This window comes from Macaca mulatta, chromosome 17, assembly GCF_049350105.2.
Source record: "Macaca mulatta isolate MMU2019108-1 chromosome 17, T2T-MMU8v2.0, whole genome shotgun sequence".
Classification (NCBI taxonomy): Eukaryota; Metazoa; Chordata; class Mammalia; order Primates; family Cercopithecidae; genus Macaca; species Macaca mulatta.
The window spans coordinates 74147382-74291560 of NC_133422.1; the positions used below are offsets into that span (position 1 = coordinate 74147382).

At 35.9% G+C, this 144179-nt stretch overlaps 1 protein-coding gene and 1 long non-coding RNA gene across 34 annotated transcripts; one reads left to right on the forward strand and one right to left on the reverse strand.

Moving 5' to 3' along the window:
- Positions 1-3624: 3624 nt before the first annotated feature.
- On the reverse strand, positions 3625-95969 carry RBM26 (RNA binding motif protein 26). Of its 33 annotated transcripts, none has more exons than XM_077973821.1 (22): positions 95418-95969; positions 67272-67390; positions 65844-65980; positions 61458-61546; positions 60563-60780; positions 58345-58605; positions 56277-56516; positions 55714-55854; positions 55245-55385; positions 49269-49380; positions 47981-48140; positions 44948-45112; positions 44150-44272; positions 42874-42945; positions 34380-34505; positions 33958-34032; positions 32376-32543; positions 30732-30836; positions 26707-26907; positions 23969-24055; positions 11448-11561; positions 3625-4053 (listed from the first exon to the last, which is right to left on the reverse strand). In XM_077973821.1, exons 1-22 carry the CDS (start codon positions 95486-95488, stop codon positions 4030-4032), a joined length of 2949 nt encoding a protein of 982 aa, XP_077829947.1. In that variant the 5' UTR covers positions 95489-95969; the 3' UTR covers positions 3625-4029. The 33 variants fall into 33 exon arrangements, with proteins under 33 accessions (XP_077829947.1, XP_077829945.1, XP_077829942.1 ...); XM_077973819.1 differs by having other exon boundaries at positions 44150-44281; XM_077973816.1 differs by having other exon boundaries at positions 55245-55400.
- LOC106994313 (uncharacterized) lies at positions 95610-112411 on the forward strand. Its single transcript, XR_003724359.2, has 4 exons — positions 95610-96511; positions 107703-107784; positions 110931-110983; positions 111365-112411. It is a non-coding gene; the product is annotated as an uncharacterized LOC106994313 (long non-coding RNA).
- Positions 112412-144179: the final 31768 nt, after the last annotated feature.

Genomic DNA, 144179 nt, shown 5'->3' on the forward strand with positions numbered 1-144179 from the left:
ATTCATTGTGCAGAAATACTTTTCAGATAAGTGAAGGCTGACAACATGCTTAATCTGCAACTACTCCACGGGGGCTGGCCATACATGTTTGTGTGTATATACACAAACATGTAACTTTTAAAAATAATTGTACCATTATTAACCAAAGTCCTGTACTTCACTACATCTCTTTTAACTAGACTTTTATCAAATTTGTGATCTGTAGATGAGAATGTATTTTCTTGCAGCAGCAGTGTCACGTTACCATGTCACAGATGACAGAAAATACATACGTGATGAAAATTGAAATAATTCATCATTCAATAAACTATATAATATGAAATGAACATGCTGAATGATGGAAAAGCAGGCCAAATCAGATCGGGGGAAAAATGGTCCAGATGAACTGTGGAAATTACAGAAGTTCTGAAAACTTTCAACAGCTTTGCAAATTGACATTATAAGCACTTTGTGTCTAATTGCACTTCAGGAACTATGGTATTCCTTCTTTAACATCAGAATAGTATTTTTACACTTATCACTTACAATAAGAATTTTTTGGCTGCCAAGCGGAATAAGAAAAACTTCCAAGCAGTAAAGGAGTCAGGAACTGGGGGAAGGGTCATGAGGATTTGTGTATGTGTGAAAGGAGGAGACATTAAGCCAGTGACATATTGGTGCCAAAATTGACTTAATACAACTTAAAATGGAGGGTAAAGAGGGGAAGAGGAAATGTGAAGTCATTTCTTTGTATAAACATTCTCAGAATTCTCAATAATGTAATGCCTAATGAATGCAATTTTTTTCCAGTATAAATTAATATAACTGATGCAAGATGTAGGACAATTTTAAAACATTAACTGTTTTTAGTAAGACTTTTATTTTAAAAATTTTCAAAATATAAAAATAATAAATATGGATTTAACAAAACATAATTCAACTATAAATAATAAAAATGTTGACAACCCCACATAAACATTTAATACTATAAACATTCTAAGCATACAAGAGTAGTTTTCTAGTTCAAGTTTTATCTTTTTTCAGTTCAAGTTGTATTATCACTTTAAAAAAATAAACAAAAAAGCTGCTACAGCTTAACCAATTGCTTTCGCTCCACTCAAAGAGCAGGGAAATTTTTTCCCCATGCCAACACACATTCATGAAATGGGATACTTATGGGCACAGGTATTTAAAACTGGAACAATCCAGTCTCCAAACAAGAAGACTCCTTTGGTGTTTTTCAATTCAACAGTCCACAGAAATTGAGTTAAAATAAACCACTTATTAGAAGAAATCTTGTGCCAGACAATATGTTCTGAAGTAGCATCACACCCAAAACAGGTTTAACCTTCTGAGAATGAAAAGCAGGCATCCATGAATGCTTTGATGATACTTAAAACATTCTATCATGTGAACATTCATTAAGGTGCTGGAAGGAAATCTTGGGGACAAAACAAAAAAATCGACACATCAATGCAAAAACCTACAATGCAATAATACATCTCTTTACAACTCACCAAATGTTCTATGAATATTTAAGAATCACTATGCCTCCTCTTGAGTGATGGATATGGGAATTTAAAGCAAAGCAGGATTATGTATTTTAGTATTAGAAAAGTTTTTCATTTGAAATAAGGGAAAAACAGCCATGCTGAATGAGTTTTTGGATTCTAGCCAAATTAACTGCCTTCCTCTTAACAAAACAATTTTCTTTTTGGGAAGCTGGGCACAAGTAAATATAAGGTCATTCTGCATCATATTCTTAAATTACAAAGTGTTTCTAATGGGCTGAGCTCTTTATCCACACATCAGAGACCACTTTTATAATTATGCTGCTGCTACATTATCAAAAATCACAAGCAATCAGATTAAAACCTAGCAGAGTCTGAACAATGGGTTCAAAAATGATATTGAAAGGTTTTATAGCACCAATGACTTTTTCCTAAGACACTTGAGGGGCCTGTATCATTTTAAAGTATGATTTATCTTGTAAACAAGACCAAAAATATTCAGTTGATCTGTATTTTGAGCATAAATATTTATAAACTCTATTTTTAAAAAAACAAATATAGCATGACTAGAGCAGCTTAATAGTGTAAAATCTAAGTATATTGAAAAATATAAAGATATATAAAAGGCTTTCATTATGCAATCATGCAGAGGAAACTGCTTCATTCAATTACACAAAAGTGATTCTGTACAGTTATCTACAATAGCTCCATGAGAATCCTACTTAGGAAAATAAAATAATGAAAACCTTATCTTTAATTAATCAACATATGGGGATTTAAAATATGTAACTGACTAGATCTCACAGCAATTTTCAAAAAGCGCAGTGATCTTCGTGAGAGTTAAGTCATCTTGACTTCTGATTCTCAACGGTATCTTCAATTTTGTTTTGCTTTGTTTTTAATTTTAAAAGCAAAAATGAAAAACCAAACCCAACCAAACAAAACCACCAGGATGACAAAGCTACAGGTAGTGGCATGTGGTCCATATCCATTAAGCAATCAACACTGTTAACACCAAGTATAGTGTCTTCAGACAATAGTCTTTACCCTAGCAGTAAGCCACTGTAGTAGGGCAGAAAATTCTTTGTTCAAAATTAAAAATACTCAACTATTTTGGGAAAATATTAATGAACACCCTGTGGCTAGTTTGCAAATGTGAACCAAAAGTCTTAACAATTTAAAAAAAAAAAAAAGTGCCTTGTAAGCTACCAGGTCCTTAAAATATTAGAAGACTTTCTAAATGATGTATTTTCTTTAACCAAGCCTAGAATTAACCATGCTGTGTCCAACCAATGTGGATCAAAACAGATAATTTACATTATGACTGATGTGTTTATTACATTCTTTTTATTTTTCATGACAAATGCAATGCATACTCAAGGGGAAAAAAAATTTGCAGAATATTCAGCTTTGCACCAAAAAAAAAAAAAAAAGAAAAGGTGATAAAGATAAAGGTAGTATGACTGGATAAAAATAAAAATGAGGGTGAATAAAAATCAGTGTAAATTGCACTTTTCTAATATAGCTACTACCAAGTATAGCTTCCAACTTTTTAAATGCCTCCTGAGAATCTATGAAGGAATACTCAGAAACTAAGTGAAAACATTTCTTATGGTGCCCATTATAGAAAGGATATTGTGGGTACATATTTAGGATGAGATTTAATCATATTCTTTATAAGTAATTCCAAGCCATATTAAGCCATACTGCTTATAAATAATTTGGACATACACTTCTTAAAATGGGTAAAAACTAGTCTTTACCAATTTTAGGCACACGACACTATTTCCTCTTGCTTTAAAGGTCGTCTTTGATGTCTTGATTGAAAAGTCCAAAAAATGTGAAAAAATTATGTTAAGACATACAATAAGTTTTAAAAGACTTATAATCTACAGATTATCATTTGTCACTTGGAAGAAAATTATTTTCTTTGTTGGCTTTGAAGAGTTAAGAATTTTTAAAAAAATATTTGGGTAAATGACCTTGGCAACATCATCAGAAAGTATAGTCAGAAGAAATGCACAAGCTATTACAGTACATAAAAAAGTACTTTATCATCTATTCAAAATTATTTTAAGTGGCTATCCTACTCCCAGAAATACATCTTAAGATCCCCCCAAAATTAAAACCAAACTCATGTTTAACTTTTTAATTCATTTTCATTTTAAATTGTTCATGCTAATGAACACAGTAGTATATGGCTTTACAGATTTCCTAGACACAATCCTCAATTTGGCTCAGACTGAATATACGTCATCCAAGAGAACTTTTTCATTCCTTCTTAAGGTGTTTAAAAAATAAATGGCTATAAAGTACGGGGAGAAAACATTTAAGAATAAGGTCAGAGCACACATTCAGATACACTTTGAACTCAGATGTACTCTTAGAGAACTGTAGAGATAAAATGCTAATTATAGTACATGTAAACATCTGTTCAAATTGATAAAGAGTGAACATAAAATAATAGGATGATATTATTGTAACAGTCGTCTCCAGACAGGAACTGGTCTTGCTCTTGCAGTCACAAAGCTAAGGGAATTCAGGCAATGATGATCTCTCTCTGCTGGAAAAAGAGAAGACTATTAAAAAAAACTTTGAAAATAGCAAATAAATCTAAAACTTGAATCACATCATAAATTGACCTCCAACTTTTCTAAACATTAAAAAAATCTATTTGAGAAAGAAATCAAAATCAAAGTTGCAGGAAAATTACACAAAGCTTTGGGCTAAAATGATTTTAACAAAACCTCTCTGCATCATGCTTCCTTCAAACATTAGGCTGCAAAAGATCACAGCATACAACATATCTATGGTCTAAAATTTTCATTAGAAAAACTAGTAACTGACATGGAAAATTTTCACAGAGATGTGGGTAGGCAAAGAAATTTTAAGAAATCATGAACAAATTCCAAGACTTTGTAAATAAAAATGAAAACAGAAACAATTTTCTTAAGGTTTCTCAAAGATGTCAAAGTAATTGCAAGATACATCTAATTTCCTTAAACTCCATATGATAATCACTTCATTTGTTAATCACATTATATGACGTAAAAGTATACTAAGCACAAAGGCCCACAGTAAAAATAAAAGGAATACATGGAAATCAGACAGTGCCTGGTATATAAGGAGAGGCTTACTTTGGATAATGGGAAAATGAGTAGATGGATGAAATAAACAGTGAGGGAGGAATTTAGGAAGTAGCAAGTATAAAAAGTAGATACAAAAAAAAGTAGAATTTTAAAATGCTTTTAATTACATTAAGTAACAAGCACATAATATGGATAAACGGCAAGAAAGTTAGGTGTTTTTCTACTACGCAAGTTTGATGTTTTTCATTAGCAATTATTGGGAATGGCAGTCATGTTTACCAGTTTCTTTCCTAGGATTTTTAGGTAGCAATTTTGGAAGATTATCTGTTGTCATCTGATAGGTATATAATGATCAGAAAGGAAAAATTTAAAAACTGCTCTTCTCTAAAGTCCTGTATACATACCTTTGAGCAACTAGGCAGTTCAAGAAGTTAACAGGAACAAGGTAGTTCCTGAAATCTGGGAAAAGGAAATTTTCTTCTTGTCTTACAAATATTGTACACTAGTAATTTAATTATGCATTAAATTTTCATTTGTAATTTATAGTATTTTATAAGAACTAGAAAAGCCCCGAGAGAAAGACCAAAAAGTTAACTAAGCCAGAATTTCACGCAGGAAATTTTTGTTTTAAAAGGCTAATACAGACTTTTGTAAGTGGGGCGGGGTGTGTGTGTCTGTGTGTGTGTGTGTTGGGTGGAGCTTACAAAATTTATATAAATTCTAGAAGAACTAAAACTAGTTTTCTATCATTAGTCTACATTGTAAGGGGGAAAAGAGAAAAAACATTGATAAAGTTTGCTTCATACTCTAAAATAGCCAGTGATATTTCAACATACCAAATAAGCAACTGTTGCTTCCTTTTTGAACCCTTATAGGCAACGGTTAGTGTTCCAAGTAAGAGTGGATAGAGTCCCCCAAAATCAGTTCTAGTAAGAAGACATTTCTTTCCATTAAACTTAGCCACACTTTCTACAGGAAATCAGCTAAAACAGTGAAGTCCTGTCTTTAAACTATTAGTTGTCATACTTAATCAAATCACAATAAAACAAAAGCTATGGAATATTCTCCCATTCCTGCAACATGTTTTCATCGAATGCTTGGGTATCAGTTAAATATAAATTTTAATTTGATATGTTACAATTATCCAGTAACATTTAAAACAACAATGCTTAAGTAGAGACACAAAATATTGCGTGAAATATGTAAAACGACAACTCAACCATCCCTTGAAATAATCCTAATCAATCTTTTAACCAGTAATACACAATGTTCCTCAATTTTTTCCTGTAGGAAGAGGCGACCTACATTGCTGTCCTCAATCCTTTTCCAACTCCCAACTCAGCCTGCAGCCCAGGTCTGTACTAAAGCAAAATAATCCGTTAGGAGAGCTGCAGAATTAAAAATGTGTTTCTAGTTTTAGGTAGCATATATATATATATATATATATTTTTTTTTTTTTTTTTTTTTTTTAAAGAATAAACTGAGATGGAAAGGAGAATTTAAATCCATACTGGTGAGAGAACTGACTGTATCTGCATTACTAGCAAGTACTTCTACTTTAAAACTCTGAATTTAGACAGAAAATGAAAAGTTACAATTGGGAAAAGGAAGTGCTAGTGAATACAGAAGTTCATCTCTATTTTATAGGCTGAAAGTGATTTGTGCTGGCAAATGCAAGCATGTAGGAACACTATACACAAAATTGTACCAAGAGGCATCATATAAATTATCATAACCAAATCCAAGTTGTTTCCAATGATAAAATGATAGAAAACAACAACGACAACAGGGAGAAATGGCTTATATTAAATTGTTTTGTATCAAACACTAATATAGTACCAGGGAAACTACAGATGTAAAAGGGACCTTAGAGATCATCTAGTCCAACTCTTTTTACTTTACAGACAAGGAAACCACCCTGGATAAGGCAAGAGACTTGCCTAAGGCCACAGAGTTAAGTTGCAGAACTGGGACCAAAAGCTAAATCTCTTATAAACCTTGTCTAGTATTCTAAACTAGGTCACCTTTGGATATAAAAATTAGTGGGATGGACTAGACTGGTGACTCTTAGCATTTCTAATCATACACACTGACAGAAATGAAAAGTGTATTTTACCTCTGAAACAGACTACAACATTTATTACCCCAAAATATTAATGCCTTACTAAATGTTCTGGAAACTCCACTAAGTCTACATATGTGTATACCTCCATCAGTACTTGTTACCCCACCAGTGACAAACTTGAACTGTATCAACTGCTTAGCAAAATGCTCCCAGTGACTCAGGATATCTTCAAGAGATTTTTGGAAAATTGATAAGAATTAACAAGGGAGGTATCTGTCACTCTATGATTGGATATTTAAATATGCATTCATTCATTCATTAATTCATCCAACAAACATTTGAGTGCCCACTATAAGCCTGGCTTTGTGATAAGCACTAGAGATAAAATGATGAATAAGACATGGTCCACCTTCCTAGAGGAGCTTGTAATCTAGTGGGGAAGACAGACATAAACCAGATAAATTATATTACAATGTAAGTACTGTAACAGAGATATGAACAAAGTGCTGTATTAAAAGGGAGGGTATAAGTATGAACTGGCGAATGACCAAGTAGAATGTCTACTACTTTTGTGCGTACCTTTGAGGCAAGAACTACCATATTTACTATAAACACAATCTCATGTTCCACTCCATCAATAATTAGGAAAGCAGCAACAACACAGAGTTTAAAAAAAAAAAAAAAAAAAAAAAGTTGGCACTGAAATCAGAATACTTGAATTCAAATCTATTTTCATCCACTAGCTATGACTGGGCAAATCATTCCATCTCTATTAGCCTAAGTTTCCTTATCTATAAAATGGAAATTAACAATTCCTTCCTAAGTTTTAAATAAGAACATATGAAAGTACATGTAGAGTACTAGTATTTATAAACAAGTAAAATATTCAGTAGCAACTTAATACTAAGTAATATTTATAATTAAAATCATATTAATACTATGATAATATAACTGTAAACCTAATTAATGTTCGTAAGATTTAATCTCCATTCTTTGGGACCACACTGAAACATATTTGTCTTCTGATTCATTAAAAGCAACATGGCTTAAAATATTTTAAGTTCTAGGTTACTTGGAAATTTTAGGCTAGGAAAACAGATTAGCTATTCATGGACTGAAATAAACAGAATATGTATTTTCAGTTACATTATAAGGGAATTTTTAAATTTTTGAAATATCAGGCTAAAACATACTAATCAAATTATAAAGCCAAAAATCAGCATGGAGATTTAACTGGCCTTTGAAAGATTTACTTTCTTTATAATACCTGTTTGGTGTAAAGAGAAGAAACGTGAGCCTCTGCCAATTTGGCACCTTTCACGACTACTAAAAAGAAAAGAAAACAAACTTACCTAATGAATCAGAATAGCACATAGTCAACATACAAGAGACTACATAAAAATAGATCTTTGATTTAAATATATAAGTAAAAATAGTGACTTTTTCAGCAAAGTCACTATTTTGACAACTGAAATCTGATTTTGAAATTTTAAATATAAACGTATACACGAATTGCAAGGCAAAGCATTTCTATGAAATAGTGTTACCATCAAGAAAATACACACAACTTCAACCCCAATTAGTGGGGTATGGGGAAGAAGAAAAAGAACAGCATCCTTAAGTTACTCCACTGGCAGAAGACTATGGTGGTGGTGGAACAACAGCTTTTGATTGTGAGGACCCCAATATGGAAGAAAGTAATTTTTTAAATGTGATTTTTTTAATATTATCACTATCATCTTAAGAGAGGCAGAAACACTTGCAATCGAAATGAATTTTAAAATATAAATATGTAATCTCCCACCCCCATTCTACAAAGAATGCATTCATTTCCTGGAAACTGCTGTATCAACTTGCAATGATGATGTTCACTTGCAAAAGAAATCCACTTAAAAAAATCACAGTATTGTTGCAAACGTCAAAGATTTTTATACAAGTATAGGAAGTACACACTTAAAATATCAGACTGGAACACTTACCAAACAGTGTTTTCCTAAAGTAGTATCTATAGTACATTTCTTTATTCATTTATCTTCAAATGGTCAAGTTTTCTTTCATACATCCAAAATGTAATGTGATGTTTTCTTATTCACCAAATGTTAGCTCTACTTGTAGTCTGGTTCCAAACTAATCAGCCTGCTTTTAAATTTTAAGACATTTGTTGAAAATTTATAGGATCAAACCAAACTCAAGTGGTATAATTTTTAAACATTGGATTGTACATTATTGTAAGGGTACCAGTAACCATTATTATTAAGAATAAATTAGTGATTATAGCTCCTTTTGTGATAATTGGGGGGAAGGGTAGATCACCATCTGGAATGGTCTATTTTAAGTTTTTTCTTTTGTTTTTTCTTTTCTTTTCTTTTCTTTTTTTAAATCAAGGAACATTGTCTTGGCTTTTTTTTTTTTTTTTTTTTTTTTTTGTCATTGCTTTTTTCTTTTCTTTTCTCTTTTTTTTTTTTTTAAGAGACCATTCCACTTTATTATAACATCCGGATGCATAAGGACTCATGTAAAGCAGTCATACACCATTATCATTAAAACCCATATGGTAAAATACATACACAGTCCAACAAAAGGCTAATACATAGTAAAGCCTAAGCATACTACTATGTAATATTATAATACATAACTTGGAGACTTTAGTTAGAGTACTATGTTATCTATTCAGTTTTGAAAACATTCATTAAGATTTTAAATGCAAATTCATTCCTTATTTGGAATAAAACAAAATCCTCTAAGTTATAACAAGTATTGGTCATAAGTTTTCAGACCTATTCATTAAATTACAAAGAACCCAAAGAATTCTGTAATGTCCAGTAGAAGTATGTAATAAAAACATTGCATATGTTTCTAGTGTGATGTCTTTAGCAATTGTTTACTGAAATAAAATGCAAACATCAATCTTTCAAAATACAAGATCAGAAGGTAGTTTTCTTCTTTTTTGTCTATTTGTGAAATCCATCTTCATCACATTTTACCAAAAATTGTTTTTACAAATATGTAAAAGTACATTAGATAATACTAATGAAACACAGGTAGAGTTCTAGCATATGTAGATCAATGATCAGTCAAATCATCTTCTCCAAGAACGAGATTCATTGTCCTCTTCTTCTTCATCATCATCTTGAAGTAATGAGTCATCCACCAAAGACTCTTCCTGAAACTTTAGGTTAAAATGTATTTAGGAATTTACCCAAAAAAAAAAGAAAAGAAAAAAAAGGTGACACTTTTAAATACTGATCTCTCTCAACAGAGTTGAATACAAAAGGCATTTTTATAGCTAGAACATTCACAAAACAAGGAAAAGCGACATTTAACCACTCGATGGTTTCTCTATATGATCTATTCTATTGCTTGCATGAAACACACTAAACAAATTATCAAATTAAGCCTTTGTACATGCCATTTTTTCCTGCCTCTCTTTAGCAAATTACGCCATCTTCTGTAACTTTAAAATATTGGTCAAACTTTTTTAAAAAAGAAAACAGTAAGTTTTCTCTAATTTACCCTCCTAACCTTGAATACTAAAATCAACCAATGACTTGTATAAAATTCTACCAGGATTTATATTTATATTTATTTTCTGCTGTATGCAACAAACATTTTCTAATATTGCATTCCTTTCTTTTCCCCATTCCCTTCATAAACACTTCTCAGACTGCTATTTCAAACTTTTCAAAATACCTAATACCAGGAGCTCTCCTGCTTTTCTCCCCATTCAATTCAAACTCATGGAAGGACAAAGGTATAATCTAAAATATAAAATGACAAATCATGTATATGAGTTTCAAAATATACATTTTTATTCTTGCATTTGACTATGGATATGTATAACAGCCTTGAAATGCTCTTCAAACAAAATGAAGTGCCACTATGAAGGTAAAACATGGAATCATTTAGTTTCCCCACCTTACCTTTATTTCTTAAGTTAAACTTTCTCCTAAAGTTTATTTGGTGATTAAATAAGAGTTGTTTACTTTTAAGTTTTTGCTTTCAAAGGGTTCTACCACTTCACTGGCCCGTACCTCTTAGCCATCAGACTAATTGTTGTTACTCAAAGAAAAATGCACACTTCCATTTTTCCTGATGCTTATCCCTCCATCTAAAATACCTCTCAATTATATTCCCAGCTCCAGTTCTAGATTATGAAAGCTATTTTATTGCTCAGGGCCCAGTTCCACTGTCAATACCTCCTTTAAAATTTTCCGGGATGGAAACAATCACTCCTTCCTCTGAGTTTCCAGAGCATGTTGTTCAAATCTTTATTCAGCGTTATCAGTCTGACTTTTATTGTAACTAGTTTCTTATGTGTCTGCCACCACCCCCCTTTTCAGATTATAAGCTCCTTGATGATAGATAGGGACCGTGTCTTATTCATTTTTGTGCCTATGACAGTTATCTACCATATAACAGGCATTCATTCTAATGACTAAAATGATATATGAATTAAAATAAAGGAAAGTTGAAATGTTAATAAAGCAACTGAGAATAGATTACCCTAAAACTTATTACAAGATTTCCTGTGGATAAAAAGCTAATGAATAATTATTGTCTCTAAGGGTAAATAAAAATGGAGTATATATATGATTTTCATATATTCTTTTTGAATTAGCAATCCACAGTTCTTCTCATTATCCAGAAAATTTAAAGTTGTTTGCATTTATCTGATATCCCCTGCCTGGACTATGGGTCAGGAATAAAAGTTTTATGTTAAAATCACAGCCACAAAAATCACATTTTATATAAAAGCTATGAACGATTAAGGGTAAAAATAAGTGGAAAAAAAAAATAACATACTTCTTCTTCATCAGGCTCAACTTCTTCTGTTTCAACAGCTGAAATATTAGTTACTGGTTTATTCCATGCCAGTTTTAGATCTTGCCCTTTGAAACGAGCTCCATGAACTGCAGCCTAAAACGATTAAAAATATTGGAATATAAGACATTAAAAATTTCTGAAGAAAAAAATAAATTTCATAATGCCTAACATTAAAATTAAAATAGTTAAAGACAACTGAAGATGGCTATCTACCTGTTTGCTTTTTATTTACTATTCAATTTACTATTACAATTTACACTTTACTTTTTATGGTTATTTACTCCAACAATCAGACTAGTAATTGCAAATCCCTTTAAAAAGAAAATAACGATAATTCCTCATAATAAAATAGAGCTATTTCACTACTGGCCAATATTTGACTAAAACAAATATGTCTACATGTTTATAACACAATGACGATTGCTATTTAAGATGACAATCCCAAGGTACTTCAAGATCCTAGTTTTAGTGTCTGAATCAATGTCTAAATTAGGATCAATATGCTAAATATATATTATTTCATTTTAATTACTGTTCATTTACAAATGGTATATAGTAATTATTAATCTTTAATAAATAATATTTTGCATGTATACATTATTTTCAAATTATATCAAATGACCAACTACCATGAAATGTTTATTGTAAAACTAATATGAAATGTAAGTGTCTCCATGAAAGGAAAAAAAAACCCTCTGAACTTTTCCATTGAAAAAGTTTTTCCTACTAAGCTTTCATAACTGAATATAAAACATGAACTTACAAAACAGTCATGTCTAAGTACTTGCTATACCAAGTGGCTGGTTTGGAAACTGCATTCAAATTAGAGTAATATGAACTAAGGTAAATCCACTGTTAGCAACATACTGCAAATAACTTATACTCACATGAGATTTATAATACAATCTCAAAGTACAGCATAATGTGAAATGTAGAAGTAATGACATATTCAATGATATTTGACATAAGTTGTGTGGTATTAAAATCCCCAGGTATAAATTTTAAATCTACACATATAGATTTATGATAAATTTAAAAGATTTCATGCCTATTAAAACGCTGCTCAGGAGTATTTTTGTCACAATGTCATACAATTAGAATTTTTTTAAAAAGTACTTACATATATTTCAATTCCAGGATAAGTTGCAATTTTTTGAAGCTATCACTATTACATAAAAATGTTTCATATTACTATAAGGAATTCCAACTGTTTAATGCAAAATACCTACTCATAAAACTCATCCTTACATTCAGCTAAAAAAATTCACCTAAAAAGCAAAGAGTTACTGACATTTAAAAAAATAAGTTATTGACAAAAATTTCCGATGATCTAACTTTACACATCTCTATATTCAGCACAAAGCTCCTCAAATCTATAAGATGAGCCTAAAACTTTCTAAAGTTTCAACTTTAATTAAAAGAGGATTTTCAAAGTTTTTATTAACATTGCTCCATTACAAACTTGAGAATCAGGCTGTGTAAATTTTTGAAAGAGTAACTGAGTTTTTGCTTTCTGAAGATGTAAATTTACTCAGGAAAACTAAGAACTTCTGATGTTATAAGAAACATACTCCATAATTATACTTTCATTTTGATAAAACTATGTTTTTATATTAGAAAAGTTCAAGAAACCAGTATTTCAGGTAAGTACAACATAAAATTTTTAAAGTTTAAACAATTCCTTCTGCAAACCACCCATTTTATTTTTTACAAAGATTCAAAATTTCAGGCCACATAATGTAAAAAAGCACAGTTCATGATTATCCCTAGCCCTAAAAGATAATCACTATTCTGTGAGGAATTCGGAGTCAAATCCTACATATATTTTTCTATACACATACTATAAACTTCTGTATACAAATATGTATGATATGTATATGGGAACATACTAGTTTATAACTTCATGGTTAAATTATTAACTCAATTCTTTTTATAAATATCTCTCAATGTCCATAACAATAAATCTGTCACTTTTCTTGAATGGCCATATATAGTATATATTTAGCATAACTAAAGCAATTTCTACAGATATGAACAATCTTGTGTATTTGTGCATCTTGTGTGACTTTCTATTAGAAGCTAAATGTTTCTTGACTTTTTTCACAATCTGTGCTGCTTGCATTTTTCTAATTGAATGAAATTTGGTGATATTTTGGGCAAAATATTTTCCCCAATTGGACTTTGATTTTATGATGCACTTTTTATTGGACAGAAAGGCGTTATTGTTGTTCGTTTTTGTCATAAACAAGTTTAAAATTTTTCAGGTACTGAAATTTACCAATGTTTTCCTTTATGAATATCGTGCCATACCCTAAAAAGCCCTCTCAATATTATTTTCAAAAAAAAATCCCTAGGTTTTCACTATTTTTTAAAAAAGAATTTTGTAGCATGTATTAAATGTTTTATGTATTAAAAAAAGAAAAAAAAATTCATCCAATTTATATGTATTTGGATATTTAAAAAAGACATAATGCTGTCTTTTTTCCAAACAGCTAGTCAACTGTCCCAACATCATTTACTGAATAACTTGTTTTATTCCTTGACTTCAAACATCTCCTTTGTGATCCATTAAAATCCTCATAAAGTCAGGCACCGCAGAACAATGTTTTGGTCAACAATGACTATATACCACAGTGGTCCCCTAAGATTTTAATAAACCTGAAAAATTCCTATTGCTTAGTGACCTTGTAACTAACGTAATACCTTGTTCACACGGTGATACTGGTGTAAACAAACTGATTGTGCTGCCAGTCCAGTCATATAAAAGTATGGCACGCACAATTATGTACAGCATAATACTTGAATATGGATGGCAAATGACTGTTACTGGTTTATGTATTTACTATACTCTTTATCATTATTTTACAGTGTACTCATTTTTTTTTTTAAATTAATTATAAAACAGTCTCAGGCGGGTTCCTCAGGAGGTATTTCAGAAGAAGGAATTGTTATCGTAGGCCATTGCCTATGATACACACATTGCCTATGACAACTGTGTGTGTGTTACTGTCCCTCAAAACTTTCCAGTGGAACAAGACGTAAAGGTAGAAAACAGTGATACTGATGATTCTGACCCTGTTTAGGCACAGGCTAATGTACGTGCTTGTGTCTTAGTTTTTAATTAAAAACTTTAAAAAGTAAAACATTTAAAAAAAGTTAAAAATAGACAAAAGCTTATTGAATAAGAATATAAAGAAAGAAAATATTTTTGTACAGCCGTGCAGCGTGTCTGTGTTTTATGCTAAGTAGTGTTACAAGAGTCAAAAAGTCTAAAAATCGTAAAGTTTAAAAGTAAAGGTTATAGCAAACTAAGGTTAATTTATTATTAAAGAAAGATAAAATGTTTCTATAAACTTAGTATAGCCTAACTGTGCAGTGTTTATAAGGTCTAAAGTACAAGTTTATAAAATAGGATAGTAATGTCCTAGGCCTTTACATTCACTCACTAGCTCACCCACAGCAATTTCTAGTCCTGCAAACGCCATTCATGGTAAGTACCCCATACAGGTATACTATGTTTTATCTTTTATACGCTATTTTTACTGTATCTTTTCTATGTTTAGATATGTTTACCTACACAAATACTTACCATTGTGTTACAACTGCCTCAGTATTCAGTATAGTTAACACAATGCCACAGTTTCGTAGCCTAAGACCAACAGGCTATACCATATAGTGTAGGTGTGTAGTAGGTTATATCATTTTAGATTGTGCAAATACACTCTGTGATGTGTGCACAATGAAATTGTCTAACAACACATTTTTCAGGTCATATCCCTCTTAAGTGGCACATGACTGTATAAACTTAGGTCTATTTCTGAACTGTATTGTATTGTATTAATCTGCTTTGTACTGCTTTTTAACAGTACAAACAGGACAGGCGCGGTGGCTCAAGCCTGTAATCCCACCACTTTGGGAGGCCAGACAGGCGGATCACGAGGTCAGGAGATCGAGACCATCCTGGCTAAGACGGTGAAACCCCGTCTCTACTAAAAATTACAAAAAAAAACTAGCTGGGCATGGTGGCAAGTGCCTGTAGTCCCAGCTACTCCGGAGGCTGAGGCAGGAGAATGGCCTAAACCCGGGAGGCGGAGCTTGCAGTGAGCTGAGATCCGGCCACTGCACTCCAGCCTGGGCGACAGAGCAAGACTCCGTCTCAAAAATAAATAAATAAATAAAACAGTACAAATAATATAAATAATTTTCTAAAGTATGCTATGGCAGTGCTTCAAGAGTTACGCATGTACTTTAAAATTTCATTAAAATATATTTTAAAAAGTCAACTGTATAGCCATTTATAAAATGTTAAGGAACACCATGTTTAAACGTGCTCTACAGGATGCCTACTTGAGCAAGGAGGTAGTGGTCAAAAAAGGTGAAAGTGGAGCTACAGGTACAAATCCACAAAATATGAAAGGGGGGAAATAGTATCGGATGAAGATAAAATTTGCCTCCCAATGCAAATGTAGCTGATAATCTAGATTAAAAAGATAACTTTTGAAAAAACTACCAAAGTACTAAACTAAAGTCAGAAGAGATAAACCTAAACCAATCATTTCTACAGAACAGCCTGTAAAGACACGTTTAACCATTAGATGCTGATAGTTTCACAAATGAATTCTATTAAAATTTTAAAAAATGTATTTCCAATGCAACTTATCTCAGAAAGCAAAGAAAAATGGAAACTTTCCAATGACAACTAACAGAGATACCTGACAAAAATATCCTTCCCAAAATTTACAAACCAATCTTACTTTTGAAAATAATTTTAAAAAGTAAAAAGAAAAAAAGAAAAAGAAGAGTTTAGTGATTTTTAAAAATACAATACTATGGGATTTAAAGTAGGAGAGAATGATTAGAAGCAGTACAATGAAATAAGGCGAAAAAAAATTCATTGTTATATAAACATCAAAAGGCATTATAAAAATCCATTTCTAGCCTGGGCATAGTGACAGAAACCTGTAATTCTAGCACTTTGTGAAGCTCGGACAGGCAGAGTGGTTGAGCTCAGGAGTTCAAGACCAGCCTGGGCAACATGGTGAGACCCCAATCTCTACAAAAAATACAAAAATTAGCCAACCGTGGTGGCGTGTGCCTATAGTCCCAGCTACTTGGGAGACTGAGGTGGGAGGATCACCTGAGCTCAGGACATCAAGGCTGCAGTGAGCTGTGATCATACCACTGGACTCTAGCCTGGGTGACAGAATGAGAACCTGTCTTAAAAAAAAAAAAAAAAAATCCATTTCTGATCAAAAATCTTAACAGCTCTTAATGAAACAGAGTCATTTGTATTCTACCTTAAGACAAAAAGCCAGCATCACACATAATACTGAAAATACTAGAAGCATTTTCATTCCGCAAAAAAGTCAGTCACTATTATTACTGTTTTTAACATTTTTCTAAAGGTAAACAATGAAATAACAGAAAGTAGTAAGTGTAGAAATGTGAAAGGTAAAACTATCATTTTTAACCAATGATAAATTGGATGAAACCCAAAAAACCCGAGAGCAAAATTAAAATCATCAAATAGTTTGATAAGATGGCAGTTACATACTTAATAAAAAAAGATGAACAGTCTTCCTACATTTGAAGAACCAGTAGAAAATATTATGGAACAAAACATATCATTTAAAATAGCAATAAAAAGATGAATTACTATGGGGAAATTTATAAGCAATATATGTTGTCTATATACAGAAACTATAAGCAGGGAGGGTGGGAGACAGATGAGGGTTGAAAAATTACCTAATGGGTACAATGCTCACTATTTGGGTAATGGGTATACTAGAACCCCAAACCCTACCAGTATGCAATATACTCATTAACAAATGTGCACATGTACTCCCTGAATCTAAAACTTAAATTAATTTTTAAGAAAACCTGGCTGGGTACGGTGGCTCAAGCCTGTAATCCCAGCACTTTGGGAGGCCGAGATGGGCAGATCACGAGGTCAGGAGATCGAGACCATCCTGGCTAACATGGTGAAACCCTGTCTCTACTAAAAAATACAAAAAACTAGCCGGGCGTGGTGGCAGGCGCCTGTAGTCCCAGCTACTCGGGAGGCTGAGGCAGGAGAACGGCATAAACCCAGGAGGCGGAGCTTGCAGTGAGCTGAGATCCGGCCACTGCACTCCAGCCTGGGCGACAGAGCGAGACTCCATCTCAAAAAATAAAAATAAAAACTATAAATAAATAAATAAAAAAGAAAACCTTAACATTAGTAAGTAATATACACTGGCTATATTAAAAAAATTAAAATGCTCTTACAATGTAAAAAGTACTGAGAACTTGAAAGACAATGAGCTTTCAGAGGAAGGTTTGGTATTTGAGGAAAATTTAGTATTACTATGTTCATTCTCCCATAACTTAGTCTATCCTTTGAAAGTTTATTCAAAAGTTTACACAGAAAATAAACACTTAAAACATACCAGCAAGAGTCTGAAAGTGAGTAATAATTGGGTGTGAGAGGGAATCCAAACAACTGCCCTGACAAACTACTGAGATATATGAGAAAGCTAGTTTAATTAAAACAGTGAGAAACAGGCACATGAAGAGAAAACTTATCAGTGGAAGAGTCTGGAACACCCAAATAAACATACTGGAAATTTATATATTTCACATAAGCTTGGAAAAACTAGACTTAACTAATGAACCCAATAGGCCTCCTATTGCACTCCTTAGACCAAATAAGTTCCATGTAAATTTTTTAAAAAGTGAATGTAAAGTCTTCAAAGAAAAAAAAAACCTATTAAGAGTACTAGAAAAAACAAGGGAAAATGTTTATCATCTCAGATTGGTGAAAGCCTTTCAAATTATAAAAAAAGATTAACCGACAATTAACTCTCATTGTGGAAAATACAGCATAAATGAAAATTCATAAAAATATAACCTATGAGCTAATTTCCAAATATACAAAGAGCTCCTGCATCAAGAAAAAAAAAAAAAAAAAGAATAGACTACTCAGCAATATAATAGAATGGGCAAATGACATTAATAGTTGATAGACATAAAAACAAACAGCATTTAATTAAACGTGAAAATGGCTCAACTACAATCAGAAAAGTGAATTAAAACCTAAATGAGTTGCTATTTCAGTTTGATAAAACTGAAGATAAAACTGATATCCCACTCCGATAAAAATGAGGACAAACTACACATCTATGGATTTTTTTCATAAGAAAAGTAGTAAAACCAGTATGTAGCATGCACACTATGGCAAGAGTGTTGCCCACATCTTTGGTGGGCAAGTAAGTATAACCTGTATGGTGGGCAATCTTCATTAAAATTTAAACGTACATATCCTTTCACCCAGCATGTTGGTGTCAGTGAGAAAGGTGGAAAAAAGTAAGACACATTAAGACCCATGAGATTAAGTAAGAACCATATAGTCTAGAATTAACAAGCATCAGAGTAAATTCTGAATTTATCTTTATCTACTTGCATGTGTGTATATATGTGTATGTATTAAAAACTTTATAGCCCAAATTAAATCCAAAGTATCAGTATGAGCTCTAAATTTATTTCATCTTTATACATGTGTATATATGTGCATATATATATATATATATGGTTTTTTTTTCACTCCCAGCTCTGACAACTGAGAAGGATTAGTGACAGTAACATACTTAATAGTAATGCATACCCCTAGTACCCAGACTAGTGTCTAAATACCTTTGCCTAATAAATAAACCAAAGCTCTTTAGAGAAAGGGTCAATTCCAGGTCTGGAAGAGACAGTGTTTAAAATGAACCTAGAACACCTATTCATACCAGAAGGAACAAAACTATCACAGACCACTCGGGTCCTGTCAAAAGAACTCAGGAGCCAACCTGTAGTCTCCTGGCCAAAGATGGAATAACTTTAACATTAATAACTCACAGCAATGGATTTGTACCCATAAAATATTTATGAATTTATGACTGCATAACACCAATCAAGCTATATCAAAATATGAACCTCATTTAGATCCTAATTTTTAAAAAGTAAACTTACAAGAAATTAGACAAATGTCAACCCTGACTGGATATTTGATATTTAGAAATATAATTTTTAGGTGTGATAGTAGTACTGTATTTTTTTAAGGCTCTATCATTCGAAGAGCCAACCTACGTGAAAAACTAAATGAAAAAAGAAGGAACTGAACCTCCAGAAACTGGTTCCATCATTTAAGGTTCTATCATCTAAAATGTTTACAGATGAAATGATACAATGACTGTGAATAGCTCCAAAATAAGGAGTGGGCAAGTTGTAGTGAGTGAAATATAGACGAAATAAGATTGGCCCTAAGTGGATAATTGCTGAAGCTCAATGATGGGCATGTGGGAATACATTTTACGATTCTGATTTCTATACTATAAAATGTACAAAAAAATTGACTTTTAAAACTGAAATATTTTATTTAGAGGCTTCTCTCTAGTCTTTTGACTACTCTTACACACATTCATTCAAAGCTTACAGCAAATTAAGGAAAACAGGCATATACCAACAGAAAGCAAAAAGGTTAAAGATCTAACAAAGGAGGAAAAAACTATGAAAAGTAATTGTGGATTCCACATCTTACATGGAAAATGTTCTGGAAATAATTAAATTTGGAAAAATGTTGGGTGAAACAAAATTAAACAGGTTTGTTTACCTCTGGACTTAGTTCATTTAGACTACACTTCTAAATGGAATATAAAAATGCAGCCTTTCACAAACTTATGTGACAAGAGAATCCTTTGTTAGGGGATCTCTTGCAGAAACAGTGTTTTGCAAAAACTATGGAGAAAAGTGACTTGAGATATAGATAATCACCAAAGAGTAAATTGCAATCCTACGGTTCCTTACATTTTTAGTAACGATAATATAACTAATATATAAAAGAAGTCTAAAAGCAAGTTTATTAATATTTGTAATGTTACAGAATGTTAAAGTATGAGTTATGAACACAAATACTTATAATTATATAATATATATGACCACGAATTTTTTAAAACATGCAAAATGTAATTTTTAGAAGCTACAAAGAAAAGACGTCCAGTTCTTTAACTCCTGTGTTCAATGCACATGGCTACTTTCCCACAAGCTTCAGACCTCAAGTTACTAATTCTGGTAGCACAGTGCCCATCACATAGCAGCACTTAATAACTATTAAGTATCAGTCAAAACACACACACAAAAACTCTGCTATGCACATAATTTGACTTCTTTTGGTTGAATCCATTTAGTAAAACATGATTCTCTTTCCCCCTATTTTTTGCTAAGATAGGGTCTGGCTCTGTCGCCCAGGCTGGAGCACAGTGGCATGATCTCAGCTCACCACAACCTCTGCCTCCTGGGCTCAGGTGATCCTCCCACCTCAGCCTCGCAAACAGCTGGGACTGCAGGTGCGCACCACCACACCTGGCTAATTTTTTGGTAGAGATGGGGTTTCTCCATGTTGCCAAGGCTGGTCTCGAACTCCTGGACTCGAGACCAACCCCACCTGGCCTCCCAAAGTGGTGGTATTACAGGTGTGAGCCACTGCGCCTGGCCCCTCTTTCCTTTTGATATAAAAAATTGCACCTCTCGGCTGGGCACAGTGGCTCACGCCTGTAACCCCAGCACTTTGGGAGGCCGAGGTGGGTGGATCATGAGGTCAGGAGATCAAGACCATCCTGGCTAACATGGTGAAACCCCCTGTCTACTAAAAACACACACACACACACACAAATCAGCCAGGCATGGTGGTAGGTGCCTGCAGTCCCACCTACTAGGGAGGCTGAGGCAGGAGGATGGCATGAACCCGGGAGGCATAGTTTGCAGTGAGCAAGAGCTTGCAGTGAGATCTCACCACTGCACTCCAGCCTGGGCGACAGAGCGAGACTCCGTCTCGGAAAAAAAAAAAAAAAAAATTGTACTTCTCTGAGTTTGGGACTATAGGTTTCATCTTTGGTCTGATTATTCTAAAACAGCAACTTAATTATTCCTATTCTCAACAGGATCTAGGGCTCCTACAAAGGTACAGTAACAATTCAGGGCAGAAAAGATAATATTCTAATCAGGTCATGGAAGAGACTGTTTCTTTATTCTTGTCTGAGTACTTATCCGACTTTAGTACTCTGGCATGCTGATATACAAAAAAATAGAAAATAAGGTAATAGGAACCATCTTCTAGGTAACAAGACAGAGTCAAACCATAAACCATCTTAACCTAAAGCTAGAAGGGTTCTGCTTATAGTCTTTAAAATGCTTCAATATTTTCCTGAGGAAAATTTCTCACTTTTCAGTTATATATGAATGTCTCGATTACCTTATTTATTCCTGTACTTTCACCTTGAAATACTATGCATCTATTGGTTATAGAAAATAAATTCATTCACTCATCTAGGCGAATGGTCCAGAAAATAAGAACAATGTAATATTTGAAAGTAAACATTGGCAAGAGTTGACAATTTTTCCTTGGGAAGTCTATCCTTTATTGCGAGTTTATGTTCTCCTACATTTTCAGTGTTAAAATTTCCTTTATTTTATATAACAATGGTGACAGTACATGACAATCTTTTTGTATTTTTAAAGTATTCTTCCCTGGCAAAATAAAAAATTGCCACCTCTATGACAAACACACAAATTTTTAAATTCCTAAACTTTACTGTTCCCTGAAATCCAAAAGTTTGAAGACCACTGCTCTATATGTATCCTGCTTGTATAAGATAAGCTTCAACTTAATTTTCTATTCTTTCCAACACTACAAAATTTTAAGAAACTTTCTGGTTTAAGGTTATGTTTATGGTTTAACAATTTTTATAACTAAAAATCTAAACATTTATCATAGCAGTGGTCATTACTCTTTTTAGTCTATTAAGTAAATCCAACTAAAGCTATTTCCTCTAAATAGGTAACTCTCATTAGACCTAATTTGACCTTAGTTTTTCTGTCACTTATTCAACCTTCCTGTAATTCAGTGTTAAAGTCTTCCTTATACATTAATCCCTGGTATTTTTGATTGCTATTCATTTTGAAAAATACATTGTATAAACATCTAAGGTACAAAAAGCAAGACCCAAGAAAGAAGGTATGTGTCAACAGGTCTCAGCCTATATTTCTCAGCCATGTAAGCAAGCAAGGGAAGTAGTACATATTTAAAGTTCTTACTAAATCCACAAATTTGGCAATATTTTAACCATTTGTACAGTAATAACTATCATTGTTTTACAATACCACTGTTCCCTAGAAAATACATAGAACATAACTACCTATCTAGCAATAGACTAAAAATTGTCAACTGAAGCCACCACTGAAAGAAAGTTTATTCTACACTTGCACTTAACAATACCCTGGAGAGAACATTTAATCAAAGATATACCCTTTTCAATATAACATACACACATATAAGAGTTTTAAAATCTCATCAATTTTAAATTACTTTTTACTTTCACAAAAGATCATTAAAGAAATGATTATTCAAAACTAGCTTTAAAAAGAGAACACCCTAAGATCAGGAATTCCTGTTTTATAAAATAGTGTACTACCCCCTACCTTCACCCCCAAAACTAGATTAAGGCTCCAGTTGAATGACTTATCAGACCCATAGTCTTATACTGGTTACAATGCTCCAAAGGCAACTTCTATCAGGTAAGCAATGTACCACTGTGCTGGCAGAGAACATTCACTACAAAGAGGATAAATAAATTTAGAGGTTTTTTCAAAACTTATTTAAGTTGCAATCAATTTAAAACTTGTGAAAAGCATCCCACTCTTTCATTTGGAAAACTATTTCATCCCTGAAACAATGGCAAGGACAAAACAGTGACATTGTCTTCTCTATAATTCCTGAAGAAAGAACACACAGGGCAAAAAAGGCTCCTATGAATCCCCCACACCTCACTCCCATTTTCCTTTTTTTAAATCTTTGGAACCCAAATGAAAGACAAGGTTGCATATATTCCAGTCAGTCCTTGGAAAGACAATTCAAGATTGATGGTTTAAGGTAACCTTACTAAAAGTACCCTCAAAGTTAGAGGTATATACCATGTCTTAGGCAAAATGTCACAGAAGTCTAGTTGGGGCTAAGCTGAACTAGGGACACTTCTTTTAGAGTTCACCCTGATGAGACCAGAAAGCAGCAGATGAGGAATGGTTAAGATGGGTAGACATTAGAACTGCTTGTACCTTATCCCTCACCACTCATTCAGCCAAAGCAGATCTTGTTTTGGGTCAGCTGAAAAAAAAGAATAATGGGTAGTGGGGAGGCCCTATCTACTATGAAAAAGAAAGAAAGGAGAATCCCTGGTATCTCATGACAACACAATTTGACATTCCACTTGGTGACTAAATACGTATTTTAATTGTATTACGTTATACACAGAATTGCTTAACTGCATTAGGACATTCTTTGAGGGCATGAATTCCACTTCAGGTGTTCTACCTATTATCAAAGCATATTATCTAGTAAGTTAAAAACAATTCATTTATATTAAAACTTAAAAGTAATACTTATAAATCATTTAAATCTGAATTGATAAATTATTTTGAAAACTTACTGCTTCAGCTTCTGCTCTTGTCTTGAATGTAATTACTGCATGAAGTGAAGAATCATCAATCTGACAATCTTCAATTTCACCATATTGCTTTAAATTAAAAAAAAAGTATTTCCTCCAAATAAATATTTTGAAATATCCAAAAATCCTAATGGTATTAAAAAACATTAAAATACTAATAAATATAACCCATAATACATACCAATTCATAATGGTTAACAGAAAAGTATAGTGAGCAACTTATTTTAGTGTTTGATATTATAAGATAAAAGGTGGTCCTATATTCCAATCTTACTCACAATTCACACTTCCCAGAATTAATAAGACTTATACTCGACTGAAGTATGCTTTAAATGAAGGAAATAATGGTCAAAGCCTGAGCTTTCTTGCTAACTTTCCTCTTATACTCATTAAACCAATCCCAAGATAAACTCTTTCTTAAGCAACATACTGAATCCTCAGAATTTCTATGAGTTTTTGGTATCATTCCCAACAAATGGTGAAAGAAAGAAAAAGAAAATTTAAGTTAACTTCCTCAAAGTTAATTGTTAATTACTGGGACGAGATTACAGTTCTCTTGATTCAAAAGTTTAACATTCTAACTGACCATGGTTTTGCTTACTACACACTCCACTGTACTTTATACTTGTTTAGAACATTTAAACACTAAAAACATTATATTATTCCTGTTTGTGGTTTGTTGGATTTTTTCCCTCATGTGTGGGAGGATTTTTCTACAAACAGCAACCTTTATCCCACAAAATTCTAGTCCTTTATATATCATTACCAATATCTTCCTTCTTACACCCCCAAAGTTTATAACTAATCTCCTTAGATCCACACATATCATAAAAATGTTCTGGAGAGCACAGTAAAGAGAATGTCCTAGAGCCACTAAGATTCTAGCTCTGCCAGTTATTAGCTGTGTAAACAAGTTACTTAACCTCATCATGCATCATTTTCTTCATCTCTAAAATGGGCATAATAAAGGTATCTACCTCTCAGGGTTATCCAAATAACTCATAATGAATTATCATAAGGCACTCAGAGGGCATACCTGACACAAAGTAAGTATTCTACAGGTTTTCAGTTATAATATTTATTACTATTACTACTGGTACTGGAATATACAGCATTTTTGTTATCACAATTTGTAATAGTTAATGGCCCTTTAATATTACAGATATTAAATAATGTCAATTTTTTTCTTTGACATCCACCATGTGTTCAAATTATAGGTTGAGAGAAAGAAGCTAAACTTCAACTAAACTTAAGACTAATAATTTAAATGTGAACTTTGGAGTGAAATTTGAATGTCCAAATGCATGTCAGAATTTTTATTCAGAGGCTCTGAATACTTCTCCAGCCAAAAGAACTTTAGTCTCACCAAAACATACTCACAACAAACTCACTTTGTCTGTTTGGATTATTTTAGCACATTCGTTGTTAGTTTCCTGATTAGTTGTAAAACTATACACAACATACAAATTATCTGGATCTCCTTTCTCTTGTGGAAGGTGTGGAAGTGGGGTACACAGCAGGGAAGAGTTGGGCAAGATTTATCTCCAAGCTCCTTTCTAGTTCTCTAATTCCTTTCTTTATCCCTTCAAATCCATCAAGAACAGGACTTTAGATTTCTCATTCTTAAATACTAATCATTTTGGTTATTTCTTAAACATAAACCATTTCTGTCAATATCTGCTTATGTCCCGACAAAATATCTGTAACTGCTGCAAGCCTCCAATAACACCTAAGTCTGAATTTTCAAAAGGTTAAATCATTTATGTACCTACCTACTAGCTTACCTATTCTTTAAGATCTAAACTACAGTTTTACTACTTCATGAAACTTTCCTTTATTGTTTTTTCCATCATATGCCAGTGTGATACTTCTCTAAGTTACTAAAGTATTCATAGTGCTTAATAAATTATAATTTCATTATAAATTATGTCTGTAGTTTACTCTGTGTTAAACTGATATATTTAAAAGCCTTGAGGATAAATAACTGATTATTTCCTTCATATCTCCAGAGCAACTACTATTAAATATAATGCTGAGGGTAAAACTGATGCTTAGTAACCAACCTCTGGGATACCACTAAGAATCACAGCATTTGGGATGAAAGGGTCATTCAGCAGGTATAATCTTCATTTTGAACACGAGCCTAATAAATCCCAGGAAGTCCAAGTTAAATAATGGATTAACAGAGACTAGAATCCCATTCTCCCTTCTTGTAGGTCAATCTATTACCATTAGATAAAGTCTTTTTCATTACACCCTGACACAGACTAAGGCAACTTCTAGATCATAGGTCAAAATTTTATCTTGTTTCAATACTGGGTCAGCTAGATCAAGAATACATTTTTAACAAATACAAACCCTATTTTAATTTTTAAAAATCTGGATGGCCCATGCAATATGTTAACTTTTTCTTTAAAAGTAAATATCAAATAAAACTAAACTACAAGTCTTCCCTCTCTGAAATAATAAAGTTTATATTGTTCACTTCACAATACTTCATGGCCTACTAAGTGTAAGAATAGTAATGTCTCTTCTAGATAATTACACAAATCCTACAGTTTGCTTTTAAATTAACAAAAAAATTAAAGATTATTCAAACCCTTTGTTCAGATTAACGAGTTGGAATTACTTATGTCCTTTTCATAACATCCTCTTTAAATATGTCTACTATCCCCAGTGATGATTATCAGTATTTGTTTTGCTGAGCAGTAAGAAAGTACCGCAAAATGAGGAAGAAGATCTTCTCTATCGCTCTCTGTAAATGCAGAAATCTCCAATGCCCTGGGACGGTGATCCACCACAGCATGACCAGGCACACCTCGTCCTCGCCCTCGCCCCCTGCCTCGGCCATGAACTGCACCTCGACCTCTTGAATGAATTCCTCTGCCCCGACCAGATGAAAGAATCCCTCGCTTGGCAGCCTAGAAGAGATGAGACACACAGGTTAAACAATGCTGCGATTACTAACACAAGCCAAGCATTACACTCTGGCAGATAAATAAAACTTTAATGCAATTTGACAATGTATTCAAATGCTCTATAGAAGGATCACATAATTTAAATCGGGATTTTAGTTTGGTGAAAGTAAACGTAGGTGGCTAGTAAATTGAAACAAAAAAATAACACTGAGGCCTTGGAATTACTAACTGTGCCTTTTTCTAAGTTCTTGCTCTCTAAGATATCAGGATATATCACCAAAAGATCAGCAACTCCTGATTTCCAAGTATACAGTGTTAAATGTTACTACAGAAGTCAGGCTAATCAACAGATAAATAATACCTACATTCACAATAAATATTTTTTCCAGTTATGATTTTCAAATACAATGTTTCTATTTGTTTGCCAGTTGACTTCAATAGGTACAGTTATCTCAAATCATTTTAATTACTTATCTCTATCATTATAGAACCATTGTAACATACTGATATTCTACCACATTATTCTGTATGATGACAGCACACCATTCCTTCATTCCACAAATACTTAATGTGCACTTTCTGTGTACAAGTCTTTACTCTCACAAAACTCAAATCCTAAGTGTAAAGAAGCATTAAACAACTAAGTTATGGCCGGGTGCGGTGGCTCATGCCTGTAATCCCAAAACTTTAGGAGGCCGAGGCACGCAGATCCACTGAGGCCACAAGTTCAAGACCAGCCTGACCAACATGGGAAAACCCCATCTCTACAAAAAATACTGAAAATTAGCCAGGCTCAGTGCCTGTAGTCCCAGCTACTCGGGAGGCTGAAGCAGGACAATCACTTGAACCCGGGAGGCGGAGGTTGCGGTGAGCCGAGATCGCACCACTGCACTCCAGCCTGGGCGACAGAGCAAGACTCCATCTCAAAAAACAACATGAACAACTAAGTTATTTAATTGTATTAATGAGAAGTGACTCAAAAAGTGAAGAAATGCTTTAAGATTTAAAAAGAACTTCAAAGATTTGCAGTGAATAACCCACTAGAATGTATGTCCCCTGAAACTATTTTTTTTTCCATTTTATTCTCTGCTTTATTCCCAGCAGTAGCTGGTGGATTGTATTTAATACTTGTTCAATGAATCAAAGGAGGAGCAAAGAAAAAGGTAAGAATGAGGTAGGGGTTACGGCATGAAAAAAAAGCACCAACACTGAAAGAAATGTAATTTCCCAAAGAATGAATATAATTCAGTGTAGTTGGATGGGGAGATAAGCCTGGAGACAGGCAGAGTCAGATTACACGTAACTTTACGGATCATGTCAAGGATTTTGAGTTTTATCCCAAGAGCCATGAAAATAAATTAAAAGATTTTAAGCAGTAAAAGAGTGATGTAACCAAATCAGTGTTGAAGAGGATATTCTGGCTAGAGTTTTAAGAACAGAGTAGAAGGAAGAAAAGAAGCTGGGAAACCATTCAGTATGCCACTACGAAAGACCGGAAGAAGGAAGTCTGGACTACAGTAGTGGCAATGGAGATAGAAGTAAATGCATTTAAGATACATTTAGGAGTAACATATGTAAAATTTGATAATTAATTAGATATAGACGCTGAAGGAAAGGGGAAATCAATTAAGACTGCCAGATTTCTGGTTTGCTTAACTGTACAGATGGGGTGTAGGAGCAAGATAAGCAAAACTCTGAAGATGTTGAGTCTTAGATGTGAGATACCCAATGGAAGTGTGAAGCTGGCACAGCTGCCAAATCTCTGCTAGTATAAGTATTTCAGTTTCTTCATCTCAAGACAGTTAATCTTAACATTAGCTAAAATAATCATCTAATATCCAAATAATAATGCTAAGTGAAATAAGCCAGGCAAAGAAAGACAAATACTGTATGATCTCACTTATACATGGAATCTAAAATGATGAAACTCATAGAAGCAGACAGCAGAATGGTGGTTACTAGCGGCTGTGGGGGCACGAAGAATGGAGACATGTTGGTCAAAGTATACAACATTTCAGTCAGATAGGAAGAGTAAGTTCTAGAGATCTATTGTACAGCACTGGTTGGTGACTACAGTTAATAATAATTATTGTATAATTGAAAATTGCTGAGACAGCAGATTTTAAATGTTTAATTTTCATCAAAAAATCACAAGTATGTGGGGTGATGGACATGTTGGCTTGATATAATCACTTCACAACTTATACATATATCAAAACATTTTGGATTATCATATATATAATTCTTCATTTGTCAGTATAACAAAATAATACATAATAATAAATTTTAAAGGTCAAGGATTAATATTAGTAATAGAACAGTATATACAAAAGTATGCTCTGAGGAATATTAATGCCTCAAAATGCTCCTTGAAAAGGGGGGTCCCTGGACAAATAAATTTGAGTAACACTGAATACTTAATATGTATTTTTAGAGATTCAGAAATTAAAAGCCTCTAAGAAACCCCACAGTAAAAACGCACATCCAATACAACCTGTTCTAAGGTTATATTATTTAGCCTAAGAACCTTTTTCACTAGTTTTCTATTAACAACTAATGGAATTACTGTGGTGAACGAACACACTCTGGGAAGTACTGCATTACTGCATAAAACTAATAATTACTGAAAACTAAACATAAGCCATGATAAAGGAAAAACAGAGAATGTCATTCAGTGTTTAGCTATGTTATAATAAAAAAGCAAAACACAGAATAATAAGGAATTTTGTTAATGCTATTATTTGTTTAAATTATGGGCCAGAATTTTGAAAATGATATTTTGTTTCAAAGATTCCACCAACACTGGCATAAAATTGCTACAATGGGAAAAACACAATTTCTCTGTTAACATAAAAAAAATATTTTTCAAACCTTTTTTTTCCCCCAAAAAATATTGGGCAGGACACACATGCAACCACTTCAAGTTTCCAGAGAATACAAAGGTATACACATTTAGGACAACATCCTATGGCTTCCTATGACTTTCAGAGAAGACAGAGCTTTAAGGCAAGTCTGGTAGCTACTAAAAGTTAAGTCTTTAATACCTGGATGATAGTATTCAAAATAGATTTCTACCATGTCCAAAAAATGATCAAGTTGCCAACAAATTCAGAAAAAAGCATTAATCTCAGACAAAGCTAAATAATCTAAAGTATAAAAATCTTAAATTCCTGTATCAAACCACAATATAGACATGTGCCAACTGTATTAATGACGTCAATGTCTATTTCAAAATACAGTTCCAAATTTTGAACATCGTCTTGCTATTCAAAAATTCTCATGTCATATAACAGGAATTAATTTCACCAGGAGTTGTTTCTTATATAAATAACCATCTAACTAAATTATAAGAAAGCAGTTTATTTCTCTTTTCTAAACATCCACAGCACCATCTATAGGCAAAACTCAAGTAAACATATTCTTCAAAATAGTTCTCAATATAGTTCTCCAACTAAAACTGTCATACAGCAACTCAATTTATATGCAAAGAATATCTCCATAAGAATACCTGAAAAGCCTTTATTATAAGGTTTCTATTCCAGGGAGGACAGAACAAAAATAGAAAAGAAATAAAATTCATTAGAAATGGAGGAACTTGGGGATATAGGCTGAATTACTGCCACTCCTCATTAAGTAAGATTTTACCTAGCAGCTCTGAAAAATCTGTTGACCTCTTCCCTCTTTCCTATATTAACATCTCAATATATATGCCAGGGATTACCAACAATTACTAATGAGAATGAAGGGAAGGGAATATATTTTTAAATTGACCACTACAACTGCATTTGCTTCTTTCAAGCCTACTGTGTAGTTGTGATTAAACATACTTCCAGCTGTAATTCTGTATACTTTCTCCTAAGTTCAGTGACTTCTTCTCCAGCCTGCATCTTCTTATATAAATCCAGTTCTGTGTCAAGTAATTCCTTCTGCATCTAAAAAATAGTAATTAATATTTTAGGTGACAGTAATTATTATCCTGTACTGATACAAACCTTTTTATAATAACTTTTACACAGTCCTATTTAATCCATATATTTCTATCTCCAGTATAATCACTCTAGTACAAGCCAAAATACTCCACACCTCCACAATACTGCAACAGCTTCCTAACTTGTTGCTACTTTCACTGATTTTCCTATAATTCATTTTCCATATAGCAGCCAGAAGGAGATTTATGTAGACTGATATGGGGTAATTTAAAGGAAATAACTGAAAGGAAAAGTAAGTAACAAACCCTAAAAAACCAAGGCGCTAATGAGCATAACGGAGTATGTTTTTATGTAGAAAACATACCTATCTACATATATACATTTGCAAAAAGAAAATCTAGGATAAAACAGAACTAATGATACTGGTGTAGAAAACATACCTATCTACATATATACATTTGCAAAAAGAAAATCTAGGATAAAACAGAACTAATGATACTGGTGACCTATAAGGGGTGAGGACAGAGTGCCAGGAATCAAAGGGAAAGGGGTCTTTTATGTATTCCTTTTTACATAGTTTTTCTTTTGAACCATGAGAATTGTTTCATTTGTTCAAAAAATAAAATATAATCTGCAAGAACTGGGGCCAGAGAGAGAGGATCCAAAACTGAATACAAATGCAAATAGATTTAACTTTATCAAATTAGCAACTACACAAAAGGGGGACAAAAGTAATTTTAGACCATAGTTCTGACTTCACACCTTTAGTGGAATACACCTAGGCTTTAAAGAACGTAAATAAATTTTGAATTTTATATTTAGTTAGCTGTTGGGAGCGGTATTGTTGTAGCAATTTTGGTACTACTTTGAATGTATTATAGTACTGTGTTTAATAATAATATATTGATATTAGTGAAACCAAGTTGTCATTATGGGAATATAAATAAAATATGAAATAAGGAAGAACCACGTGGTGTTGGGTTTGAATTTAAAATATCAACTGGAGTCATGACTTTATACATAGATACATACATACAGACACACCAAGTATAAACACTGTATAACTCTGTGTTTTCTTAATCACTTATTACCATCTAAAACTATCTTGCTCACTTATTTGTATCTAATAGGTTGATCTACCTGAATTTTCCCCTTTCAACCCACTGTGGACAGTGTTGTCAGAATGTTATTAATACTTTTCTATTATTAACCCTCTATATCACCAACTACTACTATATAAAACTCAAACTCTCAGTCAAGCAGTCAAGTACCTATATCACTTTGTCCTCAAGCTGCCTTTTCAAGATTGCCCATGACTATTTTTCTAATTACTGACTTTCCAACTATAACTCCACAGAATTTAAAAAATTAGTAGAGTTTACTTGTTCATACTTTTTAATTTATGGCAGGGGGAGAATGGTACATACAATGGTCAGATTTTGAACATAAGATATTACCTACAAGAAAAACTGAATCTTAAAAATGTAGTGTCTAATACTCTTTAGTAAGTAGTAATATGAACAACAATACAAATTAAAATACCTGAGTCTTGGTTTTTATACTTTTTGGAAGACAGCGCCCAGGAGAAGCAGCTTTGACCTCATCTTTCAACTTGGTAATATTTTTTGTCAAAACCTCTAAAGTTTTCATTATTTCTGCTTTATCTTCAGACTTCATTGTTTTGTTTTTCTCCAGTTTTGAAATTAACATCTGCCAAATTTTTAAAAAGAGAAAAATAAAGCTAATTACTCCTACTATCATTAACAAAACAAACACTGCAAAGTAAGTTTAAAAATAAATATTACTACTTTTTTTAGTTTATGCATTTGTGAGAAGGCTAACCATGACTAATTATCTAAAGATAGCAGAATAGCAGATTCAGTGATGCTAACTGTATCTCAATTCAAGTTTTACTCTTGGTTAAATTTGTGAAGAACTGTTACTATTCGGGTCTCTCAGAACATAAGTTCAAAGCACACAACCAGAAGAAACTCAATTCTATCACTGAAAAATTATCATTTTTGAAAAATATATTAACAATTTTACTTTCTAATTCATTTGTTGATGTTACCACCTCTAAGTATTCCCACTATCAATGTCATCTCCAGCCCAGAAAGAACGAGAGAAAAAGCTTTATGGTTTCTTTCATACAATGAGATATTAGAAAAAATGAATAATTACTTTTTCACCTGAGAATGATATTCCCAACATGAACAGGAAACAATAAGATAAGCAAGATAATATGGGGTAAAAGAAGCCACATGATTATTGTAGGTTTCCTGAATTAGGATGGCTTCAGTTTTTGGTTTTGTAAAGTACTGTGATTTCTCTTAAGTACATCCAACTTTAAATTAGAAAAGATATACATTTCAAATCAAAATGCAGTTTCTGTATTTTCAACATTTTGAAATGTCATACTACTAACCTTCATTACTAGACATAATCAAGAACTGAGACTAATTAAATGTTATAAATTAGAGTAACACGGTCCAAAAGAAAGAATGCAAATCACATAAGTCATTTTTAATTTTCTAGCAGTCACATTAAAAACATAAAAAGAAACAAATACAATTAATTAAATAAAATATTTTGCTTAACCTAATATATCCAAAATGTGACATTTCAACAATTGTGATGTTTTACTTTTTTCTTTGTACTACCTTTTGAGATCTAGTGTATATTTTACATTTATAGCACATCTCAGTTTGGACTAGAGACATTCCAAATGCTCAACAGTCAGATGTAGCTATCAACAGTCAGAAGTGGTTACTAACTGCTATACTAAACAACACAGGACTAGAGGATCCTAAGCGAGTAAAGAAAGGTACATATCAATACTGAGAAAAAAAGTTCCATTTAATTATCTGTTGAACAAACTACTGTGCAGCAACACAGCTGAATAAACACCTTAATTTCATTTTATGTTGATAACTATAGTACCAGTTAAAGTATAAGTATACCCACCATTTGATGTATGCTCTTCATCTCCAATATTATCATTGACAAATATTTGTTTTACCATTACCAATTACAGCAAATCTTTTTATGACTATGCAGTATAACATTAAGTTCACTCCAAATTATAACATTTGCAATTTTGCCAAATCTAACTCTAATATTTTACCTTCTGTGTTTCAATGTGCTTTTCTAAAATTTCTTGTTTCCTTTTCCTTACATCCTGCTGAAGTTTCAATGCCTCCTAGAATCAGGGATCAAAAATATCATTAGAATATTACTAAGGATAAACAATACTATTCAAGAGAAGAGAAATGGTTGTAATCGCAGAAGCCTGTCAACAAAAATTATATGCAAGCCTTTTCTATGTAAAACTTAAAATATGTATGCAAGTTTCAAAGATTAATCACGGGAACCTTTCTTTCAAAGAAAAAATGTTTATTTACTGCTATACTATGGAAAATAAAGGTTCAGTGGCAGCCAACAAACACCCTTTTAGTCTTATTTTGCAATAAGCACTGAAAAAACACATACACAAAGAAAACTTTTCTTATATGCAAAAATTTTTTATACTATACCAGTTGTACTTACCTGTTTTTTTTTCTGTGCTTCATTATTATCAACTGCAGAGGTGGAAACAAGTAAGGTTTTTTGTGCAGCCTTCAAAGCAGCTGGATTATAAACTGTTTTTGTTAGGCCAGTAGATGTAGACAACACCTACCAATACAAATTTAACTTTTAAAAATATGTATCAGCCATTCATGATATCCTATTTTCTATAAAACTCAACTTTAAAGCACTACTGTCAAACTTCAGCTTCAAAACACACTGAACTAAACGTATTTTATACTTATAAAAATGAAATCATATTTGGTGATTTGAAAGGTAGAGTATAAATAAGCTCTAACATTTAAAAAAAATTAACACCAAATACCTATAGAAAAAAAAATAAAGAAAAACATAAAAATGTCAAAAACACTGCTATTACTGTATCACTGAGAAAGTATTAGTTGTTGAATATATTTACTAATATTTTTAGTGACTAAAGCAAAAACCACACTCAAGAGCATGGCACAGGAGGAAACTGGTTGCTGTCCCTCAATTTAACATGATCATTTGCAATCTCCAGTTCTGAAACATACCCTATTGCATTCATTCTCCATTCCTTTGGTAGCAATGTTTCTTCAGCTTGAACTGACCTTATTCCCCAAAACCCAGCTTAGAATCAGCCTAACAAAATCAAGACCTCTACAAAGCCTGAATCATTTCTCTCTTCTACCCAGGTCTTCACATGAAATTTTATTCCTTTGGCTATTAGGTAAAAATGCTATTAGCTATTTTTAGTTAGTGTTAGCGATTTAGTAAAAAAAACGACCTGATAATATATTAATTAATGTGTCTTTTCCCCATCTACATTGTAAGGGCATTAACATAAAGACTATGCCTTTCTCTTCTGTGCATCTTCCAGTACCTAAGTCTTGTCACCAACTAATTATGAGACCACGGGTAAGATCAAGTACCATTTTGGGCCTCAGTTTGCTCATCTATAAAATAAGGAAGATGAACATGATGGTGTCTAAAGTCCTTACCAACCCAAAACTTCATTCCAAGATGGCAGAGATTTTGCTTGTTTTTTAACTTGGTTCAGTGCTACAAACAGTGCCCAGGGCACAGGATAAGTACTCAAAAAACCATTTCTGCACTAAACTAGACTGAAATGACTACAGGTCAGAGTGGACAACCTTTCCTACACAATGGTCAGCTCAAAAAAAAAAAAAAAAAAAAAAGGATTGGGTACCTTTTTTACCCTTCAAAAGCAAAACAGTTTAAGTTCCATGGGGTGGTTGGTTACTGGTTCTTAAAAAGAAGCCTAGGGATCCCTGCAGGGCCATCTACGAACGCTATAAAACTAAACATCAAAGCATGTGTGTGAACACTGCAAGTTTTCTGAGGAAAAACTGTTTCTAAAGTCTTAAAGGAGTTCATGACCTAAATAAGATTAAAAGAACTACTCAAGTTTAAGAGTATAAATGAGAAAAGTGGCCCTATTTTTTAGCCACTGAAACATTAACATCTGGTTATAACAGGTAAGTAGCAATCTGAAGACTACTTTCTAAGCTTTCATCATGAAATTTGATTAGGGAACATCACGAATCACTATTCTAAGTATTCAAGAAGGTGTCAGCCTCTAAATGAAATAAAAACCTAAAATACTATAACTGTACTAGTTTCATACAGTACAGCTGACATTTAAAAATAAAGGTTCTTAACAACACTTGATGTGTATTAAAATTTGATCAATTATTATACTTATGAGACAGGGTCTCACTCTGTCACCCAGGCTGGAGCATAGTGGCACGGACCTTGGCTCAATGAATCTTCCACCTTATGGGCTCAAGTGATCCTCAGCCTCCCAAGTAGCTAGGACCTCAGCCGCGCACCACCACACCCAGCTAATGTTTTGTATTTTTTGTAGAGACAGGGTTTCGCCATGTTGCCCAGGCTGGTCTCAAACTCCTGAGCTCAAGCAATCTTCCTGCCTTGGTCTCCCAAAGTATTGGGATTATAGGTGTGAGCCACCACAACTGACCAATTAAACAAAGATTTTGTTTGTGGTCAGACTTCAGTGACCCTTCTTTGCAGTTCTAGAGAAAAATTTCTTCCATGCTACCTTACCACAGCACAAAACGCCAAACCATATGACTATACAACGATAAGACAATAACTGTATTAGTAGGGAAACACAGGATAAGCTGCTGAAAACAGAGTCTAATTAAGTTTCACAAACTGTTTTCTTCATGAGGATTCTATTAGTTGAAAAGTTGTGGCCAAAAAAAAAAAATTCCTAATTATTTAAGTGGGAAACAATGAATATCGTAACTCAATTTTCCAGTTTTTATTTTATATTATCTTCATAATAAAAGCAGAGAGAAGCCCAGAACAGACCCATATAATTGATTTAACCAAGTATCTCCAGTTTCAGTGAGAATACTTCTTTTCAAATCATTCTTAACATGTAGTATCAGGCTAAGGAGTGCTGGTTCAAAGTGAATAAAAGTATCTGACAATGATAAGACTCCTTTATTCCTAGAAGCATTCCCATTTCCTTTTTATGATCTAGGAACATCCCTCTGTAAACCTAGAACATGCGCGAATGTGACTCACTGAGCCTACAATTCAGTGACTGCAAGACACACTATCATTATGTACCCCTTCTAAAGAAAAAAAGGTTGCCAGTCATAACCTGTGTCTAACAATTATAAGACACAGCCCAATGTCAGAGGTGTTAAAATGTAAAAATGTGACTTATAAACAATGAACTGTGTTGTTCACTATTTGAATCTATTTGATTCTGGAGATCAGATAGTTTGGATAGTAAGAAACACGTGTTTTCAAAAGAAGAAAATCTATTAAAAATGAAATAAGTGGAGGGAAGTAACAAGCCCAACAGAAAAGAAGATACTTCAATTCCTAAGAACACACACACTGACTTCTCCAAACAACCACATCTCTATTTTCCAAATACATTTCTATATGTGCTGTAATTTTTACATATTTACTTCTATACATCTTACTACACTTAATCTCAACTGTGTGTGAATTATTTTGGATTTTCTGTATCTACAACCATGTCATCTGCAAGCAAACAGTTTTGTTTATTTCCAATCTTTATATGGTTTATTCTATTTTCCTTTCTTAGTGTACCCATGAGTCTCTCCAGTACAAAACTGAAAAAAAAAATAAAAGTGATGCGAATGGACATCCTTCTTTCCCAACCTCAAGGAAAAACAATCAATATTTGACAATTGAATATTATGTTAGCTGTAGCAGTTTTTTTTTCTTTTTTTTTGCAGATTTCCTTCATCAAATTAAACAGTTTTTCTCTATTCCTCCTTTGCAGAGTGTTTAATGTAACTAAGTAACGGATTTTATCAAACGCTTTTTCTACTGAGGTAAATCATCTAGGGTTTTTCCTCCCTCATTCTACTAATGTCAATTAAACTGATTTTTCAATGGTAAATCAACCTTGAATTGCTGGAATAAATACTACTTGGCCATGACTGATTATATATTTCACGTATCACTGGGCATTTGCTAATATTTTGTTTAGGATATTTGTGTCTATGTTCATGACAGATGTTGGTCTGTAATTTTCCTTTTTTATAGTATATTGTCAGGTTTGGTATGCTGAACTCAGAAAGTAAGTTGAAAAGTATCACATGCTGTGTTGTTAAAATGTATAGCACTAATACCTTTAGTTTTCCCTAAAGAGAGGGAGGTTACAATCCATTAACACCTCCTTATTTTATTTCCTATGTAAAGTATTACCAGTCATAACTACAGGGAATTGTAAAGAAAGAGAAAAACAGCTGTTTTTCATAGATAAGAATGGAAGGGGAAAAAGTGTTTTGTAAAATTAAGTTATCCAAGTATCATTTTTAAATAACCAATGCCCAAGTAGACATTACATACAAATATAGTTATGATGTTTAACAGCCACACTCACAATAAATAGCTCCAACAGGTTTTTAAAGCAGAAATACCTTGGTTTAATGCAATCAAAAGACGGTATCTGAGGAACTATGTGTAAGAAGTGTATTAATACAGTTACTGTATGGTCAGTCTTCATAGTAAGTAAATAGTCACCTGTTCAGTAAATCTGAATGTTCGTTTATGATATTCACTTAAAGCAGCACATAGATGTGCGTTCTGTACCAAGCCTGAGAATTCTGATGAGAAGAATGGGATTTTGATTTAAAGTTAAATTTATACATACTTTTAGATATTAATAGTTTTTAAATTCCAAGAATACAAAGTATGTTTGAATGCACTGATCTATCTTACCTTTTTTGTATCTTTCAAAATTTTATTCTTTTAATTGACAAAAACTGCATAGAGATGTTCCTTAACTTATGATGGGGCTACATCCATTGTAAGTTGAAATCCCATTTAAGTTGAAGATACATTTTTAACTTGTAAGTAATAAATGCATCATCAAATTGAAAAGTCGTTAGTCAAATCACTGTAAGTTGATGACTGTATATTTATCATGTACAACATGCTGTTTGAAATATACACACTGTAAAATGGCTAAGTCAAGCTAATTAACATTTGTATTACCTCACCTTTTTTTCTGTGGTGAGAACACTTAAAATTTACTTTCTTGGCAATTTTCAAGAACGCAACACATTGTTATTAACTATAGTCACCATGTTGTACTATAGATTTCTTTATTTCTCCTAACTGAAGTTTTATATCTTTTGATCAACATTTCCCAATCCCCTGCCCTCAGCCCCTGGTAACCACCATTCTACTCTCTGCTTCTATGAGTTCAACTTTTTAAGATTCCACATATAAGTGGAATAGACAAAGGGATTAAAAGAAACAAAGACTAAAAATCTTGCAGAGATATATTTTAACAAACATCAAAGTAAAAAATATGTACACCTAGTAATGAATTTTTGCTACACAAATAGCCTAGTTACTACAAAGTTCAGCAAAGCTAATATATTCAAATAAATTAATTTCATATTTTCCTGTAAAAAAATAATCGAGATAATCCCAACAGAGGTCAATGCATTAATTTAAAAAAATTAAAAAGTAACAGTTAAGAAAAAAAAAAAAAAAAAACTATCACAAATCCCTCCTTTTTTTTTTTTTTTTGAGACAGAGTCTAGCTCTGTCGCCCAGGCTGGAGTGCAGTGGCGCCATCTCGGCTCACTGCAACCTCTGCCTCCTGGGTTCGAGCGATTCTCCTGCCTCAGCCTCCCATGTAGCTGGGATTATAGGCACCCGCCACCAGGCCCACCTGATTTTTTTATTTTTAGAAGAGACGGGGTTTCACTGTATTGGCCAGGCTGGTCTCGAACTCCTGACCTCGTGATCCGCCTACCTCGGCCTCCCAAAATGCTGGGTTTACAAGTGTGAGCCATGCGCCCGGCCAAATTCCTCTAAATCTTTAAAGTAGCAAAGTTACACAACAAATCCAAATTTCAAAAATCCAAGGAAACACAGTAAGATTTGCTTAGCATCTACACAATGGCAGCTGCTAAACCAACAGCTGAAGTTTCTCTATGACATGCAATATTCTTTTAATTATACCAGACAATTTTCCTTTTAAAAGTTCCATGGTATAGATGTTAATATACCATCAAGCAAAGAGACCAAGATATATTTTTAAACTGCAAAAGACATGAGTAAAGAATAATAACATCCTGTATCATAAATTCGATATCTAAAGCTGATATGATAAAAAAGATTAAATATTCCATTGGTTATTCAGTTTACCTTCTTAGAATTTAGAAGGCATTTAGCAAGATAATTTGAACAGTTAAAAAAACTAACCAGGACAGTACATACAGATGTAGCCCTTTATTCTTCATGAATTTCTTTAGTAAGCAGAGGCACTCAAACACAATTTATTAAATCTATTCACATTAATAACTAAATATCTATTGCAAATCTTCGTATTTACCATCAGCAATTACGTTTTAACTTTAATCTCTTCTAGCCCCCTCATGAAAATGGGGTCTCAGAATAAAGAATAATCACTAAAGGTTTTACTGCATGTGGTTGATAGGGAAGGTATAAAATGTTACATTTGCGCATTCATTTACTTTAATAATGACATAGGATACTGTGTAGATACAAGCTTTGGGTTTTCCCCTGCCTTCATTTTTTTTTAAATAAAGAATCTTTCAACTAATATTTGATGATGGGGGACATTCTTCTATTCTTTCTAAGACTTCTTTGAATCACTGCCCTGTAAGTGTTTTGGAACCAAACCCCCTAATGATTAGGGGAACAGAAACAACAGAAATAAGCAAAAATAAAATGTTTCTCTGTAAAGACACTCACTGAAGACAAATAAAAGTTACATACTTACTGTTTTCCTTAATAGGCTGTTTACAGTATTTATCAAAAATATTTTTCCCCATAAATAGCTTGCTACCACAAATGAATTTTTCTCCATAAAAATTCAGTTAGTGGTTTATTGCATTAGCATAATATATATATATTAGTCTATCCATTAGTAAAGTTATATTATCAACTAGAAATCTGTACTCACAATACACTGCAAAAATTTTATAAAAGCTATCAGTACATACTTCAATTTTAAAAGTCCAAATCTTACATTACACAGACTCCAAATATAACTGAGTATTTCAGATGTCTCTAGAATTGCTCAGTAGTACACTAAGTATAGCTGAACTTAGTGTTAAGTTTTATTTTACTTTTAATTGACAGAATTGTACATATTTATGGGGTACAGTGTGATGTTTTGATACAAACATACATTATGTAATAATCAAAATCTATCACCTCAAACACTTCCAGTGTTTCTTTCTTCTGCAATACTTATTTTCAAGGAGGATAAACCTAATCAAAGTAAGTATTTGATACTGCTAAATTTAGTGGCACAGACTAAGCAGCACAGAAATTCCAAGGAGGAGGGGGGATAACAGAAAAATCTGGAGGTTTCATGGGAGATGTTAGAGAGACTTTCACTCTTTAAAGAATGACTAGAATTTAGTTAGGTGGGGGAAATGCACTCCAGAAAAATCACCCCCCCAAAAAACAATAATAATAAAAGTCAGGAAAGGCCAAAGGACAATGAGCAGAAAAGTACTGCCTTGGGTAGAAAGGAAAGACTAGAGCAGAAGTAACAGAACTAGAATTATTGAGTTATCGATGAGCTGTGAATCAAGGAAAGTAATTTAGCTGAGACACTCAAAGTTTCTATAATGAATTAACACCAAAATAAGTCTGAGTGTAGGATGGTGACAGTACAAACTAGAGGAGGGGAATTCCAGGATTCCAGTTAAGACACTGCACCCAGAGGCTAGGGAACTGAAGGTGGCAGAAAAAGAAGTGGTCTGCAAACACAAGTAAATGATTGTAAGGCTGTTAGATCACACAGCTTAGAAAATGGTGGTATCACTTTCTGATCTAAGGGCTAGGATAAGTTAATTTATACGGGAAACAACGAATTCATTTTAGGCACATTATGCCCGAAGTAATGCTGAGATGCCCAAGAGGAAAGTCTGATACACAAACTCAGATTCAAATATGTAAAACTGCCGAAGTTTAACACTGTAAATAAAGAAAATAATATACTGAAGAATATAGTGAAGACAACAGGGCAGCTATCTCACTGATGTACTGTTTATTTCTGAAATCGATTTCCAATCTTCAAACTGAAAAGAGCCATGGACCAGAAATAGGAGCCCCAAATTCTAGTTCTGGCTCAGTGACTCACAGTATACAGATGAAATCATAACACTGTTTGGGCCTTGATTTTAAGATAAGCATCTAGAACTAAGAAAGATTATTTAATTCTCACATTCTGTGATTTCATATGCCTCAAATAAAATTAAAGACAAAGCATTTACTCATACCTAAACAGAAAAAAAATAACATCTACACAAAACTATAAGATATATCCATAAATGGTCCTGATTTAATAAATATTTACCCCCTTCATTAAAAAAAATGACTAAACGCATTTTTATGCTACATCAATTACTGTTGAGTAATAAGTAAAAAACTTACATTTACATCATCCTTTCCATTTTACGAAAATATATGTAAACAAATGATTTTATTTGATCCTCAGAAAACCCCATGAGCAAGACAAATATTACCATCACCATTTTACCGATGAGTAAAAAGATTCAGAAAAATTAAGAACACTGCCCAATGTCATGCAGTTAGTAAGTGAAGAGCCAGGGCTCAAACTCAGGTGAGTGAAATTCCTAATCACGGCCCTTTCTATTAGGCTGCCAGAGTTGTCAAATCAAAATGCACAGTATCTCTAAGGAAAACAAAGTAAATAAAAAGAATAAAACAAAGAAAAGGAATGGAGTACACGGAAATATAGTGGGAGGCAAGTATTAAAATGCTGATGCAAAAGTAAAAAAAGGAAAATATTTTTCTTTTTCAGCAAATGGAAAGCAAAAGGTAGGAAAAGATACAGATACTATTAAGAAGCAAGAGTTTAGAACTATGAAAAAAATTAAAAATTAAGATGCCACCTGAAAACATTTATGAAGCCAAGACAAACACATCATGCTATTCTTCTTACCTTTTCAGTTGCTGAAACAGATGGCTTTGATACAAAACCCAACCTGTCCTTCACAGATAACTTAGTTACATTCTAAAAAAATTAAAATGGACATATTCAGTGTTTCCCCAAACATATAAAAGTCTGTTGGGATCTTGAACATTCTGATTCTACTAATATATACAGAGCCTATGAGTATACCAACACTAACCACAAAAACTTGGTTCTTCTTAAAAGAAAGAGAAAGAAAATATGTGGGAAAACAAAAATAAACAGTATACAATATTATTCAATCATGAAAAATGATGTAAACTAAGAGGTCTGAGCCATGTGGTTGCTAAAGTCCCTGCCACTGACACAGAATAAATTAGGAGAAAATCTCAAATTTTAAAAATTAAAATATATGCCCATTTACTGAGCTTAAAAATAGTGCCAACTTCTTCTAAAGTATGTTTATTTTATATCCAAATATACTGTATTTGGAGATAATTTGGGATGTTAGGACTGGGCATTTTTAAAATTAACTAATAATTTACCAACTGATATTCTGCATGTCCTTGCAGAAATTCAACATCTTACTCTTCAGGAATTATCTAGGAAGAATACTTTAGTAAGGTGGCATCCATTAGCTAAGTAGGATACTACATCCTAACTCTATTTTACACAGCAAATGCTGAAACATCGGGAGACAAAGGAAAGCTAAGTTTCAGAGACTGAGAGTGTAGAAACAAGAAACTGCCACTCAAGTGTCGAAGGAAGTGGGAAGGAAATGATACACGGAGAAAAGAATCCCAGAGTCAGGAATAAGTGATGCAAAGTTATGAGAGCGGTCTAAGTACTTAAAACAGTATAATATCAAGCATGCTTAACTTGATGGTTTAAGCCTTCCCTTCCTATAAGCTTTTAGTCAGTCTACTACACAATTATCTCTGGAACAGAATTCTAATTAAGTAAAAAGATGATAGAAAAAATAAGATTTAATGTACTCAACTTCACTCTTCAGGCAGTTTTGCTGAAATATATCTCCTCCACAAAGTGAGAGAGAAATCTTTCTCATAAATATTAACTGGAGAGACGAATTTAAGATTCAAATACTATAGGAAAAGTAGAGACTGAGAAAATGTTATGGTAATGGTAAAAATTAAAAAAAAAAAAAACCTTATAGGTGGGGTTCAAATATGTAAAGACTATCATATTTCTATGTAAAATATATATAATTAACTATAATTCAAATCACCAAGGGAAACTAAATTACTGAGAACCTATTACAGGCACAATCGTAAGATCTTCGCTTTACCTGAGGAAGGTCTGAAGTGGCACTCTGGGCTTCTGCAGGTTCAATAGTATTTGAAGGTACTGGACCCAGTCGCTCTTTGACTGACTGCTTCACAACAGGCAAAATGGGCTGCTGGACTAAAGGCTGCATTACCTCAGAACAAGAAAAAAATGTTAAACAAGTTGATTCATTCAAGAGGATGGAAAGCGACCTGTGTTATTTTGTTACTAAATTGCCCATGCAGAGAAAGTTTTTAAAATACAGCTTAGAGTCAAAACCTAACTGCCTTCTAATTTCATCCACACATATATAAAGATGTTATCTTTGCATAAAATAACTTATTTACTGGAAAAGATTAAAGTCCATCTTTCACTGTCTTCTGTTTTAACAATCAAAACCCACACTGCTGTTAATAAACCTCTATATAAACACTGACTGATTCACTGATGGGGTTGGGACAGAAAGGAGAGAGAAAAGGGAGAGGGGAAAGAAGAGAGAATTTCTAAGATGAACCTACAGTCTAAATTTCTGGAATATACATAGCTATCATTTACTGAGTACCTCCTATCTGCCAGGGACTATTCTATATGCCTCACACACATCATGCTATTCTCTCAACTAGCAATTAACATCACAATTATATGAGAGAACAGGTTAGAAAGGTTGAGTAACTTTTTCAAGTCTTTACAGGTAACGGAAGCTAAATGCAGAACTCAGGTGTGAACTCAGGCCTACTTGATTCCAATGCCTCTACTTGTAAACACTATGCTAAGAGCTTTCTAAGAAATGCACATACTTTTACACAAATTTCTATCTTACCTTTGGAGAAGTAGTTTGTAACTGCTGGGTGCTTCCTTCTCTGTGCCAATAAACCTTAATAAAGCGATTGTTTAATACCGCCTCCGTACTTGATATTGCCTTCTTTGCTTCTTCGTATGTTGCAAATTGGATAAGGGCACCTTCAGGATCACCATTATAAGCAACCTAAGATTTAAAATATTAAGAACAGTGAATTTCCAAAGGAATCTGTTGCTTCATAGAGTAAAATTCCTCAAGAAGTGAAATACTGGTCCCTCCAAGTAAGATTCTGTATTTATACTTCCTAGTATCTAGATTAGTAGACCACAGTCTACTTTTGCTCCAGAAGAAATAGTAACCAAGGATTGTTCACAGTATAAAAAGAGTCCCTCTATATAATAGCAGAGAAAGCCAACTGCATAAATGTTATACATAGGCATTCAAAGTGTTTCTCTTTTTATTCCCAATTTTAATAGCGACTATGAGAAACAATCCCGATTGTCAATAAACGACATGGCAAAGATCCACAGAATCTGAAGAAGGCAGTAAACTACTTTGCAAGGGGTTAGCTCTAATAAAAAATTACAGAAAAATCCATCTGAATAACTGCCCAAATTCGTAATTCTCACATTTCCAAAAGCACAAGAAAATTTAAGAACAAAAAAAGAGACCATATAATAACAGCATCAGTCACATTTGATACATGAGAAAACTGAGATTTCAAGGAATGTGATTCTATAGACACTTACAGCTAATAAGTAATAAATCCAAGACTTTTCACTTCAAACTTCCTATTCTTTCAATAATAGAGTTTTCCAAAGTGTAGTATATAAACCACTGTAGTGTGCAGCAATACAGAACAGAGATTAAGAGTGGCCTGGGCCAGGCATGGTGACTCATGTCAGTAATCCCAGCACTCTGGGAAACCAAGGCAGGAGGACTGCTTGAGCCCAGGAGGTCAAGACCAGCCTGGACAACATATTGAGACCCCATTGGTACAAATAATAATTGAAAAAATACTAGCTGGGTGTGATGGCACACAACTGTGGTCCCAGCTACTCGGGAGGCTGAGGCAGGAGAATCACATAAGCCCAAGAGGTCGAGGCTACAATGAGCCGTAACCATGCCACCTCACTCCAGCCTCAGTGACAAGAGTGAGACTCTATCTCAAAAAAACAAAAAACAAAAAACAAAACAAAAGAGTAGTTGGAATCAAACTGCCTGGCTCAAACTTTGGCTACTACTTTCACATGAACATGATCAGGTTACTTAACCTTTCTGGGCCTTGTTTTCTTTTTCTACAAATGAGAATAACCATACTCACTCTTTAGGGTTATTTTAAGAATTAAATAATTCACATAGAACAGAGAGTATACACAGTCAGAAGTATTCAATAACCATTAACTATGAAGATAATTTTGGTAACATTTTAAAAATTATACATTTTTTAAGACTTTATAAACATCAATTTTATCACTATGTTTAATTAGCATGAAGCTAAAGAGTTTTGAAAACTGATTTTGAAAAACATGTTTTAAGAATAATGCAGGTAGTACATAGACATGGCAAAAGAACCAATCAACAGAAGATTTCAACCTCACTAGTAATTGAGTAAAAGCAAATAGAAACAACAGTGAGATGTTTTGCCCCTCAGCTTTAAAAAAAATTTTAAATATTAGTAGTTAATTGTGTGAAGAATATTTTGAAAACCTTTTTATGACTAGATATAGTGGTAGATCAAATAAAATTGCCATAAAAAGATAACTCAGAGACATTCAAGATCTAACTAACCACAGGGTAATGTGTATACTATGGGCTCATAAATACTTTCAAGTTTGTGTGCAGATAAACAGACACAGAATTGTGTAACAAAAAATCTAAAATAACATATGATAAACTGTCAACAATAATGTAATTATAGATGGGCAGGGGAATGGAACAGACACAAAGAGTTTTTGAAAGGGAACCACTTCCTTTAAATTCTATGTATATATTTCTGTCGCCCTACCTGAATCAAACATGAATTTTTTCCCCTCTATTACTTTTATAGTACTTTTTAATGGCAAAAAACACAAAATTTTCCAAAATATCCTAAGTTGTTAGGATGAATCGTATCCTCTAATATTTGTTTTTATTAAATTATAAAACATAATTATTTTAATTGCAAAAAGAACACCACACAAAATGGGGGTAAAATTCAACATACTATTTCAACACTTTCAACACATCACATAATATAAACTCAATACTAAAAAAACACCCAAGTTATATATACCCAAGCCAAGGTCTAATTATAGGTGCAGTCAAATACAAATTACTGTTACTGTTACTTACGTTGAAGGATATTCAAAAGTGGTAAAGAAAAAGTAAACGTTTAAACTAATTACGGATTACAAGGTATCTGGGCCCCAAAAGTCTCTATTAAGTGTGTCCCGCCATACGGGTGACAAAAATAAATCTAAAATTTCTGCTGAAATGATTTTGAGAAACTGAGGAAATGAAAACTATTGTAAGATTGGATTTTACCACTGTGATTAACTTTGCTGTAGTTTTATGACAACCTTTATTAGACAAAAAGTTTATAATATGATTAATTGAAACACTGAAAATTGTATTTTTTCTAAAAGACAGAGTTCCATTTCATGTCCAATTTTCCCAATTGAGAGTAACAAATTTTCTATTTTTTTTTTTTTTTTTGGAGACGGAGTTTTGCTCTTGTCGCCCAGGCTGGAGTGCAGTGGCATGATCTTGGCTCACTGAAACCTTAGCCTCCCAGATATAAGCGAATTCTCCTGCCTCAACCTCCCGAGTAGCTGGGATTGCAGGTGCCTGCCACCACACCTGGCTAATTTTTGTATCTTTAGTAGAGACGGGGTTTCACCATGTTGGCCAGGCTCAGGTGATCTGCCCGCCTTGGCCTCCTAAAGTGCTAGGATTACAGGCGTGAGCCACCACGCCCAGCCTTATAGTATTTATTTCTAAAGGTAGTTTTCTTATTACATTAAGTTCCCTAAACAATAAGAAGAGATAACAAAACCATTTCATGGCTCTTACCTGTAAGTTAACCAAGGTTCCAAATCGACTAAAATGTTCATTAAGTTTGCTGATATTATTTAATTCTGGAGGAACTTTTCTAAGTTCAAGTTTGGTATTTTCATTTCCAAATTGAACCTTCTTCTGAAAGCCTGGGCTGTTTGTTCTATTAAAATTTGGTCTGTAAACAAAATTCAAGTTAGCCAATACATTTATAAATCCTGACCCCGACCAAATATAAGGGAATAAAGTTTAACAAAATAGATATCCGATTAAGTTCAATTTTCCCCCAAATTGAAATTACTGGTTGATAAAGGAAATTTAAATTTTCTTCCAACAATGAAGTTTCCAAATGAGCACTGTTAGCACCTTTCACGGAAGCCAGCTGAGAAGGGTTCTGCCATATCACTTGTTACTTTCCACTTCTGATCCACCTCTACTTAATATTCCTATCAGGAAAAGTCTCAGTACCCTCTTTTAGTCAATTTGCATATATAACCTTTATTCTGATTCTGTAAACGCCAGCTTACTAAAAAATATCCTACTTTAAGTTTTAAATTTGATTTTAAATTTTATTTTCTTTGATGACAGTCTCAACCTCTTTCCTACTTTTTTAAAAAAAGAAAAAAAGAATTGTTGGAACTATAGAGAATACATTTTGACACTTGAAAAAAGGACAAAACTGTGGCCTGGAGAGGTTACACTGCATTAAATCACAGAATTAATCACAAAGAACCAGAAACTATCCATTATTAAGTAGATGTTAAAGCTCTAAAAGTGATCCTAGTTTCTCTTCACACATTTATTTATAAATGAATCATTTCACACATATCTTAACATTCTGATTCCTTATCCCTTTCTCTGAAGCTCTTCCTTGACCATTCAATGCCTATCCAGATTCCCTAACCCCCACAAAAGCCCTTTCTAGCTCCAAACAGCAACCTTCCACATATGAAAGTGTCTTGACAGGTCTGATCTATACCTCCTTTCTCTAATGATGAGAGGCTCATGATTATCCTGTACATAGCTAGTACTCAACAGGTCTAAGTTAAAGAGTGAGTTTTTTGGAGGAGGGTAAATGATAAGAGGAAAAAATTAGGCCCTCAACTACCACACCATTTCTGTAAGAAAATGCTTTTCTAACATCAGACAACTAACTTACGAATTTTTAGAAAACTCACACTTAGGAATTGTTTACAGAATAGAGTAACATTTTTGGAAGAAAACAAACCGTATTATCATAATAATACAGAAACGATCCTAAAAATCAATGCACAACTACACTCCTCAATCTTCCCGGCCACCTTACTTATCAAACCAAGTCTTCTTTGTAGGAACTCCAGGCTCTCCAGAACCAATGGTTCTTTTCCTTGATTCTGAGTCCACTACTATCCTCATACTGCTTTTATTAGGAGGCTTTTCTGTTTTAAAACAAAAGAAAATGAAAAAAATAAGCATAGGTTAATCTTTTCTATTTATCATAGATACCTTCTTCATACAGAAAAATTTCTGGGTTTTGTCTAAACATATATATATATATATTTTTAGAAGAAATATATATAAATGTATACTAGTAGAAATAGAAATAAATGTATACTAGCTCCCCCTCATCCAGTTTCACTTTTACGATTTCAGTTACCTCTTGTCAACCACAGTCCAAAATTACGGAAAACTACAGAAATAGTAAACAATTCCTAAGTTTTAAACTGCTTGCAGTTCTGAGCAGTGTGATAAAATCTCACACCATCCTGCTCCAACACTCGATCTCACCATGTAGGCATTTTATCATCTCATATCATCCCAAGAAAGGTAAATACAATGAGATATTTGACAGAGAAAGACAGGGACCATTCATATAACTTATTATAGTATATTGTTATAATTGTTTCATTTTATTATTAGACATTGTTGTTTAGCTCTGTGTCTGATTTACAAGTGAAACTTTATCACAGGTGTGCCTGTATAGGAAAAAGCATTGTGTATGTAGGGTTTGGTACTCTGTGTGGTTTTACACACGAGGAGTCTTGGAACATATGACCCACAGACGAAGGGGAATTACTGTATATTCAAATACAGTAATCTAAGGGTTTTCTAAAACTTATTTCAATATATTCATTTCACACCTAACTATGAAAAAGAATCAATTCTCATATGCCAAATTAAAATGTGATTCTGTAGGTCACTTCTTTGTAGATAAAACCCAAGTCACCATTCCCATCTACCATCACTACAAATATATATATATATATATATATGTGCACACAAATGAGAAAGAATCACTTTGAGGCTTTAAGTTCACAGTTTTGAAATCAAATGCACAACCTAAAAGGTTCGAAACTTAACACTAAACCAATAACCTTTGAGAAGTGATAGCTTAGAGTTACGATTTGAAGTGAGCTGCTTTTAAATATGGAATAGATTCATAAAATATGAACATAATGAAAGCATACTTGCTTTAAAAAGGAAAAGATTCAAGTCTAAAATACAGTGTAAAAGAGATGTAAAAGTCTGTTACTTTCAACATTTTATATTTACTTCATGGCATGTAATGAGCATAGCACATTTAATCTGTTATTCCCAAATGACTCCAAAGTTTAAAACATGCAAACCTTAATCCACAGAGAAAAATGGAACTTAAAAACTCCTTTTTTATAGATGGTAAAATTGATTGTCTAAAATCCTATTCTTACATATTTCTAAACACATAACTAACCAAAAGAACTGAAGATCTGTTTCAGCACAATCTCTGTCATGGCTACAGCTATGGTCTCCTTCAGGAGGACAGCATATAGTCAATTCTAAATTTCAACTTCTTGGTTCTCTCTGGAAATCCTACAGGTATCTCAAAACTCAGTATGCAGAACATTCAAATTATCTTCATATTAAGTCTACCTTTCTTTTTTCTTAAACATTTCTATTAAAGAAACTACCATTTTCCCAATCATTCCAGTCAAGTCATATTTGATATATAACTACCCACAGATGCCATACATACAGAGACTCAAATCAATGCTTGGGACCCTTGCTACTTTCCTCCATTTTGAACCTTTCCCAGGACACTGAAACCTCCCATCAACATTCAAACATTACAGCTCAAATTACTCCATTTTAAACAAAAAGAAACGCTCCTAAAACCAGTTTTCCCTTTAGCAACAACATCTCTCTCCATACCCCCACAGCCCTTTCCTAATCAATGTCCACACTTACTAACTTTGCTCTCTTAACACCCACTCGCTAATCCTCTGAAAACTGGCAGTTGCTCCCATTACTGCACTTTACTTGCTCGTGCTAAAATCACTCATGTCCTCACTTGTTGCTTAAGTCTATGAATACATCCCAGTCCTCTTACTGGACCTCACAGGAGAATTTGTGGCTGTTGATCATCTCCTTTTCCATCTTAGATATTATATTCCCTGGGTTTTTAGGAATCCCCACTCCTTGCTTTTGTCTGCAGCTTTTGGGCTTCATTTCTAAGTTTTCTATAAAGTTCCCCTTTCTCTGTCCATTTACTTTGATGTTGATATTTGTCAAGCAGTTATACTTGGGTTTTCTCATCTCACTTTATGTAGCCTTCCTAAAATAACTTTCTTATCTACTGCCATGGCTTCATTTATCTTTTTCAGTGATTCTCAGTTGGGATGGGGAGAGGAAGATTTTAGAAACACACGAGAAAGGTTTTTAAAATTATGTTCAGACCTACAGATTTTGGTATGGCTCCTTCTATTTCCCTTTACCTCCCACTGGTACTAATGGGACAGAAGAAAAGATAAAGGACTGAAGTTCTACATATGCATGATTCCAAAATCTGTATATTCTAGCCAGCTGTCTCTCATGGGCCTCAGACTTCCATATCCTATTTCCCACTGGACTTTTCTACTCACATGCCCCAGGGGCACAAGAAGTTAAACACTTTCAAAACTAAATTTCTCTCTCTGTCAAAGCTGTTCTTCTCAATGAATGAGAATTCCTGCCCAATTATCCAGGGCAGGAAATGGGTGTCTAATTTCATCCTCTTATTACCCCTATTCTAAGCCTCCAAATTCAGTAAGTTACAAGTTCTGTCAATTCTTTCCACTAAACTTAATTTTTTTTCACTTCTATTATTACCCTAGTCCAGCTACTATCATCACCTCTATTCTAAAATTCTGTAAATGCTTTAATTAGCCTCTTACCTCCCTCTACATTCTTTACTTCTCTTCCAGTCACAAAATTCCTTCAGTTTCTTAAAAGTATCACAGGGTACATAGGCTGTATCTACTCTCTTCCTCTGTCTAACTCTGACTTATCCTACATCTCTAAAGCAGATAGGGTGGAAACATCCTGTATCTAGCTCCTGTGATGTTTCTCTGTCCAGTGGTACTTTCACAGGACCGGTTCTGCAAAAGGATTTTTGGTCTTATTCCTGCCTCCCAAGCCTGGTTCACCGGCCCTTTTAGAGAATCTGTGACCTATCCAACATCTTTTGTTTTTAACTTTAATATGTTCTGTACCTGAAGGTTCACTAAGAGAAGGAATAACGTGTTGTGCCTCCAGTAATTGAGATGGGTTTGTTCCATCTCATCTGTATTCTCTAATTCAGAATCCCTTTCATCGATATATATTTAAAAGAAGGGTATTAAAAACACAGAAATTCCTCTTGGTATATAGTCAGCAAATGGTCTAATATTAAATAGTTTTATGTAATGTATTTTTCCCCAATAATCCTTTTAATGAATTGTTTTTCTGCCTATAATTGTCAGCACTGGTTTTGTTGACTAGAAATGGAAAACTACTTAACCCTTCCTCCTGCCTATATTCAATCATGAGATCATCTATCAAGTTTTCCACCTCTTTAGAACTCTGCAAAACGTAACTGTCAGGGCCTCCAGGTAACTTTTACATTAGTAATTTCAATGCATCAAAGGGCCCAAATTTCCTTCCTTTTGCTGAATAATTCCCCTCAAGATTTAAAGCAGTAAGCATAAAAGTTTAGCTATCACATAACAATAAGTCTATGACAAATTCAAATTAAGGCCATCTATAGGCTATTAGGAATGTGTAATAATTATATAATTAACAATAAATAAGCTTTTTAGGTATCTGTCACAATCCAGGACAGTAAATTTAAAATCCAAACTGGGAATAGATGAGAACATATGGTGGGAGGATGGAGAGGACTAAAAAGAGGTAAGAAAATAGAAGTACTATAGGCAATCCTCAATTTAGATGGGTTGCTAAATCAGTTGTTTGGTACATAAAATCAGTTATTAATGGAGAACTCAATCCTAAACTAGCTCACAAAAATGGTACATGATGTATCTAAAGAAGAGTACTAAAATAATCACTACATACAATGATTCTATGAGAAAAGGCATTCAAATTTCTAAGTAGGTATGCCAGACATTTATCTCTGAACAGGACCACTTCCTATAACTATAAGCGTTAAGAGCTGCAATTACTATAGATTCAACTTGTACACGGTAAGATTTATATGCAAGGGGTTTGATCCCCTTGTTTCTCTTGATCACAACCAGAAACTGCCCTGGCATGTGAATGGATCTAATAAATATTGACCTGTAGTAGCATATATTTATAGCACTCCAAAGCAGCAAGGTAGAAAGAAATGACTTTAGAGGGAATTCCCAATAAAAGGTTAACTGAGGTGGAAATTCCCACTAAAAGCAAGGAGTACTGGTATGAGGGAAACAAAACTACATGCTAAATAGTTATCCAAAGAAGAAAAGAGGGTTTCTATGAACTAGCCAGGTGGGAGACAGGTTCAGGACATGGGTAAGCATCACACAACAGTTAAATTCTTAAGTGGCCACTTTTCAATTACAAGCAATCCCTATATTCCTCACACAGAACAGAAACTGTCAAAAAAATCTTTTTTTCTGTTGTTGTTAATAGCTATTGAAATTCCTCCAAGAGAATTTAAGAGGAATGGGCATCCACATTAAATGCTGTCCTATGATCTTAAAGAGGATATAAATCTGAATTAAAACGTTCCTTACACCTTCATTACAAAAAGTCCTTTAAACATTCAAGGAAGATGCTCAGAATCTGATCGCTTCCAATGAACAAAAGAAAAAACACAAAGTGTATGTAAGTAATCACACATTTACCAAACTCCATTAGGTACTGTTACTTACTTAACTAAGATTTTTATTCACAACCGACGTAGCATGATTTTTAATTCTGACTAGGTAAGACAAGAAAAGACTGGAAAGAAAATGGGATTTAAAACTTAATTGAGGTGGTTAGGGAAAAAGACATATTTTTCATTAGCCCAGGAAATATTTTCCATTATGTCTGACAATCCATCATTTCCCCATATCAAACGTGATCTGTAGCAAATACTGTATTTTCCAAATTAATGTGAACTTTCTCCCTCTGAATGTTATTAGTTTACATTTACATCTCTAGTGTAGCACTTTTGCTGCCCTAGGTTGTGACTATGTCAACCCAAACTGTACCTTTTAGAAATTTTATCCAAAAGTCTGCCTCCTCTAAGAAAATTTTGAGTCATTTCCTAACACACAATATCCTTTGCTTAAAAATACACGCAAACTAATATTAAATTTTAACATGTGAAAAGTCAGTAAAAATAAATAACAAGCACAATTTTTACAGATGATTTTCCAAACTAGGAATAAACTTCTTAGGAATTAAAACGTTATTCTCAAGAGTTTAAATGAATCAATTAAGATTACAAATGATACAAATTACAAAAAAAAAAAAAAGCCTACCCAAGAAAATGTGCTTCTTTAAGGAACTTCCTTTCCCTCTTGGACAGTGTAATAACTGTATAATAAAGTGTCACCTCTACCACAAATACAGAATTACACAATATATTTTCTCTAATGGGGGAATGAAGGATACAGGGAACAAATAAAATCACCATCCCAGCCAGTCACAGTGGCTCAAGCCTATAATCCCAGCACTTTGGGAGGCCAAGGCAGGCGGATCACTTGAGGTCAGGAGTTCAAGACCAGCCTGCCCAATATGGTGAAATCCCATCTCTACTAAAAATACAAAAACTAGCCAGGCATGGTGGCATGCGTTTGTGATCCCAGTTACTCAGGAGGCTGAGGCAGAGGTTAGAGTGAGCTGAGATCATGCTACTGCACTCCAGTCTAGGCTACAGAGTGAGACTGTCTCCAAAAATAAAATAAAATAAAGTAAAATAAAATAAATCACCATTCCTTATCCAACCCCAATAAAGGCAAGACCAACTGTTCTTTATAAATGTTTTCCCACTGTTTATATTACGAAAGTGACAGGAAGGAAAGATTAATTATAGTACCTCTGGGTGGCAAATCCATATCCCCTGATGTTAGTCCTATCAAGTTGGGCCTTTGTGCATGCACTCTGTGTCTATACATAGGTCTGGAAGTGTTTGTTATGCTTGGGGCTTCAGGATTGTAGCCATCTGTGTCATATGTATCTGGTAATACAAAAACTGTAATTAAAAAACAATTATAAAACTCCACTTGGTAATTTTTTAATATTGATAAGAGAAAAAGTAAACAATATAACATATTAACATATAACATGCTTTATATGTATCAAAAAGAAAATAACTTTATTTTTAAAAGTTATTAAAAAGAAACATTTTGAAAACATTCATAACTGAGGGCTTAACGTTCATTCACCATGCCTACATAATTTTAGTGAGAAAAGTAGTCCTCACAGAGCAATTCTCTCTAGACATTTTAAAATTCTTCATCTAAAACTATATTACATTACGAATATAAAAAGGGCCAAAACTGTACCTGCAGTAAAAAGAGAGGGTGGAGCAGGAGGAGGCTGGTGATGAATGCCAGTTGTTACTACAGTAGGAACAGAACTGGTTGCAGAGTTTGGAGGAGCATCCATGCCAGATGGCTGCAAAGGAGGAAGTGGAGGTGGTGGTCCTGTCAAAACCAAAGAATAAGAAATATCATCTGAAAGCAAACAAATAAAACAAGTTATTGCACATCTGAACATAATCTTCTCATTTATCAAACTATAATATCTACAAACACCAAGCTCTTACAACTAATCAGATATCCTTTTAACACATTCCAAAGCAGGTTTGCCTTAAGCCATGAAGGCCTGCAGGCAGCTGGGTTTTACCAGTGATGTACTTAATTTACAAGGTCACTCCAAACCATAGTAACTGGCTTGGCACAGGCTACAAAATGGAAGTGTATTCCAAATGGAAGTATATTGCTATTAATTTCTATTAGGCAGTTTTGGGATTCCTTTAGATACTTTTAATTTAAGAATCTATTAAGTTTTAAAAATAGACTGAGAATGGCTAGATAAATACAGGCAAACAAACAGATTTACTTACCTGTAACAGGTGGGAGACTGGGTGGCAATGGACCTGGAGGTGGCACTGGGGGCCTGAGATTCACAGGTGGGGGTGTAAGAATTGGTGGAGGTGGGGGGAGTCCAGGAGGAGGTGGTCCTTCCACAACAGGAGGCTGTGCTGGGAAAGGCAGCATACCAGGAAGATTCACATCTTCTACAACCACTGGATCACTTCCATGATCGAAAGGACACATGTCTCCTCTCATACAAAAACCCTTTTCTATGGGGAAAGAATAGTTAGAAACAAATGTCAAAAGCACTGGAGATATATATTTTCTCTAAGTTAGCAAAAGTAAAGTATTTAAAAATATGAATATTATTAATATAGGACAAAAGGATAATTAACCATTTCCCAAGAGCTACTTGCTCTTCTCCAGTAATATAAATATTTGTCAAGTAAGAGTATATTTAACATACTGACATAGTTACTACGTTTATCGTCTCCACATCTCATGCTGAAATGTGACAATCTGGCCAGGCATGGTGGCTAACGCCTATTAATCCCAGCACTTTGGGAGGTTGAGGTAGGTGGATTACCTGAGGTCAGGAGTTCGAGACCAGCCTGACCAACATGGTGAAACCCCGTCTCTACTACAAATACAAAAATTAGCTGGACGTGGTGGCAGGCGCCTGCAAGCCCAGCTACTAGGGAGGCTGAGGCAGGAAAATCGCTAGGACCCGGGAGGTGTAGGTTGCAGTAAGCCGAGACTGTGCCACTGTACTCCAGCCTGGAGGACAGGGTGAGACTCCATCTCCCGCAAAAAAGAGAGAGAAATGTGACAAACGATGTTGGTGGTTGGCCTGGTGGGAGGTGTTAGAGTCATGAGGGTAGATCCTTCATGAATAGCTTGGTGATCTTCACAAGGTAACAAGTGAGTTCGCCCTCAATTAGTTCAGAGGAACTGGTTGTTTAAAAGAGCATGGCACTTCCCCCACCACCAACCCCACTCTTGCTCCCTTGCTCCCTCTTTGTTGCTCTCCCTTTGCCTTCTACCATGATTGCAAACTTCCTGAGGCCTTCACCAGATGCAGATGCTGGCACTACACTTTTTGTACAGTCTGCAGAACCATGAGCCAAAGAAACCTCTTTTCTTTATAAATTTCCCAGGCTCAGGCATTACTTCAGAGCAATGTTAAACAAACTAACACGTATACATACTAAACACACACACACACACGAAAATAACCTAACAAGAGATATCAGACTTAAATATAATTTTTGTCATATTTTTGTCTTTAGAAATGTCCTTCATTTAAATCTCTAGCTTAAAACTAAAAAGACTGCAATTACGGTTTAATACTACTTACAAATCTTTTACAGTAAATCCTTAAAAGTCTTCAATTCTTTGTTTTTTTTGAGATGGAGTCTCACTCTGTCACCCAGGCTGGAGTGCAGTGGTGCGATCTTCGCTCACTGCAAGCTCCACCTCCCAGGTTCATGCCATTCTCCTGCCTCAGCCTCCTGAAGAGCTGGAAAAACAGGCTCCCGCCACCACGCCTGGCTAATTTGTTGTATTTTTAGTAGAGACAGGGTTGCCCACCATGTTAGCCAGGATGGTCTCGATCTCCTGACTTCATGATCCGCCTGCCTCAGCCTCCTAAAGTGCTGGGATTACAGGCGTGAGCCACTGCACCCAGCCAAAAGTCTTCAATTCTTTAATAAAATTCTTACAAAGGTGACGTTTATATTTCTAGGTACATTTCTACTTGTAGTCCAATAATCACTCATTCAAAAGAAATGAGTTTTGTCAACAATGTTTCAGTAGCAGATTCCCTCATAATAACTCAGTAGATATTTACTCATTTGGTAAACTCCCAAAATTTATTAAGACTTACTTGCAAATAAATATTATCTTTAAATTGATACTCAAATAATTAGTGGCAACTTCATAAATGTTTCAATCATATTGAGGAATTCAAAAAGTGATTAAGGCTAATTTCCCCCTTTTCAGAGGTAAGTCTTTGAATAACTGTGTACAACATAAACACAGAATTTAGGCAGCTGGAAATGTTAATTAAATACTTCATGAAACAGCCGAAAGACTTACCATCATAGTCTCTACACCGTTTCTTTGGCATGGGTGGTCTTACGTAAGAGTTATGGTCCACCTGGTCTTCATGAAATTCAGACCAACTTTCGGTAGTGTTGTTACCATGATGAGTAGGAGCAATTACTGTAATAGTGCTGCTCAAAGTAGGTACAGGGTAGTGGCCAGATGAAATACTAGGTACCGAAGAGACTGGAGTATAATTATTTTCTAATGGATCTGTTCTATCCAGGTCATATTTAGGTTTTACCAGATCCCTTTCTGCAACAAAAGATAAATGACATATAAAACTACACTGTATTAAAAAAACAAGTCCCAGATCTAAGAAATAGTGATATTTTTATAAACATAGAAAAAAAAGTTTTAAATTTTGCATAATAATCCTTTTCTTTTAAAAAATATTTAATTAATACACAATGCTAAAAGGTTATTTCTTTTCAATATAACACAAGCTACAAAACCAGGTAACGCTGCCGTATTTAATGATTTAATGTTTTTCCTTAGAGTTTTGTTTATAGAAAAAAGAAATTTTTTATTTTCTTCATCACAATCTTAGTATGCATAACTGCAGACCACAAAACAAAACATGCAATAAAGTAGAGTTATTTTTCCTGTGGTGAACATTTTGTAGTCATCCATCTGAAGTTACTACAATGGCTGTTTATTAAGATAAGAACGGATGAGCCAAAAGGAGTTCATATTAAACATGCACAAAGAAACTAACTAGACTATATATATGGTCCTCAAGAAAAAGAAAAGAAATTAAAGAGATTAGTTAAGTGAAGCAACATTCCAAGAAGCCCAGTATACCTAGATCACAGCAGCGGAAAATTTCTAAGAAAAGAGTAACAGAATACAGGGCTTATACAAAGGCCATAAATAGTATTAAGAGTAGTAAAAAAAGTTTGAGAAAAGGTGTTTCACTGAAAAGTGTTTTAGGTGTTTTACTAAAATATCTTACTTTCAATAACATGTACTAGAAGAAAAATTATACATGCTGGGAATGACATGCTCTTGCAGAAATATGTATCTGAAATAACACTTTTTAAACTTTTAAAAACAGTTTTGAAGTGTAAGTGATACATAATAAACTGAACATATTAAATTGTGTAAGTTTTAATCAAAGTATACACCTCTGAAACCAATACCACAACTGAAATGATGTACATACTCATCACTTACAAAAGAATCCTCATGCCCCTTTGTAATCTGTAATCTATCCCTCCTTTACTCCCATCTCAGGCAACGACTGGCTTTGCTCTCTGTCATCACAAATTAGTTAGCATTTTTTAAAACTTTACGCTGGGCACACTGGCTCAGGCCTATAATCCCAGCACTTTGGGAGGCTGAGAAAAGTGAACACCTGAGATCAGGAATTCAAGACCAGTCTGGCTAACATGGTGAAACCCCCAACATGACTCTTACTAAAAATACAAAAATTAGCCGAGCATGGTGGCACTCGCTTGTAATCCCAGCTACTCAGGAGGCTGAGGCATGATCATCGCTTGAACTCAGGAGGCAGAGGTTGCAGTGAGCTGAAACAGCGCCACTGCACTCCAGCCTGGGCGACACAGCGATACTCTGTCTCAAAAACAAAGACTGAGAAAAAAATATTTGGATATACATACATATTGTTTTCCTGCTTCTTTCACTCAGCATAATTATATTGAGATTCATCCATTTTGTTGAATGTATCAAAAGTTCTTTTCTTTTCATCCATGTTATGGTATGGATATACTACAACATGTTTATACATTCACCTGTTGACGGGCATTTAGGCTGTTTCTACATCTGGCTCTTACAAATGAGTCTGCTATGAACTTTGTGAACAAGTATCTGTGCGGACATAAACTTTCATTTCTTCCAGGTAAACAGTAAGATGTAGAATAGCGGACCCATATGTTAATTTTTACATACTGCCAAAATGTTTTCCAAAGAGTTCCAGCTGATCTACATTCTCACCAACACCAAACAGAATCAGTCTTTATCATTGTGGCTATCCTGTTGAATGTGTAGTGGTAACTGTGATTTTAATTGCACAGAATAAAACTTTTAAAGGAATTTTTAAAAAGCATTCTCTTGGACCACAGAATACATCATAATAGAAAAAAACGAAGAAAACGCTGACAAAATGTTAAGCAATTTTTAAAAACACTTAAACATGGAGTTTTTCACAATAAAAAGATAACCAAAATATACATATATATGTACTATTTACCCCTGCTTCGTGTTCTGCTTCTGCTTCTAGTCCTGCTTCTATCTCTGTCCCTTTCACGAAGCCTCTCTTTACTCCAACTTCGACTTCGACTTCTGCTGTAACTGCGACTTCGCCCTCGTCTTCTATTGTACCGGTCTCTGTATGAATCTCTTCGAGGAGGGTTTCGATCATAATCTCTTTTGCGAGAACGATCATCTTTTTTCCTCTCATCACGGCTTCTAAAGAAATATATGGTCACTTTTATACAAATAATTTTTAAGTGACACAGGAAAAAGCTAATTAAATGCAAAAGTTATATTTAATTCTTGTAACATAACTTTTTATCCTACCATCAGACACTTGAAAAAACTGAGCTTAATATTTAGTACTCTAAATCCCTTTTAAATGAAAAACAATCTTTTTAAAGCCTTAACCCTTAATCTTACACACATTGGCAACTATAAAATTGGGCATCTGTAGATAAAGGCATCTATACACATGACTTACAGTACATATAGAACATGCTATCCCGTACATATAGTCACACACTTCCAGACATGTATTGCATGCATTCTATTCTAAGGGTTTTTGGAGCCTGAATGAGAAAAACAATTTAATCACACTAAAGGGAAACAGCAGGCAAAAAAAAAAGAGCCACACATTAAGATTCTACTGGAATCTGAAGTTAGGAATAAAAAGATTAGCAGCTAATATATGTCAAGCACTGTTCTAAACTCACTCCCAAGATCTACAAATCTGACCTAGATTTTCAAGATAGAAACGGACCTAGTTAATTTTCCTAGACCAATAAGAGTAGATATTACTTGTCTCTGCATAAAAGATAATCCAAGTCTAAACATTCATATAAAAGGTAAATTATGTCAAAACACTGAATATGGTTCAATGAACCGCTCACCTATTTTCCCTGTATCGGGAGCTTGACTGTGGAGGACTGTGATTTAGCCTTCTAGAAAACTTCTTCTCTCGCTCTTCCTCCTTTGTGATCTGATATACAAAAAAAAGGTGTACAAGTTTAGTAGTTATTCCACTGTTAAACAGCCTTAGATAGGGCCGGGCGTGGTGGCTCACGCCTGTAATCCCAGCACTTTGGGAGGCTGAGGCGGGTGGATCGCGAGGTCAGGAGTTCGAGGCCAGCCTGGCCAACATGGTGAAATCTCGTCTCTACTGAAAATACAAAGATTAGCTGGGCGCAGTGGCGGGTGCCTGTAATCCCAGTTACTCTGGAGGTTGAGGCAGGAGAATCACTTAAACCCAGCAGGCAGAGGCTGCAGAGAGCTGAGATCGTGCCACTGCACGCTCCAGCCTGGGCGAAGGAGTGAGACTCTGTCTCAGGAAAAAAAAAAAAAAAAAAAGCCTTAGGTAGACACATTACTACTTTAAGACTTTATTAACATTAACATTTAATTAATATTAAAATTAGTTTATATAATGTAGAAGCAAAATCATCATCTCCTAAAAGTATCCAAACAAAGTAAATTCCTCTACTAAGTATCATCATTTAACTGTAATGAAATGATTACACTGGTGAGAAAACATTTTAAGCAAGTATGCTCATTTTAACATAATTAATGGAAATCCAATTTTATTCCTCTTTCAAAAGTCTAACACATATTCGTGTTTTGGTTTCATGGATTTGGTCTGGTACCAAACACATCAAAGAAAATAGGAGAATACATTAGAACTCACCAAGTCATAAATACAGATACACACACATATACACATATATATACACATTTATATATATACTTATATATAAATATAAAAATATAAATATATATTTACATATACTTACATATTTATATATACATTTATATATATGGGAAAACAATGTATAAGATGAAGGAGTTTTCCAGTTTCTCATAGCAGCATGACAGCTATATATTCCTGTTTCCTACAAGGTGCTTCCATTCACATCATATAGCTACTAGAAAGCAACCCTGGAAAATATTCTCAGTGCTGCCTTCTCCAGACTATATTGTTGAGAACAATGGTCCTCAACAATAGGAGCGATAGGAATCACTATTTTTCTAGACAATTAGAAAAAAAGGACTTAGAGGTTAAACAAATTCAGGAAATGTTGTGCAAGTGGCTTCCATAAATAAGACAGGGCTCAAGATTTTGCGTTACTGAGAACCATAAGATATTCTTATGCAGGTAGTCTACGCACAGGGTACACATGTCCCAGATTATGCCAGCTGTTCCAGCATCCCTTTGGTAAGACCTTCTGTCAAAATGTGCCACTTTAGGCCGGGCTAAGTGACTCACACCTGTAATCCCAGCACTTTTAAAGGCCGAGGTGGGTGGATCACTTGAGGTCAGCAGTTTAAGACCAGCCTGGCCAACACGCTGAAATCCCACCTCTACTAAAAATACAAAAATTAGCTGGGCATGGTGGCACGTACCTGTAATCCCAGGAAGGGATTACAGGAGGGATACTCGGGAGGCTGAGGGAGGAGAACTGCTTGAACCCAGGAAGCAAGAGGTTGCAGTGAGCTGCTATGGGGCCACGACACTCCAGCCTGGGCAACAGAGTAAGACTCCGTCTCAAACAACAACAACAAAAAAAAGTGTGCCACTTTAGATGAGAAATCAGATGGAAATCCTATTAACAGACCAAACTAGGAGAAATAATCTTGAAAGCATTCTTTCAACAGTTTGCCTTTTTAAACTCAAGTACTTTTGTACTCTTTCCACCTATTCCAGCTCTCCTCCCAGACCAGACAAAAAACTGGGTACTAATACAACCCTTCTGATACACTCTTTCCCTTCTATTTACTCAATGCACTTTTGCAAGTAATCTAACAGATCACCATATTCCACAGTACATGCCCATTTTAGTATAGCCACAGCATTTTAAACGTAGATTGCCGTCTGGCACTTTGACAATTCTGAAAGATCAGGGATAAGTATCTCCCACAATTGATTGAAAAAAACAGGAAGTATTACATCAATAGATAGTAAGACTAAAGCTTTGCTACTACTCGATTTGGGGGAAGACTACTTCTCAAACCAAGGGACTGTGATCTACTCAAGATTTTTTGAGAATTAAAACATATATATATATATATATTTTAGATGGAGTTTCGCTCTTGTCACACAAGCTGGGGTATAATGGCGTGGTCTCAGTTCACTACAACACTACAACCTCTGCCTCCCAGGTTCAAGCTATTCTCCTGTCTCAGCTTCCTGAGTAACTGGGATTACAGGCGACTGCCACCACGCCCGGCTAATTTTTGTATCTTTAGTAGCGACGGGGTTTCACCATGTTGGCCAAGCTGGTCTTGAACTCCTGACCTAAGGTGATCCACCCGCCTCAGCCTCCCAAAGTGCTGGGATTACAGGCGTGAGCCACCACGCCTGGCCAAAGTATAATTTTTAACAGCAAAAATCTGAAACCAACCCAAAGTTCCACCAATAGACAAAACTTGAATAAACCATTGCATATCTCTATGTGGCATAAGCAATTGCCAATACAATATCCACCGTCCCTTTCTTCCTAACAGAACCCCTATACTGTTAGGTATGAAATATGTTCAGTTATAAATTACATTTCTGGTCTTCCCAGGCAGATAAAACTGATTGGGATGTTACATGTGGGTATGTGTATACGAAAATATACAAATATACATGTGTGTAAATATATTCAGATAGAGATAAAAATATATTTGAAAATTATTACATATTATATATATTTTATTGCATAATAAAATGTATTATTTATATATAATCTGGAAAAAGCATAAAAGGAGAAAAAGAAACAAAGGTCACAACAGCAACATCTCCTACAATCTCAAAAATGACAGCAGCTACCATTGACTGGGAACCTACCATGTGCCATGTGTGAGAAGTAAAATAATGTATGTAAAGCACTTGATTGGTGCTTTACATACATTATTTTACTTAATCCTCACAAGAATCTTTAGTATTTCCATTTTGCAGCTGAGTAAAATGAGGCTCAGAAAAGTAAAGTTTTCAAGGTCACAAACCAGTGATTTGTAGAACCAAAATTTTAACCAAGATTTGTGTGACCTAAAGCTAGGGCTAAATGCAGAAACATAATGGCTTAACTGCAAACAATTATTTTCACTAAAATTATAGGTTCTTTTTGTTTTTAAGACAGGGTCTTGCTCAGTTGCCCAGGCTGCAGTGTAGTGCTTCAATCTGCACCCTCAGGCTGTGGGGCTCAAGCAGTTCTCCCACCTCAGCCCCTCAAGTAGTTGAGACTACAGGCATGCACCACCCCATCACACCTGGCTAATTTTAAATTTTTTTTCAGAGAGATGAGGTCTCACTATATTACCCAGACTGGTCTCAAACTCCTGGGCTCGAGCGATCCTTCCGCCTCAGCCTCCCAGAGTGCTGGGATTATAGGCATGAGCCACCACGCTCACCCTGGCCAAATTATAATCTTTTTAACATCAAATTGAAAAGATATAAATTATTATATGACTATTAGAGTGAAGAAAGGAGGTTATAAAATACACACAAAAATTTCAGGACCTCTTGAAGTATGAAGTCAGTTCCACTGTCCTGTGAAGGTCCTTGTGTTTTACTACCTTAAAAACAGTCCCCTACTAAAATGCACGTAGGACAAAAGCAAACAGACCAACTGTCAACCTAATTATTTTCATAGAACAGATGATAAGACTCTATTTCTGTAAGATATTGTGCAGAGTAAAAGCGGGCCTGACAATACTATCCTTAGAAAGCCAGCATGCTTGTAAGGCTGGCCTTTGGCTGGCTCCTGGGCACTTTGATTTCTTGAGCATTCCCATTACTCCCTGATAAGGAACGGTTCACTATGCCTGAACTGTTTATGAAACAACATGGTCTACAATGAACATCTGCTTTCCTCCCAGGAGTCTGGAATTTTGGTACATACTAGGTAGGTGGTGCCTATGTGACCAGTTCCAAGTAAGAATGCTGGGCAGAGTATCTAAGGAGCTTGCCTAATCCCCATGTGTTGTTACAGTTCACTGCTAGGGGAATTAAGCACATCCTGTGGAACTCTGAGGACTTTAGAAGCTTGCGTTTGTTTTCCACTGGACTTGGCCTCATACACCTTTTCCATTTGCCGACTTTGCTTTGAATCCTTTTGCTGAAATAAGCCAGGGCCATGGGCATAATTACATGCAAAGTCCTATGAGTCCTCCTAGAGAAATCATTTAAACTGGGAGTGGTCCTGAGGACTCCCAACAAAAAGATATAGAAGACAAAAACTCAGTTTAGTTATTCCTCTTATGTGTTTAAATAACCTGTAAGGTATAACACAAATCGTTACCTCTTCTTTCTTTATATCTTTTTCTTGGTGCGGGAAAAATTCTACCTTCAGGCTTCCTGATGATGGCTGCTCTGGAGGAGGTAGGTAACTCTTTGTATTCACAGCATCAAAAAGTTTTTCCACAAATATCTGTGTCTCTAAAAGTAAAACCAAACACCATAGATTAAAAGACATTTGTTAAGATTAATTCTCCGCTTCCACATCTCTTATCTCTAATATGATGAAATATACCTTGACTTTTATAAATTAGAAAATATACTAGTACTGGCCGGGCATGGTGGCTCACGTCTGTAATCCCAGCACTTTGGGAGGCCAAGGCGGGCGGATTGCCTGAGGTCAGGAGTTCAAGACCAGCCTGGACAACATGGTGAAACCCCGTCTCTACAAAAACATAAAAATTAGCCAGGCATGACGGCAGGTGCCTGTAATTCCAGATACTAGGGAGGCTGGGGCAGGACAATCACTTGAACCCAGGAGGCGGACACTACAGTGAGCCGAGATTGCGCCATTGCACTCAAGATCACGCCACTGCACTCCAGCCTGGGTGACAGAGCAAGACTCCATCTCAAAAAAAAAAAAAAAAAAAAAAAAGGAAGAAAATATACTAATATCAACAGCTTCCCAACCAGTGTGCAATGGCACAAGTCCTGAGGCAATACTGATTCATGCTATTTTCAAGATGGCAGGGGCTGGAATGGCCACAGCCTCTGGGTCAGTCACTTCCAGCCATGACTAAGTCTTCTCCATGTAGCCTACTCAGTGTGGCAAACACAAACACTATCATTATCTAGATGTGGCAAGGTGCAAAAAGCTGAAAAGCAATGTGCTAGGTAAGATTCAAAGCAGTTTCCTAAGCAGTATTAGCTTTAAATAAATAAGCAGTCATTTTCTTAATCTTTTAATCTACATAAGAAAAAATATCAACATGCTTTAAGAATAAGCACGTGGACATTACTGAGAGGTGGCATCCATTTTAAATAAGTTATGGATATACTCAGTACTAATATTGTTTATTTAACTTTGTTAAAATTAGGGCTTCTTACTAAGTTCCTTTAATATTCTGTGGATAAACTTATTTTAAATAACTTTATTTTTTTTGAGATGAGTCTCACTCTGTCACCCAGGTTGGAGTGCAATGACGCGATCTTGGCTCACTGCAACCTCCGTCTCCCAGGTTCAAGCAATTCTCCTGCCTCAGCCTCCCAAGTAGCCGGGACTACAGGCATCCACCATCATGCCCAGCTAATTTTTATATTTTTTGTAGAGATAGGGTTTCACCATGTTGGCCAGGCTGGTCTTGAACTCCTGACCTCAGGTGATCCACCCACCTCAGCCTCTCAAAGTGCTGGGATTACAGGCGTGAACCACTGTGCCAAGGCTTAAATAACTTTTTAAAATATAGTAGTATTTTCAAACCAAAGATCTTACCTTTCTGAAGAAATACATCCAGCTGATCAATACATAATGCCTTTAACTCTTTTTCACTTTTGTCTTTCTTTACCAAAGCCAGAACATATTTTGCTAGGGCAGATGGATCTGCATCACAGCTAAAGAAAAAAACCAACGTTGAAGAAAATTTAGCCAACTGCACATTCTACAAATTCCAGTTACAAACTGAATTAGTGAGAATAACAGTTAAGTGAGTTAATACATGTAAAAAGCACCTGGGTCACAGAGGACCTTGAAGAAATTTAAGTTCTCTTTATACTAACACTTCTTAATGCTACGTGTAGCCATTTTACTTCTTAAAAACATACCCATCAGTATATTAGTTTAAACAGCAAAAAAAGAAAGTCTAGAAATGGATCCAAACGTACTAGGAATTCAGATTTTATAAAAGTGGCATCCAAACCAACAAAGAAGAGATAAATTATGCAATAAACGTATTGAGGCCAGGCCCAGTGACTCAATCCTGTAATGACAGCACCTTGGGAGACTGAGGCGGGCAGATCGCTTGAGCCCAGGAGTTCAAGACCAGTCTGGGCAAAATGGCAAAACCCAGTCTCTACCAAAAGAAAAAAAAAAAAAGAAAAACAAATTAGGTATGATAGTGTGTGCCTATAGTCCCAGCTACTCGGGAAGCTGAGGGGGAAGAATCATCTGAGCCCAGAAGTTCAAGGCTGCAGCGATCTGTGATCGCATCACTGCATTCCAGTCTGGGTGACAGAGTAAGACCCTGTCTTAAAAAAAGAAAAGAAAATGTATTGAGACAACTTGGCAGTTATCTTTACAAAATAAAGTTGGAAACATGTTAGAGAAAAACACAGTTTATTTAACCCTGGAGTAAGAAAGACATAACATCCATATATCAAAAAAGTAATGTGATTATTAAAAAGAAAAAAAAAAAAAACTCAGAATGAAGAGTCAACAAATGAAAAACAAGCTCAGTTTATCTCATCACAAACAGGCTAATTCCCCTAACCCACAGTGTTTTTACCAAGACCAACATTATAAGAGAAAAAAAGACAAAGGATATGAATAGATGCTAAACCATAAAATAAATAAAAATGATTCCTAAATGAGTAAAAATTCAACCTCACCCATAAGAGAAATACAAATTTAAGTTACACTGAAACATTTTTCAGTTATCAGGTTGGCAAAATCCAATAAATATGAAAATGTATACTGGTGGCAAGACTAATGAAAAAGCAATTTTAAACATGAGCTGGTGTGAGTGAACTGGTAGATGATAGAGTATTCTGGTAGTATCAAAGTCATAAATGCAAGTTACATCTATGAATTCTACAGATATACTCACGTGTTCAAAATAACATGCGTACAAGTTACTTATTGTCATACTGATTGTAAAATCAAAAATGTGCAGATGTCCATTTAGAGAGGACTGGAAAAATAAACTGTATTAAAATCCACACAAAAGAATGACATGTAGCAAAAGGATACAAGAAACAGGTAATGAAGTTTTCAACCCTTAAGGAAATCTTCATATCAATTTATTAAATTCAAAATGCAAGACAGAGAAAAGGTTTGTATAGTATGTACCACTTGTGTTGGGGGAGAAGGGAGAAATCTGGCTTATATATATGTGGAAGGATAAACAAACTATGGTTATTTGGGCAGGATGATAGTACGAACTATAAGTAAAGGAAGGACAGGGTCAGAAGGGAAAGTTTTTAAAAAATAATAATAATAATTCTATGTATTCATAGAGTACAATGTGATATTTTGATACCTGTATGCAAGGTGTAATGAATAAATCAGAGTAATTAGCATATCTATAACCTAAAACATTTACTTCTTTGTGTTGGGAACATTCAAAATCTTCTCTTCTAGCTATCTGAAAATATATAATAAATTAACTATAGTTACCCTACAGCGTTAAACAACACTAGAACTTACTCCTCCAATCCAGCTGTAATTTTGTATCTGTTAACCAACTTCTCCCTGTCTCCCTACCACCCTTCCCAGCATTTGGTAACCACTATTCTACTTTCTACTTATATGAGATCAACTTATTTAGCTTCCATATATGAGTGGTAACATACAGCATTAATCTTTCTGTGCCTGGTTTATTTCAATTAACAACATCAGAATGGAAAATGTTTGATGTCTGAACTATTTTCATCCAATTCAAAAAAATGATATAATTGTTTATAACTAAGCTAAAATTATTATGTAGGTTTTACAAGTTAGAGTAACTAACAATAAAATAATAGCAGTAGTTAATTACTAACACTTACTCAAGACCTAGTTTGTGCCATGAACTGCATTTCTAATTTTACATACTATATTGGGCTCTCACTTTACTGACAAAGAAACTGAGGTTCAGAGAAAAGCTAAGTAGACTGCCCAAGACTATATAGCAAGGAAATGAATCAAGATTTAAAACTAAATCTCGTACTCCAAAGTCCACATTCTTAACCACCACACTAGACTGCCTCTTACAAGGTGCCAGAAACCTGACTTCCAATTTACTTTTTAAACACTTAGAGTTACAGTCACTCCCTATTCACCTGATTACTCCTTTTAAAAGTCATCCACAGCCAAGCGCAGTGGTTCACACCTATAATCCCAGCACACTGGGAGGCTGAGGTGGACAAAGCACGAGGTCAGGAGTTTGAGACCAGCCTGCCCAACATGGCGAAACCCTGTCTCTACTAAAAATACACAAAATTAGCCAGGCGTGGTGGCGGGCGCCTATAATCCCAGCTACTCGGGAGGCTGAGGATGGAGAATTGCTTGCACATGGGAGGTGGAGGTGGCAGTGAGCGGAGATCGCGCCACTGTACTCCAGCCTAGGCGACAATAGCAAAACTCCATCTCAAAAAAATTCATCCACAATGCTTCCACCTCCCTGTATCCTTAGTTGCTGCCATGACACAGTCCATGCTCACCTCTTCCTGTACTCTCTCCCCTTCTTAGCTTAATTTTCAAAGACCATTATTTCAAGCAGTCTCTAAACAATGCCTCAACCACGTATGACTCATGGTCCTCTTACCATCCTTTCATCTATCCAGCTGGGTAAAATGCCAACAGAGAATCAACCCCTCAACTTAGATTTAATTTCATAGCTTGGCAGCATAAAAACAATGGCTTAATTTCACACCCATAACATAAGTGAGGGTCAGTAAATAATATCTTCCAAGGATACTGACGATACAAAAAGGTTTAACAGTAATAGCTTTAAAAGGATATAATAAAGATATTAGGAAATCACAGTAGGAAGATGACTACAAATGAGCACAGGGAAAGGATAACTTAATAGTTCATTTGAAGAAAAAGAGATACATACAATGATATATTTGACATGACATCCTTCAATCTCTTTATCTGTTAGCAATTTTAACTAATAATAAATACAAAATAGAGATTCTACATGTTCTACCTAAAGTTGAAAAGCAGAATGTTAATAAAATAACTGATACACATCCAAGTAAAGCTAGCAAATACTGCAAGACATATAGAAAACATCTCAATTCCTATATGTTTCTGGCATATAATAGTTCTATAAGAGTAAACAGTAACATATGTCACTGAATCAAAAAGTACATCTTAAAGAGTGGATAGCTTTGCTTGCACAGAATTTGTACAGAGAAACTTGACTGTAAGTCAATCAAAAGACGGATTTTACTTATTATAAAGACCACAAAGGCAACTGATAAAGTGTCAGAGATAAGAGCTACTTTCTTAATGAACTAGTAGTTTATTGTATATGCTATAAGACTCACTTGATCAACATCACTGTGGTTGTTTTACAGTATCCTCAAATTCTTCATTCCTCCCTTCAGAAAGGTAAAGCCTAATTTCCTACCCCATGAACATAGACTCAATTTAGTGACTTGTTTTTTAACAAATAGAAGTGACGGTGTGTTTGACTTCTAAGACTAGGTCTTAAAAGTTACTGTGACATCTTCTTCGTGCAGGCTTTCTTTCTTTCTGTCTCTCTCTCTCTCTCTTGTTCTACAGAAATCACCTGCTATGCCCCAAGGAAGGACACTAAAGCAGCCTTAGGGAGAACACCATGTGGCTAATAAATGTGGCCTTCAGTCAATGGCTAGCAAAGAACTGAGGCCTCTTAACCAACAGCCATATGTGAGTGAGCTTGGAAGTAGATTCTACTGTCCCAGCACAACCTTAAGACTACACGTGTGCCCAGCAGCTTGACTACAATCTCATAAGGGACACTGAGTCAGAAATATCCAGTTAACTTGCTCCCAAATTCCTGACCCACAGAAACCGTAAGATAATAAATGTATGCCGTGTCACCAAGTTTCAGGGTAATTTGTCACTCAGGATTCACAGATCAACTTTTCTCATAAAGCTATTTCCATTTATTTACAAAGATTTGAAATGAGTTATGATCTATGCAACAAGAAAAAAAAATCCACTTCGATGGTACAAGAGGTTTTTTAAATACTTTCACTTTTTCTTTCAAAAATTTACTTCGATATACTTATTTCAACATTTTTAAATAAGGAGATTTAAGACTTTCACTTTTTCTTTCAAAAATTTACTTCCATATACTTATTTCAACATTTTTAAATACAATGATTTATGATACACTAAATTTTTGTTTTATCATAATCAGCATGGGAATACTCAGATCTATGATGAAATAAGGATGAAGAATTGGAATAATAACCTTTTGATGTATCTCGAGATATACTTACATCTGGCCATCTGGTAATACTGTATGAGACCATGAAACAGATATCCTGAATAAGCACAACCAACCAGACATCAACCAAACTAGACATCAAGCTAAACCTATTTCAATTTACTGGAAATCATTATGATACATAATACTATTACTGCGTTTTATTGAACTGCTGTAAATAAACTCAGTCTACACTGAGTCTAAATGCTGTAATTTAATATTGGTTTGGGTGTCATGGTGAATTTTCAACTTATTAGTGGTTTTTCCAGTAACTTACCTGCCATTTTTCAATTCTCTCAACGAAATACCAAATCTGTTTCATTTTCACACCATTATTTTTTAAATAGGACATTTTAAAAATGAATTAAAATGTTAGCAGCTAAAAATCTAGAGGAAGCCTTTCATGATTTTTTAAATTATTATGGTCTATAAACCAGTTTTATAAAAAAGCAAGACAGAATTCCAGAAGAATCTCTGCTCAACATCTTCTGTAGAAGCAATCTGAACTGAAACAAAAACCATTAGCCACAACAAATAAATTACCACATACAGTTCTAAATCCTTGAAATAATCTGAAAGGCAGATGACTTTTTAACATGTGTTAAGAGTTCAAATTACATAGAAGCAGGGGTTAAAATTTCGCATTTAATGGCAAAACAACTGAATTTGCATTTAGGAGGCAATTTTCCTTAAGTCCTATAAGAAGTTCCATTTTTACTTCAATATTTTTGAAAACAAAAAGCTGAGTAAAAAATATAGACCACAGAAATTTAGTAATATACTGAAATGGTATATATCAGGAACAGAAAGGCAAAACGTATGTTCTCTTTTCTATTCGTCTTTTGTGTTATATTATCTGAACATCTAGTAATGATGTTATGCAAAGTCAATTAAATATTCAAATTACCTAATTAAAAAAACTATATTCATATAGCAAACTATTTTTAAAAATTATCTCCATGGCTAGCAAGATTGTTCGAGGTACTTTACTATACCAGTTGCCACTGCTGATAAAAGGTTTGTAATTTGAATGATCTGTATCTTGTCAGAGCTAGACTTTTCTTTACCCCTGCTATACTGCTAGCATCCTGAAAATGCGTGAAAGAAAAAGTAGAGCTGAAACTGCCTTACAGATCAAGGAAAAAAAGAATCAAGTTTTGAAAAGTACTTCTTAGCTCCCACAAACAACAAAATCTGCCAATAAAGTAGGATTCTGACCACCAAGTGCTCCAACTGCAATTACTCTTGTGTGTGTGTTGGGGCTGGTGAGGGGACAGAATACAAACAAAAGCAAAAACTACAAAACAAGGCATGAGATGTGACTTAACAATAGCATTTTAGAGGGCAAATAGAAGGTGAACAACTTAAGTACTTTAATAAATGGCTAAGTTAAAGGAAATGAAAGTGTGAAACGGCTGGGAGGAAACACAAACTCTAAACATGCAATAAACAGAAAACTGAGAACTGGACAGGAAAGAGTGCTGCTCTCCTATGCAGTAGAGTGTTAGTGCTTTCAGTTCTAGGTACCACCTTTATAAATCCATAAACAAACTCAAACAGATTCTTAGAAAATGAACAAGATGGTACATGGATGTCATTATTAGACGGTTTTCTAGGGATTCTCAGCCTAGAGAACTGAAATGTCAGAGAGAACTTGGTAAGTCTTCAAATAATTGAAAGGTTATAACAAGGAAAAAGGATTACATTTGTCCAATATATCCAAGGAACGTGACTAAAGCCAGTAAGCAGAAGCAGCCAAACAGGTTTTGGCTTAAAATAGAGACAGACTTTTTTTTTTTTTTTTTTTTTTTTTAAAAATAATCAGAGGCCTCCCAAAGGCAGAACAAACTGCCCGAGGGTTCTCCATCATTAGAATGGTTTCAAGCATAGGCTGAACAGCTCTTGGCAGATAAGCACTGGATTGGATAGTAAATCCCTCACAAATATCAATGCGTATAATCATTAGGTTTAAATTTGTTCATGAGATATTGTGCATATATATGAAATATAAGATAATACAGTAGTCTGTTCAATTACTGATCTACATATATTAGTAATAAAAAAGCATTTTTTAAAAATTACACTGTAGATAAAATATACCTTACAAAAAATCTGAGACATATTAATAGTTACTAAGCAAGAGAATATACGTACAAATATCTGTTTCACTAGATCAATGGCTCATTTCTGTCAGGGATTATCTTTCATCTTCATATAGTTTGATAAATAAAATAAGAAAATATGTTGAGTTTGGTGATTATCGTCCAAATATCGCATTCATTATTCAAGAACATTTTAAAAGCACCTACTCTGTCACTGTTCTAGATCCTGAAAACACAACTTTTAGAAACGTCACTGTTGCCACAGAATTTACATTGGTGGGTGGGGGGAGACAATATGCATATTACACAAACATACGTTTATACTATGTATTGTCAACATGTGCTCTGAGGAAAAATCCAGGTTGAAAGGATAAAGTGTAAAGGAGGAGAAAGGAAGAAAGGTAAGGAGAAAGAAAACAGAAAAGATAAAACAAGTATTATTTAAGATCATCAAGGAAGGACTCTGTTGAAGTGACATTTAAACAGGGATCTGAATTTAGATAGGAATGGAAATGGAATGCAAGCATGCTTTATGGCTATCTAGGAAAAAAAAAAAAAAATTTTAAAAGCCCAGGCCAAGGGAACCTATCAGAAAGAGCCTAAGGCCTACTTGACCTACTTGACACATATGAGGGATAGGAGTCAAGTGAAATGGAGCAAAGTGAGCATTCATGAACACTGGAGTTTCCAATTTTAATTCTCCAAGGATTTCAAATTAACTGCTTCAGTGAGCTCTGGCAAATTAAATCTCTAAATCACTACCAAGTCATTCACATCAATGATTTTAAAGGCATAAAAATAAAACTTTGTCAATTCCTGAATATACTGTGTTAACGACACAGCTAATAAAGCTTTTTTCCCATTTTACTTTTTTAGAGACAAAGTCTTGCTGTTACCCAGGCTGGAGGGCAGTGGTGCAATCATGGTTCACTGAAGCCTTGAACTCCTGCCAAGAGATCCTCCCACCGCTGCCTCCCGTGTAGCTAGGACTACAGGTGCACACAACTACATCTGGCTCATTTTTGTGTGTATGTAGAAATAGGGTCTTGCTCTGTTGACCAGGCTGGTTTTGAACTCCTGGCCTCAAGTGATTCCCCTGCCTCGGCCTCCTAAAGTGTTGGGATTTACAGGTGTGAGCAATAGTGCCCAGCTGGCATCTTTGTTTTTTAAAAAATAGTTCAGTTGGAGACTTCCAGCTTCATGCATACCCTTTAAAAGCATAGAAGTGACCATCTAAGAAGGTCATTCTCTGCCAACTATATCTGGGATGGAGAGGGAAATACACACACTAAAGTTACAGAAGCCAAAAATAATACAGAAAATCAAATGTTATAATAAAATATCTTTAAAAACTAAATATTCTTAATAAGAAACAAATCACCTTTAGAAATAAAGGTCATACTAATCCCCCAACACACTCATAGTGTGTTTTAGTTTTTGAGATTTTCAAAACAGTAATGAGACTGTAAAGAAATCTTTAATACTCCAATACAATATTTCAAAAAATTTGTTTTGCACGAGTTTCTTGGAGACTTTAGACATTTAGTAGAATGTAACTCACGGAATTTAACCCAAGCTTCCATTTTCAGTAATCTTGAAAAGGAGCTGGAGGTGGCAGTGGGAATTAAAAATTAAATTTAAATATGTTAACTGAGTAACTTTAGAACACGGATATGCACCCACGTCTGTTCCTTCCAAATTTTCATTTTATATTCAGGAAAAATATCTAATTTGCATCAAAGTCATGATTTTATATTCTGTACTTCGAATTACTCTTTTAAAAATTCAAATTTCATTGCAGCAAGCATAATACATACATTGAAATTTTCAATTGCTGTAATTTATTACATGCTTCATTCAATTCGAACAAGAAAGCAAAAATAGATTACTTATATACAGCAATTAGTTACAGCAAAGACTACTCATTAAGAATTATTATACACCCAGTTCATTCTACAAAATAAAATCATCTAAACATGATCCATACTTGAGCATCACACATTCTATTAATACTTCTTCATCACTGCAAAATGTATCACAATACATGTAATTACAACACTGAAAACTACTGGCCAGTCCTTTTATTCCCCCACATCACTCCAAGAAATAGCAGTGATTCCATCTTACTTTTAGAACAACGATTCTCACATTTTTGGTATCAGGAGCCCTCTATGCTCTACAAATAAGGAACCAGTCCAAACAGCTTTTTATTTAAAAGAGTTATGTCAATATTTATTAAGAATTAAAATTGAGAAAAAAATTTAGTTTAGTTTGAAATAATAAATCCATTGTAACTTAGCATAAAAACCCTATATATTTGTTTGAGTAATGAGAAGAAGAATTTATTCGTGCAAACAAACAGGAAGCCTATATGTGGGGCTGGCTTTTTTTCTGAATCCAGGAGTTCAAATCATATCACCAGGACTCTCTATTCTGCATTTTCACTTTCACAAAGGCTCTCTATGTGTGGCAAAAATGATGGCCCCCAAGCAGTTCCCAGCTTACATTATTCTCACAGCTAGTGAAACCAGAAAAAGGAGGCTACTCTTCTCTCCCCCAGCATCCATACTGGCCTCTGAAAATGACTCATCTTTCCCAGCTTAGGTCATATGCCCACTGCAGGTCAGGGATGGGCGGAGCTCTATGATAAACAGCCTCACCTGAAATTAAATACCATATTTTTTAAATTAAAAAAACCCAAAAACTATTTTTCCAAAATAAAACACAACTTTTCTGAGAAGAGTGACCACGTTTTACACTTTTTGCAAATACCTTTGTCTGGCTTAATGGAGGACAGGCCGATTCTTATATCTGTTTTTACATTCGGTCTGTTATGATATGTTATATTGCTTGAAGTACATGAAGAAAAACTGACCTGACGCAGACACATAGTTGGAAAAATAAGGACCTCACAGACACCATGAAAGGCTCTCAGGAAATTCCAGGAATCCTCATACCACACTTGGGAACCATACCTTTAGAAGTTACATAACTTCTAAATTAAATTAAAAAAAAAAAAAAAGAAGTGTCCATTAAGTGTCAAAGACCCAACAATCAGATCACAAAACCAAAGTAAAAGTTTGTGCTATTCAGTGCAAAGAGCAGCAGCCCAAATGACAAACTAAGCACAGATCGTTGTGGTTATAAGTATGGTTATAACATCAAGCCACAGAATTCTCTCTTTAAAAAAAAAAAAAAAGGTGGATCTGCAATATGGTAGCCCATGACTAATCTTCATATTTAGTTTTAGTTTTTTTTTTTTTTAATTCCTATTTATAGTTGAGGAAGAATTGAGTTCTCTGAGAAAAGACTGGTTCTAGAGGCCACCCCCACTCCAGTTACTCACATTCTATCTAGTTAACAACAGAGCTCAGATAATCTCTCCCTCTGGTTACTAAAATTAGAGAGTAGAGGCTAGTGAACATTTTCTTTTAAAACCAAAAAGGCAAAATTATCCAAAAGAAATAGCACTAAAACTAGAAATACAAAAAACCTAGTTCTATCATCCTGTTGGATAAATTTGGCTGAGTCGATTAAACCTTTAAACTTTTTCTGATATTTCTTTAAAAGGTCTGGCTAATGCTGTGTGGTTATGTATGCTAGAGATTCATTTTTAAGTCTTTCTCTAACATTGCTACCAAAATTTTCTGATACGGTTACCAGAGTCATGCCAAAATCTTTCTTTAAAAAGGAGAAATTATTACAGACACTTTTCCGCTCATGAATCTTAAGACTAAGCAAACTAAGCTTCAGTTTCTTCATCTAACAGCTGACCTGCCAAACTAGAAATAATTACCAATAAGTATAATTACAAATAAGAAGCACTTTATTAACCTGCCAAGCACCCTAACAATCGTTAAGGAATTACTAAATAATGAACTATGATTTAAAAATGCCTATAATCGCCCCTAAAAACATACTTTAGTTAAATTCTGGTTGTCATATTTTAAGTCCTATATTCCCTTTCAAACCTACTTTGTCCCAAGCCAAATTGTCAGCCTTTCTATGAAGCGGTCTGGTATTGAAGAAAAGCACTGAACTGTACTCCAAAAAAACAGAGTTTTCAGATTTCCAGTCTGGTGTCATTTCTACTTTATTCACTAGTTATATAATCCTGTGTTAGCATTTTATTTCTCTAGGCTTTAGTTTACTCATTTTAAAAATAAAGGCACTGAACCATACAATCTGAAGAAGTGGGTCATTTTTGTGAAAAAATATTAAGCTTTTACCACTTTGCACTCTTTCTCCCTTCTCATTCCCAGTAACTTTTAGTTAACTGAATTTCAGAATAATTCAGCACAGAGCATTAGAATCATCAAGAGATTTTTTTTTTTCCTTTATGTCTCTCTGAAGAGTCACAGAATCCCATTTCCTCAGCACTCATGACCAAATTTTGAGCCCTTGGAAGGCATAAGTAGATAAATTCTACTTAATAGAAACATTTTGTATATTTCTCCTAAATTGTCAGACCTATGTATCTATACATTGTTTCTACCACTGTTATATAGCAACTACCGGTATGTTTGTCTGTTTCTCCCATTGGTATACAGGTAACTATGTCTGCCTTTTCCCTAGAACAAATCACAATGTATTGAGAAGGAGCTTCTAATTACCAACATTATACCAATCTAAATTCAGGCATTCACAACTCAGTCTTAAACTAGACTAAGAAATGGCTAAGTAGTCTTCCTTTGTCTTCAAAATGTTTTATCTAATCAAACCTCTACATGCCATAAACTGGAGTAGAGTGGCAATCTCGGCTGACTGCAACCTCTGCCTCCCGCGTTCAAGCAATTCCCCTGCCTCAGCCTCCCCAGTAGCTGGGATTACAGGCATGTACCACCATGTCCGGCTAATTTTTGTATTTTAAGTAGAGATGGGGTTTCACCATGTTGGCCAGGCTGATCTTGAACTTCTGACCTCAGGTGATCCACCCGCTTGGGCCTCCCAAAGTGCTGGGATTACAGGCGTGAGCCACCGTGCCCAGCAAGCAACATTCTTAAAAAGAGATCGGATCAAGTAACTCCTGTTTTAACCTTCACCACATCTCATTAATATAGCTCCAAAACTGTCCGATCACTTCAGTATGGCAATAAAACTTTCTCTACATCTGAAACCCACAGAGGTTAGGTGGATTCAAGAGCCTTTTCCTAATCACAATGTATACTCATGATTCCTCCAAACTTCATGTATTCTCACAGAACTAAACTGTTCCTCCAATTTGGCTGTTTAACCTCATCAGAGGCATCCAAACTCAACATGATTCAATTTAGGAAAGTACATTAATAACTTTGCAGACTGGTAACTGCAAGTTTATAAAGCAGTTTTCAAAATAAGGTCTACCTATTTCACAGTCTGCCGGCTACTATAAAAAATTAAACTTTTTAAAAAGGTAAGATAAGTATTTGAGAGATCATTAAAGAAAATAACAGTAACATACAAGAAACGTCACAACAACCTCTTACAAAATATGCCCACAAAAAGATCACGAGTTATAGACCTTACAGCACCTGTTATTGCATTTATAACTAATACAAAGAGCAACCAAAAAACGATCTGCTGAAGTATATATTAATGCAATGTGGAATCTGTAATCATTCAAACACTTTTCATTTATAAGTGACTTCATTTAAGATTTTATAAATGTTTTTTATCGACTTTTAAATTGCCTGTAAAATGGAAAATAAATAAATGCAGAATGTATGGAGCAGAGATATAGAGAACTCAAAAGCAGACTAGAATTTACGTTGATACACTATCTCCTGTCACTTCTTTTAAAATGGCTCTTTAAAAAACAAAATGAGGAATTACTAATAATGCAATACATAACATCATAAAACAAGTTCATCTGAACTACTGGATTTAAACCAAGAAAGTATACTTAATACTAAGAAAGCCCCCAATAGCAGCATTAGCTGACTTCTAGAAAATAACTTCTACTAATGAGAATAAAGCAAACCATACACACAGAGGAAGATGTTCATTGCAGAGTTATTTAGAAAGTCAAAAACAGTGTACCAGTTGTGTTGTTAAAGAAAAAAAGAAACAGGGAAAAAAAAAGTTATTTGGAAAGCCAAAGAAAAAAGAAAACAACCTAAATGACAAATAAGAACAGAACGGTTACATAAACTATAGTCTCTCATCCACATACTAACCAAGCCTAATCCTGCTTGGCTTCCAAGTTAGATGAGATCAAGGGTATTCAGAGTGGTATGGTCGTAGATGATTTGGTCATGCAAAAACACTGGATTTCAGCCATTGTAACAGCATAAAAACTACATATTAATAGTAAAAGTTCAAGGATGGGAAACGTGAAGAGGATTTTGCTTTTCATTTCAAAGTCTTTAAGTTTTCCTTGACTATGTACAGGAATTACTTAAATAATTCAAGAAAATAAACTTTTTCCCCCTAAAAAGTAATAATTACATCATAAAGTACTATTTAAACAAAGTGCAATATACTCACATAATGGAATTCTATGGAACCACTGGAAAGAACAGGAATCTACCTAATAGTATACTTTTATGGGATGATGTGCAGTGTTACTGGAAATACTAATTGCAGTAGTAACATATAAATGATTCTATCTATGAAAAAAAGTTACGTATCTTCATAAATAGGTGGCACATGTATGCTTATTTTTACAAATATGTTTACATGTTTACATATGAGAATCAGAAAGCAATAAGAAGACTCATTTTTGGTTTCTATTTCTATGCTGTTTAAATTTTTATTAGAACCATCACGTACTATTTTCAATTAATAAGACTTAAGAAATTGTGTTAACTAATCCAGCCTAAAAATAATGAGAGCATTATTATTAACTACTATATATACCATGAATCTGACAACAGAATACTACTCAGAAATACTAAGAAGCAAACTACAGATATATGCAATAATATGAATAAATCTCAGGCACATTACAAGGAGTTAAAAAGAAGCCTTGCTCAAAATAATACTCTGATTCCATTGGCAGAAAGTTTTACAAGAGGTAATACTAATATACGTGGAAAAAAAGAACACTGCTTCCTTCTAGAGGTAGGTGGGGGCACAGGAAAAGAAATGAGTAAATTTTCCAGGGCTATAGTAATGTTCTTTATCTTAACAGGTGACTGGGTTACAAAAATGTATACAGTTGTCAAAATGACGAAATGGTACCCTTAAGATCTGTGCACTTGATTGTATCAAAATTCTAAAATTAAAATAAAAACTAAAATCCTGAAGTAAAGCATGGTATGCATGCTTTAGGGTAAGTGCACTGACATCTGCGATTTATTCTGAAATGAACCAAAGGATAATAGTGACAAGCACACTAAAATGTTAATGGCAGAATCTCAATGATGGGTATGTCACTGTAAAATTCTTTCAACTTTTCTGTATATTCAAAATTTTCATAATAAAGTTGAGGGGCAAGGGCAGTCAAGCATACCAGGCAGGAAAATTCTAAAAATGAACATTATTGGCAGGGGACTAGCCTTTTATCACCAAAAATAAGAGAATAGTGTAAAAGACATGGATAAATATAACATATAAAAAGTCTAGAATAAACCCAAATACATATAAGAACTCAGTATCTATTTAAGGTTGCATCTCAAATCCTTGGGAAAACATGGATTATGCAGTCAAGTTTTATAGAGATACCTTTGTGTGCATCTGGATAAAAATACATAAATAAGGCTTTATCCCTACTTCATACTTGGATTTTCTTTCAAAATAAGATAATAAAGGACATGTGTGATACTACTTGAGAAAATACAGTGACTGGTTTCCATTTTGCCTGACTTCTCGTGGTCACAGTATGATTTATAGCACACATATTGTCAATTAGAGTTCATTAATTGACTGGTAAATCAATTAGTACACTGGCATACAGTAAGCACAACTAGTGATAACTTTTGCTATATTATCACTGGCAATAATTTCATCTCAAAACAGGGAAAGTTTTTCTGACTATGACTATAATAGAAAATCTAGACTCCATGGAGTAAAGGATAAATTCAACTACATAAAATGAAGCATTTCTTTGTGTGTGTGTGTGTGTTTTTGAGACAGAGTCTTGTTCTGTCGCTCAGGCTGGAGTGTAGTGGCCCCATCTTGCGTCACTGCAACCTCCACCTCCTGGGTTCAAGCTGTTCTCCTGCTTCAGCTTCCCAAGTAGCTGGGATTACAGGTGCCCACCACAACACCAGGCTAATTTTTATATTTTTAGTAGAGACAGGGTTTCACCATGTTGGCCAGGCTGGTCTCAAACTCTTGACCTCAAATGATCCACCCACCTCAGCTTCTCAAAGTGCTGGGATTACAGGCGTGAGCCACCGCACCCAGCTGAAGCATTTCTATATTAGAAAAATTAACACAAGCCGGATCAAAACATAAATGTCAGTATGGAAAAGAGAAAGTTGCAGCTCATATCATAATTTCCCTAATACATGAAAAGCTCCTACAAATCAACTTTTTAAGAAACCAACAATGTATCAGAAAAACCAGGGAGTGTAAGAACAATCAACAGAAAAAAATACATAATATGTAACATACAACATATAATTATATATTACATAATAATTATAATTATATATGTAATATAATTATATAATAGTAATATACAATTAGTAATCATACACAATTACATTATATATTATTTATGATGTAACCGTTACTTTTTAGGGAAAAAAGCTTATTTTCTTAAATTATTAATCTCTGAAGCATTATATATTATATATAATAATTATATAAGTATGTATTATATATAAGCAATGGTTACATCATAAATCATAAACATATTCTAATATATTAGTTACATAATTATATATGTTATACATATAAACATATCTAATGCATAAAATACATATTATCTATATATAATAATTTACATAAATTTATATATAAAAATAAACATAGGAAAAATTTTTCAACCTAACTTTTATAAGATAAATGCACATTAAAACTACATTAGCCATTCCATCTTGGGCTGGATGTGGAAAATCACAAGAGACCATTGCTTTCACCCCAACAACAAAAAACAAGCCACTTTAACTACAAAACTATAGTATTTTTTAAAACCTAAAGAGCTTGAGGAGACCAAAAAAAAAAAAATTCATAAATGAACTAAATTCCAGAAAGTGCCAAGCCCTTCAGAAGAGCAAAGAAACCCATGTTTACTCTCATTCCTGGTGGAAAGTCAGGAAGAAAAATATGACTCCATAGATGGAGGTAAAGAGAAACCAGCCAAACTTTAAATCATCTTTTAGCAGTCATATATATGTGCTGTCGAGAGAGATTAGAATCAGAAGTACCACAGCCACAAAGTGAGTCTACAGCCACTCATCAACACTTACTAACCAAAGACTCGTGAGTAATTCTGGGAGCAAGGAAGAACTAGAAGTGATCACCAAGAAACTAAAAGCTTCCAGCTAACAAAGCCTGAGGGTAGAGCACAAGGGCTGAGGGAAACCCCTCTGAGGCATTCTTCGGTGGGTTACCATTCAAAAGACAAGGAAAGGAACAACACTGTTGAAAAATAGTTCCAAAAGTCATAAAGGCAGGAGGTAAGACTGAAGAACAAAGATCTCCTCAGCAATTCAAAAACCTGGAACCAGAGGCACCTGCTCTCTCAAGTTGCCCACTTGGCCCTCTTCCAAGTGTACTTCCTTTCATACTTGCTGTAAAGCATTTTAATAAACATTCACTCCTGCTCTAAAACTTGCCTCAGTTTTTCCTTCTGCCTTATATCTCCTTGGTCGAATTTTTTCTTCTGAGGAGACAAGAAGTGAGATTGCTGCAGACCCATACGAATTTGCAGCAGTTAACATATGTCGGTGCTGCATGACCTGGGTACATTCCCTACTCATAAGAGACCTGTACGCAGTGCCGTCTTCGGCTGGAGGCGTTCAAACCACATAGACACAGTTTTATTCTCCCATTCACTGTCTAGCTTACTAACCAACCATCAGAACAATTCCTCTTGGTCACATGTGGCTCTGCTCCCCCATCTGACCACTGAGATCACCCTACTGAGTGGCTCGTGGTGGTGGGAAGGGCCTTGGGGTCTGCACCGAGTAGAACTGAGGCACTAATGACCCTCCTGGACACGAGGCTCACGAGAATGATAGGGCTAAAGCCTAAACCCGTGTAGTGCTTTGGGTTTCCTCTTTTTTCAACTAAACTCAGTTTTCCCCAAGAAGCGGCACTGCCTATTCTTTTTGTGCGTGTGTGTTCTGCAAATGGCTGTGTGCGCCTGCTGGACTGTTCACCTTGGGAGAAAATCTGCCTGTTTTCACTCTGCATGCCACATGACTTCTTAAATACACACTTCTTATTTGTGCACCTGCGGCTTTTACTGAGTTTACACAGTAGCAAGGGCCCAGGATCCCCTACAGATATCCCGAGATGTATACCTGTTCTTATCCTACCAGCTCAAATGACCTACAACCCTTCCCCTGTCTGCTGGCACATTGCTGGGACAAACACTAATTGGAACTGCGGCTCTGTCAGCTCCTTATGACTTACCATATGCTTTCCATTCCTGTTATGCCCCATGGTTGAGTTTTCTGGTGGCTTTTGAAGCAGTTTGTCAACCTGCATAAGGGCTCACTCTGGCCCTTTGATTCCACCTACTTGCTTTTTGAATTAGCACCCCTTTAGGAGGAAGAGAAATTCTTCTTTTGCCATTTGCTAGTGCTTACCTCAAGCCCTAAGTCCTCTAGAGGTTACTACTTTCTATCAAGAGGACAAATAAACGTTGCCCTCTGGAATCAAAGTGCTGTTTTTGGAAGCATATAAAGGCTTTCCATAAGTATTTCTCTCGCTTCCTCCCAACTTCCTTCTGTAGCATCCATTCCTCTATTCCATGCCTTTCTCAACATGCATCAAGACTTTCAAGGTCATATTTGAATGAAAGGAAGTCCAGCCCCCTTGCGGCAATTAGCTAAATTTTATTTTATTTTTATTTTTGACAGTCTCGCTCTGTTGCCCAGGTTGGAGTGCAGTGGCACCATCTCGGCTCACTGCAGCCTCCGCTTCCTGGGTTCAGGTGATTCTTCTGCCTTAACCTCCTGAGTAGATGGGATTACAGGTGCCCATCACCACACCCGGCTAATTTTTGTATTTTTAGTACAGACGGGGTTTCACCACATTCGTCAGGCCGGTCTTGAACCCCCTGATGTCAGGTGATCCATCCACCTTGGCACCCAAAGTGCTGGGATTACAGGTGTGAGTCATGGCACCCAGCCCCAAAGGGAAAATTCTGATTCTGCCCTCAAAGCATTTGAAGCCAATAGTGAACTGATTCAAACGAAAGTTGTTACAAAGCCCAGAACCAATTAGACTACAGGGCAACTAAATGACTCAGCCTCCACTCAAGTGGCCTAACAAAAAAAAAGGCATGCCCTTTACTGAAAATAAATCTTATTTACTTCAGTCTCTACAGTCCTTTTACACAAAGGATCTAGCATAAAACCAACTGAGGGGAACACAAAATAGTAAGCAAATGTGATCTACATGAGATGAAATAGTCAATGGAAACATACTCAGAGACTGCCCAAATAATAGATTAGATGGGGACTTCACAATAATGATAAAAATGCTAAGGAATTTACTGCAAAATGTGGACAACATGCATGGACAGCTGGGGGAACTTCAGTGAATACACAGAAACTATTAAAAAGAGCCAAATGGGAAAACTTAGAAATAAAAAATTTGAATCAGAAATAACTCTCCTTTGCAGACTGGAAACAGTAGAGAAAAAACAATAGTGAACTTGAAAACAGGGAAAGAGGTTCATATCTATAATCTCAGCACTTTGGGAAGCTGAAGTGGGAGGATTACTCGACACCAGAAGTTCAAGACAACTCTAGTTAACATAGCGAGACCCCATCTCTACAAAAAAAAAAAATTTAAATTAAAAAATCAGCTGAGTGTGGTGGTGTGTGACTGACATCCCAGCTACCAAGGCACAAGAATCCCTCGAGCCCAGGAGGTCAAGTCTGCAATTAGTTACAATCACGCCACTGCACTCCAGCTTGGGCAAGAGAGTGAGATGCTGTCTCTTTAAAAAAAAAAAAAAAGGAAAATAACAAATATCCAAATCAAAAGCAAAGGGACAAAAGTAATTTTTTAAAACATACATGAGATTTGTAGGATACTATCAAATAATCTAACATACAAGGAACTAAATATAAAGTCTCAGAAAAAGAGGAAAGAAAAATGGGGCAGAAAAATTTTGAAGATATAGTGAACACGAACTTTCCAAAACTGATGAAAGACCCAAAACACAGACCCAAATTGGCAAATCTAAGAAGGGTAAAACACAAACACAGACACACAAGCCTACCATAGTCAAATTGCTGACCAAATAAAAGGAAGTGAATCCTAAAGGTAGTCAGAGGGGGGAAACAGACATATTACATTCAGGAGAACAAACACTCAAATGACAGCAGATTTCTCACCAGAAACAACAGATGACAGTGGCAATGGAACAACATCATAAAATAGCTGAAAAAAAGGTGTAAAACCAATGACCTAGGTTCCACTTTAAGAAGAAAAGGACAGCAAATTAAACCCAAAGTGCTTTCAAAGGGAATCATAAAAATAAAATACTGAAATAGAAAATAGAAAAAAAAGTTAACACAGTTCTTTAACAAGCTGAGTAAAACTGAAAAGCCAATAGCAAAATTGATTAAGAAAATAAAAGAGCAACCAAAGGTATAATTAAAAAGGGGAAAGGAAGCATCACAGTAAATCCTAGTTATTAAATGAACAGTAAGGTTACATGCAACTAACTTTATGTCAATAAATTTGGCAACTTCAGAAAAATCCTTGAATATCATAAATTGTCAAGAGTGACACAAGAAGGAACAGAAATACCTACACAGCCCTATAACTATCAAAGACACTGATTTTATAATCAAAAAATCCTTACAACAAAAATTTCAGTCCCAGATGGCTTCACTGAAGGATCCCAAAAATTTTAAGAAAAAAAAAGTACAAATCCTAAATAAATTTTTTCAGAAAAACAGAGGATCGAATACTTCCACTTGTTTTAATATTATCAAATCTAGCGTAATACAACATGACCAACCCTGGTTTATCTCAGGAATACAAAATTGGCTTAATATTTGAAAATCAATCCTCTGGTGGATCACGAGGTCTGGAAATCGAGACCATCCTGGCTAACATGATGAAACGTCGTCTCTACTAAAAATTAGCCAGGCATGGCGGCACGTGCCTACAGTCTCAGCTACTTGGGAGGCTGAGGCAGGAGAATCACCTAAACCTGGGAGGTGGAGGCTGCAGTGAGCTGAGATCATGCCACTGCACACCAGCCTGGGCGACAAAGCCAGACTCTGTCTCAAAAATAAATAAATAAATAAATAAAATGAAGGTATAAAAATCAGAAAAGATGGTCATTACTCATAGATGATGAGATTGGTGTAAGAAAATTCCACTGAATCTATGAAATAGCTACTAGAATAAGTACACTTAGTAAAATTTCAGAATTCAAGGTCAATATACAAATATATTTCTTTATACTAAAAATAAAAATTAGAAAATCAAAAGTTTAAAAGCACTTGTAAAACATGTCACAGAAAAAAAATATATAGCAAAAGAAATGCTTCTATATAGGAAAAATATCTCAAGAAGAATCACTAAGTCACAGACCTTGAACTTACTCCATTATTTAATACACACATAAAAGATACTAAATAAAACCCTAAGTTAAAAATAAACTTTTACCTATTTCAAAGTTACTGTATGTAAATTGAAAAGATTTTTTTCCACAGAAATAAGGTAGGTAGTAGGAGAGTAATGAGTAAGTCTATTAGGAACAGCTTACCATTCATTCATTTCTCTCATTCATTCTTTTCTCTGGCACAAAGGAAGCAAGAAGAGGGGAAAAAAAATCTTAGAAGCTATTTAGCTCAAGCTTGGGTTAGTCATTCTCAAGCTTAGGTTATGTATATACCTAACATGGGAATATTTTACATTTTGCTCATAATACAGTCCCTGTCTCTTGGTTTAAGCATGTAAAATAATTTTGAGAAGCACTGTCAGCCAACAATAAGGAAGTGCTAAAGCATACAGAAAAAAAGTACTAAATGCATTTAAACTCAGCATTCAGACGGAAAGGCCAAATAAGATTGCAGCAGCAAAATGTGATTATGAAAGTCAATTCATCAAAAGTTAAGGGGATAAAGAGATAAAGAAAAATGTTTTAACCAATAATTATAGACTACTAACTCTTCTACCAGCTATAACATTCATCAGGTTAGAATTACTATAATTCTTTTATGTGCAGCTCTATGGAGACAGCAATCTTGCACATAGCAACATTCAATAATACTTTAACAAGTAAATATTAATATACTTCAGTGACCTTTCCCTCTAAGAAGAAAAAAAAAAAAATCTGAACTAAACTTAAGCTTTACCTAAACCAAAGGTGCTAGGAGAAAAATACAGAAGTAGACCCAAAGACTACTTAATCTTCAAATGGCTCACATATCTGCTGTTCTGAAGTAGGGTAGATTCTATAGTTTTACCCAAATTATTGCCTCTTCCCTTGGCTTTAGGTACACAACCTTGAAATTTCAACGAATGCACTTAATCAGATATATACTACACACAAAGCATTGTGCTAGATAATGTATATAATGAACGGGAATATAGTTAAATCTTAAGAGTTGGAGTCTGCCATCAAGGACCTGAGACTCTAATAATAAAGCTAAAATAACACAACTAAATAATTTAATGTACAAGTGATGAGTGTCATGACAACTGAAACCAGTGCTGAGAGAGAAGTCATGGTGGGAGGAGTCACTTCGTCCAGCTGGACAGATCATAGATAGCTTTCTGGAAGAATTGGAATCACACTTCATCTTTGACTTCAACACACCGAAAGGATATAAAGACAGTACACCATAACACAAGGCTCTGGAATCAAAACGTCTTCTTTTGGATCCTGTCTCCATCATTTACTAGCTATGAATAAAGTACGCTATTTCATCTTCCTAATACTCAATTTCCTCATCTTCAAGAAACAAGAACCTATCTTGCACACAATGACTGTATAATGATTAACATATATTAAGAGTAAGCACTCAATAAATGGTGCCTACTACTAATGTTCAGAAAAAAGAAACAGTAAAAATAACATGACAGTGAATCACGAAAGTTCAGCTTTGCTGAAATTAAGACATATAAAAAGTAGAAAGATATCAATGGAAAGATAATTTAAAGCAAATCATTAGCTTTCTTAAAGGCAAGCTAAAAAGAATGCAATTTATGATCTGGGAATGCTGAAGGTTTTGATCAAGCAATGGGATATAAACAAGGCTGGGCATCCATGTCAGAAGAACTGGAAGGGAGAAAGGCCTAGAGATAAAAATAGATTTGTTAGAAAGCAAATTGCATTCATTTAGATACGGAGTGTGAGCCCCCTACTAAGCAATGTCAGTAAGGATTATCAAGAGAGAACCTCATGACTAAGTGAGTGGGAGGGAGGAGAAGCCAAAAAATTTCAAGCCAGCATAATTTGGAGAAGTGAAATTAAAATAAGTGAATCCAGAGAACACTTCTTTTCAGAAATTAGTTTGAAGTTTAGATGAGAGATCCAAGCAGATATACAGCCAGTAATTAGAGATAAAAGCTTAAGACTGTGAAGAGTGGTTAAGTCTAAATATACTTATGTGAAAATAAATGCAGAGTAGAGGTTCTAGTTTGGAATCCATTAACAAGCTCAGGGTGAAAAGCTCTGAAATTCAATGCAAATGTGTATGTATTTGCAAATCCTAGGGAGGCTGTCTTTAATCAGACTTTAAAGGATCTACAATATACACTCCCAAAGAAGTTTTTAGAACCACTGGCATGGATTACAAAGAAAACCATTCATGGGAAAGGTCTTAGTCCGTTTGTGCTGCTATAACAGAATACGACAAGACAGGCAATTTATAAAGAAATTTATTGGCTCACATTTCTGGAGGCTGGGAAGTCCCATATCAAGGTACTGGCAGGTTTGAAAATTCTGATTCCAAGACAGACCTTGAACACTGCATCCTCTGGAGTTCCTCCCATGGCAGAAGTAAGTCAGAGGGGCAGAGGCAAAACTAACCTCTTATAAAGGCATTAATCCAATCAACAAAGGCAAGCCCCCATGACCTAATCACCTCTTAATACTTAATGCAATTAAATTTCAACAATAATTCTGGAGAAGACAAACATTTAAATCTTAGCAGTAATTAATGAAATGTCAGAAGTAAAAAATGGATGAAGAAAAAAATATCAATGAAACAACACTGAAAAACACAATTAGAATCTGAAGAAAAGGAACAAAAGAGGGTAAGACTGATTTAAGAAAAGGAACCAACATATTAGGGATTCAAGGTAAGTAAGTTAAAAAGGCGGCATCAACACTGATGTTATACATGCATAGGGCAAAAAACATAAAAGTTTGGGCCTTTATTTTAATAAATATAAATTGAGTGGTAACACTGAGGTAAGCAATTTTGGTTCTAATTATATTACAACGAAGAAATTCTATTCCAAGACATTAAGAAGTAAATGGTTGAGGTCAAACTAACAAAAAATTAAAAGTCTGACTACTACTTCAAGATTTACCAGCGACAGGAACAGAAAGCTAGCAAGAAAGTGACTAGAAGCATTTTATTTTTTGTTTTGTTTTTTGCTGCTATTGCTGAGTTTTTCCTAAGGAATGGGAAATGGACTTAACTATGCCAAAAGGAGCCAATTGAAAAGCAAAGGTCAAAGGAAGCAAAAATACTCAAAGGTTCAGGAGTAAAAAGATCATTTAGCAAACCCAAAAGAATAATTCTTCCTATCAGACAGGAACAAAAATAAATTTTAATATGGTGAGAAAGGTGTAGTAACAAGTACAGGTGAAGGAAAAAATACTACAAAAACTCCAAAGATGTTTATTTCTTAAACTCTAAAGCACTGATAACCATGATGCTTTAGAATTTTGTTCTTTTAGTAGCCAATACTATGAAAATGTCATAGTAAAAAAGTATATACAGTAATAGAAAACACTAGGATGCTGCATTGTGTAGCAGTAAATTAAGAATATGCATGTGGCTCTAGAGTTTGCCCACAGTTTAAATCACTGTAGGCAAATAAATCTTAACTTCATGCTTCAGTGCCTCAGTCTCATCACCTGCAAAATGGAGAGATAACAATGCTTACCTTATAAAACTTGTAAGTACAATAATACAAAATGTTTAACAACAATGCATACAGTTTAGGTGGTAGCCACAGCAGGAGTGTTGGTGATAATTCTAACAGTAGCAATAGTAGTAATGTAACCTATCTGTGTTTAATCAACCAATTATCTAAGAAAGGAGGGGAAGGGCAAGGCTCTCAAACAAGTGTCCCATTCAACCCTTTCCTATTATACCAATAAGGAAAGAGGAGGTTCCTTTGCCTAGACAGCTAATAAACGGCAGAAGTGAGATTTGAATACTGATCTATCTGGGCACAGAGACCTTCTTTCCACCACACACTTCCTCCACAGCACTACACAGTGGCAGAAGCACAACACTAGGCATTTTCTTCTTTACTACTCAACTCACAAAACCTGAGTACATCATTACACCCATCTGCCCCTCAATTTTATTTTCTAAAAAATTAAAGTTTCATTAGATCTTTCGGTGTCTCTTCAGAAAATAAAACAAACAAAAAACATGACTTTGATGAGTAAGTCCACTTAAAAGTTTTAAATACAGTAGAAAGTTTTTTGGTTTTTTTTTGTTTTTGTAAGTTTACTACAACAAAAGAGCTTAATTTTTTTTCAGGACTTCTTATCATCAAAACGAAATATTAGAAAAAAGATTAACATTTAGTCTCATATTATTAGCAAGTATGACTAAGCAAAACTTTGAGATAAGAAAACATCAGTCTTAAGTGTTTCAAGATGACAATAAAGTTCAAAATTTTCAATTTGATGAAAAAGACATCGAAAATTATTTTCAATAATTTATGAAACTCAGAACCCTGGTACATGTACAGAAGTTATTAAAGAGTAAAATACAGATATGCAGACTTCTATTCCACGCTGAAAACACAACCAGGCTTTTTTTTTTTAAACATCCATCTGAAAACCCTTTTGCCCTAAAACCCTTCACTGGCTTCCCACTATCAATAACATCCAAAGTCTTAAACATGACTCAACAAAGTCCTGTGTGATCTGACTCCTTTCTCTGGAGCTTTCCACTGCCATTCTTCTCCCTTGTTTTTTTCTATTTCTTTCACTTCCTCCAAGATATCTTTTTTTGTCCATTTTTAGGACCTCCATACAATCTGTTCACCAAACCTACAATGCTTTCACAGGTCTCCAATCCCATCCTTTTTTTCCCCCGCAAAGTGTTCTTCATCCTTCCAAGCTGAGATAAACATTACACCAGGGAAGTGTTCCCAGACTTCAACACCTATCTTTCCTGCTAAATGGTAAATAAAATGAAGAGAGTCATTTCACGTCTTGTTACCTATTTCCCCAATATCTTGCACACTGCTTAGCATAGAGTAGGTTAAGTACTCTTAAAATAAATGTTTGCTGAATTAACACGTTCAAAATGTGGAGTAAGTCCAAAACCATGAAGTATTTAACCAGCACAGGTAACTAAAAAGTTTTATGTAAGTTTCAAGTTACAGCTTACCCTTGGTCCTCTGTATGTTCATCTCTCAAACAGAGTAGTTTGGTAATCACAATGTTAAAGCAAAAAAAAAATAAAAAAAATAAAAAATCCTTTTAGATAACAGATCATAACATTTCACAAAACCAAGGTTAGAAATCACTGATCTTAAATAACTGGGATCAGCTTTTATAAATTATACAAAAGAATCCACCTGAAATGCAATTAAAAGGACAAGAACTTGGATAAGGGCTCAATTTTACCACAGCTACATACATTAGAAAAGGACCAATTACAATTCCCAGTGTCTAGGCTCTACTAGCAGTGCCTTATTTACGACAACATAATGACTGCAGTGCTACAGCCATCGAGAGTAGGCTTTATGATACATGGAATATGTTTTATTAAGACTAAAGAAAAATTACAAGCATACACTCTAAGTGGCTACAGTCTTCTCATTTAGGTAAGACGGGGGATACGGCAGTAAATCTGATATGAAACTGAACGCCTAAAGGAAAGCTATTTCAACCCAAAACATTTATAAGTTTTGTGTTCACCTAATAACTACTGAATGCTAATTACACACCAGGCAGTAGTCTAAGATTTCCTTAATATATATTCATTATTTTCCCAATTTTACAGTTGAGGAAATGGAAGCCCTGAGTTAAGTAACTTACCCAATATCATACAGCTGGTAAGCGGCAGCGGCAGTATTCAAAACCAGACATTCTGCTCCAGAGTTCTTCTCACCCCTATACTATGATGCCTACTCTCCAATACACTGAAATAGGGCTTCCATCTGCACAACTCCACTCCAGTCAAACTATTTTGCTAAGGTTACCAACGACTTCCACTTTGCTACATCTAAGGGCCACCTATTTGCCTACATTTTTTCACGCATTCTGCAGCATTTCATAAACTCCTCTCTTTTGTCACACACTTGTTCTTTAATGACATAAAGCCCAGTTTTCCTCCTGCCTCAGTACTAGGTCCTCTTCTCTTCCCTATCTACACATTTTTCGTAGGAAATTTCCCACAATGTCATGGTTTTAAATACCATCTGCATGACTCCAGATTTCTCCAGTCCTGAGTTCTAGACTCATACATTCAATGATCTCACACTTAGATGTATCCCACAGACTTCATACTTACTGTATTTATTATCAAAACTAGCCAACCCCTTTCCTTCTCTCCTTAACCTGTTCTCTGCCTTCTCTACTATAACCCATTCAGTTGCTTGGTTTATCTAAGGCGATCATCACCCTTGATTTCCCTTTCCCTCATCTCCCACATTTAATCCATTAATTTTACTTACGAAATGTATTTGGATCTGCCTGTCTCCACCATCACTCTAATGCAAACTAGCCACATCTCTGCCTACAATAAATTCTAATGCAAACTAGCCACATCTCTGCCTACAATACCCTTCTGAATAGTCTCCTTACTTCCATTCTTGTCCTCTCAGTCGCTACAAAATAGGCAGACTAAAAACAAAATTAAATCAGTCCTTGTCTGCTTTAAATCATCTCACATCTTCCCATACATGATGTGGCCCCTACCTACTTGTCCAACTTCTCTTACATTCTCTCCCTCATCACAAGGCTCCTTGCAGCCACAATGGCCTTTCTCTTCCTGAAACACACCACAATTACTTCTGCTACAGCGCCTTTCATTTGCTCTTCCTTTTGCAAGAAACGTTCTTTTCCAAGACTTTGACACAGATGGTCCCTTCTCTTCTTTAGATGTTGCTCCAATGTCACCTTCTCTGAGAGTCCTTCCTTGACCAATGCGAAGTAGCCTCCCTCATAATCACTCTTTTACATGATTATTAAAATAGTCACAGCTCTATTAATATCTGGATTTATCTCTTGTCGATTTTAGAATTTAAAAGCTCTATCCCCAAAGCCTCCCGTAGTACACAGTAGGTACCTAATAACTTAATTAAATGCGTGAATTTTCCTCATTGCATTATAAATCAACCAATTCTGATAAAGCACTTGGTCCATGTTATATTTAGTATTAACAAGTCGTGAAAACACTCCTTAAATTTTCCAATCTAAGACTATTTCAGCACTCTAAGGCCCCCCCAACACGAAGTCTATCTATAGCATCCCACTTAAAACTGCTAAATATTCCATATGTATGAAGATTCAATTTTCTTTCTCCTCTCCAAGCTAACGAACGTGTAGGCGGGAAAGGGGAATTTTACTGGCCACCTCAGCACCTGTTACATCTTCAATCAGTGAAGAGAGGTGCAGATGAGCCAGACAGCACATGGGAGACGTGGCCTTGCTTTCAGGAATTGTATTTAGGTGAAACGTGAGTGATTTAAGCTAGAACTGCCCGAATCCCTAATAAAGGCCGTCTACTTCATTTAGAAAAACAAGGTAAAATAGTCTGTAGGAAGGAAAATACAGTCGGTTTCACTAAAAACCGATTTTGAGGCCCTCGGAAAATATTGGGGGGTGGGGGGTTGGAATCGGTCTACATATAACGGGAAAACGAGACCAGCTCAGCAATAAAATAAAACTCGAGTCAGGCTCTTGGGGGTATCTTGAACCTAGAAGCGAGGTGGACGAGGAGGAAAAGCCACAGAGCCCTGGGACCTCCGTTCACCGCTTCGGCCTCCACCGTGGGCGCTCGGGGAAACCGCACAGATCTGTGGATCCGCCTATCTCCCACTGCCATCCCTGCAGAGAGATATCCCCCGGATACTCACATGGGCTCGAGAGTCTTGCTGAGCCAGGACTTGAGTGCCTCGAAGTTTTCAATGATCATTTTAGAAACCATCCACAGCGGCCCTAAGGCCCGTCACACTCCTCCGCCCGCCCAGGTCGCAGCCGCTACAGCCGCCGCTGCCCCCGCCCCCTCCTCCGCGCGCCGCCCGCGTGGGCCGCGGTGGGAGGCGCCGGTGGCAGGTTCCCGCGGGCCCCGGTCGGTGAACAGCTCTGCAAGGACCGCCGCAGGCCGCAAATGCACGGGATGCCAGGAGCTCCCCGTCCCCGGACCCTGGCCCGGGCTGAAGCAGCAACGGTTTGCCCGGGCCCTCCCCCTTCCCTCTTCCCCAGCAAATCTACCCAGACCGGAAGCGCGACACGCGCTTAGACCCAGGCGTTCTCTCGGCCTCGGGACCAGGTGCTTGTTGGCTACGTCGAAAAGGCAAAAGTAAAGAAAGCGAAGGCGAAGGGCAGCTCAATGGGAACGATTCAGGGGGTCTTCCTGCCTCCCAGCACCCCCAAGAAGATGGCTGCCGATAAATCTCGCGATAATTGATGAAGTCTCGCGGTGGTTCCTGGAGCCTGCTGGGAAGAGACGTAAGGTCGGCGGAGAATGCGCGGGTCGAGTGCTGTAGTTCGGTTTTTGAGTGTGTGCTTTGCTTGCGGCCTTTGTGCCTTTTTATTCTTTGCTTATCTTTATGATATAAAGAACTTATTTCTTACAAGGAGGGAGTCCTAGCTCGTCCCCGAGCTAGAACTTCAGAAACAGCGGGAGCCCTAGCTCGTCCCCGGTAAGACGGCCGTGGCCTGTCAGCTGGAACGGATCTGCCGGATGGATCGCTTGTTGAGAGCGTACACACCCGCGTGCGCGACACCAGGCGGCCCGTAGGTTCCAGGTGCAGAGCGCGCTTCCTCGTCAATTTACCCAAGTGCCCTACCAGTACCATATTCTGTGTATGCTGTGATGTGAACGAGGTTTATAAATACAGGCTGGTCTAATGGAGCCCAACGAGACCGCCAGATGATTAGTGCCTTGTCCAACAGTACTCGACTTGTTGGTAGAGCCCTAATGACTCAGGAATGCTCCAAGGGAAAGGTGAGAGAACCTTCACGTCTCTCAGGTAGTTTCCAGCCTGCACTTTCCCCCAGATAAAGATAAGTTTTGTTATTTTTAAAATGCTCTTTATTTAGAGCAAATTCAGCCCTATCTCACATCGGGAGATTATATAGTATCAAAAAAGAGAGTCTTCATATCAGCAACCCAAATAAACTCTTTTCCTGGGTGATCAAATAAGTTTGATTCCTGCTTGAGTTCTATTTAGATACTAGGTGGAATTTTACGAAGCGTCTACGTTCCATGAACTGTAGTGGAATGAAAATATTCACAGTCTAAAGACATTTTCAGTAAGGAGATCAATGAAAGCTCTTTATGAGAGACACCGGTAGGCTAAATTGTTCTTAGAAACTCTGAGTTTATAATTTGCTAGAGTGAAGTCTCCTCAAGGATTAAGTGGAAAGATTATGAACTACAAAGCAAGACATTTGTTTTAAAATACAGCATATAGAGTAGAATACAAATTAGAATCCAGCTACTGAATAACCAGGGTGTTGATTAAAGTGATTTAGCTAAGTGAAATAAACCAGACATGAAAGGACAAATATTATGATTCTACTTACATTAAGTATCTAGAGTAGTCAAAACTTCTAGAGACAGAAGCTGGAAAGGTAGCAAGAGCAGGGGTGGAGAGGGTGCCCAGGAGAAGGGGAAATGAGGAGTTATTTTTCAGTGAATAATAGAGTTTCAGTTTAGGATGATTTAGATTCTGGAGATGAGTGGTGGTGTGTGGGTTGCACAATATGAATGTACTTAATGCAGTGGACCATATACTTAATGAAAACGGTAGGTTTTATATGTATTTTACAACAAAATTTGTTTATAAATTTAATACTGCCAAAAGTTAAAATTATATTTGTTTAGTCTGTTGTAGCCTTGCCACAGGCTGATGTCACCAATATTTTCAGCCTTATCACCAGCTATTCCATGACTCTGGTTCTCTACTTCAGCCTTCCAAAGCTTCTATCAAATACTGTATACCCCAGGTAAACTGATTTGCTCACCCTCCCTTTCTCCAAACATTTGTTCACTTTATTTTCACAGAGAACGCTTCTACTTCTTTCCCTGACTGCTCAAACTTTGCCCATCCATCTCTCATACCTGTCACTGTCTTCTTTAAAGTTTATTCTTCCTAAATAATAGCAAAAGCCTTTTAATATCTTTGCCTTTTATGCTGACCTCCATCTCAGTTCATCTTCAGTTACCCTCATAATCATTGCCTTTAATAGCAATAATTCAAAAATTTGGATCTAATCATGTCACTTTCTTGCTTAAAATCTTCACTTCCACATTATCTTTAGAATAAAACACATTATTTAACATCCTATAAAGGTTCTTTCATAAATCAGACACCTTCCTTTTTGCCTAGAAACTCCTTTCAGTGCCTTTCAGTCTTTGCTCCAGCCATCCTAAACTATTTTGAGTTCCTTAAAAGAAGTTGTTCCATGAAAAGACCCTTTATGCAAGGTGCCCCCCAGATATCAAAGGAGAAATCAAATGAACAAAGCAGACAATCCAGTTTGGTCAGTAAAGAGTGTTTTGTTGGGGGTAACTTACAGACAGAAGCATGGTCTTGAGTGGCAGCAAGACAGGTAGATCTCTGCCCTATTACTCCCCAGACCAGTACTTACGTGCCATAAGGAAAGGGTGTACGTACTCTATAGAGACATTTAAAGGCAGCCCTCTAGACAGGCAAGAATGCTATATGCATCATAGCCTGTAATTTGTGTGATAACATCAGGGTTGCTTTGTTCTTACACTAAGGACAGTAAATAAAGTAATAATCACAGGACTGGGCCTAATCAGAAGTCAGCATGACAAATTAGCATTCAAGATGGAGTAACCGTTGTCTCCACAGAAGTGTGTCCTCTCACTAAATTGAGCCATTGCAAAATGCATTTCCCTACCTTTCATTTGATGGATTCGTACTTACACGTCAAAATGCAGTGCATTTTTGCAGTGCAAAATGCAGCACCACCTTTGGAAATCCATCCTTCACCTCCCTTATCTGAAGCAAGAGTCCCTCTGAGATGTTCTGACATCAGCCTGTGTTTGCTTCTTTTATAGCACTCATAGCTTTATTTTTGCAAGTATGTGATTATCTGTTCTTTAGTGGATTATAGCTTTGAATCCCCCGCTTCAAGAACAGCCACTAATATATACAGCCAATTCTTATTCACAGTGGTTCTGTAAAAAGCCACAAATAATGAATTAGTGAATATGGAACCATTGCTACTAGGAGAAATACAGGATTAGGTTCCTTCAAGCCTCTTATCAAATGTTTGTCAACCAGCCCATAAATACCTTGCTTTATGTGTGTTTCTTTTAAAAGGCACCTTATGTAGGCAGAAAAAAATTTTTAAGGTACCTTATTTAATATAGTTGATTCATTAACATCGAACTCATAGCCAGTGGCACTGTAACTTATGCTTACATGGTGTATGTATTTTCTCTTTAAAAAGAAGAGCCTTCTGGCACTTAGGGAACTAGATAGCCTCATCACTACACTTGGGGGGCATTTTAAACAGTGAAATCACAAAAAGCTCAAAAATGCAACAAATATAGCACTAAATAGACCATGAAAAGGACACTTGTTTCCAGTGTGAGGGCTAAAACAGGAACGCAAAGCATCCCCTTGTTTCACCAAAGCTGGGAACGTGTGTATCACGTGACTCAAATTTTTTGCCTCTGTTCATGTCGACAAGTGACTGCAAAAGCATTCTAAGTATTGATTTGGGCATTGCAAATAAATTTTAACAAGTAGGCAAATTCACAAATACAGAATCTGCAAGTAATAAGGATCAACTCTATTTTTTGAATGACCAAAGGAAGCCCTACCACTTCCATGAAGCCTTTCCTGGCCACTGTGGCTGATAGCAATATCTTCCTCCTCTAAATTTATAGTACAGTGTTTATTATCACTCCACGGCGAGTCATTTTTGCTTCCTAGAATGCTTCTCTTCCTTAACCATTAACATTTATCCTTCATTTATCCCTGCTTCAACTTCTTTGGCCCTGCCTTCAAAGGTAACAATTAGCTGATGTAATCATCAATTCTACTAAGAGAAGACTAAACAGCTGCCATAGACTACTTTCTCTATTCAGTAACGTACATTTTGGGATGTCCAGTATTAGGTTACCTGCTTAACATTTTCCAATACACCATGTTCTTTCAAGGCCTTGTGACTTTATTAGCGCTGTCCCTTTTGCCAGAATGATTTTCCTTATTGCTCAAATGCCAGTACCTCAGTGATACCCTAGACAAAGGTCTAGCTCCCTACCTGTAGAACAGGAGTTAAAACATTTACTGGGAAGAGATAGTGAGGACAGATGAAAATAAAACGTTTTACTTAGTTTTCTCATCTTTCTTGGCCTTATGAGCTCTTTTAAGGACTGGACTCAAGTTTATTCCTCTCTACTATCTGCTCTTAACTCTGTCTGAAACTCAAAAAATGTTTATTGAAGACACATGCTTTGTTTTAAATAGGAAGGAAGCAGAGGCAGGAGAAAATATTTTAGATAGGCAAGAGAGTGATATACCCTCTAACAGACCTATATTTCTTTATGGTTTATTACCATAAGTTGCCTTCATCTTTCAGCTGCACTGATCCCGGGAATATTCTCTATAGTGTGCTGAATTCCTCCTCAGGTTTTTCCAGCTGTCTTCTCCAGTTGAGTACAGTCTTACTACTTTCAATAGTGCTTTTGAAGTCTTGTTTAAAAACAGTCTGCATTTCCAGTGATTTCCAGATCACAAAGAGATTCTGTATTTTCTTCTATTTCTTTTACAGTCCATTACTCTACTTAGAATCACACTTAAGTCTTTATTCTCTCTGTAATACATCCCTGTTTGTGGTGTAAAGTGAGGATCTAGGCCATTTTTTTTTCTATAACTCTACTCAGTTTATTCCTTCCTGTTCATTTTCTTTTTTTTTCTTTTCTTTTTTTTTTTCCTGAGATGGAGTCTCTCACCATCTCCCAGGCTGGAGTGCAGTGGCACAATCTTGGCTCACTGCAACCTCTGCCTCCCAGGTTCAAGCAATTCTGCCTCAGCCTCCCAAGTAGCTGGGACTACAGGCGTACACCACCATGCCCATCTAATTAGAGATGGGGTTTCACCATGTTGGCTATGCTGTTCTTGAACTCCTGGCCTCAAGTGATCGGCCCGCCTCGGCCTCCTAAAGTGTTGGGATTACAGGTGTGAGCCACTGTGCCCAGTCTCCTTCCTGTTTGATTTTTGATGCCACTGGTATCTTTCTGTTTTCATTTCATTTGTGTTCTGCTTCTGACCTATTTTTCAATTGGTCATTTTGTCTGTGACTACACCAGTACCATGTTGTTTTTATTTACTATTGTATTATGTTATAGAATATCTTAATATATAATAAGGCAAATCCCTCTTCTTTGCTCTTTTTCAAATTTAACTTGGCTAAATATTAATCTTGGTCTGGCACAGTGGCTTACACCTATAATCCCAGCACTCTGGGAGGCCGAGGCAGGCAGATCACTTGAGGTTAGGAGTTCCAGACCAACCTGGCCAACATGGTGAAACCCCATCTCTACTAAAAATACAAAAATTAGCCAAGTGCGTTAGCACATACCTGTAGTACCCAGCCCAGAGGCTGAGGTGGGAGAATCGCTTGAACCTGGGAAGTGGAGTTGTCAGTGAGCCGAGATTGTGCCACTGTACTCCAGCCTTGGCGACAGAGTGAAACTACATCTAAATAAATAAATACATAAATAAATATGAACCTTTAGTTTTCCAAATACATAGAACAAGATGGTTGAACTTGTAAAAAAAAAATCTTCGTTGAAGTTATGGATTAATTTGGATTGAGTTGACATCTTACAATGTATAGCAGTCACAGGGGTGTGCAGCTCAGATCTCCCTTCAAGAAAGGACTCACTGCCCAACTGCAAGGAGCATAGATACATGACAGCCTCCAGTTGTTAATTCTTTCTGGGTTCACCTCAGCTTTCACGTTGAAGTTACACTATTCTCAGGGCAAACCCTCTCCCGCATGCCCATCCCCAGCTCAAGACTGAGCAAGGGATAAGGACCTGCTCAATATTGGGATGGCAGAAGTATTGTCAGACCTGCATGGTAATCTAATGGCTCTCCCACCCAATTCTGCTTCCCCGCTTTCCATTTCACAGGTGCTACTCTCCAGTAAACTTTTTGCGCTTTTAACCCCATCTCAGCATCCACTCCCCCAGAGAACACTATAACACGAATTTAATCATCTGATTCATTCTGTTTTTGTACATTTAAAAAATCATAGTTAATAATAAAATTTTAAGTATTATGAAAGAGGAAACTATGAACCATTTTAGCAATTTAGACTGTAAAGGCTCAAGCATGGTTTCTCTAAGGATATGATACTTAAATGGTTAAGAAAAGTGAATTATGAGTAAAAGTCATGTGAATCAAAGTAGAGACAAGAACATTCCAGCACACATAATAGCCTGTGGGATGTTCCTGATATAAAGAAGAGTCAGGATCTTAAGGACAGAGTGGTGGGAGGGTATCAAATTAGGGACATGGGAAATGGCTGTCAGTCAAGTTAGAGGTAAAAAAAAATTCATGTTAAGATTTTGGAACTGGATTTTATTTAAAATAATGATGTGAAGCCATTGAAAGGTTTTTGGTGTTGCAGGATGAATTTAAAATAGGAACACACCAACGCATACTTCTTTTAAGAGAGAATCTGATTAAATTTGGGAATTTTAAAATAAAAACAGGAAGCATATCGTACTCTAATATAATAATTTAAGGGTTTTTATTTTCCTAGAAGATCAAGGTCATGTTAATAAAGGGAATATAGTTTTCTTATCTAAGACTAGCCACTGATGACTTGCAAAGAAAAATAACACTTTCTGTGATATCCTTAGGTAATTCAAGAGGAAACACTTGAGCAATTACTGATGTTGTAAACTGAGATCAGAAGACATACATAGTATCATATCCCAGAGCAGGCACAGTGGCTCACACCTGTAATCCCAGCACTTTGGGAGGCTGAGGAAGGCAGATCACTTGAGGTCAGGAGTTGGAGACCAGCCTGGCTTACATGGTGAAACCCATCTCTACTAAACAAAAAAATTAGCTGGACATGGTGGTGGGTTCCTGTAATCCCAGCTACTTGGGAGGGAGGCTGAGACAGGAGAATCACTTGAACCCAGGAGGCAGATGTTGCAGTGAACTGAGATTGCGCCACTGCACTCCAGCTTGGGCAACAGGGCAACAGAGTGAGACTCCATCTCAAAAAAAAAAAAGACATACTATCATATCCCCCTAAATTGGACCAGAGCACTTCTGGCATAAAAAGCTTTTTTAAGGCCGAGTGCTGTGGCTCACACCTGTAATCCAGCACTTTGGGAGGCTGATGGGGTGGATCACCTGAGGTCAGGAGTTTGAGACCAGCCTGGCCAACATGGCAAAACCCTGTCTCTATTTTAATACAAAAATTAGCCGGGAACGGTAGCACACACCTGTAATCCCAGCTACTCGGGAGGCTGAGGCAGGAGAATCACTGGAACCCAGGAGGCGAAGGTTGCAGCAAACCAAGATCACACCACTGCACTCCAGCCTGGGAAACAGATTGAGACCCCATCTCAAAAAACCAAAACCAAAATACAAAAAGCTTTTTTTGCTTTTGTTTTGTGTGTGTGTGTGATGGAGTCTCTGTGTCACCCAGACTAGAATACAGTGGCATAATCTCAGCTCACTACAACCTCTACCTCCTGGGCTCAAGTGATCCTCTTACCTCAGCCTCCTGAGTAACTGGGACCACAGGCACATGACACTCATGCCTGGTTAATTTCCTTTTTGTATTTTTGGTAGACGGGGTTTCACCATGTTGCCCAGGCTGATCTCTTGAGCTCAAGTGATCTGCCTGCTTGCCTTGGCCTCTCAAAGTGCTGGGATTACAGGCATGAGCCACCACACCTACCTAAAAAGCTTTGAGAGGCAATCACCAACTCTTCAGGGGGCACTCTGTTTATACCCATGATGAATTATGACTCCATCTCTATAGGTGCTGTGGAACTGCTTATGGATATGGTTATGGTGAGTAATAATCATAACATTAAAAAGGTACATATACATATATTGCATGTTCACACACACAGACATGCAGACACAAAGTCTCCCATACAAACAGTCAAATGAGGACAGGTAAGTATAAATCTCAGCATCCAGAGGAAAAACATGTATGTAATATTATTAAAGATGTAAGTGAAATGATGTGATACTTGTGCTATCAAAATGATTTGAAATGGAATAAGGAGAGAGAGTAGAGTATCAATGAAATAAGATTGGACATGAGTTGACTGTGGTTGAAATTGGATGATAGGGATGGTTATAATTCTTTGAGCTCTTACATATTGAAATTTTCCATAATAAAAAAACGTTTTTTTAAAAAATCTGTTAAGGCAGAGAGACCCAGAAAACAAAAAGATCTCTGGGAATGTCTAACAGACTGGCTACAATGGAAGTTTCAGGAAAGCAGAGATTTTGCCTGTCTTTTCTACAACTGTATCTCTTGTGCTTAGAGAAGTTGATAGCACGTGGCAGGTTCTGTTGTTGAATGAATGAACGTTGGAGAATAAAACCCATAACCTAGGTGACAGTCTGTCAGCTCAGACAAAGTCAAGAATCCTGGGGTTCACTCACCTGTCACACTACAAATGGCATTTGTTAGTTATTATAAGAATAAATAACCACTCCAAGAGAAAGCAGATTCACAAACTTTCACCATGGATTTCATAAGTAGATATGCACATGTTTATATGCATATGATCCCACCTAGAAAGCTGCTATCGTATCATTTCATTTCATTCCTTTTTTTCCCAACAAATATTTATTGTAGAGGTATCTCTGTCCTTCAAGCCAAAAATCGGGGAAAAAATCAGAAAAGAAATCTTATTTGCTTACTAATTGAAGTGTGGAAAGGCACAGATAATCTTTTGAAGAAAATTCACCTTTGCATATTGTTCTTAGTTCCTTAGTAGCCTTGGGACAAAACTGAAAAAGGTAATGATGTAGAACCTTAATTAGGGCTTTTGAAATTTGAGGCCTTTTTTTTGTTGTTGTTGTTGTTGTTGTTGTTGTTGAGACGGAGTCTTGCTTTGTCGCCCAGGCTGGAGTGCAGTGGCCGGATCTCAGCTCACTGCAAGCTCCACCTCCCGGGTTTACGCCATTCTCCTGTGAGGCCATTTTTATTGGGGGTCAGAACCTAAGCCAGGAAAACAACCAATAACATTGCAATAACAAACATCAGGCATAATGAAATGCCCTTAGGAGACACTGTCGAAAGTTTTGAAGCTGCACTGTCCCATCCTCCAGACAACAAAGAGAAAAAACAGTCTGCAACACCTACAAACAATAGTACATAAGTTAGGAAGAGGCTAGGTTTGGCTGCAGTAATGAACAACAACAAGGGTTCATTCCTCTCACACCCTGCATGTCCATTACAGGTTAGCTACACCTCTACTCCACGTGGTCCTCCCTCCAGGTCCCAGACTGATGGAGCAGCCTCTGTCTGTTTGGAACATTGTCAGTCATAATGGTGGACACAAAAGAGATTATGGCAAACCATGTTTTGTCTCCTACAATTTCTGCTCACTTCTCTCCACATTTCATTGACCAGAGCAAGTCATGTGACCAAGCCTGATTCAAAATAGGCTGGAGCAAGGAGGAGCAGCAAACATAAGTGAGTTTATAATATAATCTACCATACAAGGTGAACCAGAATTTAGGAATGAGCTCACAGCCTGCATTTCATGTAACTGCCAGAGCTCAGACAGGATTTGATCCTTCCTTCCCAGAAGAAAGAGTTGACTCCCTTAACAGCATCAGCTGGACCAATTCCTGGCTGTGGAAGCAGCATTCATCATGTGTTTTCATAGTAAATGAATAGTAAACATAGGGGGTAGAACAAACTACACTGCCACATACCATAGCCACTACCAATTTGTGGCTGTTGAGTTCTTGTGGCTATTTGGCATTGTGGTGTGCAGTAAGTATAAAATGTGCACCAAATTTCAAAGCCTTAGAAAAAACGTGAACAATGTTTTTCATGTGTTGTTCTTCAACAACAAAAAAGTAAAATATCTTCATTTTTACATTAATTGCACATTGAAAGAATAATATTTTGGATATATTGGCCTATAAATATGTTAAATAAAGTATATTAATAAAATTAATTTCACTTTTTTTTTTTGAGATGGAGTTTCACTCTGTTGCCCAGGCTGGAGTGCAGTGGCACAATCTCTGCTCACTGTAACGTCTGCCTCCCAGGTGCAAGTGATTCTCCTGCCTCAGCCACCTGAGTAGCTGGGATTACAGGCAGCTGCCACCATGCCTATCTAATTTTTTTGTATTTTTCGTAGACATGGGGTTTCATCATGTTGGCCAGGTTGGTTTTGAACTCTTGTCCTCAAGTGATCTGCCTGCCTCGGCCTCCCAAAGTGCTAGGATTACAGACGTGAGCCACCGCGCCTGGCCCTCACCTTTTTATTACTATTTTTTATTTAAAAGCGTAGCCCCTAGAAAACTTAAAATTACATATGCAGCTCACATATTTTTGTCGGACAGTGCCTTCCTAAAAGGTAAGAACTTTTTCCTCTCATGTGAAATAAAGGAGAGGAATAAAGAGCTCAGTGTATTAATAGAGTAACTCTTAGTCCTCTTACTCTGTACTGCTTTGGTATGTTTTAGAATGCTTCTATGAAACTACTACTGAAAACACCATTGGCATTTGTTCAGTTTGGGAAGCTCAGGTGTGGTAGGACCCAGGGAGGGAAGAGTACCTGCAGGGGGACCAGCCAATACTGAGAGCAAAGTGGGGGCCACCACCCTTCCTTTTGTAAACTATTAAGTAATAATAAACACTTACCAGCAGATGAATTACTGGATAGAGATGAACACTCACCAGCAGTGTGAGGCCCCATAGCTTCTCTGATCTCTCTCACCAGAGAATATTAAGAGGTATACCCGTTCTAGTTCAAGAAGGAAAAGCCTTCTACAACTGGCTTAGATGAGTAAGGGAAGGCTATAATTAGATTTGTATGGAGTGTATATGGGGCTGAGGGAGGGGTAGCCAAGAAAGATACAATGGGGGTGGTAGAAGAAGGAAACGAGAATATTGTAATGGTCCATGTGAGATGTTGGAAGTTTGAACTAGAGTGTTAATGGTGTTGATATTTTCAAAATGATAGACATTATGTGTCTATCATTTAAAAAACAACTATTCAGCTCTATCAATTGAAGATCTGCTTTCAGCCACCATTCTTTTCTCTTTACAGGCAAGCAAGAGTTGTTTGTACTCACTGTCTCAGCTTCCTCTCCTCCCATCACTCCAGTATGAACTAGTTCTGTCTCCACCATTTTACCAAAACACTTCTTGCCAAGGTTATCAGTGATTTGCTTTTCACTGACATTGACTAAATGTAATGTCCACATTTAGTCCTGTGTTATTTGACCAAATATAACATTTGACAACATTGTTCACGTTTTTTTCTTGAAACGCTTTTTTCCCCACTATTTTTACTGTATCACAATCTTGGTTTTTTTTTCCCCCTGATTTTTCTGAACCCTCTAAAGTATCCTTCTTGAACTTCACCACACTTCATATGGATGTGCCTTGGAATTCCTGCTGGTCCTTTTTTCAATCTAAACATGATCCCCAACCCATCTTACCTATTTTTACTAGTTAAACTCCTATATCCATGCTGATGTTTCCCAAAGGTCATTACTTGGATGTCTTCTAGGCATTTCAAATCAGTCTCCAAAACTAAACTCATTATCTTCACTAACCAATTTTGCCCCTTTCCTGTGATATGTCACTCATAGAAAGCCACCATGATCCAATTGCTCAAGTCAAAAATCTAGGTATCATCCTTCTTCTTTTACCACTATCCAATTAATATCCCAATTAATATCTATTGAGTCTTCCTCCTAGGCATACTGCTCATTGTCATTCAACCCAGATGATACACTTCAGCCAAAGAAACCCATTAAAGCCCCCTCTAAACATGTAAACCTTTATTGGCTTCCCATATCCCAGGTTAAAGTACAAATTTATTAATGGTAATACTTAATTGAAATTAACTGTGTTTTATGGTATTAAGCACTGTTCTAAATGCTTTACATTTATTTATTCTCACAATTTAGCATTCCCAGTTTACAGCTGAGGAAATTAAGCTTCAAGTTGCCCAAGTGTATAGAATGAATCAATGGCAGAGGTTGAACTCAGGTCAGTAATCAACACCACATCCTTAACCACATGCTTTCTTACATCTTTCATTAATTGACATCTGCCTAGCTTTTCAGTTTCTTCCATTCTCCACTTTTTACATTCTACAATGGTGTCATACCATGTATCTGCAGTTCCCAGAATAGTCCTGCATTATGCAATAGACGAACTGGTATATGCTGAATAAATCATCAACACAGGGGCAGTTTTTAGAGTATTTATTTTTTAAATGATGAGAACATGGGAAAAATCAGAAAGACTTCCCTACATGTAATTTTATAATTAGCATTATTTTTATTTTGAATTTCAAGTGAGAGAGCACTATAATATTTTGGTGCATAGAGACTGTAAATTCCTTAATCTATTTCTACAAACAAGCCATGGTGTCCCTCATTGTGTTCTTTGCACAAAGAGCCCCTTCGGTTTAGAACATTTACCATGCCCAACCCTATCCTTCATCTAACTCCAGGACTTACCTTAAAAGTCACTTTCTCCAGGAAACCTTCCCTGACTGGGCTGAGTGTTCACAGTGTTTATCTCTGTTACAATTACATCATGTTGTATTATTAAAAGATTAGGTTCCTTGAAGGCAAAAGCTTTTGTTCATCCACTGTTTTATTCCCAAAATCTAACATAGGATAGATGATACCTTTTTAAAGTCTATCACTTTTTTCCTACATTATAATCACCATTTTTGAAATGTTGATTGACACTTGTCTGACTCTCAAGGTGCCATGAAGTGAAACATTAGTCCACAAGAAAGGCGGGTTTTTTGTTTTTTTTTTTTTTTTTTAACGGACTTTCTTTGATATTTGTAAATCTCCCAGAGAAAGAGGAAAAAATAAAATGAACTAGTTAAAAAAAAAAAAAAAAGAATTACAGGGTTTTTGTTTGTTTTGCATTTTAAGGAGCTAGAAAGGTAGAGGAGGCTAAAAGCCATCTCTACTCATATTTCCAAGCACCTGACAAATTTCTACAGTAATATCCTCTCAATTTGTTCACACTTCCCATATTCAGAGCTTTGAGTAGTGTCCTCCCACATTGATTCTGGATTTGTCCAAGTGATTTGCTTTGCTAGTGAGATTAAGGTAAATATTATGAGATAAAAATAAATGTGATGCAAGCAACAACTAGAAAAGTGCTTGAATGCTGAGGCTGCCATGTGATGAGGTCCCAGTAAGATCCAGCCTGACAACCACCAGGCATGTGAGTGAGACCAGCCTAAACCAACCAACTTGCACAGGTAGTGCAAACCAAAAGAACTCCCCGGCAACTCACAGAATGGTGAAAAGTAATAAATGTTTTTAAGCCACTAAGCTTGGGGTAGTGAACATTGATACAAAGCCTAACAAACACACACTGAGGCTCGCGACCTCTGTTGACATATATTTTTCTTATAACACAGCTTGTACTTCCATTCATTCAACCAATATCCATAGTCAATTTACTTATATAAGAATAAATTCTTTTTTAAAAAATGAAATTCAGGTAACTCATTGCATCAAAGGAAATGCTGAATAGGCTTCCAAGGCAACAGCAACCATCAAATCTCTAGGAATCAGAGCTGCCAAAGCTTGTTCAGTCATGGGCTTTTTCTATAGAATGCTCCTGCATTCAACTGACTCAATAACAATCACCCATCCTGGGTGTTGAGATACAAATTATCAAGATAGAGAATCTAATTGACTTTGCTTAAGTATATGCCTATCACTTTGAGTAAGGAAGAGGGATTTATTACAAATAGAAGTTGGGAGATCACTTGGCATGCTAAAAGTTGTGACTCTAATACTTTAACAAGAACCAGATTCTAATTCTTTTTCTTTAATAAACTATTAACTTTTTGCATGTAATTTTCCAGAAGGTAGATACTAATTTATATGAGTTGGAGAGCTGTATGTTTGAAAGACAAATTCAAATCACAGACATACAAGTACACAAAACACCAAAACAAACCTAGTGCAAATTATCATTATAAGACTTTCTGGGAGCTAAAAAAGCAATAATGATCTTATGAGGTCTTGCTTGGATTTTTCTATCAACTTCAGATTCTTTAGATTCACACTGTGTTCTGTTTCCTCTGAGTTTCCCTAACCCCTACAGCCTCTACTCCTTTCTCCTCCTTGTGACTTCTTCTAATACTTTACTGACCAGCTACTTCTTTATATGAATTTATTTTTGCCAAGTAAATTTTAATCTGTTTCAGATAAGAATTCAGTTTTTATTTTTTTGTATCCTTTTATATGATTAGTATTTTATTCAATAACTGTTTAAAAGTATAGAAACTGAATAGGAGTTTAAGAATAACCTAAATCAGTATCTTCATATTTACAGATGACAAAATTGGGGTCTGGGCATGTGCAAGGACTTTTCCAAAGTCAGCTGGAAAGCTAATAGAAGAAACAAGTTACCTGCTGTAAGACCCAGAGCCAGATTCAATTCAGGCTTTGTTAATTGACAGAATGTGATAGCTATTTAATTCAGGCTTTGTTAACTGACAGAATGCAATAGCTATTTAGTTAAAAATAGACAAATAAAATACTAAAATTAAAAAGCTAACCACAAAATAGCGATATTAAATCACGTTATTTATGCATTAGTTCATTTCCTCAATATTTGGACTATAAATATATGAATATATCAACAAAAAATGTAAAATGGAATGTCTCTAATAAAGGATACAAATAATAGATACAAACGGCCTTGGACATTTTGGTAATTATGATTTGGTAGGTATGAGAGGCAAAACACACAAGACTGTTGGTCTGCTTCCCTTTTTTAGTATATTTTTCCATTAATATAAAGTTAGGAGAAAGTTTTAAAAGGTTTATAGATGGCCCAAAGGCATGAATACAATAAATGCTGGCCTTCATTTGTGCTTTTTCATGAAAAATATTTAAACTGAATAGGAAAGAAATTATTACACGAGATTTGTTGTTCTTTCATTTTCTCAAATAATGGATGTCTTTAAAACCTTTTTACCTAATTTTATTGACTTTGTTTTACTTTTTGGCAATAAGATTACTATCTCATATATGTGTGTGTGTATATATATACATTATATTATATATATTATATATATATAAAAAAATACAAGAGATTCTTAAAAAATAGCAACTTAGCCATAATTCCCTTTCCCTCTCTTCCAGCTCTAAGACATTTGCCTCCCTTGAGCCAAATCCTTGCCAAGGCCTATAGGAAGGTAGGAGAAGGTGGGACCTTGACCTCTGTTGGGGACTCTGCTATGAGAAGTTGGTCCACGACTTGCTCCCCCATGGATTAAGCAAACAAATGAAGAACAGTGGTACTGGTGGCTTCTGAACCTCCTTAATCCTGAATAGAGTTTGGTTTTCACAGATCTCTGGGAAGACACCCTTCCTTCAACAAAGTTGGTATAGCACCATATGAGAGAGTCTTAGATTTCATTGACTCCCAAAAGTCCAAGAAGTTTAATGGGGATAATGAGTATTCCCTGCTCATACTAGTTATCTGTTGCCATCTAATGAATTACTCCAAACCTTAGGGGCTTACTTAAAGCAACAAACATTCATTACATCACAGTTTCTGTGTGTCATGATTTCAGGAGCTGCTTAGCTGAGAGGTTCTGGCTCAAAGTCTCCTGTGAAGTTGCAGTCAAGATGTCTGCTGGGACCCCAGTCATTTGAAGCCCTGTCCGGGGCAGGAGAATCTAGGTCCAAAATGGCTGTTGCAGGAGTCCTCATGCACACCATGTGGGGCCTCTTCATAGATGTTCGAATGTCCTCATGGCATGGCCACTGGCTTTCCCCAAAGCAAGCAGTCCAAAAGAGAGTAAGACAGAGCCCACAATGTCTTTTATGAATTAGCCTTGGAAGTCTAACACGGTTACTTCCACCACATTCATTAGTCATTAGGTACAGCTCACATTCATGGGGAGGAAAATCAGGGCTTGTCTTTAGATAGAAGATGTGTCAAAGAATTTGTGGACATATTTTAAAATCATAGCACTACTGTTGATGTACTAAGTCCGTGACTCCCCCAGGAGTCTCACAGAGAATTGACTGCTTGCCCACCTATATTACCTTTGTGGGTAGAGACTCCAGTAGTGTGCTGGTTAATGTTCAACCAGTGGCTTTCTATAAAACAAAATGTATGGATACATATATATGTTCTAAGTTTTACTGATATGAAGAATGTGTAGCACAGAATTTACAAATAATAAGATATACAGTATTATTTATTGTAAATTCCATAGAACCTATTGTTTTTCACAAAAGGTTTTAGTTTATTTTTCCCAAATGCTTGTATCGGTAACATTTTCTATATCACTTTTTTTATGTCCAGACAATCAACAAAACAGTGAAAAAGCCCAGCCTTGTAGCATTTGCCAGTTATTGTGTAAATGTCCCCACCATGGTGGATTTCAAGTTACCACTATGAGATCACAGAATGCAGAATTGGAAAGAGATTCACAGCAGCACCCCATTACACTATATTTTCACCATACAAATGCAGTTGATGTAAATTAACTGAGGAGCATAAATAATAATAAAATGAAGTTAAATAATTAGGAAATGATTTTGAAAATTGTGTTGGTTTTTAATATAAGTAAGTTTATGTGTCAGCTTTAATAAAATCTGTCTTTAACAACTAGCTCGAAGAATTCTTGAAAAATTAATAATCAGCTCTCATAGGCTAGTGACAACTGCCTTCAGCACACCGCTGACTAGAAACACCTTTGCCTTCTACCACATGTGGAATTCCCAGTATTTCAACAATCAGAATTGAGCTTCTGAGCAAACCAAGAAAAATAGCATCTTATGTAAGAGACAGCAATTTGAGAGAGGAATATCAGTCAGAAGAAACAAGGGGAAAGTAGAACTTGTAAAAGAGAGATGAAAATTTGAATTTTTTAAAAAGGCATCATTAAGCAGATTTAAGTACAATACAAAAAGTTAAAGAATTTAGTAGATAAATAGGATGAGATGATCACCACTGAGACACAGATCAATGATCTGGAAGATAAAAACAAATCATAAAAATAAAAGTATCTTGAAATTTTGCAAAGTACATCATAAATCAATGCATCAGGGATTATGTGTCATGACAAAAAATTTTATAGATACTCAGAATTATATGTCACCGCTTACTATGCAAATATTTTCTATTTTTCCTAGCTTTAAAATATGCATATGGGCCAGATGTGGTAGCTTATGGCTGTAATCCCAACGCTTTGGAAGGTCGAGGTGGGCAGATCATTTGAGGTCAGGAGTTTGAGACCAGCCTGGCCAACATGGTGAAACTCCATCTCAACTAAATACAGAATAATTAGCTGGGCATCGTGAGCATACCTGTAATCCCAGCTACTCCGGAGGCTGAGGCACGAGAATCATCTGAACCTGGGTGATTCTGCACTCTACTTGGGCTCTGTCTCAAAACAACAACAACAAAAACTATGATATTTTTAATGAACTAAATATTAATATACTAACACAACATGGTTTTATGATTACTGCAATTCAAAAGTCATAATAAATTTTAAAACTAAAATCCTCCTGTACCTGTTGTGGTGCATGCAGAAACTTTTCCTGTTCAACACACTTATGTGGCACTATATAGGAATATACCAAATAGCTCAGGTACATAATGAATACAACTTTAAAATTTATATTGAAATGCTAATCTTACTTGCCAATATTAGTGGCACATTAGCATAATTTAACTTTTATAAAATTATGGAAAACACATTTTAAAACTATTCTTCTTAATATTAGCAAATTGCATTAATGGCATGTACCATGTGCCAGTTTGTTTCCAAATAAACAAAATGTACCTTGATATGCCACTTCAGGGCCAGCAGAGGGAGCTCATACTTTTTTATTATTTTCAACTTACTAAAGAAAATCTTTTAAAAGCTACTATGTTATAACCAATGAGTACCAAGAAAAAAGACAAAAAAAAAGCTGCTGGATTCTGAAAAATAATGCAGTTGTTATTTAAATAATGAAAATATATTAGTAAACAAAACACTTCATACTTTAGGTTGAAATAATAAATCTATTCTAAATAAAAAGATATTAATGATATTTATTTTATGTAAAAATGCCAATTAAAATTTCATACTTTCAAGTTATTTTTCTTTTATTATAATTTTTTTAGAAACAAGGGTGTCACTCTATCACCCAGGCTGGAGTGCAGTGATGTGATCATAGCTCACTGCAACCTCAAACTCCTGGGCTAAAGCAATCCTCCTGCCTTAGCTTTCCAAGCAGCTAGGACTACAGATGCATTCCACTATGCCTAGCTAATTTTAAAAAATTTTTGTAGAGACAGGGTCTTGCTGTGTTGCCCAGACTAGTCTCAAACTCCTGGCTTCAAACAATCCTCCCACCTCAGCCTCCTGAGTTGTCGGGGTTACATGTGTGAGTCACTGCACTCATCTGCACTCAGCTATTCAGTTTATTTTTCCAATAGCCTTTACTTAAAAAAAAAAAAGTTTATAAAAGAGATTTCTGGAGTAAACTAAAATGGAAACCTTTCAGCTACAAGCATAAAACATAACAGATAAAAAATGACAAATATGACACACTTCAAATTTAGTTATCACACATGAAATTAAACACATAATTTAAATACATTCCCATTCACTCAATTCTCAGCCCCTCCAAAGACACAGATAAATGCCATTATTCGTTTCTTTTTCTTTTCTTTTTCTTTTTTTTTTTTTTGAGACGGAGTTTTGCTCTTGTTGCTCAAGCTGGAGTGCAACGGTGCAATCTAGGCTCACTGCAACCTCCATGTCCTGGTTCAAGCGATTCTCCTGCCTCAGCCTCCCGAGTAGCTGGGATTCTGTAATACACCACGCCCAGCTAATTTTTTGTATTTTTAGTAGAAATAGGGTTTCACCATGTTAGCCAGGCTGGTCTCAAACTCCTGACCTCAAGGGATCCACCCGCCTTGACCTCCTAAAGTGCTAGGATTACAGGCATGAGCCGCCACATCTGACCCATTATTAGTTTCTTATGTATCCTTTCAGAATTTCTTTATTAATATACAGACATATATGAACATAAAATCTTACTCTAATCGAATTTTTCTTATGCAAAAATAGCATATCATACACACTATTCTGTATCCTGCTCTTTTTACTAATATATATTGGAAATATTGGCATAAGTCTATAGTAGTGACCTTACTCCTTTTTTTTTTTAGGTGTGTGTAGTGTATAGCAGACAAATTGTAAGAATATACAGTAATTTATCTATTCCCATTTAATAAATTTTTTCAGTTGTTTCCATTTTCAATTACAGAAGATTCTCCAATAATGAACTTGTATATATTTGCCATTTTCTACATGTGAAGACTATGTGTGTGAAGGATAAAGTCCCAAAAGTGGGATTGCTAGGTAAAAGGACATAAGCATTTGTAATAATGATGGATACTGCCAAATTACTTCACTATGAAAATTATAGCTACTTATACTCCCTCAGGAGCAATATGTCTATTTCCTCATAATATTGCCAACTGAGTCTTATCTAACTTTTGATGTTTGCCAGTCTGATAGATGAAAAATGTATCCTCTAAGTATAATGTACTATTCTTATTATGAGTGAGTTGAACATCTTTAGAATGTGTCAAAGCCATTTGTATTTCCTTTCTGTTAACTTTCTGCTCATTTTTTGCTCACTTTTAGGATCCTTTCCTTGTTCATTTGTAGAAGGCCTTTATTGAGTAGGGAGATTAGCCTTTTGTGATATGTGTTGCCACTTTGTTAAGTCATTTGTCTTATGGTTTTTATTTGGCATGCAGTTTTCATATATATGTAGCCAAATTTGTCAATTTTGTTTAATGCCTTTTAGATGTGGGGTCATAGAAAAGCCACCCCTAACCCCATAGTATAAAGAATTCTTCCATGTTTTCTTCTAGTATTTTCATGTTTTATTAAATTTTCATTGAAATATTTAGATTTGGACTTTATTCACAAATAAAGCACTGTGTGAGTTAAGGATCCATATCTGTTTTTCCAAATGGTTACCAAAATGTTCCAGTACCACTTAAGCCAAATAGTAAATTTTCTTACACTTCTGATTCTATTTCTGTAGTTTTTACTGTAATCACTGGTGCTTATATAATTTATTTTATTGCTCTGTAATTCTGGCCCTTCTTCATTGCTCTTCCTTTTCAGAGCTTTCCTGGCTATTTGACTGTTTATTTTTCCTATGAGTTTTAGGATCAAACTGTGTACTGAAAACAAAGTTGATATTTGTTACTTGCTTTTTATTAATATTTTAAATAAAATTTGTAAAAATGTATACATATAATACTAATTCTTACTTTTCTATTTTTTAATGTCTTTCAGAGGCAGTTTACAGTTGTTTATATACATATATTGCATTCTTTTTAGTTTTATCTTTTTTGTTGCTATTATAAATTGGATTTTTAAAATTACATATTATATTGTAATATGTATATAAGAAAGCTCTTTATTTTCTACCTCACTACCCTACTGAATTTTTCTATTCTTCTTTTGGATTTTCTGTGTACTAATAGTAATACTACTAGTGATAGTTTTAAATTCTTTCCAATTTTGTACCTCACATAGATTTCTTTTGTATTATTTATTTTTTCAGTAGCTAGACTACAATAATAATTATAGCGATGAGAGTTGGCAGACATGTCTTGTCCCTGGCTTTAATGAGAAATGCTTGTAAAGTTTGATCACAATTATGATGCTAAATTTTGGTCAGGGATAGGTAAAATTTTCATTTTAAGGAAATATCAATGAATTTCTATTTCATTAAAATTTTTTTAATAATAAGTAGTTGTTGGATTTTGTCAAATGTCTGTTCACCATCTGTGGAGGTCATTATATGATTCAGGATTATGTTGTTTTTCATTGTATATGTATTAATATTATATGTACTAATAAAGACCTGTGAAAGTTGTCAGAATCAAAATGGGAGTTATTTGTGTTAAAACCCTGACAAATGGAGTCAGGGAAGGCCATGAAGGAAGAGTTGTCATGCATGAATGCCTGACAACAAGAACTATCACAAAAGACTGCAAAAAACACAACCTTGCACGAAGGGCGTTGCAATCTTACACACACAAAAATACTTCCATGAGGTCGTCTGCCCAGCAACTGCCTGTCCAATCTCAGACTGGTATCACTCTTGTTACCAATCCTTGTAGCCAAGGATAATTATCTCAAAACAATTATTTAATCCTCCTCATTTTTCCTTTGAAAAAAAACCTTTTTCTTGTTTTAACTCCTTGAGTACGCACATAGTTTACTGTGGCACATGTATTCCCATTGCAATATCCATTCTCTAATAAATAGCATTTTTTAAAAGAGAGCCTCTCTCTATGTTATTTAGGTTGACAACTCTAAGATTGAAGCTTTCTTGCATTATCGGAATAAATCCCAAATGGTGATAGTTTTTTTTTTATTGCCATCCTGGGTTCTCTTTGATACCATTTGTTTAATATTTTTGTACCAGTATTCATGTAAATCAGTATACAGGTTTCTGTGCATTTTTTCAGATAGTGAATCAGTATTTACTCACTTTATAAAAATGAACTCAATAGTTTTTTTTCTCCCTGCTCTGGAACATTTTAAAACAGCACTGGAATTATATGATCTTAAAAAGTTTAGTTAAATTCCCCTAGAGCTGTCTGGATCTGGGCCTTTTGAAGAGTTAGGTCTTTACTTCCTCTATTTCTCCTGTGGTAGTTGATCTCTTTAAAAGTTTTCTGTCTTCAGAGTTCAGCTTTCACAAATAATTTTCCTAGAAAATTATACTCTTTTTCAGGTGTTCTAACATTTTGGCATAGTTTTAAGCAAACTTGTCTCATGATTCTAAGTTCTGTTTCTTACTTATTTTCCCCTTTATTTTGTATTATTTTTTCTTGATTATCTTAGCTAGTTAACTGATTTTCCAAATTACTCTGTAACTGTATTCTTGAGCTCTACTTTTTCTTTAGGCTTTCTAACTCACCAATGTTTGTTTTTATCTGTGTTAGTTCCTTCTGTTTTCCTTTGCTTATTTTGTAATTCCTTGTCAATCCTTTGAGTAAAATGCTTGATTCATTTATTTTCATTTTTTTCTATAACCATTAATGCTAGACATTTTTCTTCTCAGAATTTCTTGAGAAAATTGTTTTAAAATCCTAGTTAAGCTTGCAACAAAGAAAGTACTATGCCACTAGTAACAGAAATGAAAAAGAAAATTCAAATCAGAGTCATAAGGGCATGAGCTGAGGCTTCTGGCAGCCATGGTAGGGAGGAGGGAATATCTCATAAATCAAAACCTCAAGCCTTTACTGATGTAGGTTTTTAGTCTTTATTTATATTATCTGTGTATGTATACATATTATGAAAACTCATTCCAGAAAACTGGACTAAAACTAGGTTAGTGATATATCTGGCCTGGATACTTCCAACACTTCAAAATCAGGACACAATGAAATTCCAATAGAGAGAATGTGATCCAACCAGGATCACCTCCTATTTTTAAAAATTACGTTTCTATAAATACAATAAAGATTTAAAACAGCATAAAAAGAATCTTACCTCATGCCAAGATATTCGAAAATTTAGGTGAAAAGGACAATTTCCTAGAAAAAATGAGGAAAAATTAGAATTCTGAATAGAACTAAAACTGACTAAAAGATTGAATCTGTAATTAGAAATCTATCCACCAACTTACTCTCTGTGACACAAATGCAATTTATCCAATATTCACTTTACCATCGTTAAAATACCATCCTTCCATGGCAATGGAATGTTTACCTGAGCACATTACACTTAATAAGTGTGACAAAAGAGTGAATAAGCCACTATGATATGTAGAAGTGTTATAGTTTTGTTGTTGTCATTAACATGAGTTCATTATTTGTTTATATTATGTCTTGATAAAATTTACATATCTTAAGTGTACTATTCCATGAGTTTGAACAAATGACCGAGAAAGAAAATACAGAAAAATACTATCACCACAAAAGTTGCCTCATACTCCCTTTACAGTGAATGCCCACCCCTCCACCCATAGACAACCACTGTTCTAAAACAGAATCATACAGTATGTACTCTTTGCATAAACTTTCTTTCACTTAGCATTGTTTTAGAGATTCATCCATGTTGTTGTATATATCCGTATTGCATTCATTTTTATTTTTGAGTAGTCTCCATTGCATGAATATACCAACATTTTATCCATGCTCTTGTAGATACTGTTTTGCTTTAAGAATTAAGAATAAAGCTGCTACAAGCCTACAAGCATTCTTGTACATATCTATTTATACATATACATTTTTATTTCTTTGGTGTAAGGTTTAGTTTATATTTATTTGAAAATACATGTATTTCTTATTTGTGAAGGATCTTTTCCATGGATATAAGTTTTATAGTAATCTTCTTCCAGCCCTTTAAAAATGTCGTGCCACTGTCTTTTTGGTCTCCCTTGTTTTTGAAGAAAAGTTGGCAGTCACTCATACCATGATTCTCCTATATGTGATGTGTCATTTTACACTGGCTGCATTCAAGATTTTCTTTTTCTTTTTGATTTGCAGCAATTTGATTATGATATTATTTTCTTCGTATTTTCCTAGTTGAGATTGTCTGAGGTTCTTGATTTTGTACGTTTATATTTTTTAACAAATTATTAAGTCACATATTTTTTCAGGTTCAGTCCCACTTGCTGCTCTTTCTAGAAATCTGATTTACATATATTAGATTTTTTTCAATTGTCTCACAATACCGTGAGGTTTTTTTTTTCAGTTTAATTTACATCTTTGTTGCTCTCTGTTTCTCAGAGTAGATAATTTTGATTGCTGTATCTGAAGTTCAGTGACTTTCATCATCTCTAAACTGCTGTTAAGCCCACACAGTATTTTTAAAATTTCAGATATTATTTTTGTTTTTTTCTCTGATATTCCCTATTTGTTCAAGCATTATGAGCATATTTTCTCTTATATCCTTGAGCACAGCATAACAGCTGCTTTAAAATCCTCTGCTAATCCCAACATTTGAGTCATCACGAGGTTGGTCTTCATTGATTACCTTTTCTTATAAGTATGGCCTGTAGGTAGTAATTTTCTATGTGTTCTTGAAAAAATCATATTGTAGAGACTTTGGATTCTATCATATTTCTTAGAAGATTATAAATTTTTAAATTAACAAACTTTATTTATTAGAGCAGTTTTAGGTTCACAGCAGAATTGATCAGAAAGTTCAGAGACTTCCCATACACTCTTGTCCCCATACATGCACAATCTCCCCAACTATGGACATTTCACACCATATTAGAACATTTGTTAAAATTGAACTTATACTGACATATTGTTATCACCCAAAATACATAGTTTACACTAGAACCCACTCTTGCTGTCGTACATTCTATGAATTTTGACAAATATATAATGACATTTATTCACCATTGTAGTATCACACAGAATAGTTTCACTGCCCTAAAAATCCTCTGTGTTCTGTCAATTCATCCCTCCCTCTCCACAAGTTTTGGCAACCATTGATCTTTTTTGGTGTCTTTAATTTTGCCTTTCCCAGAATGTCATATATTTGGAATCATACAGTATGTAGCCTTTTCAGATTGGCTTTTCTCACTTAGTAATACACATTTAAGGTTTCTCTATGTCTTTTGATGACTTGATAGCTCATTTCTTTCTAGTGCTGTATCTCATCTGTTGCCACTTTTTTCCTTTAAGTGTTGACTTATATCCAGCTTCTACCTGATTTTAGTTACTCTCCAGTTCATTTAGGTAGTTGTTTTTAAAGCAATTTTAAAAATCAGAATGTATATTGAATGGTTATTCTGATGTCAGTGCAGATAATTAGACTTAGTGAAAAAGATTTAGATACAGGAAGCCCCAAGTAACTGACTAAATGATAATGGCCTAAAATGGGACAATAATAGTAAACATAAACAGAAGGTTAAAAGTTGAGGAGATCTATGAGCTCATATTGGCGAAGCTTTTTGATTCTAAACTGCCACACATTGACCTATCCAAATTTTTTGTAATAATATGGAAAAGATGAGATTAAAAAGTTGAGATAGTAGTGGCCGGCACTGATTGCTTCTCACCTAAAATTCATAAATGAAGAAAAATAAAGAGAAATACCTATCATTTTAAGCAAAGATATTGTTACATAATTTCTCCTTATATCATCCACACGAAATAACCAAAGTATTTCATTGATGTCTGATTGCAGAGAAGTATCATATTAGCAAGAAATGTTGTCAGCTACTAGAAATAGAGACCTAACTACAATGACTCAAATGCCTAAGATTATATTATTTTACATTAAAAAATGGTTCAGAAATGGGAGTTCCACAAAGACAGCAGGAATCTAGGCCTTTCTTAATATATGTCTTTCATCCCCAAGGTTATAAGATGGCCACTGGAATTGCAACTGATGGCAGTGGTGGCCCATCTGGAGTGGCCGCTGTCATGATGCTGCCTGCAGCAGGGGAGGCACAGCCAGGGCTGCACGCTCCACAGAGCCGGCAAGAGCTGGCAACAGGCAGAAGTCCCATCCCCTTCTGAGCTGGCAGGGTGGGGGAGCCTTGTGCTCCCTGGTGCAGCTGTGGACCTGGGCATCTCTGCACTCTCGGGGGCCGGGAAGTTCCTGTGCTCCCACAGGCTCGGAGTGCCTACTCCCACTGCCTGGCCTCTCCCGACTCCTGGCCCCTGCTCCAATTTGGAGCAAGGTTATGGCCTATCCCAGGCACTGTCATGACCTGGCTGGGTGTGTGCATGCCCTGGGCAGTGCTGACAACCATCCCCCTGCCACTTGGGCCCCTTTTGGACTTTGGGCTCCGATCAGCATGGGAGGGAGGCCAAGGAGGGTTAAGGGCAGCTCTGCATGGGCCTGTAGGCACCCCTAGGCATGAACAGCCTCTGCTGTTCAGAGATGGCGGATTGATGGCAGCAAGAGGCAGACAGGCTCCTGGGAGAAAAGGGGCAGGTTCCTGGTGAAGCCCCACCTTCAAGCCAGGGATGGCCTGAAGCCTGAGGGCTTGGCTGCCAGTTCTGTGGACTGGAGTGAGAATTTAAGGTACATTTTCTGGGCCCACCCATGGCTGCCTATGGACCAATCAGCATGCACTTTCTCCCCTCTGAAGCCCGTAAAAACCTCAGACTCCACCCGACTTGGCAGATGACGGGACAACCTGCCTGAGGAGAGGAGCTACGCACTGAGGGTCTCCTCTGAGCTTTTCTGGCTCTCAATAAAGCACCTTTTTGCCTTGCTCACCCTCCAGGTGTCTGCATACCTAATTCTTCCTGGAGGTGGGACAAGACCTCGGGGCCCGCTAATGACGGGATTAAAAGAGCTGTAACACAAACAGAGCTGAAACATGCCCCTGCACTCGCCATGTTGCGGGCGATGAGGAGAGAAGAGGGAAGAAGAAAAGAGCTGTGGCCCTTTGGGGATCCCAGACCTGGGGGCTCCCTGAGCCAGGGCTGTGACACCTGCTCTTTGGGGTCCTGTGGTTCCTGGCATCTCCAAGCTTCCAGGTAGCACTGTGTTCCCCCTGGCCAGATGTAGATGCCTGCAGCAGAAGCCACGTGCAGTACATCTCATCCAGCCTCAGCCTTGCACGGAGCCGGCACCTATGCCAGTGCCTGGAGCTGCCTGCCCCACTGCAGCAGCCAGCATGCCTGGGTGTGCACAGCGGCTGGACCCCGCACTTGCTCGCCCACACACCCCTTGCTACTCTGTGCCTGGCTCACACTTGGCAGGTGTGGGATCCGGGCTGGTAGCGCGAGCTGAGTGCAGCCTGCCAGGCCGAGTGGGTGGAACGAGCCCAGTGGGAGCAAGTAATACTCAGGCAGAAGGCACTGCCAGCCACAGAGGTTTCCGGCTGGTGAAGTGACACCCTAAGGATCCCATGACACAACCATCATATGTCCATTTCAGGCAGGAATAAGCAGAGGCGCAAGGAGCAAATGAACTCATCTGAGCTTCTGTTAATAAGAGCCTTCTAATAAATTCCATCCTATAACTTCTGTCTATATCCCTTTGGCCTGTATCTAGTTACATGGTCATACCTATCTAGGAAAGAGGCTGTGAAGTGCATTTTTAAAGGGGGGGGTCATTGACATCTTGAATGAAACTGAAGTTACGTTGCTGAGAATAAAGGGGGAAATGGATATTGAATAAACAACTAGCTATCTCTACCACATGTACCATATGATTTGGTCAGAGCTCTATCAACAAACTTAAGCAAAAAGAGGAAGAAGAGGGAGAAGAAAAAGGAGAAAGAGAAGGAGACAGAGGAGGAGGAAGGAGAGCAGAAGAAAGGCAAGGAAATATATTGACCCACATTAGCAAACCTCAGGTATCTCTATATAGGCATATCCAATCTAGGTGCTTAAATAATCATTAAATAAAAGGAAACTTATTCCTTTTATTTCTCAGCTCTTCTTTCAACTGGATTGGAAACAGGCTTAGACATATCCCTTCCTCAAGTTAGTGAGATAGCTGCGAGAAAGACCAGGCTTCCATTTTCCCAGTTTAGCAATCCTAGTGGAAAGAGATCACCCGTTTCTTAATAATTTCAGTATGAGTTATGCGTGGGACTCATGGTCCTTGGTATCACATTTCGTTCCTGTAGATAGGACATGTGCTGCTTTGATTGGTCGGACCTGCTTCATGGACCCCATCTCCCTGGGTCAGTCCCAATTAAATCAGATAAACTAAGTTGGTGGAGGCATATTTTCTGAAAAGAAACTCAGCATGCTGATGCCAGAAAAAGGGTGACTAGATGCCAGGAAGGCAAAAATAGTATGCCTGATGCAGAGGGTAAAAACTTGGAAGAAAAAAATTGTAATTTAGGCACTTCCAGTCTAGAAATGAAAAGGCAAAATAGGAAACATACTGGATATTCAATAAATTCCTTGTATGATTTTCTAGTGTCTTTAATAATATTCAATAATACAATATCCACAGGGAGAAAGTATACCACAAGCCAATGCCAGTAATACTGTGAGTTTTCTGAAAAGCATTTACAGTTCTAAAACAACCACCAAAATATCAAGAGGAGGATTTGCATAAGCACACTATTTTTAGGGATATTTATTTGTGGCAACTTCTTTAATACCTAAATCATGGAGATTCAAAGAGATGCACAATCATAAGTTAATCCTGTCAACACTCGGTAATACAAGCTCTGGGAAAAGATTATGAGGAGAATAGGGCACAAAGCAATGACGTGTTTTTTTCCAAGGTCATGAATTGAATCAGTGGCCAACCAAAGCTGCTGACTCCCAAAACACATGACTCATTCTTTTCCACATTTTCCATACCTTATTTTAGTTTATCACAACGATTGGTCTTTCTTTTGCATGTGATTGGCAGAAAATAAAGATGGCCATATGTTTGAAACTGAGCATCATCTGCCCTAGGGAAGTAATAAACAAAACACGAGAGCACAAAGACTCAAATAAAGAAGCAAATGGGGCACATCAAAAAAAGTCTATGGAGAAAATTTACCCCAGTAGCTAAAGATAACTGATAGTAGAGTATAAATTGAAGTATCAGAACTCTCAGTGTTCAGTATGACAGTGAGTACACTTAAGACTAAGTGCCTTTTTTTCTCATTTAACATAATTTCATACTCATAGAAGTTTCAAGAACTGTAAAAAGAATTTCAGAATAATCTTTACCCAGATTCCCCAAATGTTAATTTTTATTTCTTCTTATCCTCCTCCTCCTTCTTCTCTCTCTCTATCCCCCTCCCCCCCAACACACACCATGCAAATACATTTTCTTAACCATTTAAAAGTAAGTTGAAGACAAACATTTTTCCAAAGAAGACATAAAAATGGCCAAGAGGTATATATAAAAAGATGCTCAACCTCACTAATAACAAGGGAAATGCAAATTAAAACGACTGTGTGTTATCACCTCACACGCATAAAGATGGCACCCATAAAGAGATATTAAGTATTGGCAAAGCTGTGAAAGAAAAGGAATCCTGGCACACAGTTGGTGGAAATGAAGATTGGCATAGACATTACAAAAACCAGTGCAAAGTTCCTAAAGAAATTAAAAATAGAACTACCATATGACCCAGCAATTTCTCCTCTCTGTACATACCCAAAGAAGATAAAATCCCCACCTCATAAAGATATCTGACTTCAATGTTTATCGCAGCATTAGTCACAATAGTCAAGATATGAAAACAACCTAAGTGTCTATCGACAGATGAATGGATAAAGAAAATGTGTGTGTATGTCTGTGTGTGTGTATATATATATATACACACACACACACACACTGGAATATTATTTGGCCCTACAAAAAAGGAACGCCTGCCATTTGCCACTTGGAAGAATTTGTTCCAAGTTCTTCAACTTGGAACAACCTGAAGAACATTACGTTAATAAGCCAGACAGAGAAAGAAAAATATTGCATGACCTCACTTACATGTGGAATTAAAAAAAAAAAAAAAGATTTCAAATACACACAGCTAGAGAATGAAACAGTGGTTACCATGGCAGGGGAGGCGGAGTGGGGGAGAAATGGGGAGATGAAGGTCAGAAGATACCAAATGGAAGGTATGTAGGATGAACAAGTCTAGAGATATAATGTACAACATGAGGACTAAAGTCAATAAAATTATATTGCATTAGAAATTTTTAATTAAGTAGATCTTAGCTGCTCTTACCACAAAAATAGAAACTATGCGAGATAATAAATATGTTAATCAGCTTCACTATAGTAACCATTTTACTATCTGTATGTATGCCATAACATGTTGCAACTCTCAAATATACACCATAAAATTCATTTTTAAAAGGATAAGTTGTAGATAAAATGTCTTTTTCCTGCTACACACTTTAGGGTATATTTCCTAAAACCAAGGACATTTTCTTACATTACAGCGTAATTATAAAAATTAGGAAATTAACTCTGATATAATACTGTTACTTAATATACAGCCCTTATCTCTTTACTTGCCTATATTATGGAATTCCTGAGGCTTTCTTTGTAGAAAGTCTTTCGTGTATTTCATGAAGCTGCCTTTTTTTTTTTTTTTTTTTTAGATGTAGTCTCGCTCTGTCGCCAGGCTGGAGTGCAGTGGTATGATCTCGGCTCATTGCAGCCTCTGCCTCTCGGGTTAAAGCGATTCTTCTGCTTCAGCCTCCCGAGTAGCTGGGATTAAGGTGTGCGCAACTACACCCAGCTAATGTTTGTAGTTTTAGTAGAGAAGGGGTTTCACCATGTTGGCCAGGATGTTCTCTATCTCTTGACTTCGTGATCCGCCCCTCTCGGCCTCCCAAAGTGCTGGGATTACAGGCATGAGCCACCGCGCCTGGCCTCTTTTTTTTTTTTTTTTTTGACAGAATCTCACTGTGTTGCCCAGTAGCTGGAATCACAGGCAGGTGCCACCATGCCTGGTTAATTTAAAAAAAAATTTTTTTGTAGAGACAATGTCTTGCCGTGTTGCCCACGCTGGTCTCAAATTCCTGGGTTCAAGCGGTCCTCCCATCTCGGCCTCCCAAATTGCTGTGATTACACGCATGAGTCACGGTACCCACTGAAGCTTATGTTTTTAAGGGTATGGGACAATTATTTTGCATGCTGTCCTTCACATTAGGGTTTGTCTTATGTTTTCTCCTGATTAGATTCAAGTTATATACTCTTGGCAGGAATACCAGAGAAATGATGCTGTGTTCCTCTCGGTGCACCATCTTAGAAGGCATTTGCTGTTGATTTGTCCTGTTATTGGTGATGTTAACCTTGACCATTTGGCTAAGTTGATGCCTGTTGTGTTTCTCCACTTTAACATTGTTATACCCATTATAATTAATAAATGCCTTACGCAAAGATATTTTGAGATTACATAACTATCCGGTTACTCCTCAAACATTTTCACACTAGTTTTTGTATCCATTGATGACTCCTGCCTGAATCAATTAGAATATTTTAAAAATTTCTTATTTATACATATTTGTACATATTTATAGTGTGTATGTGTAATATTTTGATACATGTATAGAATGTACAATGATCAAGTCAAGGTATTTAGGATATCCATCACCTTGAACATTTATCATTTCTTTGTGTTAGGAACATTTCAAATCTTCTCTTCTAGATATTTTGAAATATACAATATATTGTTAACTATAGTCAAACTACCGTACTATCAAATACTAGAACATGTTTCTTCTAACTGCATGTTTGTAACCATTAACCTGGAATGAGTATTTTTAAATTAATTTTGTTTCTAAAATGTCATGCTATGGTAAGTGTCAGCACTGTTGCAGAATTTTTATTATAGACTCACTTTTATAACATAAAAATATTTATAATCAATTGCATTCTAGGTGGAATGCAATTTCAATATGCCTAATAATGAGCTAAAGACTGTAAATGGGCATGCAGGATCTGATTGCAGACATGATAATGTTCTAAAGGTGACTTATGCTGATGGTTGCACCACTTGATAAAGTTATTACCATTATTGAATTTTACACAATAAATAGGTGAATTTTATAATATATGATATATTTTGTTAAATGTGTTAAAAATAGGAAAAAATTTAGTTGAAAATAATAGAATTATTTAAGTGAAAACATAAAAGCAAAGGCCAGTGAATGTCATTATTTACATAGATAGAAAGTAATTTATACCTAACCAGAGTTTCCTAACTTTTTTTTATATCATGGGGCCCTTGGCAGTCTGGTAAAGTCAATGTACCCCTATTAAGAAAATGTTTGGAATATATAAAATATATAAGAAACATATAAGATTACAAGGAAAAATCAATTGCATATATATATATACAGACACACACATATACACACACACACACACACACACACACACACACACACATATATACACATTTAGATGCAGTTTCACTCTTGTTGCCCAGGCTGGAGTGCAGTGGCATGATCTCGGCTCACTGCAACCTCTGCCTCCCGGGTTCAAGCATTTCTCCTACCTCAGCCTCCCCAGTAGCTAGGATTACAGACATATGCCACCACGCCCAGCTAATTTTTGTATTTCTTGTAGAGACGGGGTTTCACCATGTTGGCCAGGCTGGTCTCGAACTCCTGACCTCAGGTGATCCACCCACCTTGACCTCCCAAAGTGCTGGGATTACAGGCGTGAGCCACCACGCCGGCCCGAAAATATTTTTATAAGATAGCAAAATATGAGCTTCTAAAACATGTTAAATAACAATAGGTTTAAAATATTGGCAAGTCAAAGTTAAATTTTATTTTTACCATGTTCATCAGTGTGAGGCTGTTGTTGCTAAAAATGATAAGAACGATAAACTTTGATAAGGCAATGTGCATGTCATGTAAAAACCCAGTTGACTTCTAGCTTTTGGTATTTTTAGTTCAAGTATTGATAATCCAGATTCTTTTTTTTTTTTTTTTTTTTTTTTTTGAGATGGGGTCTTGCTCTGTCACCAAGGCTGGAGTACGGTGGCGCAATCATGGCTCACTGCAACCTCCACCTCTTGGGCTCAAGCCATCCTCCTACTCAGCCTCCTGAGTATCTGGGACTAAGGAGTATGCCACCACACTTGGCTAATTTTTGTATTTTTGGTAGAGATGGGGTTTTGTCATGTTGGTAAGGCTGGTTTCGAACTCCTGGCCTCAAGTGATCCACCTGCTTTGGCCTTCCAAAGCACTGAGATTACAGACATGAGCCACCACATCTGGCCTCCTGATGGTTAAAAAATATATTACCATAAATATAATTAAAGTTTCCATGGTTTGCTTAATAAGAAACGGATAGGTACTCTCAAGAAATACTATGTTAGCCAGTTTGGACTGCTATAGCAAACTACCATAGACTAAGTGACATTAACAACAGAAACATATTTCTCCCAGTTCTGGAGGCTGGAAGTCCAAGATCAGGGTGCCAGCATGGTCAGGTTCTGGTGAGGGCCATTGTATGGATTGCAGACCGCTAATTTCTTCATGTATTCTCACATGGTGGAGAACAGAGAAATCTCTCATGTATTTTTATCAGGCCACTATGCCCATTAGTGAAGGCTCCACCCTCATGACCTAGTTACCTCTCCAAAGCCCCACCTCCTAATACCATCACACTGGGGGTTAGTATTTCAACATGTAAATTTTTTGTGGGGCGGGGGGCACAAACATTAACTCCATTGCAAATATGAAAATTATCCAAATCCATTGAGTTAAACTTCTATTATGAGGTTACACAGCTTCACCATTTGCAGGCCCAGCATTGCACTCTGGTTGGCCAGCTCTGGTGCATGAGTGTCTGTAGACAGGAAAGCTGAGATCTAATGTACTCATGCATTCACTGTGACAGGAAAGTATCTGTAATTTCTATTGGTGGCAAGGTCACAGGGACTAAGATTCTTGCAAGCATTTATACTTGAAGGATTTTCTATATTTCAGTTAAATGTTACTGAAAATACAGATGTGATTTTTTTTCCTCATTCAAATTCAAGGACCCTCTGAATTCTATCCATGCAGACCCTTTGTTCATCCAGGGACTCCAGGTTAAGAACTCCTGATATAAACAGATAAACAGAATTTATGACTCTCACATTTTGGCTATTTGGTACAGTTACAGAATCCTTAAAGACAGCAAAAAAAAATACCTATAAAATCAGGACATTTTAAGAGAAAAGGAAAATTCCTGGTTTTGTCTATGTCAATTCTAAAGCTTTGAATATAGAATCCTCAGTCTTTCGAGATTCCACCTCATAAAATATGGTCAAAATACTTAATGGTGTTTTTAAAAAATATTGGTGATGAGACATCTCTTTCAGCTCTTCCATTTCTAGGCATTATTCCAGCCCTGGGGTTTTTCTGCCTTGTCACTTAGGATAGGAAGAAACCGATCTGTTGTTCCCTATTCTTATGTGCAGTTTGGGGCTCTATTATTATTATTTTTTGCATTTTCGTATAAACTTTGATGCTGAATTCTTAAACTCATTGTAGGAAGAAGTCATCCAGTTACCTGTTCGTGAGAAGTTAATTCTTTCCTATTACAACACTCAGCCCCAAAATATGTTCTCTAGTCCTTTAGTTCTCTGAAACATATTAGAGATAAGATTTCTGCTACCTGTATATTAATCAACAGAAGAGTTTCTGGAAGTAAACAAGAATTACACTATGATAAAAATTGCATTTGCTGGAAATGAGATTTGTGCTTTAATCCAAATTATGCCAAATTGGGTGCTTCTGGGACTGTGTTTCAACTCAGTTGTCCTTATGTGGAAAAGGAGTGGTAATTTCTTATATAATCTCTATGGTACTTTCTACTTGTAAAATTTAATAAGTCATTATCATATCTAACACAGTCATCTAGTGCAGCGGTCCCCAACCTTTTTGATACCAAAAACCAGTTTCATGGAAGACAATTTTTCCATGGACCAAGGTGGTGGGGATGGTTGCAGGATGATTCAAGTATATTACATTTATTGTGCACTTTATTTATATTATTATTACATTGTAATATAATGAAATAATTATACAATTTACCATAATGTAGAATCAGTGGGAGCCCTGAGCTTGTTTTCCTGCACCTTTATGGTCCCATCTGGGGGTGATGGGGGACAGTGAGGAATTATCAGGCACTAGATTCTCATAAGGAGTGTACAATCTAGATCCCTTGCATAAGCAATTCCCAATAAGGTTTGCACTCCTATAAGAATCTAATGCTGCTGCTGATCTGATAGGAGGCAGAGCTCAGGCAGTAATGTGAGCAATGGGGAATGGCTGTAAATACAGATGAAGCCTGCCACTCACCTCCTGCTGTGCAGCCCAGTACTGGTTCATGGCCCGGGAGTTGGAGGCCCCTGATCTAGTGGACGCTGTTGGTGCCCACTCCCCTGGCCTTGGTTTATTCCTTAGCTCTTATGAGTATTTGCTGTTAACAACTCACAACTGTCATCATTTCAGGAGAATTGGTCTCTTCTCAGGGGAACAGAAGACTAGAGCAGCCACACCTTCAAGGGTTATAACCCCATCCAATAATTGACTGACATGAAGCACAAAAGGTGACTCCCTTCCCTGAAGGTGGTACCAGAGTTTCCCATCAGACTGGACAGAAAACTGTGTCCTAATGAGACTACATCCTTGCTAAGCTTTTTCCTCCTGCACTCTCCTGCCTCCCACCCCCCACTTTTCCTGAGCATTTCCTCAACTAATCATTTAAATAAGAATCCCCATTTTGGGCTGGGCACAGTGGTTCACACCTGTAATCCCAGCACTTTGGTGAGGAAATTGGTCAGAGTGGTGGGAAAACTATAGGGAAAGGATGCAAACCTTCTGAAAGCTCGGAAGGTTCTGCAGAGCCCCTGGGGAGAACAGCTGAAGGCAGCTGTTCTATAACTGAGAGGCAGAGGGCAAGGTGTAGGTACAAGGGAGTGTAGGGGAATTTATCTTAAACAGGCTTGTTTACTTATGTTGACCAGGAACTGACCTTTGATCAACCTCGCACAAGACGTTCCCTGAAAGGGGAACAATAAATGTTAATTACCTATAGGTTGTGTTTGCTCCAGGCTTTCGGCATTATGCCTGTACTGAAAAAAAGCAAGCAGCTCCAGCTTCTTGGGGCTGCTCTCTGGCCACTAGAGTCAGGCAGTCACCTAGCTGCTTTTACACTGCACACCTGTTTCTGAGTACTCATTTCATCCGTCAGCCAGGGTCTGCGGGACAGACCCGGCACTTTGGGAGGCCAAGGCAGGTGGATCACTTGAGCCCAGGAGTTCAAGACCAGCCTGGCCAACATGGTGAAACCCTGTCTCTACTAAAAACACAAAAAATAGCCAGGTGTGGTGGAAACATTCCTATGAACCCACAAACTTGGGAGGCTGAGGCAGGAGAATTGCTTGAACCTGGGAGGCAGAGGTTACAGTGAGCTGAGATTAAGCCACTGCACTCCAGTCTGGGCAACGGAGTGAGACTCTGTCTCTAAATAAATAAATAAATAAACAAGAATCCCCATCTCACACTCTGCTTTTAGGGAACTTAATGTAGATAATATCTTACCACAGGCATTTAACAAATGTTTGTGGACTGACTGACTCAATGAATGGAATTAATCTTGTTTAATTTAATCATAAAACATAGAGACACAGCCTAAGAATGCTTCACATTCAGCAATAAGTATGTTTTGGGGACATTTCTTAGCAAGTACTATAAATAAACATGTCTGTAAATCTGCCTCTGTCCCTTTATGATAAAATTAATTAGTTCATTTCCAGAAGGAGTTTCCCCCAAATGCTTATTTAATATTCAGCAGGGAGTGGGCTAACTGTAACCACTGGCTCAAGTAATAAAAGTCATGAACTCAATATTTAGGGAGGAAAGCAAAGCTGACTGCTCATATTCCCAGAGTTTAGCACCTTTGATTAATTATTTATTTCTAATATAAGGGGGTACGTTATCAACAATGTATTGCTAATACATTATTAGCAATGCAGAATTAAGAATGTATGAGAAGACAATGCAGTAAGTGCCCAAAAGTGAGGCTAACTTTCAATTATTCAGTGATAGAGATGAGTAATGTAGATGAGTGGGTTGGAATGGATTATACAGCTTGTACCAATCCACAGAGAACAGACGAAACTCTCATTTACTAACATATCTTCTTTTAAGTAATACCCCAGGTTTTTCTTTTTCTTTCTTTTCTTTTTTAAGTGGATAAAAGAAGTTGTGTAGGCCTCAAAACTTCTTACTGGAGAGAAATTCTCTGTAATTACTCCTCAGAACCATAACAAATACCAGAGCCACTCCTGTTTTATAAGAACAGAAAGGCCGGGGGCGGTGGCTCATGCCCGTAATCCCAGCAGTTTGGGAGGCCGAGGTGGGCAGATCACGAGGTCAAGAGATAGAGACCATCCTGGCCAACACTGTGAAACCCCGTCTCTACTAAAAATACAAAAATTAGCTGGGCACGGTGGCATGTGCCTGTAGTCCCAGCTACTCAGGAGGCTGAAGTAGGAGAATAGCTTAAACCCGGAAGGTGGAGGTTGCAGTGAGCTGAGATCGTGCCACTGCACTCTGGCCTGGCGACAGAGCGAGACTCCATGTAAAAAAAAAAAAAACAAAAACAGAATAATCCTGGGTATCACAGATGGGAAGATAGTTCCATTGGTGCTTGGACTCTGTTCTCTACTCAGTTCTAGTTATCAGTGTTCTGGCCCCAAATTATTATTTTTCAGTGGGTACTCAGTTGATAATAAGCACCTGTTTGGAAATTACTGGGACATTCTCAGTTAAAGGCAGTATAAGTTTCACTGCTTTTGCTTTGGTATTTCTTGTGATAGTGCAGTTGAATTGAAAAAATTCTTGTCTTTCATTAATGCTTTTTCTGTGAATAAACTATATGTGCATGTTATTGAAAGATTTTATGTATTAGAGTTCAAACAAATGCTAACAGATGTATTTTAGCCATCATGAAGGAAAAAAGCCCTCAAATTTCTCATCTGCTTATTAGAGAATATAAGATCTACAAATGTGGTCTTCAACCCCAATAAGCATGAATATCCCAAACGTGAGTGAAACAATCGTTTCTTAAAACATTTGTGTTTCTCATAGTGTATAGCATATAGTAGGCATTTTCAACACAGGTTGAGAAAAATGTCAAAAACTCCTTGTGCTATTTTGCTATGGCTGTCATAACAAAGTAATACAGACTGACTATGGCTTAAACAAGAGAAATGTATTTCTCACAGTTCCGGAGGCTAGAAGTCCAAGATCAAGGCATCCACAGGGTTGGCTGGTTTCTTCTGTGGTCTCTCCTTGGCTTACAGATGGTCACTTTCTCACTGTGCCCTCACCTGGTCTTTCTTCTCTGTGTGTATGTGCACATGTCTATCTCCTACCCTCCTTTTTTTTTTTTATAAGAACATTATTCTTATCGGATTAGGGTTCACCAATATGACCTTATTTCGGTTACCTCTTTAAAGGCCCTATTGCTACAGTCACATTCTAAGATACTGGGGATTAGGGCTCCAATATATGAATTTTAGGGGGAGGCACATTCAGCCCATAATATTTCTTTATATTGGTCTTACAGTTTTGACTTTTATCAAGTTTCTATGCTAAAATAAATAAAAAATAAGTACAAGTTATTTTAAAATAAGAGATATGAATTACAAAATCACCCTTTTCTAGCTATTGTTTGGAAAACTGTATATACTAATTACAATTCAGTAGTTTTTATAAGCTATATTAACATTCTATCTGGGCAAAAGTAAATATTAATGAGGCTGATGAGATAAACTGAGTTTTCATTTCCTAAATTCTTCATATAAATAGAATATAGAACTCTGATTAAAATTAAATCTGGGTTTTTTCTTTTTTAAAATGGAAATATTTAACAATTTTTTTTTTTTTTTTTTTTTTTTTTTTTTTTTTTTTTTGGAGACAGAGTCTTGCTCTGTCACCCAGGCTGGAGTGCAGCGGCAGGATCTTGGCTCACTGCAAGCTCCGCCTCCCAGGTTCCCGCCATTCTCCTCCCTCAGCCTCCCGAGTAGCTGGGACCACAGGCGCCTGCCAACATGCCTGGCTAATTTTTTGTATTTTTTACTAGAGACAGGGTTTCACCGTGTTAGCCAGGATGGTCCCGATCTCCTGACCTTGTGATCTGCCCACCTTGGCCTCTCAAAGTGCTGGGATTACAGGCATGATCTACCGCGCCCGGCCTTAACAATGTTTGGAGCAGGTATTTGGAATTGCAATACATCATGTGTTTCATAAACAAGACAGTTATATTTTCAGCATAAATATTATATATTTATAAATATAATAAATATTTTCAGCACAAACATTAAATATTAATATTAAATAAAATAAATATTAAATTATAAAATTACATTGAGTGTGATATTAGTAAGAAAAATTCTAGAAGTGTTTTTTACAAGACTAATTTTCATTGTTGTAATTATAATTAAAGCCATTTCATTTATATGAGAAACTTTGACAAACTTTGGCCTTATAGCTAGTGAAAAAATAAAAAGGACAAACTATGTGGAAAGTTTGGTATAAACAAAAAACATTAGGATCATCAGAAGTTCATATCATAACTTGCTGGGAAAAAGGAAAGAAGGGAAATATTGTCCACTTTATGTATTATGTATGCAAATATGTGATCCATGTCATCCACTAGAAAAAGATTTTATATCAACTTTATAAAATATGAATATCTTATCCATGGTTTTGGGTTATTACACCAGGCAAAGAGGCTCAGTCAGTTGATATTTTTCTGAAAGCAAGGGAAATGTGGAAAGGATAGTTGAAGAAGGATGTAGATAGCAATTACAGCCTCATGACCTATTCCAGAAACAAGGACTGTAGAGGCTTAGTATATTTTCTATTTGCTTGGTATGCGTATGCATTTATTTGTATGTATTAGTGATTTTCTTCTCTTTCATTTATTATTTTACATACAAGTTTCTGAAGGTTGCATTTACAATTTAGCCTTTAGATAACAGAGTATTTGGTGGGACTTTGAGTGACAATAACCCTTAGAATAGTGTGTCCTCTCATTTTGGGAAGAAGATCAGAACTTCACTTGTATGAAGGATAGCTACATCTGGTTGGATGGAAAACTTGAGTGGTTTTGTTTTTGAGTAGAAGTCTAACTGTGTGTAGAAAACTGTAAGTGGAAGCTAAGTGGCCAAAGGGTGGGCTGTACAGTTATTAATTTATTGTCTCTCAGCTCCAAATGCACTATTCTTTGCCCTGTTTTATGATACTGCAGCTGGACTCAACAGTTCCCACTTGCCTGCCAGGGGAATGTTAGACTTGGCCAGTAGGGGGCACAGGTGTAACCATGTCAGGCAATAGCAGCAGGAAGACCCTTCCCCTTCCCGATTCCAGTCCTTAAAGAGTATTCTTCAGAACAGGAGATGAGTAGCCAGCCGTGCAGATGAGCTCTCGTCGTACCCTGAGCCCATGATCTCCTTATCAGAACCCACTTCTGAGCAACACTATTCTGCCCACTCCTTCTTTCCTGACAACTGTGAGCCTTTTTTTTTTTTTTTTTTTTTTTTAAGACAGAGCCTTGCTCTTTGGCTCAGGCTGGAGTGCAGTGGTGAGATCTCAGTTCACTGCAACCTCTGCCTCCCGGGTTCAAGAGATTTTCCCACCTCACCCTCCCGAGCATCTGTGATTACAGGCGCTGGCCACCAGGCCTGGCTAATTTTTGTTTTGTTTTGTAGTTTTAGTAGAGATGGGTTTTCACCATGTTGGAATGGCTGGTCTCAAACTCCTGAGCTCAGGTGATCTGCCTACCTCAGCCTCCCAAAGTGCTGGGATTACAGGTCTGAGGCACCGCGCCCGGCCTGTAAGCCTCTTCTACAGTCCAGAGCCAATCTCCACTCTGGCAACCTCATTCACCACCTGCAGGCTGTTGCGCTCCATGGCAATGGCTTGATCTCGGAAGAGATCAAAATCTCAGCCTGGGCTCAAGAAGCAGCCTTCTCTTGGTACTTACTTAGTTCCTTTATTGTCTGTGTTTTCACAGACAATAGGTAGGTAGTAGCTGCTGTTTTACACCCAATACTTCTGTATTCCTTTTGCCCATATTCGCAGATAACCCCTTCAACTAACAATTTTTTATATTGAACTTTTGCTTTTAAATAACTGCTGTGGTTCTGTCTCCTGCCTGGACCCTGGCTCATAAACCCTATGAAAAGAAAATCATGTACTTTCTTTTTTTCCAGGTAAATTGTCTTTTGCTCATTGGATTTATTAGGATAGAAATACAGATCCTAAATCAGATTACATTTTGTTTTATAGTGTATAGTATTTTTTTCTCTAAGCTCCTGTCCCCAAGAAGAAGAAGAGGATGTGCTATGGAAACCTGACTTTATCTATTATGAAATACACAATAGGAACCTTGATACTTGAATTAGCATTAAGATTTTATGAAATAGTATTGCAAATAATTGCCAAAAGTCATAAAACAATAGCTGGAGTGAAAAATTGATGGTGGTTCATAAATTGTATTGGTTGGTCAATAAAATTCGACGCAGCAAGTTCACTAAATTTTCATACAAATGAATCAGCCTCAAGTTCACTAAGTTTTCTCTTTTTAGGTCTTTTATTTTCAGAACTATAAAAAGCACTGTAACTCTCGGTGGCTAGGAAAAAACTGGCATTCTTTTGTGTAGCAGATCTTTTTAGCAAAAGGATTTGTGATTGATCCCTGGACTCCAAATGCAGGGTAAAGATTTTGGATGGCTTTTTAAAATTTTAACATATAACAAGGCAGAAACTGGCCATTGGAATTACACTGAGCTCCCTAATCCCATTAAAACAAGCTGCAAACTCTAGCTGATACTCTAGGGAAGCAGTTGTCCAACTTCAGTGTGCACTAGAATTGCTTGGTGGGCTCATCAAGCCACAGACTTCTGGATTCCACCCTGTTTCTAATTCAGTAGAATTTGCATTCCTAACAAATTTTCATGTATGCTTGTCTAGGAACCAAACTCTAAGAACCAATGTTTTAGAGCAAGAGTTTATCTTCTCCCACTTTCACCCTTTCCTCCTATTTCATCCCAAACTGTTTGCATGTGCTATTAGTTTCCTGGGATCTATATTTTCGGTAGGGCATTCTGCCTTCAATTCCTGCAACTTTTTTTCTAGTATTTTTGAAACTTGGCAAAATTTTTCTTTTTCTTTTCTTGATCATCTGGCCTAAAGAGCTCACATTGCTATAGACTTTCTGTTGCCTGCTTCAATCTCCAGTGTCATGTTGCACTAACTTTCATTGCAGCCCCTTGGTAAATGTTTCTCTTCTCCTTCTCTCCTCCCCACCACTCCCTCTGCAAGCACACAGACACACTCTCTAATGTGGGTAATGAATGGTAGAAGTGGGATTTGGAGAGACTAGGATGCGTTGATCTTTTCAAATTAATCCATGCTGGGAACTAGAAGACCTTGAAGCATTCTTTAATAATCCAATTTAGAATCCTCCTTGGGAAATGTGTGGATTGATCTTCTTATCTCTTTTGAATGTTAGATAATCTTTATTATATTCCTGCATCTTTCACAGTCCCTCAAGTACACTGATACACATACAAGTTCTTATTCACATCACTTTGTTATCCTTACCCTGCTTAATCTATCCTGAAATGTTCTATTCATCTCTAAGGTTCATCTTAAGCATTGCCTTTTCTGAGAATCCCTCCCAGATGCCTTTCTCCCCACTGGAATAGCTAATATGCATCTCACAACTGACATGGAATTTATGCAAGTTACCAGACTTCATTCAGATTATTGATATGCTCTTTGCAACCTGTTCTTTAATTGTGACTTTCTACTCTTGACTAATATTAATTTCATGATTGTTCATTAAAAGATTGTTCTCCTTTTTTGGGAAACATGAGAATAAGTAATAAAGAGTATTCCTTCTCTGTGTCAGCACACCACTGAGTCTCATTTGGGACTCATTCTGTCAAGCTGGTGTTTGTGCCATGGGACTCAGGCCTGTTAAGAACAAGTTTGCAACATTTCTTCCTTGTTTAGACTTGATACTTTCTTTCCTGACCACCATGGTTCCTGCTGCTTTTCCTCACTTCCTGTTTATGACCTTATCTTTGCCTCTTGGCCCTAGTGACTGACATTGCTCTTCTAGTACTAACCAGAGGATTATATCTGCCTATATGTGACCACTCTGAGTAACCCCTATTCCTGGGACTATAGTCTAGAGTGATAAATTAGTCTCACAGAAATTGGCTTGAAGATTACTACTAGTTAGTACTCTAACACATGTATTTTATACATTTGATTGTGTAACTTCCAGTGATACATTTTCAGCAAAGAATAACAAGATATGAGAATAAAGGAGTCTTTCTCAACTAGTTCCATGAGAGAATTAGGCCTTATTGCACTAATGCATCCATGATATACAAATAATTAACTTCTATCCTATACATCTGGAGTGGTATTAGTTATGTGACCATCTTGGGCTAATAGAGAAAATTGTCACCGAAAACATTTTTTGATGCTGTGTGGCTCAGATAAGCAGAGAATGTAGCTTCTTGATTTCCCCAGAGGACATGTGTTTGGGTGGTGCTATGGTCTGAAGGTTTGTGTCCCCTAAAGTTAATATGTTGGACACTAATCACTAGGGTGATAGTTATAAGCAGGTAAGGCCTTTAGGAAGTTATTAATGCCTTTATAAAACAGACCTCAGAGAGCTGCCTTGCCCCATCCCTCATGCAAGGAGACAGGGAGAAGATACCATCTGTGAACGAGAAAGTGAGCTGGCACCTAAGTCTTGGTCTTCCCAGCCTCCAAAACTGTGAGAAATAAATTGCTGTTGTTTTTGAGCCACTCAGTCTAAGGTATCTTGTTATAGCAGCCCAAATGGACTAAGGCAGTTGGTGGCAATAGTTTTGTAATTGGCCATGGGAAGGTTGTGTCACATCAAAGAATGTGCCCTATTGGAGCAGAGGAATATCTAAGCTTAAGCTTTAGAATCTCTCACTTGCATGAGCCTTTCCCAAGGCCTTGGGAGAGATCACAGAAATATTGAATTTGTCGGTTTTTATTTCTTGTTAAGTAGGGCTCTCCCAACAAACCGTATGAGGACTTATATGGCATCTAAACCTGTCTTAAGTAAACTATGCTATGTGGATCATCATCCTGGTTCTGGGTACAGTTTTTTAATGTCATAGACACAATCTTGCTACATGGTCCATAGAAATGATTGCCGTTATCTGTGTACACTGGCACTACAATCATTTCTCATTGGCACTATGCAACAATGACCAATCTGCAAACATGCTCAAGGGGTGGCTGGCTGGGACCAACCACATGCACATGCCAGCGTTGGGAATGCAAATTTGATCTTCGCCCCTCTTGAAGTTACCTTTTCTTCCTTCCTTCCTTCCTTCCTTCCTTCCTTCCTTCCTTCCTCCCTTCCTTCCCTCCTTCGTTCCTTCCTTCCTCCTCCCTCCCTCCCTCGCTCCCTCTCCTTCCTTCCTTCCTTCCTTCCTTCCTTCCTTCCTTCCTTCCTTCCTTCCTTCCTTCCTTCCTCCTCCCTCCCTCCCTCGCTCCGTCTCCTTCCTTCCTTCCTTCCTTCCTTCCTTCCTTTCCTGTTGTGAAATGTAACAGAAAAGGAAGAAGAGAGGAAAGGCACAAACAAGGGAGGCAAGCAGGAAGGAAAGAAACAACTTGCTATGTATGGTATTTAAAAATTAATCTCAGTTTATTATTTAGGCATTTGGTATCCTAGGACTCCTAGGGTTGCCTTAGTTATGTGTTTTTATTTTCATAATGTATACATGTCTATGTGTGTGTGTGTGTGTGCATGTGTGTATACAAAATAAAACTATGAAGTTTTAAATGTGAGATTGCCAAAATGTACACTCTGAATCATATTGTTTCTTTTGATATTTCCCCATTCACTCTCAGACTCACACATATGCTAAACCAATGAAACTCTAGTATAGAGCATTTACTTAGCATCTACTCAGTAGTAGTGTGATTACTGTGCCATTTGAATTATATAATGAGAAATATATTTCTGTAGTTTTTAACTCTCTTGAATTATATAAAAGTCTTACATGTTTTTCCTCTGAACTTTACCAATTTCGTAAATTTGAGAATATAAATTTCAAAATGAAATGACAAAAATGTAAGCTCCTTAATGCTGTCTCTCTTATATCACCGACCGTTCTCACCTTCACACTTTATATTCCAACACAAATGAGCTGCTTATACTTCCCTAGCCCAGTTGGTTCCTAGGGATAAGAGTTAAGTGCATAGCAAAGGCACATCTTCCATATCTCATCCATATATATTCTCCTCTGTATGGGGAGTTAAATTGTTAATCGGCATGCCAAGAATTCTGACTTATGAAATATTGGCAAGGAGGTTTTCAATTCTAAAAGGTGGAGGATATTTAACTATGATAACATCTTTAAACTATAACAATAAAACAAAGAAACATATACACTAGGATTAAATTTTTAAATAAAACAAATCAAATGTTGCTTGTTCTTACTCATAAGTGGGAACTAAATAATTTATACACATGGACATAGAGCGTGGAGTAACAGATCTTGGAGACCTGGAAGGGTGGGAGGGTGGGAGAGAATTTATGGTTGAGAAATTACTTGGTGGACACAATGTACATTATTCAGGTGATCATTACACTTAAAGCCCAGACTTGACCACTATGTAATATATCCGTGTAATGAAACTGCACTTGTACCCCTTAAATTTATACAAAATTTTTAAAAAGATTTTTAAAAATTACTTACTATTGCAAAATATTGCAAAGATTGGATGCTTCAACTTTGCTTGCACTGGCAATCCTATTCATTCTAGGGAAGGTATTGTATGTAAAGCTAGGAATAAACAGGTTCTAAATAAGACTCCTAGGATTGTGGCTCTTTACCTTGTTTTGGACACTTACTGATAGCATTTTTTGGAAATATAATCTTGACTGTCCCATAGGAAATAAGATCATCCTGCACTGTTTTTTCCCTAATGGAAACTAAATATTTTATCTGAAGCAGAATAGAAAGCCAATTTTATATAAATGGTATGAAAAATGAATTTATCGGTTTTAGACCACTGTTGCTTGTGTTCAAATAAATTAAAAAAAAAAAAGTCCTACAAGAGAAATGACCTTTAAAAGGTCACTAAAGAGAAAAGAAGATGAGTCACAAACCACCTCAGCAAAGCTGAAAACTGGGGCCTTTCCCCAGAACTCAGCATGTGGGAGGTGGTGGTGGAGAGTGTTACCACGCAGCTAACAAGCCCCTAGCAACAACAGGGTGGTGACTCAGGGCAGAGACTCTCTTCAGCAAGAAAGGAAATGGCTCAGCCACTTCGAAAGACAGACCTGAGATCTGCATCTACACTATCAGCACATGACAGCCTCCATTGTCTTCAAAGGAAAAGGTTGGACTGTCTTTCCCTTATGCTTCTTAAACAACACTCCAGTTGCCACTAATCTTCACGTTAATGCCGTTCCACCTGTATAAAAACTTTGGTCCATTAGCTGGAATGAAGCTGTGATGTTTGTCCCAGATCAAGCTGGTGTAGAACTTCATAAAGGGAAATTAATACAGTTAGATCTTTTAGGGAAAGAGAAAGAGAGAGATACTAATCAAGTTTAACTTGACGACTAGATAAGGTACAAAGAGTTTTGCCTACTTGGTTGTTCTTTTAAGACAGATCTAAAAACAAAAAACAAAACAAAAAACCTAAGCAAACTACAGAGCGTAAGATTTACCCAGTTATAAGAGTCATAAACAAGAAACTGAGGAAAATCATTCAGTGTGATAAAGTTGTGAATCTCAATTATTATTGTGCATTTAGGTGTCTCTTGAAACTGAGAAAACTGAACAAATATCTATAATCTCTATGATATTGTTGGGACTCAGACATACCATCCCAAAATATGACTGGAGGAGACAAGAATATGCCATGCCAAAATATGCTTCGTTGGAATATTTTGAGCTAGTTATTCTGAGAATCTACAGACACAGGGGTAGCTCTGAAAAGCTCCCCTTGTGTAAGAGAAATTTACATCTATAAAACAAATCTAAATTATCAAAGATATTGGTATCAGGAAGAGGGCTGCTCCATACAACTTTTATTACTCGAGAGACTTTTATCTGCATAACAAGACAAACTTCATTTACCATACATTTTCCCCCATCAGCTTTCCATAACTTGGTGCCTCCTACCACAAGAAGCCCCAGGATGCTATATAAACTTCAATCATCTGGCCTTTCTTCGAGTCTCATGTTTTCTGGGACTCCCATGCATATGCACATAACTAAAATGGTTTTTCTTCAGTTAATCTGTCTTATGTCAATTTAATTTGTAGCCCAGCCAAAGAACCTACAAGGATGGAGGGGAGCCATTTTTCTCTCCCCTGCAAAGCTGTCTGAATTATTTCTGAACCTAAGGAATCCTGCAGCCAGAAAATTGGAAGACAAACTGAAATCTAACTGGATTGTTTGTTACTGGTGAGAGCCCAATACTAGGAAAATAATCTTATTTGGTTAGAAATCATTATCCAGTCCATCAGAGTATCTAATGCCTGTTGTAACCTAATCTACAGATTTGTCTTATATCTAAATGAAAAATGTATCATTATTCCACAGCGTTAAATAAGCACAGTCCTGAAGCCACTTTGAGAAGTAAGAAGTCTGATTCTATGTTATTCCTGGTATTTTCATAGAAAGTGTTAGAGTGTTTTAAGTCCTCAGATTTCTCTAAAGAAGGCTGCCAACCATCTTTTCTCAACCTGATCCCCGAATACCATATCCTGTTATATACCTTTCCTTCCACAAGATATTGCATCCATAAAAAACAAAGACACAGGATAAAATGAAAAATAACAAAGAGTGCTCAGAAATTACAAGTATAATATAAAAAAGAAAACCTTTCATAGAAGAGATTAAAGATAAAGTTAATCAAATCTCCCAGAGAAACAGAAGAAAAAAACAAAAAACAAAAAACAAAAAGGCATTCTTAGAGAAAACATAATAGATTCTAATGATCAAATTGTAAGAACATCTGAAGTGAGGGGAGTCCAGAAAAGCAGAAAAAATTTCTTGGAACTGAGGCCATGAGCCTACAGATTGAAAGGCCACTGATACCAGCAGAGTAAATTTAAAAAGATCCACACCAAGGCATACTGTCATGAAATTTCAGAACACCAAAGATGAACAAATCTTGAAAATGACTTTAAAATTAGTCCACATGCAAGGGAAGAGAAATCCACATGGCATCAAAGTGTGCTAGCAGCAATTTGGCATCCTAGAGGATGCTAGAGGAAAATGAAGCCATACTTCAAATGTTTGTGAGACAATTATTTTCCCCTAGACAAATTAATGGTCAAGTATGAGGGTAAATAAAGACATTCGAAGACACATAATTCAAACATATAACTGTTGTAGGAAACAACTGGAGAATATATGCCAACAGAAGAGGGAGTATCCATGACAGAGGACTCCAGGATCCACAAGAAGAAAGAGATCCAATGCAGGCAGGAGGCAAAGGATATTCTCACGTAATAGCAAAAGGGCATCCTACATGACTGCTGTGTAACAAACCAGAAATCAATAACTCAAGATTGGAGCAGGAGGGCTGGGAAGAGCCTCCAGGAAAAAATAGGATTGACAGATTATCTGATATATCTGAGCACTTGAAAAATATTGAGAAGTAGTTGAGAGATGTGATGGAGCATGTATAAAAATTTTCCATGAGAAATCGAGGAATGAGGCAGCTATTAATGTTAAGAAATGACAAAATGCGGCAATTATTAACACTAGGAAAAACAATGTTTTATATGAAAGAACTTGGCTCTGAAGGGTCAATATTTACCACTCATAAAAACGTCAACACTGAATACTGGCATAGCTAAAAATCCCAAAGATGGGATATGTCTTACTCATTTCTACATA

What these genes read in the sequence shown, in the direction of transcription:
- RBM26 (XM_077973801.1), bottom strand. Translation starts at nt 95,488, where the DNA reads ATGGTTTCTAAAATGATCATTGAAAACTTCGAGGCACTCAAGTCCTGG. An exon ending in TACAAACTACTTCTCCAAAG is followed by an intron (nt 44,282 to 44,947) that starts GTAAGATAGAAA and finishes TCTTGTTCTGAG; the next exon opens with GTAATGCAGCCTTTAGTCCA. An exon ending in CAAGAGCAGAAGCTGAAGCA is followed by an intron (nt 11,562 to 23,968) that starts GTAAGTTTTCAA and finishes TAATCGTTTTAG; the next exon opens with GCTGCAGTTCATGGAGCTCG.